Source organism: Procambarus clarkii, chromosome 18 (genome assembly GCF_040958095.1).
Source record: "Procambarus clarkii isolate CNS0578487 chromosome 18, FALCON_Pclarkii_2.0, whole genome shotgun sequence".
Classification (NCBI taxonomy): Eukaryota; Metazoa; Arthropoda; class Malacostraca; order Decapoda; family Cambaridae; genus Procambarus; species Procambarus clarkii.
Window position 1 is genome coordinate 12,274,893 of NC_091167.1, and position 116,758 is coordinate 12,391,650.

The 116,758-nt window shown below is 48.9% G+C and overlaps 1 protein-coding gene across 1 annotated transcript; it reads right to left on the bottom strand.

Annotated features, from left to right (window-relative positions):
* Positions 1–23,488: 23,488 nt before the first annotated feature.
* LOC123747518 (proline-rich protein 36-like) lies at positions 23,489–73,878 on the bottom strand. Its single transcript, XM_069326665.1, has 7 exons — positions 73,867–73,878; positions 66,870–70,868; positions 58,781–58,936; positions 44,624–44,889; positions 44,337–44,475; positions 38,798–39,811; positions 23,489–23,626 (listed from the first exon to the last, which is right to left on the bottom strand). Exons 1-6 carry the CDS (start codon positions 73,876–73,878, stop codon positions 38,816–38,818), a joined length of 5,568 nt encoding a protein of 1,855 aa, XP_069182766.1. The 3' UTR covers positions 23,489–23,626; positions 38,798–38,815.
* Positions 73,879–116,758: the final 42,880 nt, after the last annotated feature.

Below are 116,758 nucleotides of genomic sequence, written 5' to 3' on the forward strand. Positions count from 1 at the left end.
GACGTCACCATCACAGCAGTAAAAGCTGCAAACGTCCAAACATCACGGGCGCAAGGATAGACCGCAGGCTGGAAGACTTAAAAACTATGCGGACGACCTGGGAGACCAGAGGCCTGAAACAGGGAACAAGGGGAACCGGATCAGCCCAAAGCGCATCCCCAAACACTGTACGCAGGTAACGGCAAAAAAGCGCAACCAGACAACACAGAAAGCATCCCCGGCCAAACCAATCAAGCATCAATAACCCAAGGACCCCACCGGAAAGCAGCCGTCTCGACTGTCGCCAGAAGGACGGAGAAAGGGTGCAAACGTACAAACCTACCACCAGTACCATGGAGCAGAAACATGAACCGAAGGGGCTACCACAAACTGAGAAGATAAGAAGACACCCTGATCAAGGACTAGTTCAGCGCAGGCGACGCATGAGTAGGCTGAAGGTGAAACAAAACACAAGAAAGCGTACAAAACGGGGCAGATGTGACGTCCACCCCGAACGCAAGCCGGAGTGGCTCCGCCAGCGCCGCACAAAACGAGGCGACAGTAAGACACATCAAATAACTGTAGTCCTGAAAACCCAAGAAAGGACAAGACAACCCGATGCGAAAGAGAAGACGACCTACGAAGAGCAAGAAAAAGATGCACAGAAACACCAGGAACATCATACTGTCACCGAGACAAAACTCGCAGGTGGGACACCATCAACAAAGCCACCTGATCACCACAGAGATTGTGATACCAGCGTCAAAATACCAGACACGAAGAGCCGAGGAGAAGGCCGAACCAGTCACGTACAGGACCGGTCTGACCTGCCGAAAGAGGCGGAACTGCGGGAAAACGCCCCGGGTTCAGACACCTATCAAGCAGCGTCTGAAAATAAAGCTGGGCTGGCCACCAAGGGACCATGAGGACTACTCTCTTGGGAATGGGCTCCAACCGAGCCAGAACCCGAAGCAACAGCTGGACCGGGTGAAGAGGAACAGGTACCCCCACCTCAACCAGTCCTGCCGAAAGGCATCCACTGTGAATGCCTCGCAGGCGGGTAAGGGCGCCACATAGAATGGGCGACGCCTAGACCACGCCGACTCGAAGACGTCCATGGCCAGGAGTCCATACGTCTGGCACAGCCAACGAAACGAGTCGGCGACGACTGGCCAATCCGCGAACAGAGGAATGAACTCAGACAGGCTGTCCGCCAGGATGAAGGACACACCTCAGACATGAACCTCACAGTTAGCCAAACCCCGAGAATCCAGCAAACGAGCCACTCGAAGGGACCAACCCCAAAGGTCAAACACCTAAGAGAAACCCTGTGGTTCCGGCAAAGAACCGCCAGAGAACAGTCCGAATGGAGCTGAATGGTATAGCACCGAGTGACCCGAATCCTCCGAAACGCAAACCAGACAGCCACGAACTCCCAAACCGTGCTGTGAGCCTGACGGATGGACAGACCCCACCATCCCTGGCCGACCTGGTGAGCACTGGTCACAAAGCCCCAGCTGAGATATGACCCGTCCTTAACACATCGAGCGAAGGCTCGGGGAGGTGCCAAGGCACAGAACCCCAAAAACCCCAAAGAGGAAGCTGGTGACGCAGCACCAACACAAGATCCCCAGAGGAACTGAACCCAACATTGCAAGAGGTGGAATTGGAGTCTCGGAAGGAACCAAACAGACTCCAAAGCCAAACTCGACCCTGTGGGCAGACCAGCATGTCGAAGTTCAGACTCCCACACAACTGCTCGAGAAACCGCTGAGCAACCAGGGACCCCCTCATGAACAGCGAAGGCGGGATCACAGCCGCAGAAACACTTCTGGAGGGAAAGACAAGGAATGGCCCAATAGCCCTAAACAAGGCCCAGGTCCGAACCCGGGACAGAAACAGATGGAACAGCCTCCAGATCACCAGGAAACCAAACCCGGCGATCTGGAAAAAACCACACCCCTGGCGAGCAGACAAGAGGACCGACCGGGAGCCCACACCAGCCAATCGTCGAGGTAGGCCAGACACCGAATCCCAAGCAGACTCAGACAGGGCACTAAGATCCAGTAAAGATGCAAAATACACCAAGTGCCAATTACAAACTAGGGAAGGCAACAAAAGCAGCAAGCCTGAAGCCCCACCACCAACTGTGCCAGTCCCAGAAAACTGGAAAGGAACGTGCCAAGAATTGATCTGGAGGTCTAGGTCCACCATCCAGGCACCCGGCCCCAACAGAAGCTGGACCGGAGACAACAGTCCTCCGATGAGGGCATAGAATCCAGGGCGCAGACTGAAGTCCACAAGAACCACAGATTCACCAGGCCCGTGTCTGTATAGAGCAGACGGGAACCCCAGAAGGATAAGGGCGGATCGACCACGTCCAACGCACCCACTAAGATAACATGATGAAGCGCAGGGGAAGAAACCCACCCAGCCAGCCCTGAACCCCCCCCCCAAAGGGGAAGAAGCCGTCCGCCGCCGCCACCACCAGAGGCCGGAAAGACAACCAAAAGCGCCCACTAACTGTGGGACCATGCGAGAGCCAACAGAGCAAGCTGCTTCCCCAGCTCCCCGTCAACAGCGAAGGGAATAGAGTCCCTTCCCGAAGAAAAAGTATATATACACATGTATACATATATATTATGTACATACACATATATACATACAAATACACATACACATATACATACACACACACAGTGTACACATGCACATGTGTACACATACACGTGAAAAGAAAATCACAAGCCGCCGACCAGTGAGCAGAGAGCACCACACCGGCCAGGCAAAGAAGGCACAAAACTGCATCAAAAGGCCCACCTCGACAACAAAACCCAAAGTCCCAGCACAACCGCAACATGTGCCAAGATCCAAAAAGATCAGTCTGCAAGACAGGAAGACCCCGGAACCCCAGAAGGCAGAACCGGGTCACATACGAGGAAACAAAGCCCCCTGAACCCACAAAGGGGGACCCAAGAGGAAGAAACCTCCAGAACGAAACCAAAGAACCCAAAGGAACCCAGAATTAAACCAGGGGGAGCCCAAACCACCACATTTACTGGCAGAGATACACCACAGAAAGGCAAAGCACAGCCCTCAGACAGAACCCCCCAGGGAAATGGTCAAAACAGACCGAAAACCGAGGGACAAGGTGTGGGAGCAAGCATAACAGACAGGGACACTGAGCCTAAACCCTAGGGCCCAGACCCAAAACAGACATAACGGAAACCCTGGTGTAAAATCAACACTCAAACATTCCCAGAGGAACAGAAGACTGGCAGAAAACACCAGAAAAGCAAAGAAACGACAACAGGAGAACAAAACCCCTGAAAAAGGTGAAAAAAAACTCACCCAAGACGCTCGCTCGCACACCCAGGCACATGTAAACAAGCCGCAACGCCGCCCTGGTGGCCACGTCAGGAAACCGGCAGAAGAATATGGCCACCAGAACAGAGGGCTGTGATCGATGCAAAACACACGAAAAACGCCAGCAAAAGTGGGAAGCAAGCAGACTGGATGGGCGAAAAACTCTGCCCAGAAGCAGAAAACCCAGGCAGGGGCAAACAGCCCCAGAACTGCTAGCAGGCATCCCCCACAGCCCCGGGAACCCACAACAGAGGCCCCGGGGCAGAGCCGTCCTCCAAGTCCTCCGCCCTTAAAGAAAAGGAAGAGTCCATGGGACAGGCAGCAAGAAAGGGCCGCTGGTAAGACCTAGAAGCCTTGGCAGGAGGAACAGGCTCGAAAACCTGCGTCCCCAACCCGAACGGGGCAGCCCCCGAAACCGCCCGAGTCTCAGCCCCAACTAAATCCCGCCCCGACCCCGAAACCCGCAGACAGTCCGGAGCCGGGAACAGGGAGGGAAAGGGGCAAACAGCACCTAACCAAAACGGGGCGGCCTCGGGGCATCCGGGTGGGAACCAACCTAGCGTGTTGCAGCAACCTAACCTAGCTTGCAACACGGATGCCGCCTGTACTCTGAACAGTAATAACATCAGGAGAGTACTGGAGAACAAGCAGAGAATATCTCTCGCAAGACTACGGGTCAAGGTGTCAGTGACCCAACAGGCAACATGACGGAGGTAAAAGTGGCGACTGTCACCCGGAGACAAGGACACAGCAACCAACGATCCCGTATAAGACGGGTTGGAACCCAGAAGACACAATCAATGGTCCACCGAGCCTTGACAGAGGTTTCCAGGGCCCGCAGGGGTAACAACTACGGGAAGCCCGGGCAAGGTGTTGCTAACCGGTTAAAAACCCAAAAATAACAAGGGGGTAGAGGACAACACTGAAAACCCCTGCGACGTGTACAATCACGGGGCCTAGCAGAGGGCCACCAAACACTACCAGTAGAACTATAGCCACACTAGGCAGACCCCCACCAGGCAAATGAAAATAAAAACATAAGAAAAAACCCGCAAAAGCACACTGTCTCCAGAGGCAACAGGAACCGGTCACCGCTTAGGTGGCAGGTCGCACAACACCTTGACGCCCTAACCAGCACAATACCAGTCCCTACCCAGGGCCAAACAAGGGCCCCAAGCCCCAGCTGGTCCCAAGGGCGAGGCAAATGCCGAGCAGTAAGAACCTCTATGGGAATGGTTCCCGAACATCCCAGGGAAGATAACCCTGTCACGCAGGGGCAGTACTCACAGGGCGCTTAGGGAAGGAAGCTCCTAAGCGCATGCAGCCCTGATACTGATGAGGAACACCTGGCCACCGCACAACACAACACACAGCAGTGAACGCCACACAAGGTAAATACCGTCTAGGAAACTGAGGCCAGAGAAGCGTCTATCCCGGTTGACATTAGCTTACGAACTGATGCTAGGCAGCCGGTGCAGTGAGGTCCGGGGCCCCCCTCCCCCTCCTGGGGGTGATGAGGGATGATCGCGGATGATCGGCGCGGCAGTAACGTGTGATGTTTGCTTGTTTCCTTGGGATTGTAGGGAGTTTCTACCTCTCTGTTCGTTTTTTTGTTTTAGTTTTTTACCATGTGGGGTTTGTTTTGTTATGCCTACCTTTCTGGGTGCCTAACCCCGGTCGATGGCAGATAAGGAAAACCCCCAACCATAAGGGGGTTTTCCAGGGCCATTGCTCCCTGAAACCTCTCTGAAGGGGCCAGGTTCTGGCGCTGGTCCCTGGTAGGTCTGAACTCCTTAGCTAATGTCCCGGTCTAATATAATGTACAGTAGCCCGATAAGCCCCAGGGAGCCGTAGGGGCTCCCCACAGAAAAATGTCTTCAAATTTAATATTTTAAATTAATATTATTGGAGGCTACACCAAGGGAACTCTTCCAGTCACTTACAGCTAAGTGGCAGTTGGTCTCTGTTTTACTGAATGCTCCATTCAAGTGTGTGTGTTTATTCCGTCCTTGCATGTCTCTCAAGCTACACTGAACCAAAGCGCAGACTATCCTATAGTATATCATTGGGCATTGGCTAATTCATTGAGGTGTAGTTTCTTACCTCATAATATATCCAATATATTTGTTAGGATGGGAAGCAGTTCTTCACGAGCCATATAAGCCTTAGCATCTTGCTGTAAAGTTATTCAAACTGTTTAAAAAATACAAAATACAACACATATATAAAAGACATTAAGTACTGTAGTTTCAATAAAGATTTTTTTATTTTCTTTCTAGTGATAGACTGCTACCCAGAACAAAATGTTTTGTCACATTGCAAATTGTTGCAGAAATGCATTTGATATAAGAAATAAAACATTTCTGGTTGGTGCCTCTTGTAAGTACCTGATGCTATAATCACTGATAGTGTACCATCTACTGGATCACATCACCTGCAGAGTTCTATCTGGCCTACCTGGGACCAAGAGCAAGAACCTACACCCTCCTCCCCTCACTCACAGAGGAACAGGGAGCAGTGGCATTTATCTATTCACTCATACTAGCACTGGCAAATGCACCCCAGAAAGTCAGCAAGACAAAAACAAACCACAGCTAGCTAAAGAACATACTGTAGTCTCGTACACTACCAGAAGAACTCCCTAACAATGTAAACAATTGAAAAGTTTCAAGACAAGTGCCAGCTCATTTGTTCCACCTCCGCACTCGACTGGTCGGAGGGAGGTGGTAGTGTGCGCGGTCAACCAGCGATATATAGAGCCCTCAGCTCTATGTTGATGTGTGTAATGTATCGGGCCACTTCTCACTGCTTGGGCTCCAGTATCCTGCTTCAGCAAAATGGTGGTCTTTTGCCATTCAGTGTAGCATGTGCCTGGACTTTAGAATGCTGGGAGCTGCATGTGCACATGATTATCTTCACTGTTCCTAGTGCTGCCCTTGTGCACTTGTGCCCTGGGTTCTCTTCCCAGGGGTGTTTGTGCATCACTTCCTTGCTTGTGGTAGTTCTTGCCCAGGGCAAGTTAGCACTTAGATTTCCTGTCTTTACTCGAGTAGGGCACGGTGTTCGCTGGCTTGTGGTGCATTAGATATTCACATGATACATATTAGCGCACCGAGGTTGGCATTATCCAGCCTACTATGCCATTTCTATCCTTGGTTCTAGTTTACTTTTGCATTGTGAAACACCAACACCTTTCTAAAAGTGATGGTTCTGTTGGTATAGATTCAGCAGCGAATTTTTTTTATGACCCGCGTAGCATCCCAGTGCCTGCGTGTCCCTCTTGGTCAATTGCTTCAAGCCCTGATAATCCCTTGTTTGGTGTTCCTTATGGATATTCTCCCCAAACTTACTCTCACTTCATGTGAGTTTGAAGGCTGTATGTTCCGTGTCATGTGGCAACATTCATTCCTCCTGCCTCCGCCATGCTGCTGGTTGGGTTGCTGACACCTTTGACCCCGAGTCTAGTGAGGCTTGTTCTCCTCATGTGACTACTCTTTCAGGCCCTCTTGATGAGATTCAGGTTTTCAGGCAGCAACAACTTTACAAATTTTCTAGGTTTCAGCAGTCTAGGTTGTGTACCCAGTTAGATGCCCCAGAGCTAACCCAAAACTACCCTGGTTGGTATTTAGAGACCTGGAATTGGAGGCGTTGGTCATCTCGACTTTGGTTCTGTCCACTCCTCCTCTTCCTTCCTCAGTGTGCATGGTTCACCCTTCTTCTGATCCACCACCCCCACCCCCCACCCCTTGCTTCCAATCCTACATCTGAGGGTTTCAGGTTCAGGGCAGGATTTAGTTTGGGTTGTGGCTTGGTCTGCTCTGGAAGTTGCCTATTCAAATGCAGGTGTGGAGGCAGTTGAGTTGGCTAGTCTTGCCGAGGCTACTGGGCCTATTCAGCCAGCACCTTATTTCTTTGGGGCCTATTTCTTGGATTCCACTTATCTGTCCTGAGTGGTAGGCTAGGATGCTGACTCTGCCCTGGGGCCCTCCTCTGTGGCTTTAGGGTGTGGGATGAGTGAGTTTCACCCTTGATTTCCCTTTGAGGCCCTTGGTGTCCTCTGAGGTACCTGCTTGATAAGAGTTCTGAGAGTTCTTCTACTTCTCAAGCTCGGCCCAAGGCCAGGGTTGACCAGGTGGGGCTCCATTTGCAGAGGGTGGGGTTTTTGTTTTCCCTCCCACCCTGAATTAAGATGATTTGGATGCCACTCCACCTAGGGTTCAGTTCAGTGTGCCTTTGGCTCCATCAGGATCGTCTTTCTGGAGGTTTCTGTTCTGTTGAATCCCTCCCACAGTGACTCTGGAGGTATTATTTATGTACCTCCTGGGGGACCTGGTGTATGCCTCTCAGACTGACCCTGCCTTTTATGAGTTTGGACCACTTCCCAATATTGGATGCATTATGAGGTGTCAAGAGTCCTGGCTGGCGGACAATCGCTTGAGGTCTGGCGCAGCTTCTCTCGTACCTGACCGCTTCATTGGCATGAGGTGTTGTCTGTGTTTCAGGTGTTTTTGTGGGGTGCTTCCTTTGTACTCCTCAATAAATTGGACATTCCTCCTTTTCCTTGGGATGGGGGTGTCATGCAGCTACAAGCTCAAGTTCCTTTGTTGTCGGCAGGGAACAGGGAAAATAAACAAAACAACAATGAACCTTTTCAAAGTTACCTTTGACAATTTGCCTGAATTATTTTTAAAGAACATTCAATGATTGTCATGCACAATTCTTACCTGTCGACCTAGAGGAGTGCTTGGTAGTGAACTTGTGAGCGCATGGACCACTTTAACAAGGCAGCAGAAACGACCATGCCACGAGTCCAGTTCGTTCATCAGCGTGCGCACTGTAGCCTAGAGACAATAATTTTGATCAGAACTAATACTTATAAAGGAAAAAACAAAACTGCAGCATTTTTAAATATTAAATATATTTTATTAATGTTTGCACTGGGAGACTTAACAGACTTAATAAAGTTAATGTGTGGGAGAGAGAAGGAAATTGCCAGTAAAAAATATGTGAATGGTGACATGATGGAAATGGTTAAGCAGTTTAATTACCTGGGATGGGTTACAGTTTCTATTCATCATTAACTGAGGATCACTTAGCCAATCGACTTGAGAATGGTCCAGGACGGACCGAAACGTCGACGTCCCTTCACTTTCTAGTGTGTGGTTTGGTCAACATATTTCAGCCACGTTATTGTGACTCCTAGTCTGCATATAGTCTATTAATTCTTTTTTTGCACACTGAAAAGTATAAATGTTCATCATACCTTGGATGTTTTTTTCATCAAGGAGAAGAGCTGTTTGTTCCTTTGGAAGACGGCTTTCAACGTAGGATCTGAACGACGGTAATTTATGGATGACGTCTAACTGAGCTGGTGGCATGGCCTTTATACGTGAAGCTCTTTCAGAGGCAAGACAGCATAAGAAGGCCGATGAGTTACCAAGGAAATGTTGAATCATACATAGCTGAAATAACATAAGATATATACTGTACCGAATATTTATGAACTTAATTAAACACAGAGTCGGCACTGCATTGCTTTTCAACTATAATAATATAGTTATCTAAAACATTTACAGTACTTATAGAAATTGACCACATCTTGTAACAAGAGATCAGACAATGCTCACACACATGGAAATCACCTGGTTGGCACAGGTGCACTCCCAGCTCCAGCATGGAACTCACACCTTGGCAAGTATAAACAGAAACTTGAACAAGGCGAGAGGTTTGCAACTACATTAGTACCAGAATTAAAGAGGCTTCAGCTATGAGGACAGATTGAGAGAACTGAGCCTCGCAACCTTAGAGGGAAGAAGAAACAGGGAACATGCTAACATACAAGATCTTGAGTGGAATAATAAAACAAGCGTTGAGTGTAATGAAATGCCAATTTCTTGGTGGGCCCAGAACTCTTTGAATATACAGAATATCTCTCTTAAACTGCAGATGGTTTTAACCTCCACAACCTTCTAACTTTACTTATTCCAACCGTCTACCACTCTGTTTGCAAAAGTGAATTTTCTAATATTTTTTTGCAGCTTTGTTTAGTTAGATCAACTCTATGACCTTTTGTTCTTCAAGTTCCAGGTATCAAGAAACCTTCTTTATCAATTTTGTCAATTCTATTACTATTTTGTATGCAGTGATCATATCGCCTCTTTTTCTTCTATCAACAAGCTTAGTCATATTTAATGCCTCTAACCTCTCCACGTAGGTCTTGCATTTCAGTTCTGGAAGCCATTTAGTTGCATGCCTTTACACCTTTTCCTGTTTATTGATAAGCTTCTTTAGATATGGGCACCCTTCCCAGCTTTGATCTCACAAAGGTCACAAACAGTTTCTTTAGAACTGTATTTCATCATCCAATTACAAAATTGGAAATTAACAAATTCCCTGGGTTCCATTGCCCCTCCAAAAGGAGGGGCAATGGAACCCAGAGGTTCAGACGGGACAAGTCCAGAATGAACTTCAGGTCCGCGCAGTCCCGTTTCGGGACCGGAAACAGATGGGAAACCCATCTGAGGGACGTCGTCGTTTCGACCACACCAAGCGAACCCACTCCATGACGACTCGACAGAGCGTAGGGAAAGAGGCCTGCCCTGCCAGCCCTGAACCTCCTGAAAGAGGTGGAGCCACCCAACGCCACCGGAGGCCATGCGAAACGACCTGAAATGCCCACGAACAGTGCTAGCCTCCCCCCTCAGTCAATGGGGTGAACCGCGAAAGGGCCGGTGCCCCTTACGAGACCCAGAACATCGCACAGAGCGAACACCGCACCGACCAGACGAAAGCGGGTCCAAAGGAGGGGCCGAACCCGAACTTGACACCAGTGGCCTAACACGGCGAGAGGAACCCTGAGCCCTGGCATGACCCTTCCGGGAAGGCCCACTATGGGATCCCCGGAGAACCAACAAGTCTGACATAGGACAGCAAGAAGCCTAAGCAGCCTGAATATACTACGCAACAGCCAAAGCCTCAAACAGGAGAGGACTAAATGGACAAGACATCCAAAGAGCCAAGGCCCATGCAGATTCCACAAAGGAGGCAAACACCGCCTGCCGACACGCGAGCCGGGAAGCATAAAACAGCGCAACCGCATCCCGCAATATCGGCGAGAAAAGCTTCAACAAGGCGGCCGACGAGCGGGCCACGGAGGCCTAGGCGCCAGAACCAGTTACAGCCCCAAGCGCTCCCACATCCTCCGAGAGCCAGTCCGAAGACAGCTCGAGGATGGAAAAGAAACGTAAGGTTGAAGCCAACAGGCCCTGGGCGCGCAAGTCCTCAGCCACCTCAGCCACCAGGGCCGCCGAAAGGGAGGGAATTGGCACATGGAGCTGAACGACACCAACATCCCGGGGAAGGGCAGGAGCAAACAAGCACTCAATGAGGTGCTCAAGGTCGCCCCCACCAGACAAGGCCGGCGCAGCCGACGAAGCCGGAAAGAAGGGGGCCCACTGGTCAGACCCGGAGGCTTTGGCTGGGGGAGGAGACTCGAATGCCTCCGTCGCCACACCAGAAGGGGCATCCCCCAAGGCTGCCCGAGTCTCAAAACCAACTAGCCCCTGCCCCGACCCCGAAACCCTCAAATGTTTCGGGGCCGGAAGCAGGGGAGGGGGGGACCAGAACGAACAACAGAAGGGTAAGGATGAGGAGGTGCGGACTGAACCAGGGTCGAAGAGACCTCTCCCCTAAGTCCGGGTCCCGATAAGCAAAACGGGGCAGCTGCGGGGCATCTGGGTGAGCAACCGAAACCTAGCATGCAACGCTTGCGCTGCCTGTACCCGAAGATGATCATCCAAAGATTGGGTAAATTAAGTCACCAGCAAAACGCACAGGACTCTGGGTTGAAAGTCTCACCGACACAACAGACTGCACGACGGAGGCAAAAAACAGTGAGGGTCACCCTGAGACAAGGGGACGAGCAACCCTCAAACTCGCATGAAGCTAGGGGGGACTCCGGGGTCACATCCATCACACCCACACGACCCCTAGGGGATTCCCAGGATCCTGAGCGTTTACTTGAAGAGGACTCATGCTCAGGTAAGCCCAGGCAGGGTACGGCTAACCGGCGCCCAAAACTACCAAACAACTGCCTACAGCTGAACCCCAGGGACGTGTACACTCACAGCGACCTAGCAGGGGGCACCACCGAGCATCTGGATGAGGCCAAACACCAGTGGTAAGTAGGGCAGAACCCACTACCCAGGCAAAAATAAAAATAAAAACAAAACCCCGCAAGAGGACAACGTACCCCAACAGAGCCGGCCGCTGTGATTGGTGACAACAAGCTGCACAGCACCCTGCGCCCCACCAGTGCAAAACTGCCTCTTACCCTAAGGTAAACTAGGGGAGACAAAACACCCAAGCACCCAAAGGGCGGCCAAAAAACCGAGCATTGAAACAGCCCAGCAGAGGCAGGACCCAAGGAACTTGTAGAAGGTAACCCCAAGCACCAAGGGTAGTACTTACAGGGCACCTAGGAAAGTAACCCTAGGCGCATGCAGCCCGAGTACTGAAGAGGAACTCCTGGCTCTCGCAACCCTGGAGAACAGACGCCACACACAAAGCACAGCTCTGTAAAAGTCTTGAGCCAGAGTACACAACCGCTGCCTAAAACATCAGCCTCGAGAATTGGTGTGTGCAACGCCGGCGTGGGGGATCTGGGGCTCCCCCTTCCCCCTCCTGTGGAGGTGGGAGCTGCGCAGACGACGGTGCGGCGACGGGTGACGTCATACTAGTTTGCTCATTTTTGTTTGAGGAGTTCTATCCACTCATTCGGCTTTTGGTTGCAATTTTCACCAGAATCAAGGTTTGTTTTGGAACGCTTACCTTTCTGGGTGCCTAACCCGGTCGACGGCAGACATAGAATGCTTTCAACCACACGGGGGGTTTCTATAAGCCATTGCTCCCCTTGCCTCTCTGAGGGGGCCAGGTTCTGGCTCGTGGTCTCCGGTAGGTCCAAAGAACTCCATACACATGACTGATGCCAAAGTCTGACATTAGCATATCAGCCTAGTAAGCTCCGGGGAGCCGTAAGGGGTCCCCCCAGAAAAAACAGTTGAAACAATTTGCAAAATGTATAAATGCCATAAAGGTTCATTCAGTGTTTGTAGGGTAGGCTGCTCCATTATTGAGACATAAATGAAAAATACAAAACAAATAGAACACATTTGAAATAAAGAAAGATTGTCATAATGGAGCAGTGTACCCAACAAACACTGAACAAACCTTTATGGCATTTGTTCATTTTGCAATTTGTTGTAACTTTTTTTTTTTTTTTAAGAAACATGGAGCAGCCTACCTGCCGAACACCGAATGAACCTTTTGCTATAAGACAAATGAAAAAACAACAACATTGAATGCAATGAAACACCATTTTCTGGGGGAGCCCCTACGGCTTCCCGTAGGGGCTCAATAAAACTAACTACCAGGCTGATATGCTAATGTCAGACTTTGGCATCAGTCATGTGTATGGAGTTCTCGGGCCTACCGGGGACCACGAGCCAGAACCTGGCCCCCCTCAGAGAGGCAAGGGGAGCAATGGCTTATAGAAGCCCCCGTGTGGTTGGAAGCATTCTATGTCTGCCATCGACCGGATCAGGCACCCAGAAAGGTAAGCGCCCCAAAACAAACCCCTATTCTGGTTAAAATTGCTTCCAAAAGCCGAACTAGTGGATAGACCTTCCCAACAGAAAACGAGCAAACTAGTGTGACGTCACACGTCAGAAGGCTCCCCCTTCCCCCTCCTTCCCTGGGAGGGGGAAGGGGGAGCCCCAGACCCTCCACGCCGGCTACCCACACCTCAGTTCTTGAGGCTGATGCTATAGGTGAAGGTCGTGTGCTCTGGCTCCAGTGTCGCTACAGCACTGTGCTTCGTGTGTGGTGTTTGTTTTCTGTGGGTCCGAGAGCCAGGAGTTATCTTCAGTACTCGGACTGAATGCGCCTAGGGATGCCTTCCCTAGGTGCCCTGTAAGTAATGCCCTTGGGGCTTGGGGCCACCTTCCACAGGCTCCTCGGGACCTGCCTTTGATGGTCCGTTCTACCGTTCGGTTTTTCGGCCGCCTGTTGGCCTGCCTGCCCACACACCCACCCAACTGCCTACCCACTCATCTGCCAACTACCAAGCCCATCTGCCTGCCATCAACTCATCCAGTCTGCCTGGCCACCCACCCACCTGAACCTGCCCACCTACCTGCGTGCCTGCCCACCTACCAGTCAGGCAGCTAACCATCCATCCAGCCCCAAACACTAATTATAATGTGTGGAAATTCAAATTATGTTGGTTGTGGTATAAACACTTTTGGAAACGTTCACTTTTAGACTTTCCCGGTGAAATGTCCTTTGATCCGTATGACAGGCCCACCCGGACCCCCCATTTGTCCTTTCCATATAGTCTAGACTAGAGAGCTAATTCAGTATTCCTTGAAATGTAATCACATTAAAGTCTACATGCGTCTTTCTTCTGACAGACCTTTAAGGTTAATTAGCATAAATGCAAATTAAGTACACAATTGATTGGCTGTGTGCAGGGCTTCACACTCCCTGAGCTAGACATCAACTATAAAAATGCACATATCTTTGCTTTGCTTCAGTTATATTTATGCCAAAGTGTAGCTAACATTTTTGTCTTTATGATGAAATAGAAAACTGTCATACGGTAACAAATACTGTAATAAACTTCTTTTATTACAATATCTAGATAAAATTAACATTGATCTTCAAAAGGTCGCAGTTCCCATCGATTAGGAGAGTGTCGGCCAAAAAACCATCTTTAAAATATGAATATTTCCTCTCAAATAAGATCAACTCTCAGATGGATTCGCAAAAATTATTTTTTGGGGGGAGCCCCGTCGGCTCCCCGGAGCTATCCCAGGCTGATATGCTAATGTTAGACTTTGGCATCAGTCATGTGCATGGAGTTCTTAGGCCTACTGGGGATCACGGGCAGAACCTGGCCCCCTCAGAGAGGCAAGGGGAGCAATGACCTATAGAAACCCCTGTGTGGTTGGAAGCATTCTATGTCTGCCATTGACCGGATCAGGCACCCAGAAAGGTAAGCACCCTAAAACAAACCCCTATTCTGGTGAAAATTGCTATCACAAGCCTAAGAAGTGGCTAGAATTCCCCTAAAACAAACAAACAAATGATCATGACGTCACACATCGCAGCGCCACTGTCTGCGCAGCTTCCCCCTCCCCGGGAGGGGGAAGGGGCAGCCCCAGACCTAAAGCGTCGGCTATCCACCCTCAGTTCTGAGGCTGGATGTCAAAAAATGCGAAAAACTTCCGACCGGAGGGAGGGATGCCGGGGAGCCTCTGGGTCTCACCCAGAAAATGGCGTTGCATTACATTCAACGCTGGTTTTCCGGAGGGAGCCCCTTCAGCCCCCTGGAGCTAACTACCCACAGAGAAAAGAAGAGGGACGTACCCGGGAGGCGGTCGCCGCACACTCCCCAACTCGAAGTCGAGACAACTGACTGCAACCGCTAACCCAAGACGACACAGGCCCGAATGGGCACGGGAACGACCATAAGATATCGAGCAGCCAGGCCCCTGTACGCCCGCCAAAAGCCCCGTGCCCGAATGTCAGCCAGGACATGCCGCCAAGACGGCAGCAAGAGCAGCGAATCCACGAACGTCATGGGCACGGGGATAGAATGCTGGCTGGCTAGCACAGCAGTCTTATCTCAAGTTCTTTCCCAAGAGGCAGACAAGAGGAGCTCCAGCATATTTCAACAATCCTAAGGATTGTAGTACAGGATGATGATAGTGAGTGGTGTCCCAGAGAACATAAGGGTATAGTGCTTTTGAAAAATAGGTGAGAAAACAGAAATGTGCCAAGGGAAGTGAAAAATTGGATGAGAAAAAGTTGCCCTAGTGTTTCCAGTGCATAGAAGAACATTCAAGATGGCCGCTAGCAACAGGAAATACAAAACAGATCTTGGTTTTGCTGGATTCAATGAAGAAAGCATTGATATAACCAGCCTATAAAACAAGTTGGTAAAATTAGATCCTATAGTGATCTCTCATGTAGAAATAATTAGTAAATTGAAAGAAAGTAATGACCATTTAAATAGCAAAGTTGTATGTCTTGAGGGTTTAGTGAAAGACTTGTGCAAGGATAAGAATCAATTGGAAATAAATTGCAAAGCCATGGAAGAAGAAAATAAACTCTTAAAAATAGCTATGGAAGAAGTTAAAGTAAATTTAAACATAAATGATTACAATAGGTTAGATAAGGATATTCAACAGGAGAAACAGCTTTTGTCAGCACAGATGGAGGAAGTTACGCAGGGAATAGAACAGTGCAAGAAAGATATGCAACTCACCTATGCACAAGTGGCCAAGGAGAAGGAAAAAATTGAAGAAGCAGTAAAGGAAGTCAAACGCTGCAGCAACCAAGATAAAACAAACATTAGACTGGAAGTGAGAAAAGAATTGGCATCTAACCCGAAGTTGGCGCAAAACACAGTTGATCGGAGTAAGTCCCTGATCATTTTTGGCTGCAAAGAAAAGGAGATAACATCTAGGTCAGAAAGAGCTGTAGAAGAAGCAAAAGTTGTAGATAAAATTGTTGGCCTCGTGGAAGTTCTTACAACCATAGAGAATGTGTGCGACTACAGGAGAATAGGCAGATATGTAAAAGGGAAAGATCGACCTTTGAGGATCACCCTAAATGGTGCCAAACAGATGGAAGAAGTACTAAGGAATACTAGAAAATTACAAAGTGATGAGGATGGGAAAGTGTGGTCGTTAAGACGAGATCTTTCAAAAGAACATAGGGACTGCCACTCCGCACCGGAAAAAGCCTCCAGAAGGTCTGTGAAACATTACAGGCAACAACAAAAATCACAAAAAAAGGAAACCTCGAAACTGCCAAACCACTCCCCAAACAATTCAATATTGTCAAAATATTTGAAACTATTGTAATTTGAATCTATCACTATCAATAACCCCTCCCCCAGGTGCCCTGGAGCCCCAGTATTCCCTCCATAAACCCTTCCATGTCAACTGTCGCCGACTAAGTGTTATACACACCAGGTGTAGTGTTTCTGGGTCTTCATCAGAAGTGACAGGTCCCTGTGCTTCTAACTCCCGGCCATCCTTGAACTTCCTCCTGCGAGGACCATTTGTTTCTCTATTGTTTGAATTTTTGTATTTGTTTCACGACATTTTTTAACCGGCCTGTTGTGTGGACTTTGTTCATTTTGTGCTTTGGGCTGCATGGGACTCAGGGTCTACTTTCCTAAGTAATTACCCAAGTGTAGTTACAGGATGAGTGCTATGCTCGTGGTGTCCCGTCTTCCCAGCACTCTTTCTCATTAAATGCTTTGAAACTACTGACATTTTTGGCCTCCACCCCCACTTCTTTCTTAGCTTGTTCCAACCGTCACCCACTAAGTGTTCGTTATCATTGCCCCTCCACTGACAGAATTACTTTCCTGGAGTGTTGGAGATACCCCTAAGTAGGGGGCTCCTAGGGTAGGGGCCTGACAGCTGAGTGGACAGCGCTCGGGATTTGTAGTTCTGAGGTTCCGGATTCGATCCCCGGTGGAGGCTGAAACAAATGGGCAGAGTTTTTTTCATCCTGATGCACCTGTTCACCTAGCAGTAAATAGGTACCTGGGAGTTAGACAGCTGCTACGGGCTGCTTCCTGGGGGTATGTAACAAAAAGAAGGCCTGGTCGAGGACCGGGCTGCAGGGATGCTAAGCCCAGAAATCATCAAGGTTACCTCAAGATAGCCCTTTAGAGGCCAAGCCACCAAGGTAGAGGTCTTACCTCGGGTAGTTCAAAAGTATTTAACTCCTCTGTTTAGATCTAAGGTTGGGACATTTATTTTGGGGTTCACACACTTGTTGATACGGCATGTCACAGCCACTCTGCCAGCCTAGTTTTTGTCGCTGCATTCTGACTGTTCTCCCGGTGAGCATCCTCAGTGTCTGCGTGTCCTGTTTGGCTTATTGCTTTCAGACCCCTAGTAATTTCCCTGCGAGTTTTGGCCGTGCTTCCTCATTATGGATCTGCCCATCAAGACCACTCTCACTACTTGTGAGTTTGAGGTGTGTTCAGTGGCTTTGCTACATTGCAATGATCATTCTTTCTGCCTCCACTATGCTGACTGTTGGGTCGGTGACATCTACGATCCCAAGTTCTGTGGTGTTTGTGCCCCCAAAGAGTCTCTATTTTATCTTCTGAAGTAGAGGCTTATCAGGTGGCTACACCATTTTGTGGGATAGGTTTCCCCATGTTCAGCATTCATGGTTTTATGCTTGATGGGATGCCCTGGAGTTGGCTAGTACAGTACTGTTTAGGAACCTGTAATTGGAGATGTTGGTGACTTCCACCTTGGTTCTGTCCACACTTCCTCTTCCTTCCTGTGGGAGTGGTTTGTCATACTTCTGTTCTTCTTCCTCCCCCCCCACCTCCATCCCTCCCCAATTACCACTCTCAATCATCTGAGGGTTTTGGATTTGGGGCAGTGTTTAGCTCGGGGTGTAGCACGGCCTTTTCTGGGGGTGGTCCCTTCCTTTTCCAGAGCAGAGGCAGATAAGCAGCCTCGTCCCTTCAGGAATTCAGTTTTCCCAACCACTTCCCTACTCTGTTCTTGCTCCTTGGGAGGATACATATCTATCTCAAGCACTAGGCAAAGACTACTGTTCTGCCCCAGGGCCTTCATGGAAACTACCTAGGATTTGGGAGAGAGGGGGGGGGGTAGCTCAATAAAATTCCTTGAGTTCCTTTCGACCTTACTCTTCAACTTTGGTGACTGAGGGACTTTTTTCATATCCCTCTTCTATGTATAAGTTTAACTCCTCGGCAACCTCTGAGGTTACCGAGGAGGTTACCTCTGTAGTGGTAATCGACACTAACAATTCTGAGCTAGTTTAGAATGTTTTGATCATGGTTTTGAATTGTTCAGAGTTGTTTCTCTCCTTTGAATTTTCTGTTTGTGAACCTTGCAGTTATCCATAATGCTTTACTGACTTTCTGGATGCTTTCCCAGTGGGGTGACAAAATGTCACTTGCTCCTTGCCCCTCTTTGAGGGGGCCAGGTTCTGGCTCTGGTCCTCAGTAGGCCAAACACAACTCCCGCAACTGATGGGACCAAGTAGGATAGGTACATTTTCAGTAAGATAGCTTCAGGGAGCCACCAGGGCTCTACCAGACAAAGGCATTTCATTATATTAAACCTTATTTTTTTTGGTGGTCTGTTACATGGTTCTATGGTAATCCCTGATCCCCCAGGCTCCCCTCTGAGTGGGCCAGATTCTTGTGTGATCCCAAGCATTGGTTGCTTTCAAATTGTTAGCAGGAAACTACTAAGAAATATAGAAATATAGAATACTATAAAGTACTTACTTTAAGACCTTTAATGAAATTTTTAACAGAGAGGTCATTGTAGAGGAAAATATCAAGGAGTAGTTTAAAAGGTCTTCCTCCAACATGGAATGGCACTTTTTCTGACATCAAAACCTGAAAGAAATAGTATCGAAATTTTCAGTTAAATTTCAATTTAATCAAATAATTAGGCATGCAATATGAAGCACCTCAAATAAGCTTTCAAATTATCTACATCTTGAGGGATCAATGTTTATTTTCTGCGAGAAGCCCTGTCGACTCCCTGAAGCCATCACACACTGATCAGTGCCATACTACTTAGTGCCATCACTTGCAGAACTCTATTTGCCTATGGGGGACCATAAGAATGATGGGCAGCCATATGTGAGCCATCCACAACTGGTGGTACTAAGTAGTATGGTACTGAACAGTGTACGATAGCTTCAGGGAGCATCCGGCACTCACTCAGATACTGGCATTTCCTTACATTCAATGCTAGGTTGTTTTGGAGGGGAGGGGGAGGATACACAATGATTCATATTTAAAGTAGTGACAGCATGCATAAACAAATGGGGTAATCATTCCATATTTGGAAGACAAATTTAGTGTTGAACATGATGAAATGCCTCTTTCTAGTGGACATCCTGATGGCTTCCTGGAGCTAGTTCCCTGGAGAATGCTAAACATATTGTAATGTTTGTTTATGTGTACATATTTGATTGATTAGACACAAAGAGTTTAGTGTTTGATATAGTCTTGGTTACAGCCATCAGTTTGTTGGCTGTGTAGTGAAGTGTTGTAGTAGTTGAGACACAGTCTGGAGCAGGGCAGAGAGCTGAGTGAGGCCGGGGGTGGAGGGTTGGGATGCGGGATGTGTGTGTAGAGAACGGCGCTCTGAATGCGAGCGGAGGCAAAGAGCTCGGGTGCGGGCCGAGAGTGTGGTAGTTCGATGTGGCCAGAGTCTGGCTGTCTGCTCTGTATCGAGGCTGAAGTGTTTTGTGAGGGGTAGGAACTGGACACGTCGAGTGTTACATTGTTGTTGGTGAATGTTGAAGGTGTGTGGTATCTCTCACATCTTAGAGTTAAGACTGACTGACTGATGTGCTCTCGAAGCTTATATCACAAGCCTCCACTTTACCTGACCATCATCTAGCAGGTTGGGAACTGTAATTAGTGGACCTAGAATCAGTGTAGGACTTCTAGGAATGTGATAACTTAAGAGATATGTTTCATATAATTACAGACCCATATCTGCACATAAGTTAATGAGAATATGGAAAAGTATATTACTTACATAATATACTTGCTACAATATAATGTGTAGGATTGAGAGGAACACTCTTGAAGTATGAAAATAAAAATGTGTTAAGAACTTTACATAAGGTTGCAGGTCTTCAAACCAGAACCAGATTAGTGTCCAATTAGGGGCAACAACTAGGGGGGGAAAGCCGAAGGGGCGACAACTTGGGGGGGAAAAGCTGAAGGGGCTTTCCCCAGAAAACCAGCGTTGAATGTAATGAAACGCTAGTTACTGGGGTGAGACTTGGAGGCTCCCCAGAGCTAACCGGGCTGATATGAATGTACTAGACCCTGGTATCAATCAATGAGCATGGAGTTTTAGGCCTACTGGGGACCACGAGCCAGAATCTCGGCCCCCCCTCAGAGAAGCACAAGGAGGTATGGTCTATAGAAACCCCCCATGTGGTTGGAAGCATTCTATGTCTGCCATCGACCGGGTCAGGCACCCAGGAAGGTAAGCACCACAAAACAAACTCCCTAGTCTGGTTAAAATATTGATACTGAAAGCTGAACTAGTGGACAGAACTCCCCAAATGAAAACGAGCAAACGAGCATGATGTCACCACGTCACAGACCCCCACACTGGCTATCCACCCTGCAGTTCTGAGGCTGGATGTCAAAAACCGCAAATAAAACACCACCGGAGGGAGGGAGGGATGCTGGGGAGCCTCCCAGTCTCACCCAGAAACCGGCGTTTCATTACATTCAACGTTGATTTTCTGGGGAAAGCCCCTTCGGCTCCCCAGAGCTACTTACCCAAAGACAAAACAAGAGGGATTTACCCGAGAGGTGGTCGATCTTTGCTCCTCAACGCAAAGTCGAGACAACTGGCTGCAACCGCTGACCCAAAGCGACACAAACCCGACTTGACCCAGGAACATTGGCAAGGTAGCAAGCGGACGCTAAGAATCTCGCTAAGAGAAGCCCAAGCAGGGTACTGCTAACTGGTACCCAAAGTTACCAATCAAACTGCTAAAGCTGAACCCCAGGGACGTGTACACTCACAGGGGCCTAGTGGAGGACCACCAAGATATAAATAGGTGTTACCAAAACAAAGAACAGCCCCCCCCCCCCACCAGGCAGGAAAACAAAAACAAAAGGCAAACCCCACACAAGGACAACGTGCCTAGGCAGAACAGAGTTGGCTGCTATGAGAGGTGAAAACTAGTTGCACAGCACCCTGTGCCCCAACCAGTGACAAAACTACCCCCCTACCCAGAGGCAAACAGTGATGCATGAAACACCCCAGCTGACTCCAAGAGCAGACAATTACCGAGCAGTAAAAGACCTCAGCGTAGGCAGCCCCTAAGCAACTTGTGGAAGATAGCCCCAAGCCACAAGGACAGTACTTACAGGGTAACTAGGGAAGGTAACCCTAAGCGCATGCAGCCCGAGTACTGATGAAAATTACTGCTGGCTCGCACACCGCCACAAGACAGTACCACACCACAAGGCACAGCACTGAATTGAGTTTGAAGCCAGAGTCGCACAACTGCCGGGTCTCACATGGGGTGTGGATAGCCAGCGCCGGGGTCTGGGGCTCCCCTTCCCCCTTCCCAGAGAGAGGGGGGGGGGAGCTGCACAGACGGCGATGCGGTGACAGTTGTGATGTAATGCTCGTTTGCTCTTTTTCGTTTGGGGAGTTCTGTCCAACAGTTCGGCTTTCTGTAGCAATTTGTTAACTATGGCAGATATGGAATGCTTCCAACCACACAGGAGTTTCCACAAGCCATTGCTCCTCATGCCTCTCTGAGGGGGCCAGGTTCTGGCTCATGGTCCCCAGTAGGCCTAAGAACTCGATTCGCTTGACTGATGCCAGGGTCATCTTGAGGTTATCTTGAGATGATTTCGGGGCTTTAGTGTCCCCGTGGCCCGGTCCTCGACCAGGCCTCCACCCCCAGGAAGCAGCCCGTGACAGCTGGCTAACACTCAGGTACCTATTTTACTGCTAGGCAACAGGGGCATAGGGCGAAAGAAACTCTGCCCATTGTTTCTCGCCGGCGCCTGGGATCGAACCCAGGACCACAGGATCACAAGTCCAGTGTGCTGTCCGCTCGGCCGACCGGCTCCAGTCTAATACATCCATATTAGTCCAGATAGCTCCAGGAGCCAAAGGCCCCCCCCCCCCTCAGAAAATGGAACCAACACAGGCACAGACCCCCTGCATAACATAGTTCAATGAATAACCAACATTTATCTGGAAAAAACACCAGGACCTGAAGCGAGGTGATTCCTCCCTTAACTACACTGTAACTACACTGATTCAGAAGTATGCCATCAGATTACTCCCAAAACTGAGAGGTATGAGTTAGGAGGAAAAGCTACGCAAACTAAACCTCATGTTCCTGAACGACAAAAGAGCTAGGGGGAGATATGATCACAACCTACAAAATTTTCAAAAGAATTGACAGGGTGGGTGGGTGGACAAAAACAAATTATTTAGTATGAGTGGAACATGAACAAGGGGACACAGGTGGAAACCGAGTTCCCAAATGAGCCACAGAGACATTAGAAAAAAAAATTTCAGTGTCAGGGTAGCTAACAGATGGAATGCATTAGGCAGTGATGTGGTGGAGGCAGACTCCATACACAGTTGAAAGGCGGAACCAAAGAAATGAAGCTCAACCCCCCACAAGCACAACTAGATGAGTACTTGAGTAAGTAGACACATAAAACATCTAAAGTATGGGTAGTCTGTGCATGGACATGCTTTCAAGAGAAGGGTGGACACTTAATTTGGAATTAACGTCCAGAATCAATCAGAATCAAAACTTTCTAAATACGCCCTAGAAATTGAAGTGAAGATTCTGCTTCACCAGCACCAATGTTGGTCGTGTTGGCAAATGGTAGTGGTGGAGGGAGGCAATTAAGTGTTTCCATTTGGTGATTTGCTTCTTGCCACACATTACACTGAGAAAACTAGTGTTCTTGCACTTCTCTTCCTTATTAGCAGAATGGTTCACCTCAGCGAAGAGTGAGTGACCCCCTTGGAGGGAACCAGATGGGCTAGAAAAGGCCCTGTCCCCAGTGAACAACAAGTCATTATAGGAACCTATCATACCAGACTGTACACAGTGTATCAGTATTAGGCTCAGAAGAGCAACTGAGGGAGCCACTCCAGAAATATTTTTATTTTGCACTGTTTCACCTTTATTTAACCACAGTGTAAACTCTCTTGCTTGGGGGGAGCCTGACGGCTGAGTGGACAGCGCTCAGGATTCATAGTCCTAAGGTTCCAGGATTGATCCCCCGGTGGAGGCAGAAACAAATGGGCTGATTCACCCTGATGCATCTGTTCACCTAGCAGTAAACAGGTACCTAGGAGTAAGATAGCTGGTACTGGCTGCTACTTGGGGGATGTGTAACCAAAAGGAGGCCTGGTCGAGGAAAAGGCCGCGGGGACGCTAAGCCCCGAAATCATCTCGAGATAACCTCATATCCAGCATACCAGAACAGTGTAATAATTTTTGTTACAAACCAACCTTTTCAATGACATAATTAAGATAATGAGTGGAGGGTTGAGCTTGAAAAGTTTCCATAGCAACACAAGCAGAGGCATCTTGTGATAAACTGCGATGAACAGCAGCAGGAGTTGTTGACACACCGAACACAAACACAATGGGTAAACTACACCGATGTCCACTGAAACACACAGAAAATGGGTAATATTAATTATTAATAACCTTTAAAACATTCAGAAATACAGAGGACCACTTGGTTTGCAAACTTAAGTTATCCGAAAGTTCCAGTTTCATGATCGGGGTTGGGGTTTCACGCTGCCCGAACTAAGTTCGGGAATTGAGGAAGCAGTCCACCAGGCCTCACACCTGCCCGGGGTGGTGGGTTAGTGGGCGGAAGATAGCCTAGTTTGCCCACTGTACATGTCAGGGGCCACCACTCTAGTAGGTGGGTAGGTGGGCTTGGGTGGGCTTGGGTGGGCTTGAGCGGGTAGACGGGCTTGGGTGGGTTCTGGTGGGTAGGCGGCCTTTTTAGGTGGGCCTGGGTGGGTTCGGGTAGGTAGGCGGGCTTGGGTGGGTTTGGGCAGGTAGGCAAGCTTGGGTGTGCTCGGGCAGGCGGGCAGACAGGTGGACTGTCACAGACTGGCTGTGATCATGCCACATCCTCTCAGCTTCCCCCATCTCCGCTACATCCTACACCCCTCCCCCATCCTCACACCGGACCATCCCAGAAATATCCCCCACCCCTCCAGGCGCATGAAGATGGGTAATAACACGGTTCAAATTCTCGGCTACCTTCCTACCAGATGGTGGCCTTGGAGACAGACTGCCCTGACTGACTGACTGCTCTGATTGACTGACTGACTGATTGCACAGACTTACTTTTATACAAGAATGTACACTGGGATTGTGAGAGTACATAATGTTGGTGCTCTGTAAACATCAGACTCATGTTGTTTACAAACTGTAACTGGTTGCTACCACAACTGTGTTTGCCTAACAGCCTTGGACCAGTTATGACTTATGACTGTGAATGCCTGACTGATGAGCAACATAACCCCCACGACAAATATAAGTAAACGAGCAACATAACACCATGAGAGACATAATGAGTTTCATCAATGAGACCATCAACATAAAATAACTAGAGACATAATGATACGTGCAACACAACATGAGAAACGAAACGAAAAATGTAATGAGACGAGCAACATTACCATATGTTGAAAAACAACATAAGACGAGCATAATGAAACGAAAAACATAAGATAATGTAAATGACTTTGACTTGTGACTGAAAGACCAGTACAATTTGTATATGAAGTTTTTTAAAACAAGATCAAAGAGAATGAAACAAATGTCAATTAAAGAATCTTTTGCAAAGATTTCCAAGAAAACTGGCATTGCCTCACCGGCACCTGACTCATCACATGTTGACCCAAATGCATCAACATCTGAGGTTACTTTATCACTATTATTCTCCACTTCAGTCAACCCAACACCATCAACATCCACCACCACCTCTTCCATGTAAATAATTACGCTTCATCATCATTGATCATCAACATAACAAGTAGATCACAACTTCTTTTATTGGTGAGTACAAACAAAATATTGTCCCGTCTATGCTATGAACCTGTCAATTTTTTCCTCCTGATTTGTTCCCTACATTTCTCACTTATTTTTGTTCTTATATTTCTCGTTTACGAACTTACATGGTAACCGACGGGTCTCGTCCCCAAGTGATTTACAAAGCAAGTGGTCCTCTGTAGATGCCATTATGAAAATATCTTATTTTAACCCTTAACCTCTTAGACCGCACATATTTCAGCAAATATAGGGGGCATAATAGCGAAAAATATTCAAATTATGTAAAAATAACTTACAAATTTTTAACAAATCTCCAACTTATTGGCTTCAGTGTCGTGAAACTTTCATCAAAATATTTTCAGAAATTGATTTTAGACAAATTTTTGAAAAATAAGAAAGTTTTATTGATAAGGAGAAGAGCTGCTAATAGCTGGAACTGAAGGATTATGCAGTAATAAAGAGATGCAAGCACCTGTCCGACGCTCAATGAAGAACAACAGTAGTAAGAAGTGTCCACAAAGTGGGTATGCAGCTGGTGCCTTTATAGCTTTGCTGAGTAAAACATAATAACACAGATAATAATGAATAACTAAGTTAATATGCTCTATTTTGTTATATATCATATAAACACATTGGCCAATGTTAATATATGTTACGTTCATCAATGTCCCAAAAATATTTTTTTAGGGGAATTATTTTTTTAAGATTTTTAGTTGTTTTTTTCTCCTATATTTATTATGTGATATTGTTGTAACCTTTACATCCTGAAGAATGCTTATGACTTCATAACTATGTGAAGATACAATGAAATTGATCAACAAATAAATCAGTCACAACTTACAAAACTTGAGACTTTTAATTTTTTGGCTGATTTTTTCTCTAATTTCAAACTCTATTTTCTTTGTCTCTTTAGGTTTAGGTTGTTTTGATGATTAGGGACCAGATTAGGATTCTTTCACTTATATAAAGTATATCCTAAATATATCCCCTAACTCATTATAATTATTATAATTATCCCTATATATTGTGTTTTTGGGGGTTATTTTTTCTTGACTTCATTTCAACACATAATGACCTACAACTTTCACACATTCCAGTATGAAAGCCAAACAATGTTTATTAAAACATACAATTAAATTAACGAATTAAAACTACCTTTATTCATTGTTGATAACTTCAACTTCAATTATCTCTGAAACTAGAGTTTCAGCTTTGAGTGGCTTCTAAAATTCCAGTTATTAACTGATTCTCACTATTTTAACACTGTGTGCTCAACTGTCTGTTCTACAATCCCATCAGAATGGATTTTTCAAAAATTTTATACATTTGGAGTTATAATTTTTTTCTGTGGGGAGCCCCTACGGCTCCCCGGAGCTTACTAGGCTGATATGCTAATGTCAGACTTTGGCATCAGTCATGTGTATGGAGTTCTTATGGGCCTACCGGGGACCACGAGCCAGAACCTGGCCCCCTCTAGAGAGGCAAGGGGAGCAATGGCCTATAGAAACCCCCCATGTAATTGGAAGCATTCTATGTCTGCCATCGACCGGGTTAGGCACCCAGAAAGGTAGGCGTCCCAAAACAAACCCCTATTCTGGTGAAAATTGCAACCAAAAGCCGAACGAGCGGATAGAACTCCCCAAACAAAAACAAGCAAAGTAGTATGACGTCATTCGTCGTCGCGTCACTGTCTGCGCAGCCCCCCCCCCCCTCCCTGGGAGGGAGAATGGGGAGCCTCAGACCTACCGCGCCGGCAATCCACACCTCAGTTCTTGAGGCTGAAGCTATCGGCTCGGTTGTGTGCTCTGGCTCCGGTGTTTATGCGGCGCTGTACCTTGTGTGTGGCTGCTGTTCTCCAGGGGTGCGAGAGCCAGGAGTTATTCCTCAGTACTCGGGCTGCATGCGCCTAGGGTTCCCTTCCCTAGGTGCCTTGTAAGTACTGCCCTTGGAGCTTGGGGTTACCCTCCACAAATTCCTCGGGGTCTGCCTCTGTGTGTCTGTTTTACTGCTCAGTTTCTCGGCCGCTCTTTAGGTACTTAGGAGTTTTGTCTCCCCTAGTTTACCTTAGGGTAAGAGGCAGTTTTCACACTGGTAGGGGCGCAGGGTGCTGTGCAGCTAGTTGTTACCTATCACAGCAGCCGGCTCTGTTCCTTGGGGTACGTTGTCCTCTTGCGGAGTTTTGTTATTCTTTTTGTTTTTGCCTCGGTGGGGGGTTCTGCCCTAATTACCACTGGTGTTTGGCCTCACCCTGATACTTGGTGGTGCCCCCTGCTTGGTCCCCGTGATTGTACACGTCCATGGGGTTCAGCTTTAGACAGTTTGTTTGGTAGTTTTGGGCGCCGGTTAACAATACCCTGCCTGGGTTTACCTGAGCGCAAGTCCTCTTCAAGTAAACGCTCAGGACCCTGGGAATCCCCTAGGGGACGCATGGGTCTGATGAATATGGCCCCGGGGTCTTCCCCCCCTCGCTTCGTGCGAGTTTGAGGGTTGTTCGGTCCCCTTGTCTCAGGGCGAACCTCACTGTTTTTGCCTCCGTCATGCAGCCTGTTGGGTCGGTGACACTTTCGACCCTGAGTCCTGTAATTACCCAAGTGTAATTACCTAAGTGTAGTTACAGGATGAGAGCTACGCTCGTGGTGTCCCGTCTTCCCAGCACTCTTTGTCATATAACGCTTTGAAACTACTGACGGTCTTGGCCTCCACCACTTTCTCACTTAACTTGTTCCAACCATCTACCACTCTATTTGCGAAGGTGAATTTTCTTATATTTCTTTGGCATCTGTGTTTAGCTAGTTTAAATCTATGACCTCTTGTTCTTGAAGTGCCAGGTCTCAGGAAATCTTCACTGTCGATTTTATCAATTCCTGTTACTATTTTGTATGTAGTGATCATATCACCTGTTTTTCCTCTGTCTTCTAGTTTTGGCATGTTTAATGCTTCTAACCTCTCCTCGTAGCTCTTACCCTTCAGTTCTGGGAGCCACTTAGTAGCATGTCTTTGCACCTTTTCCAGTTTGTTGATGTGCTTCTTAAGATATGGGCACCACACAACAGCTGCATATTCTAGCTTTGGCCTAACAAAAGTCATGAACAATTTCTTTAGTATATCACCATCCATGTATTTAAATGCAATTCTGAAGTTAGAAAGCATAGCATAGGCTCCTTGCACAATATTCTTTATGTGGTCCTCAAGTGATAGTTTTCTATCTAGAACCACCCCTAGATCTCTTTCTTTATCAGAATTCTTTAAAGATTTCTCACATAATATATAGGTTGTGTGGGGTCTATGTTCTCCTATTCCACATTCCATAACATGACATTTATTAACATTAAATTCCATTTGCCAAGTGCTGCTCTATCTACTTATTTTGTCCAGGTCTTCTTGAAGGGCATGACAATCATCTAAATTTCTTATCCTTCCTATTATCTTAGCATCATCAGCAAACATGTTCATATAATTCTGTATACCAACTGGTAGATCATTTATGTAGACAATAAACATCACTGGTGCAAGAACTGAAACCTGTGGTACTCCACTTGTGATATTTCTCCAGTCCGATACATTGCCTCTGATTACTGCCCTCATTTTTCTATCAGTCAGAAAATTTTTCATCCATGATAGAAGCTTACCTGTCACCCCTCCAATATTTTCCAGTTTCCAGAACAACCTCTTATGTGGAACTCTGTCGAAAGCCTTTTTTAGGTCCAGATAGATGCAGTCAACCCAACCATCTCTTTCCTGTAATATCTCTGTGGCTCGATCATAGAAACTGAGTAAATTCGATACACAGAATCTTACAGATCGAAAACCATACTGTCTGTCTGATATTATATCATTTCTCTCTAGGTGTTCTACCCATTTAGTTTTGATTAGTTTTTCCAATACTTTCACTATTACACTTGTCAATGATACAGGTCTATAATTGAGGGGGTCTTCCCTGCTGCCACTTTTGTAGATTGGAACTATGTTAGCCTGTTTCCACACGTCTGCTACGATTCCTGTACACAGAGATGCCTGAAAGATCAGGTGAAGTGGAATGCTGAGCTCAGATGCACATTCTCTCAGAACCCATGGTGAAACGCCATCTGGGCCAGCTGCTTTGTTCTTACCGAGCTCCTTGAGCATTTTTTCCACTTCGTCTCTAGTCACCTCTGTGCTCTATGTTGTTCTCTGGAATTCTTATTGTATCTGGTTCCCTAAAGATTTCATTTTGTACAAACACACTTTGGAACTTTTCGTTTAGTGTTTCACACATTTCCTTTTCATCTTCCGTGAATATGTTTCCCATTTTCAACCTCTGAATATTATCCTTTACCTGCAATTTGTTGTTTATGAATTTATAGAATAGACCTGGTTCTGTTTTACATTTGTCTGCAATCCCTTTTTCAAAATTTCTTTCAAAAGTACAAAAAGTACACAAAATTTCTGTGAGTACTGTTGTTTGCTGGTGACTCAATTTACCCAGTTTATGGATGATGATCTTCGGGGTACAGGCTGCACAGGCGTTGCATTCTAGGTTTCGGTTGTTGCAACTCGCTAGGTTAGTTGTTCACCAGGATGCCCCGCGGCTGCCCCGTTTTGCTTATAGGGACCCGGACTTGGGGGTGGGGGTCGCTTCAACCCTGGTTCAGTCCGCACCTCCTGTTGTGCGTTCTAGTCGCCCTCCCCTGCTTCCAGCCCCGAAACGTCTGAGGGTTTCAGAGTCGGGGCAGGGGTTAGTTGGTCTTGAGACTCGGGCAGCCTCGGGGGATGCCCCTTCCAGTGTGGCGACGGAGGCATTCGAGTCTCCTCCCCCGGCCGAAGCCTCTGGGTCTGACCAGTGGGCCTCATTCTATCCGGCTTCTACGGCTGTGCCGGCCTTGTCTAGTGGGGTTGGTGCTTGGGGGGAGGACTCGGCCCCGGGTCCTGTTGGAGAGGACCCTGGGGCTGGGGAGGGGCTGACTTGGCGGCCTTGGGCCCCGCTGGACCTCGCCTGGGTTTTTGTACCCTCTGAGCGGGGCTTACTGTTGCAAGGAGTGGGGTTTTCTTTCCTCCCCCCCCCCTCTGCATACGAGTTGGATTTGGTGTCTGCCCCTCCCCTGGTTCGGTTCCGTGTTCCCCCAGGGGCTTCGGATCCGTCTTTCTGGAGGTTTTCGGCTTATCGCATCCAACCTGCTGCTGTGCGGGCGGCTCTTGCGGCAAACCTCTTGCGTAACCCGGAATATGCCTTGGCAATGGATCCCTCGACTTTCAGGTTTGGGACTTCATTCCCTTTCTGGCTCCGTTACGAGGTTCCGGAGTCGTCCTGGCTGGCGGACTGTCCTGTCTTTGCCTCAGAGGATTGGCACTCCTTCTGCCGTTCCCGCACACTTGAGTGGCGGGAGGCTTCGATGGTGCTTCAGGTTTTTCTGGGGGGCGACCTTGAGCACCTCAATGAGTACTTGTTTGCTCCTGCCCTTCCCCGGGATGTTGGTGTCGTTCAGCTTCATGTACAGGTTCCCCTCCTTTCGGCAGCGCAGGTGGTGGAGGACTTTGCGCTCTCGGGGCCTTTTAGTTGTGGCCTTGTGCTTTTTTTCCTTTCTGGAGCTGTCTTCTGACTGGCTCACGGAGGATTTGGGGGCGCTTGGGGCTGTTCTGGGGCTTGGCGCCATGGCCTCGGCAGCTCACTCGTCGGCTGCCATGCTGAAGCTTTTCGTGCCGATCTTTCGGGATGTGGTGGCTCTGTTTTATGCCTCCCGGCTCGCGTGTCGGCAGGCGGCACTTGCCTCCTCTGTGGAATCTGCTTGGGCCTTGGCTCTTAGGCATTCGTCCCATTTTTGCCCCCTCTTGTTTGAGACTTCAGCCGTTGCGTAGTTTATTAAGGCTGCTTCAACTTCTTGCCGTCTGATGTCGAACTTGCTGGTTCTCCGGGGTCCCGTGGTGGGCCTTCCCAGAAGGGTCATGCCAAGGCTCGGGGTTGCTCTTGTCGTGGTAGGCCACTGGTGTCAGGTTCGGGTTCGGCACCTCCTTTGGACCTGCTGTCGTCTGGTTGGCTTGGTGTTCGCTCTGTGCGAGGTTCTGGGTCTCGTAAGGGGCGCCAGCCCTTTCGCGGTTCACCCCATTGACGGGGCGATGGGGGGGAGGCTTGCGCTGTTCGCTCACACCTGGTCCCACGATTTGTTGGCGTTACGGGTCGTTTCACACTGCCTCCGGTGGCATTGGGTGGCCCCTCCCCCTGCGGGGTGTTTGGGGCTGGCAGGGCAGGCTTCTTCTCCTGCGCTTTGTCAGGTCATCTTGGAGTGGGTTCGCTTGGGCATGGTCGAAACGACGACATCCCTCAGATGGGTTTCCCGTCTGTTTCCAGTCCCGTAATGGGACTGCGCGGACCTGTGGTTCATTCTGGACTTGTCCCGTCTGAACCCCTGGGTTCATTGCTCCTCCTTTCGGATGACCACTCTGTCCCAGGTTCGACTCCTGTTGGAGCCAGGTGCTTGGATGGTGTCCCTGGACCTCCAGGATGCTTATTGGCACGTCCCGATTTATCCGGGGTTCAGGGAGTGGCTTGGTTTTGTTGTGGGGGCTTCGTGCTTACCACTTTCGTTGTCTTCTGTTCGGCTTGAACCTGGCACCTCGCATTTTCACACGCCTCACACGGGTCGTGGTGACCCGTCTGCGTCTGTTAGGTGTTCGGGTGTTGCCCTATGTTATGATCTCAGCCTGCAGGAGAAACGAGTCTCACCCTTGAGAGTTATTCAGCAAGCCTGACCTAACCAGAAGGTCTAGGATATATAGAGGCGATAACACAGATGCAAAATAGCTGGTTGGATATGATGAACAATTTAAGATTATGGGCAGTGAAGAAGAAAACAGATAAATGACTGGCTAGGAGATGTGGACATTTTGCTGGAGGCGTGAGTATCGCTTCTGGAGGGCTTTGACCTCACTTGAGGCCAGACATCGCAGGGGGAAAGCCGCGCTCCGTTTGAGCTCCCGTCAGAAAGGAATCCCTAGTGATATATCTCCAAGAGAAGAGAAGTGTGTAGACGTGCCAGCTGTAGAATCGAGCTGGGAACGTTGTGGTCTCAAGTCCTGGTCGACGAGGAGAGTATTAAGCCGCCCAGAGACATTTTCGTGGGCTGTGGAATCGCCCTGACCAGGCTTCGTCAGAGGGAGGAGCGCCCTCGACCAGATAATCTGTGGTAAGCACGATATACGCCAGTTCATAGTGATTGCTTGTAGTTGGTCGTGTGCCCAGCGACAGTAGCAATGTTTATTTATAAGTTAGACATGTTTTAATAAGGCAGAAGGCCTGAAATAAGAGAGTGAAGAGGGAGGAACACGGAGCGACATCCGTCTCCTCTGAGCGCTGGCAGGCAACTGAGGGAGCCCGGCTCCTGACGGCGGAGGACACTCCCTTAGTGAGGAGGCCCACCGGGCAAGGTGGAGCATGGAACCGCCCAACAGGGGAGTCCACTCTTACAGTACGTAGAGGACAGATAGAGGTTTAAGGCAAACATATTGTGTGATTATTTTTGTTTATGTGTTAAAGGGGAAACATTTTTATTGGAGTGTCGATGGGTTGCAGGTTTGTCTTTGGGGAAGAAGTTGCTGAGAACTTCGAAGCCAGCACAGATGAAGTAGTTGATGAGACTCCAAGGTAGTGGAGGCGAGGACCTCGAGCTGTGAGGAGAAGCAGTGAAGAGGAGTGTCACGTGCTTCTGTAGAGGTGGTGAAGCACCATAGTTGCTCGAGGAAACTTCATGGTGTAGCAGCCAAGAGAGCTGTGGAGGACCCTAGCAGAAGGGTGAAGCACCGCAGTTGCTCAAGGAAACTGCATGATAGCAGCCTGGAGGAGCTGCAGAGGATCCTGGTAGTGAAGCCCGGAAGAACCTAAAGATATCAGGGTAGTGAACTTCCAGAGGTGGAAGGGAAGTTCTGGTGGATTACTTGTAGGGAGTTGATAGTGTTTGGTTGTCATTAGTGTGCAAGACGCAGTGAGAGGTGAGTGATTGTTTGCATTCTTATGTCAAGGAGTGTTTTATACTGAAGTTTAGAGTTACAGTCGTAGGCTGGATTACCTACAGATGTATGTGTTCTAGGACTGATAGAGTGATCGATTGATCATTGTTGTGTATCAAGGAACATTTATACTGATATATGTTATTGCATTCACATGCTGATTTTCCTTGTACACGTTTATAGATACATATATATTTCTCTTGTTGATAGTGCAACAGTGTATGTAGACTTGATCTACTTGAGGAGGTTGATAGTATCAGGTGGTGAACCAGGAGATAGGATACCACTTGATAAGCTAATGATAGAGTTCTGATGGTGTTGGAGTGCAACCTGATTGTAATAGTATAGAGTATAGGATTCATTGTTATTATATGTGTGTATGTATTGTGTATGTGCCTTGTCCGGTAAATGTATTCCAATTTGCTGGTGTTTGCCCTTGTCCTAGTGAGGCTTCCCATGATATAGTACAGAAGAAGAGAGAGAGAGAGAGAGAGAGAGAGAAAGAACCAAGTACCACTGCTGTGGACAGGGTAGAAGGTAATACTAATAAGTCAAAAGGTGATTGAGGAGATCATATCACCTAAGGAGAGAGTGGGGAGTCACAGCGGCTCGAGTGGGTGTGTGCACATGACAACGAGGCTAAGTGTTGGAGCCACATCCCCTAAACGTGTGACGTTGAGCCCCTCTCCAAGAGCCAGAAGCGCCTAGTGTGATCTCTTAGTGAGGTATAAGCACTCTACCGAGTTGTGGGTTGGGTTGTCTGTAGAGAAGGATCAACGACGACAACGACACCAACAAACACTATAATACCTACCTGGTTTGGGCTCCCAGCCAATCCGCTTGTCTGCTAGTCAGGGATCTGGTTCTTTCTCAGCTCGCCGGGTTCGGGTTCTTGGTGAACTGGAGGAAGTCCCATCTGGTTCCCTCCCAGGTTCGGACCTGGCTGGGCCTTGTGTGGGACTCTTGGACCGCTTCCTTGTCTCTTCCTCCGGAGTCTCTTCTGCAGCTGTGGTCCCGCTTGTGCCTGTTTCTGGGGGGGCTCGAGGGTCTGTGCGGGAGCCTGAACTTCACGATGCTGGTCTACCCACTGGGTCAGGTTTGGCTTCGTCGGCTGTTCTGGTTCCTTCAGGGACGTCCCTTCCGCCTCTCTCGCGATCGCTGGGTTCGGACCCTGGGGGCTTTGCGTCGGTTGCTGCGTCACCGGCTTCCTCTTCGGGTTTTTCGGGGTTCAGTGCCATGGCGCCTACCCGAGCCCTCGCTCTATGTGTTCACGGACACATCGTCTCTCGGCTGGGGCTTTGTGACCAGTGCTCACTGTGCCGGCCAGGGTCGGTGGGGTCCGTTCTTCCATCGGGCCCACAGCACTGTGCAGGAGTTCGCGGCGGTGTGGTTTGCTCTTTGGAGGATTCGAGTTGCCCGAGGGTCGGCGATCCAGCTCCATTTGGACTGCTTCCCGGTGGTTCATTGTCTGAACCGGGGGGGGGGGGGGGTTTCGATGTGGTACTTGGCTCTTTGGAGGTGGTCGCTTCGGGTGACTCGTCTGCTGAGTTCTCGGGGTTTGGCTCTCCTGGCAATTCACTTGCGGGATGTGTCCAACGTCTTGGCCGACGGCCTGTCTCGTTTCGTTCCCCTCTCCACGGAATGGATGGTCGATGCCGACTCTTTCCGTTGGCTTTGCCAGACGTTCGGCCGCCCCGAGGTGGACCTCTTCGCGTCGGCGTGGTCGCGGTGCCTTCCCCTGTATGTGGCGCCCTTTCCCGACTTCGAGGCCGTCGGGGTCGACGCCTTTCAGCAGGACTGGTCGAGGTGGGGGTTCCTGTACCTCTTTCTCCCGGTTCAGCTGTTGCTCCAGGTCCTGACTCTCAGAGACTTACAAGGGGAGAGTTGTCCTCTTGGCCCCTTGGTGGCCGGCCCAGCCGTGGTTTCAGGCGCTGCTTGCTCGGTGTCCAGATCCGGAGGTTTTTCTGCGGCTCCGCCTCTTCCAACAGATTGGCCCGATACTTCATGTGGCTGGTTCGATCTTCTCCTCGAGTCTTCACTTATGGTATTTTTTACTCAAGTTTATCATCATCTCTATGGTGATCAGGTGGCTTCCTTATTAGTGTCCCACCTGCGGGCTTTGTCTCGGCGGCAGTATGAAGTTACCTGGCGGTCCTTCCGGTTCTTCTTACGTCTTCGATGTTGTACTTCCCTTTCTGTTAGGTGGTGTTGTCCTTTCTCTCTTGGTTGTTCCAGGACCGTCTTTTTATGCATAACGCTGTCGCCACATATCGGGCGCCGCTGGCGGAGCCGCTTCAGCTTGCTTTCGGTATTGATGTCACATCTGCGCCATTTCGCAAGCTGTCTCGGGCGTTGATTCACCTCTGGCCTGCTCATGCGCCGCCTGAGCCGTCCTGGTCTTTGGACAGGATGCTCTCTTTTCTTTCTTCTTCTCGTTTTGTTGTGGCCCCCTCAGTTCCGGATTGTTTTTCGAAGGCTCTTTTCCTATTGGCATTGGCCTCTGGGGGTTGGGTGGGTGAGCTTCATGCTCTCCTCCGGCACAGAGGTTTCTGCTCCTTCGGTCGGGGTGATCGTTTTGTAAGTCTGCAGCCTTCTCCTTCTTTTCTGGTGAAGAATGAGACTGCTGCGTTCAGGAGGGGCCCTTGGGTTGTGGATGCTTGGTTGGTACGGCCGCAGGTGCATCATGTTCTGTGTCCGGTTGCGGCTCTCCACCGTTATTTGCGCGCCACAGCTTCTGTGTCCGTGGATGCGCTTTGGGTTGATCCAGTTTCCCTTCTTCCCTGTTCGAGGGTGCGGGTCTCCCAGGTCGTCTGCAGGGTTATTAAGGCTAGCCAGTCTGCGGTCTATCCCTGTGCCCATGATGTCCGCAAGTTCGCGGCTCTTGCCACCGCCTTTGGCAATATGTCCTGGGCTGACATTTGGGCACAGGGATTTTGGCGGTCGAACAGGGTCCTGGCTGCTCGTTACCTTGTAAACGTTCCTGGGCCTGGTCGGGCCTGTGTCGCTTTGGGTCGGCGGATGCAGCCAGTTGTCTCGACTTCGGGTTGAGGAGTGAGCAGCAACCGCCTCCCGGGTAAGTCCCTATTCTTTCCTCTGTGGGTAGTTAGCTCTGGGGAGCCGTAGGGACTCCCCCCAGAAAACCAGCGTTGAATGTAATGAAACGGCATTTTCTGGCCGAGTCCCAGAGGCTCCCCGGCATCCCTCCCTCCCTCCGGTCGGCGGTTTCTCGCTTGTTTTTGACATCCAGCCTCAGACCTGGGATGTGGATCGCCGGCGCGGTAGGTCTGGGGCTCCCCCTTCCCCCTCTCGGGGAGGGGGGCTGCGCAGACAGCTACGCGATGACGAATGACGTCGTACTAGTTTGCTCGTTTTTGTTTGGGGAGTTCTATCCACACATTCGGCTTTTGGTTGCAATTTTCACCAGAATAGGAGTTTGTTTTGGGACACCTACCTTTCTGGGTGCCTAACCCGGTCGATGGCAGACATAGAATGCTTCCAATTACACGGGGGGTTTCTATAGGCCATTGCTCCCATTGTCTCTCTAGAGGGGGCCAGGTTCTGGCTCGTGGTCCTCGGTAGGCCCATAAGAACTCCATACACATGACTTATGCCAAAGTCTGACATTAGCAAATCAGCCTAATAAGCTTCGGGGAGCCTCCGGGACTCGGCCAGAAAATGACGTTTCATTACATTCAACGCTGGTTTTTTGGTCAAAATGTGCCGCATATTTCAAATGCCCTATTGACGATTTTTTTTACAGTAAACTACTGTATACTGAAAAACTATATACTAATTTGATGAAAATGAAGATCATATGCTATTTTGAGATAATAATAACATTAAATGAACAATTGGTGATAGTTCATATTTTTTATTCTGAATTGAAAATCTGAAGTTTCCAATATTCAATTTTAAAATTAATTTTGATTCTCTTGTTTTTCAAGTTATGCTGTGATCATTTAGACAAAGTTGGAACATTTGCCTATTTGATTATGCAAAAAAAATTGGAAAGTGTTTGTGCAAGTTTTAAAAACTTATGTTAAATTATTTTTTGTCAAATCATATATGTATGTATTGCGCGGTCTAAGGGTTAAGGTAATACGCTCATCACATGAAAATTGTCTACAGAACTGATGTTATCATCATGATAATTTGCATTTTGTGTCTGTTTGAATACTGATGTTGCCATTAAGCTTCAATAGCTTAATGGCACCTCCAAACAGTCATCACCCAATAATAACTGGATACATAAGAATACCATTTATAGATCTGCTAACTAATGAGAAAAGTAGCTGTTACCCGACTGCCACCTGCTGGCAGTAAAGTCACCACTACTAGGTTTGAGAGCCAGTGCGTCTTCACATAAATCTCGAGACACCGAAGAATGCTTTGGAAATCCGAGACCAACAGGGTGGGAATGGAAGTAATCAAGGAGCCACTCAGAATGGAAAATTTCCCTCCTGATAATGACAAAATTCTTGCTCAAGATAATCAGAGAACTGCTGCAGGACATAGCACTCATTAGAAAAGCCAAAGTAAAGTATTACCCATGGGTAAAGTCAAGAAACACACACAAGGGAAAATGTTAAATTCAAATAGGCACCAAGGGTACACCCGACAACCAGGCACCCATCCCCCAGAGGTCCAGACTAGAAACCTGAAAAAACAGGAAACACACCTGAGTAGCCTAGAAAGACCTCCGGGAGGACTCAACTGGAGTACCCAGCTAGGGAATCAAGGTAAAAACATCTGGAGGAATCCCCAACAGGAGGCCAGAAATGCATCATGAAGAGGAACTGGGAACCTCACATGGACATCCGGGGTATCTAACTGTGGAAAACATAATACTCACTCCAGAACCTAGAACACACCCTCAAGACACTGCAATAAAATACCCAACCAGGATCAAGACCGGCCCCCACCCCCACTATCAAAATAGAGGAAGGTCTGGGGTTGTGGCACAGACCTGAAGCACTAAATAGGTTGATATCAGAAGAGGAAACACTGTTCTATAAAATAACAGCAGAATGGGCACTATACATACAATACCATGGACATCTTGACTACAAAATTGCAGTGTTTGGTGCGCACTAAAATTCCTGATACTCTGGTACAGTTTTCCCGACACTAGGGCACGGTTTTTTCCCAGCCCTCGGGTGCTGTTTCCTCTGACACCTGGGTGCGGGTTTTCCCGACACTCGGGTGTGGTTTCCCCAACACTCGGGTGCAGTTTCCCCAACACTCGGGTGTGGTTTCCCCCCCGACACTCGGGTGCAGTTTCCCCCCGGCACTCGGGTGCGGTGTCCCCTGACATCCGAAAAAATGTGAAACTTGACTGAAAACCCAGTCCGTGCCTTGCCAACTGCAAAAGGGACAACAGTTAGAAAGTGAGTGAGATGACTTACATCAGGGCAGCCAAAGGTGATTATGGTGGTGGGGCCTCATGGTGCTCAGGGTATGGTGCCAGGCTGACCAACTGGTAACCAGCAAGAACACCAATAATCCTAAGTTAAAGTTCCCAAGGGCCTCAAGTTTTTTATGAAGTGACCTCTGTCAGTCATTCTGGACTGGAATGAGTATTATCCCATAACTCCCTACAAGCTATAATAACCTTGATGAGACCATTTATAAACTTTCCTGTGGCATCAGTGTCAATATCTTATCCTGCCTGACTGTAGCAGACTCCTGTTAAAGGACACAGGACCTTACTTTAGGGAGGGTTACAAATCTGGAAGCTCAGGAAAGGTCTCTCATGCAGTCAATACTTACTGGCATACAGTATACATACCTACAGATAAGGATGAGGTCATCTATTTGCAGGAAGAATATTTGCAGGAAAACTTTCCACATCCTCTAAAATAACTACAAGAGGTGGACGAAGGCCTCTCTTTGGCGGAGACGGTTCATTGCTTAATTTCATCTTCTTTGCAGGAGATTTCTTAGGTTTAGACGGAGATTCCATAGTTCTGCAAGTAGATTCCATAATTTTGCATGGAACTGCCACGGTCTTGCGAGGCGATGCGATAGTCTTGTTTGGGGATACCAATATCTTGCGTGGCGATGCCATAGCCTTGTGTGGCGATGCCATAGTCTTGCGTGGCAATGCCATAGACTTGCGTGGGGATGCTACAGTCTTGCGTGGCGATGCCATAGTCTTGCGTGGGGATGCTACAGTCTTGCGTGGCGATGCCATAGTCTTGCGTGGCGATGCCATAGTCTTGCGTGGCGATGCCATAGACTTGCGTGGGGATGCTACAGTCTTGCGTGGGGATGCCATAGCCTTGTGTGGCGATGCCATAGTCTTGCGTGGCGATGCCATAGACTTGCGTGGCGATGCCATAGTCTTGCGTGGCGATGCCATAGACTTGCGTGGCGATGCCATAGACTTGCGTGGCGATGCCATAGTCTTGCGTGGCGATGCCATAGACTTGCGTGGCGATGCCATAGTCTTGCGTGGCGATGCCATAGTCTTGCGTGGCGATGCCATAGACTTGCGTGGGGATGCCATAGCCTTGCGTGGCGATGCCATAGTCTTGCGTGGCGATGCCATAGACTTGCGTGGCGATGCCATAGACTTGTGTGGCGATGCCATAGACTTGCGTGGGGATGCCATAGACTTGCGTGGGGATGCCATAGCCTTGTGTGGCGATGCCATAGACTTGCGTGGCGATGCCATAGACTTGCGTGGGGATTCCATAGCTTTGCATGACGTTACATCCTTGCAAGTATATCCTGCTACTTTTTGTGGGGATCCTCTTAACTTAGAAGGAAGATCATCTTGCACTGCTGTACTTGTAAGCTCCTGGAAATTGTTGTAAAGTAAGAAGCTATTAAATAAGTGTCCTAATTTTTAAGTGTACCGAAATGCATATTAATCTAATTGCTCTTCAAATACTATGGTTCTATTGTTAAACAGTGGCATCACTTTTATCTAAAATGCTTGGGACCAACAGCCCTCTTCTGCGGCAACCCGTTCTCGCAAATTTAATAAGTCAATATTGACTTATTAAATATGTGCATAGGTGACATACTTAACATAATAGATACCCTTAAAAAGATTCATAGAAAACACCGACCTTACCTAACCTTGTTAGTATCTTAACACTTTCGCGCTTTAGATTAGAGATAACTCGTCGCCGTTTTCTCTTACGATTCCGCATAAGAGCCGAGTTTTCTCGTCCATCGAAAAAATATTTCTATAAATTCCATTTTTTAACCGAAATGGATGGGGATACTTTTGTTTTGTAGGGAATTTATTTGCGAATGTTTTGGTACCAGAATGAATATTATATCACATAAACTTCTATGAGAAAAAAAAAATACACAAAGTATGTTTGGGGGTGTGGCGAGCGTGTGGCGAGCGTGTGGCAGTGGGTTCCCTTTAGCCGTTGATATATCCAACACGTGGGAAATATTTGTATGTGTTATGTATATGTCTGTATAGGGAATTTTACTGCGATCACTGTCATACAAATTATAAAATGTTTCAACAAGTATAAACATGACAAACATCAAACGAACGAAAACAATGCGTTCGTTTCTGCCGCGAACGCATACTGAGCGACGTGGTTCTATATTTGGCGCTTCTCTTACACATGCTTTGTACAAATGTTATACAGTTCATCTTATAGAAAATTTTATTGCGAACACATTGGTATAAAAAAGAAATACGTACATAGAAAAGTAGGGTCAGGAAACGTATAAATTTTCCAAGCATGATTTCCCCCGTGTTTTCGCCAGTGCGCTCGCGGCTAACTACTCTCCACTTCACACACTCTTGCGAGTGGGCAATTACCTATATTAAACATTCATATGCATATGTCCGTGTAGAGAATGTTATTGCGATTCCAATGATACCAAAATCAGCGATGTAGGACAACTGTAGGCTTCGCAACCATTAAGAGAGTGGAAACATTTTGTTGCTGTTTGGCGCTCTCGGCGAGTGATCTGCATAGTTTTTTATTTGGTGTTGATACTCCTTATGCTTGGGCGGCATTTTATAGGTATGCTCTTATAGACAATTTCATTGCGAACACAGTGATACCAAATTTAAATACGTGCACCTTCAATTATTGTCAGGACAGTCAAAAGAGTGTACACTTTTCGGTCTTACCGCATAGGCGCGCGAAGTGCCGAAAGCATCTGGGGTATTGTTTTTTTTTGAGCGCCGAGAGCGCGAAAGTGTTAAGATAAGCATCTTATTGCTTCGTAATTACAATTATTACCTAACCTATAATAGGTATAGGTTATGTTTAGTATTATGTTTAGTATATCACCTATGCACGTAGTTAATAAGTCAATATTGACTTTACGAATTTGCGAGAACGGGTTGTCTGCGGATATTTCTGTGGTTCTTGGAACACAACCCCTCCCCCCACCCCTTGTATGACTGGAAGATTATATTGGTGGAAAGAATGCACTCCAATAAACACAGTACAGTAAATCAAATAAATAAAAGTAAAATAAAATATATGTAGACTACAACTAATATAATAAAAAAGAAGTCTGACTGTTTTACATAGACCTACATGACAATAATTATTGGCTTCTGAAAAAACAATATCGAAGCAACAGACAAGTTCAATAAACATAAGCAAATTTGGGAGCAGAAGATGTAATAGACAAAAGAGTGTAAGGTTAGTCACTATCCATTTGACTCGACACAAAGCTATATTTCTGGCCCCTAATATCAACAATAAATAAAAAGGGGCTGGGAGAGGGGATTGGGGGTAACAGAAGACTAGCTGTCTGATACTTTCTTAAAAAGAAAATAAAGCAAACTGACTATTACGAGCTATCCCTGCTTCCACAGATGCTTTCCCCAGTGAATTCTGAACCTCTTCCTCATCTTTTCCATGATGTGTTCTCAAAACTGAATCCATAATTTTGGGAAATGTCAAAGTCTGATGATCTAACACATCTCAATTACACACTATCCACTCTGCTGCAAGTTCACTATGAACAACCTTACCCATTCCATCTGTGTAACAGTTTTCAACCTAAAATATTGCTTTATTTTTCTCTTATACATTTTACAATATCAATCACCACTCAGCTGACTTGATGGTGATCATTTAAGTGTACTTAAACACTTTAGCATTTTGATGACCAAAACACAGCGTTGAAAGTAATGAAGTCTCAATCCCGCAAGCTGAAGCGGCTCTGCCACCAGTGCACGATACGAGGCGAGAATATTCAACGTAAGATGCCAATCAAGAAAAAACAAGAAAGGAAAACAGAACAACTGAAACAAACATTGAAGAGGAACGACAAAGGGAGAGGAAATGGAGAAAAGAACACAAGGAGACTTCATACTGTCGCCAAGAGGAAGACCGAAGGTGGGCACCAACAAACCAGCCACCTGATCACCACTATCCACCACACCATGTTGGATAACAAGAACTTTTCACACTAGAGATGCTATACTGATGATGATACTTTTCAAAATGCTTGTGCTCTCTAGAGTGGAGTACTGCTGCACAGTATATAGAGTGGAGTACTATTTCTCCAGCCCCTTTCAAAGCTGGAGAAATTGCTGACCTGGAGAGCGTGCAGAGATCCTTTACTGCTAGAATCCACTCAGTAAAACATCTAAACTATTGGGACCGACTAAAGAGCCTAAATCTGTACTCCCTTGAGCGCAGGCGGGAGAGATACATAATAATTTACACGTGGAAAATATTAGAGGGGCTGGTCCCAAACCTGCACACAGAAATAACATCACATGAGACCAGAAGACGTGGCTGGATGTGCAGGATATCCCCGTTGAAAAAAAGAGGTGCAACAGGTACTCTGAGAGAGAACTCTATCAACATCAGAGGCCCGAGACTGTTAAACACACTTCCGCTACACATAAGGGGCATAACTGGCAAACCCCTCACAGTGTTCAAGAGAGAACTGGATAAGCACCTCCAAAAGATACCTGATCAACCAGGCTGTGACTCATACATCAGGCTGCGATCAGCCGCGTCCAACAGCCTGGTTGATCAGTCCAGCAACCAGGAGGCCTGGTCGACGACCAGGCCGCGGGGACGCTAAGCCCCAGAAGCACCTCAAAGTAAGGTAACCATAAAAATGGCGATAAACATGTATCACACACTCCAAACATGAAGACTGGAGAAGGCAGAATCAACAAGGTACTCCACAGGAGCCCTCTAAAAAAGGCAGAGCCTCAGGTAAACAGCCGGGTTTGGACACCGAACAAGCAGTGCCTGAAAACAAGGCTGAGCTGGTCACCAAGAAGCCAGAAATCCATTCCCCTGTTGGATTCCAATTTTGCCAGGACTCGGAGCAAGAGCTGGACCGGGAGAAAGAAGTATAGAAAGCCCCACCTTAACCAATCGCGCACCACACCGTGCCACCGCGTGGTGGCATGGTGACCGCACCTCAGTTTACCAGTGCCTCCCGCCTAGTGACAATTGCGCCTGAATTATTCAAAAAGAATTTCAAAGCTTTTCGGATTTTGGGGTATTTAAACATAAAAGTTATTATTATATATCTTGCCATGGGTCCCAAGAAAGCCTGTGGTAAGGTTCAAGCCAAGAAAACACATGTGCGAATGACCATAGAGGAAAAACAAGAGAGACCATTCGTAAACCCTTAAATGGTACATGGGTTGTTGAACTAGCTAGGAAGTACAATAAATCTATGTCAACGATATGCACTGTAATTGCTAAGAAAAAGGACATTATGAATGCTAAAGTGGCAAAAGGCATATCAACAATCATGAAACAAAGAGCACAAACACTTGAGAATGTTGAAAAGTTATTAATTCACCCAGAGCAAGCTGTAGTAGGCCGTTGTGTTAACCTTTTTAATGACAATGTGATGTCTCACTTCAGACAAGTGTTACAAAGTAGGGAAAAACAAGTGTCACTAGACAGGTTTTTAGTGAGAAAAACAAGCAGTGAGCCACAAGCAGGTCCTAGTGGTATGCAGAAAAAACGTGCCAGAGAGTGTTCCCCAGAGAAGTCATCACTGCTTGATGTTATAATGGAAGGGTAGAAGGGTACCCAGTGGCCCCTCCTCAGGCTCCCCCCCAACCCTGGGAACCAACCATAATACCCATGGGGCGGAGCCCGATAGGTTCGGGCTCTGGGTTCCTGGTAGGCCAACAGAACTCCTAAGACTGAAGTAACTGTGTAGGGGACGTTCACTATCTCAGTGACTATAGCATTAGAGAGCCACAAAGGCACTCTCAAAGAAATAATATACATTTTATTCTAAAAAAAACTACGAAGATGCCCAATACAGTATATACGAATATTGGGAATTGTACAAAAAGAAAATTACCTTAACAAGATGAGTAGTAATAACTATTATCTTACCTGATACCATGAAGTTAATACAGCCATATTAACCTGAGTCCTCTTAATGGATGGTACTTTCATCATTTCATCTTCAAAATCAAGATCTACCAAGTCATTCTGACCCATCAGCTGTGTGATCATCTTATGAATGGCACCTCTGTAATAGCCAAAACATGTCTTCACTTTCCCCGAGTTAAATAAATTAAGCTTAAGCGATAGCGATTTATAACAACTCATAACTTAATTACTCTTTTAGTGTCTCACAAACTGAAAGACCTACACGAACAGAAATGAACCATCCTCACCTAAGAGTGGTGCATTCTCTACTTCGAAGCTGTGCAATGTGTGGTGTAACCCCTTCAACCAGAAGGCCAACTAAACTGCTAAACACTGCATCGTGGTCTGGCATGTTTACACCCGTTACTAAGCATGCTGTAGGTATATCTCTCTGGCCTTCCACTGATTTACCACCTCTAGTCGAAGCATTAATGGTGCAACTCTCCTCGCCAGAATTTCTAACAAATTTCACCAAGTCTTCAAATACTTTGGCATGAATACTGCTTTGTAAATCCTGAAATTAGTGGTAAAAGATTCATTATGTTATTAAATCAATGAAAAAGCAAAAAAAAGAGAAAACTGTTTAAATATACCCTGATGACAGTTATTTGTGTAGCTGCAGGGAATATAAAAGGAATAAAACCCGTGTTGAATGTAATGAAACACCATTTTCTGGGTGAGCCCCAGAGGCTCCCTGGAGCTAATCGGGCTAATGTATGTTATATTAGATCGGGACATTAGCTAAGGAGTTCAGACCTACCAGGGACCAGCGCCAGAACCTGGCCCCTTCAGAGAGGTTTCAGGGAACAATGGCCCTGGAAAACCCCTTTGTGGTTGGGGTTTTCCTTAACTGCCATCGACCGGGGTTAGGCACCCAGAAAGGTAGACATAACAAAACAAACCCCACATGGTAAAAAACTAAAACAAAAAACCGAACAGAGAGGTAGAAACTCCCTACAATCCCAAGGAAACAAGCAAACATCACACTTTACTGCCGCGCCGATCGTCCGCACAACCCTCTCCGTCCCCAGAGGGGGAGGGTGGAGCCCCGGACCTCACCGCGCCATTGCCTAGCATCAGTTCGGAAGCTAAGCTTCAACCAACTCGAAAAAAATGCCAACCAGTGGGAGGGAGGGTTGCCAGGAAACCTCCGGGGCTCACCCAGAAAATGGCGTTTCATTACATTCAACGCTGGTTTTCTGTGGGGAGCCCCTACGGCTCCCTGGAGCTTCATACCCAAAGAGAAGGAAAAGAAAGGGCTGACCCAGGAGGCGGCCGCCACAAACTCCGCAACGCGAAGCCGAGACAACAGGCTGCAACCTGCAACCCAAGGCAACAAGAACACACAGGAGTAGACACGCGCATACAGAACGAGCGGCCAAGAACCTGTGTGACCCTCAAATCCTTGCGCCCGAAATGAGCCCTAGACGTCACCAACAATGCAGTGAAAGCTGCAAACGTCCGAACAGCACGGGTGCAAGGCTAGACCGCAGGCTGGAAGACTTAAAAACTCTGCGGACGACATGGAAGACCCGAGCTATGAAACAGGGAACGAGGGGAACTGGATCAACCCAAAGCGCATCCCCAGACACGGTACGCAGGTAACGGCAAAAAAGCGCAACCGGACAACACAGGAGGCACCCCCGGCCGAACCAATCAAGCATCAATAACCCAAGGACCCCTCTGGAAAGCAACCGTCTCGACCGTCGCCAGAAGGACAGAGAAAGGCTGCAAACGTACAAACCTACCACCAGTACCAAAGAGCAGAAACCTGAACCGAAGGGGCTACCACAAATTGAGGAGAAGATAAGAGCCTGATCAAGGTCCCTGATCAAGGACCAGGACAGCTCAGGCGACACATGAGCAGGCCGGAGGTGAAACAAAACACGAGAAAGCGTACAGAACGGGGCAGATGTGACATCCACCCCGAACGCAAGCCGGAGTGGCTCCGCCAGCGCCGCACAAAACGAGGCGACAATAAAAAACATCAAATAACTGAAGTCCTGAAAACTCAAGAAAGGACAAGACAACCCGATGCGAAAGAGAAGACAACCTACGAAGAGCAAGAAAAAGGTGCATAGAAACACCAGGAATATCATACTGTCGCCGAGACGAAGCTCGCAGGAGGGACACCATCAACAAAGCCACCTGATCACCACAGAGATGTTGATACCCGTGTCAAAATACCAGACGCGAAGAGCCGAGGAGAAGGCCGAACTAGTCACGTACAGAACCGGTCTGACCTGCTGAAAGAGGCGGAGCCGTGGGAAAACGCCCCGGGTTCAGACACCTATCAAGCAGCGTCTGAAAATAAAGCTGGCCCGGCCACCAAGGGACCATGAGGACTACTCTCTTGGAAATGGGCTCCAACCGAGCCAGAACCCGAAGCAACAGCTGGACCGGGAGCAGAGGAACAGGTACCCCCACCTCGACCAGTCCTGCCGAAAGCAAACACCGTAAACGCCTCGCAGGTGGGTAAGGACGCAACATAGAATGGGCGACGCCTAGACGACGCCGACTCGAAGACGTCCATGGCCAGGAGTCCATACGTCCAGCAGAGCCAACGAAACGAGTCGGCGACGACTGGCCAATCTGCGAACAGAGGAATGAACCAAGACAGGCTGTCCGCCAGGACGTAGGACACACCCCGGACATGAACCTCACGGTTAGCCAAACCCCGAGAATACAGCAAACGAGCCACTCCAAGGGACCAACCCCAAAGGTCAAACACCTAAGAGAAACCCTGTGGTTCCGGCAAAGAACCGTCAGAGAACAGTCTGAATGGAGCTGAATGGTAGAGGACCGAGTGACCCGAACCCTCCGAAGCGCAAACCAGACAGCCACGAACTCCCAAAGCTCAAACCAGACAGCCACAAACTCCCGAAACGTGCTGTGAGCCCGACGGAGAGACAGACCCCACCATCCCCGGCCGACCTGGTGAGCACTGGTCACAAAGCCCCAGCCGAGAGATGACCCGTCCGTAAACACATCGAGCGAAGGCTCGGAAAGGTGCCAAGGCACGGAACCCCGAAAACCCCAAAGAGGAAGCTGGTGACGCAGCACCACCTGGTTGATACCTGGTTGATGGGGTTCTGGGAGTTCTTCTACTCCCCAGGCCCGGCCCGAGGCCAGGCTCGACTTGTGAGAGTTTGGTCCACCAGGCTGTTGCTTGGAGCGGCCCGCAGGGCCACGTACCCACCACAGCCCGGCTGATCCGGAACTTCACTTAGAAAACCGTCCAGTTTTCTCTTGAAGATGTCCAACACAAGATCCCGGAGGAACGAACCCAACGATTGCAAGAGAGGCGGAAGGGAAGTCTCCGAAGGAACCAAACAGACGCCGAAACAAAACCGACCCTGCGGGCAGACCAGCACGTCGAAGTTCAGACTCCCGCACAACTGCTCGAGCAACTGCCGAGCAACCCAGGACCCCCTCATGAACAGCCGAAGGCGGGACCACAGCCGCAGCAACGCTTCTGTTGGGAGAGACAAAAAAGTGGTCAAAGAATCCGAAACAAGACCCAGCCAGGTCCAAACCCGGGACGGAAACAGATGGAACGACCTGCAGATCAAAAGGAATCCGAACTTGGCAATCTGGAAAGAACCACACCTTTGGCGAGCAGACAAGCGGACTGACTGGGAGCCCACACCAGCCAGTCGTCGAGGTAGGCCAGAAACCGAATCCCGAGCAGAAGCAGACAGGTCACCAAGATCTGGTAAAGATGTGTAAATACACTAAGTGCCAATTACAAACTAGGGAAGGCAACAAAAGCGGCAAACCTGAAGCCCCACCATCAACTGTGCCAGTCCCGGAACCCTGGAGAGGAATGTGCCAAGAAGTGACCCGGAGGTCCAGGGGCACAATCCAGGCACCCGGCCCCCAATAGAAGCCGGACCGGAAACAACAGTTTTCCGAAGAGGGCAAAAGAATCCAGGGTGCAGGCTGCATAAGTCCAGAAGAACCGCAAGGCCCGTGTCTGCACTAGAACAGGCGGGAACCTCGCACGGATGGGGCGGAACGACCATGTCCAAACGCACCCACACCAAGATGACATGACGAAGCGCAGGGGAACAAGCCCACACTGCCAGCCCCGAACCCCCCAAAGGGGGAGAAGCCGTCCGATGCCACCAGAGGCTGGAGGAGAACCACAAGCGAGAGCTAACAAAGCAAGCTGCACCCCCAGCGCCCCATCAACAGCAAAGTGAATGGAACCCCTTCCAAAAGAAAATGTATATATATAAATACACACATACATACATGTACATTATATATATATATATATATATATATATATATATATATATATATATATATATATATATATATATATATATATATATATATATATATATATATATATACACACACACACATATACATAAATACCTACACACACAAAATGTATAAAAACATATATACATATATGTAAATAAAATTTAAAATAAATTAAAGAAAAGAAAAAGACAAGCCGCCGACTGGTGGGCAGAGAGCACCACACTGGCCAGTTGAAGAAGGCCCCAAGAAGCCCACCTCGACAACAAAAACCCAAAGCCCCGGAACAACCACAACACGTGCCAAGACCCAAAAAGGTCAGCCTGCAAGCCAGGAAGACCTCGGAACCCCAGAAGGCAGAACCTGGTCACAAACAAGGTAACAAAGCCCCCTGAACCCACAAAGGGTCCCCAAGAGGAAGATACCTCCAGAACGAAACCAAAGAACCCAAGGGAACCTGGAATCGAACCCGGGGGAGCCCAAACTATCACATTTGCCAGCGGAATTGCACCACTGAGGGGCAAAGCACAGCACCCAGGGAAACTGCCAAAACAGACCGAAAACCGAGGGACAAGGTGTGGGAACAAGGGTAAACAGACAGGGATACTGAGCCCAAACCCTAGGGCCCAAACCCAGAACAGACAGAAAATGGAAAAACTGGTGTAAAAACCAACACCCAACTGTTCCCAGAGGAAAAGAAGACGGGCAGAACACCCCAGAAAAACAAAGAAATGGCAACATGAGGATAAAATCCCTAACAGGAGGTGAAAACTTAACCAAAACGCCAGCTCGCACACCCAGGCAACTGTAAACAAACGGCAGCGCCGCCCGTGGCCAAGCGGAGAGTTATTCACAGAAAAGAAAATGGCCACCAAAACAAAGGAGCTGTGACTGACGCAACAGACCCAAAAACACGCCAGCAAATGTGGGAAGGAAGCAGACCAGATGGACAAAAAACCCCGCCCAGACGCAGAAAACCCAGGCCGCTAAAACTGCAAGCGGACATCCCCCACAGCCCCAGGAACCCACAACAGAGGCCCCGGGGCAGAGCCGTCCTCCACACCCCTCTGCCCTTAAAGAAAAGGAAAAGTCCACGGGAAATGCAGCAAAGATGGGCCGCTGGTAAGACCCAAAAGCCTTGGCAGGAGGAACAGGCTTGAAAACCTCCGTCCCCAACCCGAACAGGGCAGCCCCAGAAGCCGCCCAAGTCTCGGAACCAACAAAACCCCGCCCCGACCCCGAAACCCGCAGATGGTCAGGAGCCGGGAACAGGGAGGGAAAGGGGCAAACAGCACCTAAACAAAACGGGGAGGCCCCAGGGCATCTGAGTGGAAAACCAACCTAGCGCATTGCAGCAACCTAAACCGAGCGTGCAACGCGGATGCCGCCTGTACTTTGAACAGTAATGACATCAGGAGAGTACTGGAGAACAAGCAGAGAACACAACTGGCAAGACTCCGGGTCAAGGTGTCAGTGACGAAACAGGCAGCACGAAGGTAAAAGTGGCGACCATCACCCTGAGACAAGGGCACAGCAACCAACGAACCCGCACAAGACGGGATGGAACCCGGAAGACACATCCAATGGTCCACGGAGCCCCAACAGGGTTTTCCAGGGCACGTAGGCTGACTGCTACGGGAAGCCCGGGTAAGGTGTTGCTAACCAGTTAAACACCCAAGCTAACAAGAGGGGATGTAACACTGAAAACCCCTGTGACGTGTACAATCACAGGGGCCTAGCAGAGGGCCGCCAAACACTACCAGTGGAACTATAGCCACACTAGGCAGACCCCCACCAGGCATATTAAAAGAAAAACATAAGAAAAACCCCACAAAAGTACACCATTCCCAAAGGCAACAGGAACTAGTCGCCGTGTAGGTGGTAGGCCGTGCAACACCCTGATGCCCTAACCAGCACAATACCAGTCCCTACCCAAGGCCAAACAAGGGCCCCAAGCTCCAGCTGGCCCCAAGGGTGAGGCAAATGCCGAGCAGCAAGAACATCTACAGGAATGGTTCCCGAATGCCCCAGGTAAGATAACCCTGTCACACAGAGGCAGTACTCACAGTGCGCTTAGGGAAGAAAGCCCCTAAGCGTATGCAGCCCTGGTACTGATGAGGAACACCTGGCCACCGCACAATACAGAAAACACAGCAGTGAACGCCACGAAAGCAAACACCGCCTAGGAAACTGAGGCCAGAGAAGGATCTGTCCCAGTTGACATTAGCATACGAACTGGTGCTAGGTAGCCGGCGCGGTGAGGTCCGGAAACCCCCCTCCCCCTCTCGGGGCGGGGAGGGGTGCACAGACAAGCAGCGCAGCAGTAAAGTGTGATGTTTGGTTGTTTGCTTGTTTCCTTGGGATTGTAGGGAGTTTCTACCTCTCTGTCCAGTTTTCTGTTTTAGTTTCTTACCATGTGGGGTTTGTTTTGTTATGCCTACCTTTCTGGGTGCCTAACCCCGGTCGATGGCAGATAAGGAGAACCCCCAACCACAAGGGGGTTTTCCAGGGCCATTGCTCCCTGAAACCTCTCTGAAGGGACCAGGTTCTGGTGCTGGTCCCTGGTAGGTCTGAACTCCATAGCCAATGTTCCTGTCTAATATAACATACATTAGTCCGATAAGCTCCAGGGAGCTATAGGGGCTCCCCGCAGAAAAGGAACCAGTACCCTGTACTGTATTTGGAAGTGGTGAATGTTATAAAGAAAGTTTGATTTGATAGGCATCTAAGAGATAAAGTTGATCACTAATACTCTCACTTTAGCAATACCAATGCACATATTCAAAAATAAAATTGCCATGAGGACAGAATAAAGTAGAATGAAGTTAGGATTATAAGAGCAAGCCTTAGTCTTAGTAAATAACTGGGCCATGGAATAAGTATGTCATTCAGTGAATCAAGAATTGGAATTGATGATGAACGAAATGCAGGGCAGAGCTCAAGATGTATGCGTAAGAAATTAAAAACTGAAAGGGTCAAGTAGTCTAATTGTACAGTATTTGTTGTGTGTGATGAAAGATGTGAAAATTAATTTTGAGGTAGGTATAGTAAATGTGTTTGATACAAATACCAAGAATTTATAGAATAATTGTGAAAGGAAATGTGAAAAGCAGGAATGAGCTATAAGACTAATGTGTGACTTTGCTTAAACGAATCAAGGTCAACTGAGTACCTTGATGAACTAATGAACAAACTGTGGGTGAACCAGAATATGGTGTACTGAATGCGCATCTTCATATTTTATATTTCCACTCTATAAAACATCTAAATTATTGGGACCAATAACAATTTTTAAATCTGTATTCTCTAGAGCACAGGGGAGAGAGATACATACAATAATTTACAACCATAAAATATTATAGGGACTGGTTCCAAATCTGCACATGGAAATACAGTGGTACCTCGAATAACGAATTTAATCCGTTCTGTGTTCGTCATGTGAAACGGACGCCATACAAAATAAATGTCCCCATGTAACCACTGAGATGCACTGTGTTTATTGTGAAATTCCCCCAGTGTGCATGACATCAAGTGTTCCCAAAAAATCATTTTTCTTTGTAAAATGATAAATTACCTTCTCTGAACATGTCTATGTAAAAATAATTACCAAATTCCACTTACTTTGGCTGTGAGGACGTGGACAAGGTGTGCTGTGACGTTATCAGGGGCTGGTCGCCCGTGTGTGAAGCTCCCAGACACGGTCGCGCAGGCCATTCAAGCACCACGTGTTGCCACAAATATATTTTCAAATATTCTTTCTATGTATTTCCAATACAGTTTTATTTGTTTCTTTTATCGTATATGATGCATATTTGTGACCTTTACAATATGTATACAGTAGAATGTTCATAATGTTCCATGGAACTGTGATACATGTGTCAGTAATGTGTCCACAATAAATGTTTGCCACAATATTACGTGGTAAAAATTCACTAAAATTACAATATGTACAATTTCCATACTATTTACACAGTAACACACTGTATTACACACTCAGTACTTTGGAGGTGCGTAATAGTCAACGAAGTAGTCCATGGTACACAGCGCGACTTTGCTCTCGTTGCACCAGCTACAGATAGATTTTCGCTTCCTGTTTCATCGTTCTGTGTGCTTGCAAATAACACACTCGCGTGCACCCTTGGCTTTAGTACTTGTAGGTGGTATGTAGCCAAGCTTGTAAAGTATAAGGTAGTATTGAAACGATTGTAGGAAAAGCTCAAATTGTAAGGTAGTCTTGAAAAGATTGCTTTATAAGGTCCCACACAGGAAGAGATTCAGCTTGCCTCAAAGAGTGTACGTCAGTCAGGAAGAGATTCAGGTATTCTTGAAAATATCTATGGAAAACACCACCATGGAAGCCGCTAACACTGTTTATCTATACTACTTGTATCAGATGCATCATCACTGAACGCAGAAAATGATTCATCTATGTATCATCTATATACATTAGAGATGGCAAGGGTGGGGCTCAGAGCTACAACTGGATACGCTTGCTGTATCATCCTCATGGGTGCTGTACTGTATCACTTGCATCTGACCATTGTGTTAAGTCCTTATTGCGCATAGCTTCACCAATATTATGACCCTTATGTTCTTCAAACAATAGAGTCTGAATTTTACTGAGTGCAATCTTTCAACATCGTGTGGGACAGGTGTTTGGGAGCCAGAGGCGCGTGTGCCACAAATGGTTGCTCACGCAGTACTAACCCAGCCAGCAGCCCTAGTCTTTCATATTCGTTATAGCAAAAGGTTCGTTCAGTGTTTGTTGGGTAGGCTGCTCCATTATGACAATCTTTCTTTGTTTCAAATGTGTTCCATTTGTTTTGTATTTGTCACTTACGTCTCAATAATGGAGCAGCCTACCCGACAAAAACTGAATGAATCTTTATGGCATTTGTAAATTTTTCAAATTGTTTCAACAGTTCTTTTATTTTTCTTTATTTTTGTTATTTAAGAAACATGGAGCAGCCTACCTGTAGACCACCGAACGAACCTTTTTGACATTTGTTCTTGTTTTCAAAATTCTTCATTTTTTTTTTATTATTTACAATTTTTTATGCAAGAAACATGGAGAAGCCTACCTGCTGACCACCAAACGAACCTTTTGCTATAAGGCAAATGAAAAATAAATATTGAACACATTTGAAAAGAGGAAAATGTCATAATAGTTTGTTCAGTGTATGTAAGGTAGGCTGCTCCATTATTGAGACGTAAATGACAAATACAAAACAAATGGAACACATTTGAAACAAAGAAAGATTGTTATAATGGAGCAGCCTACCTGCCAAACACCGAACGAACCTTTTTGACATTTGTTGTATATCAGAAATTTCATTTCTTTTTTCCTACAAAAACATCAATACTTTGCAACATCTCAGCAGTCACCCCTTTATATCCCAGCATCATTAGCATCTTTAAACAAGAACAACATAATTTATGTGCATCGTCGGAGGCGTCTAAGAATGTGCAAGAAGCAGCGCGACCCCACCATGTGGTGTTGACGTTACTCAAACGAGCGTTCCCCATGCAGAACGATTTGACGCCGTTCGGGCCGTTCGTTACCCAAAATGTTCGCCTTTTGGGGCAATCGTTATGCGAGGTACCACTGTAATATCACAACGTTATTTCCAGCAGTAGAAATGGCAGGATGTGCAAAATAGCCCTATTGAAAAGCAGAGGTGCAATAGGTATGCTGAGAGAGAACTGTATCAACATCATACCTGGAAAGAGTTGCAAGAGTTCTTCTACTTCCCAAATATGCCCAGGGCCAGGCTCAGATTGAGATAACTTGGTCACACAGGCTGTTGCTTGGAGTGGCCTGCAGGCCCACAGCCACTACAACCCAGTTGGTTCGGCACTTCTTGCAGGAACTTATCTAAATGCTTCTTGAAGACATCCACCTTTGTTCTGGCAATATTTCTAATGCTTGCTGGCAGGGTATTGAACAGCTGTGGACCTCTGATGTTCAGACAGTGCTTTCTGATTGTGCCTATGGCACCTCTACTCTTCACTGGTTCTATTATTCTGCATTCCCTTCTGTATCTTTTGCTCCAGTATGTTGTTATTCTACTGTGCAAATTTGGGACCTGGCCATTCCAATATAAAAGGTCCAAGACTTCCCGACAATCCCCCGCTACATATAAAGGGCATAACTGGCTGGCATCTCACAGTGTTCGAGAGAGAGAGAGAGAGAGAACTCGATAAACACCTCCAAAAGATACCTGATCACCCAGGCTGTGATTATTCATACATCTTGGTGCACACTGTGCCCAACAGCCTGGATTTTAATCCCCTTGAACAGGTTGGCATTTTAATCCCCTTGAACGTGCCTGTGCATGGGTCACTGAGGTAACGAAAAATACACGGGCCAAAAGCCGGCATGGGAAAAAAAGTTCGTAAAACACAGGGGCCAGAAGCCGGCATGGGAAAAAAAGTTTGTAAAACCCAGGGGCCAGAAGCCGGCATAGGGAAAAAAAGTTCGTAAAACCCAGGGGCCAGAAGCCGGCATTTTAATCCCCTTGAACGTGCCTGTGCATGGGTCACTGGGGTAACGAAAAATACACAGGCCAGAAGCCGGCATGGGAAAAAATGAAAATTGCCGGCTTCTGGCCCGGTTTATACTACTACCAACCAAGAGGCCTGGTAAGAGACCAGGCTGTAGGGACATTGCTCCTTGGAATCACCACAAGGTAACCACAGGGATAGGTAGGTAAGGTATTACTATTCTTCTGCATTTAGTAGTACAGTACTGTACAGTACTGTAAATACTATTACAAAATGTTTAACTTTTTAAATGTATAGCATTTCTTATACATCGAATCCAGATGACCAGAGGTTTCTCCAGATACAAGTATACAGGCAGAGAGTTTAAATCAAATCCGGATAACTTTCTACCTACTACTTGTTTATATCCGAACTGAAATCCAGACAACCGGAGATTTTTCCGGATACGAAGCTGGGCATCGGGCCGTACCGTATGAATCCCGTATGGCTGTGGCTCGAGGCACGTGATATTGGTAGTGTTGGGGTGGGTGGCTTCAGGGAAAGGGGTATCAAGAGAGAGAGAGAGAGGGGAGAGTTGGCAGGGACTGCCTGGGAAATATGGGGCATGTGGAGGGGCATGTGGAGGGGCCTATAATCTGTATTGTATACTACAACCATTCAACCAGTGAGGCCTCACAAGCAAGCCATGGACCTTCAACCAGTGAGGCCTCACAAGCAAGCCATGGACCTTCAACCAGTGAGGCCTCACAAGCAAGCCAAGGACCTTCAACCAGTGAGGCCTCACAAGCAAGCCAAGGACCTTCAACCAGTGAGGCCTCACAAGCAAGCCATGGACCTTCAACCAGTGAGGCCTCACAAGCAAGCCATGGACCTTCAACCAGTGAGGCCTCACAAGCCATGGACCTTCAACCAGTGAGGCCTCACAAGCAAGCCATGGACCTTCAACCAGTGAGGCCTCATAAGCCATGGACCTTCAACCAGTGAGGCCTCACAAGCAAGCCATGGACCTTCAACCAGTGAGGCCTCACAAGCAAGCCATGGACCTTCAACCAGTGAGGCCTCACAAGCAAGCCAAGGACCTTCAACCAGTGAGGCCTCACAAGCAAGCCATGGACCTTCAACCAGTGAGGCCTCACAAGCAAGCCATGGACCTTCAACCAGTGAGGCCTCACAAGCAAGCCAAGGACCTTCAACCAGTGAGGCCTCACAAGCAAGCCATGGACCTTCAACCAGTGAGGCCTCACAAGCAAGCCATGGACCTTCAACCAGTGAGGCCTCACAAGCAAGCCAAGGACCTTCAACCAGCGAGGCCTCACAAGCAAGCCAAGGACCTTCAACCAGTGAGGCCTCACAAGCAAGCCATGGACCTTCAACCAGTGAGGCCTCACAAGCAAGCCATGGACCTTCAACCAGTGAGGCCTCACAAGCAAGCCAAGGACCTTCAACCAGTGAGGCCTCACAAGCAAGCCAAGGACCTTCAACCAGTGAGGCCTCACAAGCAAGCCAAGGACCTTCAACCAGTGAGGCCTCACAAGTAAGCCCAAGAATTCTTATCTTCAAGATGTGTAGCATCAATCAAGAAGAACTACAACAAGGTAAGCTGAAGTTTCTGTTTGAAATTAATTGCAGTACTGCACTTGAGTATTTCATAATTATAGTCTGTGTGTGGCAATTCAAATTATGTTTTTGTGGAACAATTTTTTTTAATATGTTCACTTTTGAACTTCTCCGGTAAAAAGTCAGCTAATCCAGGTGTCAGGCTTAACCCGGATGGGGGTCCTTCCCATATAGTCCGGATAATCGAGCTCATACAGTACTTGCAGCATCCAACTCCAAAGAATAATGGTCTAAAGAGAACTCCTCTCCAGATTCAGACAATGAACCACTGGGAAACAGTCTGAACTGAGCCAGAACACAGAACCTGGAGGAATATGAATCTTCCTCAGGACACAACACATGTCCACAAACTCCCACAATGTTCTGTGCGGTCGACGAAAAGGTGGTGACCAATGACCCTGACGCTCACCAGCCTGGTAAGCACAGTCACCCAGGGCTGCTCCAACACAAGCAGGCAGTGGTCAGGAGCCGAAGCAAAGCTGCCAGAGAAAGGGAAAGTGACGAGGACCAAGAATCCAACACAAGGCCCAACTAACTCAAAACCTGGGACAGAACCAACTGGAACTTCCAAAAGTTCACCAGGAACTCAAATCTGGCAAACCAGGAAAGAACTAGATCCCTGGCTAGCAGACATGCAGACTGACTGGGGGGTCCCACCCTAGCCAGTCATCAAGGTAAGCCAGAACATGAACGTCCAACAAAGACAAGTCACCATAACCAGAGCCAACCTGATAAAACCCTAAGGAGCCAAATTCAAGCTGAAAGGAAGAGCTCGAGAGCGGTAAGTCTGATGTCCCACTATTGAACCTAACCAATACCCGAACCTGGGGTGAATAGGGACATGCCAGTACACATCCCGGGGGTCTAGAAATATAATTCAGGAGCCTGCATCTAAGGCGAGGCAAGACGAACCTGGGCCAAAGTGGTCATCTGGAACGAGGAGAGGGGGATGAAGAAGTTCAAGCTTGAGAGATTAAGGATGAACCAAAGCTCTGCCAAGACCCATTTTAGAACCAGGAAGAGACAAGACACCCACTGCCGAGATGTGATCGTTTCGACCACAACGGAAGCAACCCACTCTGAAATGACCCAACACAGGCAAAGGGAAGAGACCTTTGCCTGCCTAGCTCCAAGAATATGGAAGGGACCGACTAACTCCACCGCAGGCCACACAAGATGACCCAAAAAGCGCACAAACCCTGGGACCAGTTGACAAATAGGGCAAGCCATCCCTCCACTGCCCTACCAAAGGGGTAAAATGGCTGGCACAAACCACAAGCAGCAGCAGCCCTCCTGCTTCCTGGTGGGCAGTAGTAACCTAGTGACAGTGATCGTGCATCCCTTGCTCTGTGCCTCTCTAATGGGGAAGGAAGGGTCAGGTTTTGGCCCCTCAGTCCCTGGTAGGCTCCCTCATGACTTGCAAGAGCTGATGTGATGATGTCATTTAATAGTAAGGAGTTATCTCCATGCAGCTAGTAACAGGAAGCCTCTGTTCGACCCTCCAGAAAATGGACAATTCATCTGAACAGGTACAGAGAAAAATGACAAAGTTAATCCCAAGAATTATAAACCTCCCATATGAAGAGGGATTTAAAAAGTTTAATCTACATTCTCAAAAAAGGTGAATGGATGACATGATTGAAGTACTATACAGATGAACAAAAAGGTATAATAGAGTAGGTAATAATAAGGTGTTAAATATATCACCACAGAATAACCATAATATCACCATAAGCAATGGATACAAGTTGGATCCATTTAGATGCAAGAGAGACCTGTGAAAATAATGGTTTGGTAACAGTGTTGTTGACTTATGTAGCACATGATTGGGTAGCATAATATATGAGGGATTGCTGGATTGCTTCAGAAGAAGGCGAGACATGTATATATGAGTTTGGTTGGAGATGAAATAGGAAAGAATGACCCACTGGGTCATTGAGGCCCATTGGTCCTCACATGGGCTAATGGGCCTTCTGCAGTTTCCTTAATTTTTATATTTTTTGTATACTTACGTTGAGAATATTGGTGACCATTTGCCAGCACTTTACATAATTCTTGTAATTAACTTCTTTAATGTCCTCATCTTCCACTTCACTCCAGTAGTCCAGTGATGAGATACCGCACACTTTTCTCTTATTGCCTTTACTTCTCTTAAAGGAAAACACACCCTGCAAAGAACAAAAATCTAACACTATACCAAATGCCAAGCCAAACTTACTCAACCTAGAAATCACATATGATAATCTTCACTGAGTCAAATTGTATAAACATGAATATCATTAAAATATACTCCTACTATATTTTCTAGGGGAGCCCCTTGGTGGCTCCCTGAAGCTATATCTCACTGACATTGCTCCATTCCAATGGGTCACATCAGTCACAGTTGTGTTTGTTCTACCAGGAACCAGAGTCAGAACCTGGCACCCTCACAGAGGTGCTGGGAGTGAATGCCAATCTGCCACCAATTAAGTATCAAACAAAACATCGAAACTGCCAGACAACTCTGCAAACAATTCTAATGAAACAATTGGCTCACTCATACCAGGCTGAAACCCTATACAGTTTGTACTAATAGCCATGACCAGGCAGCCATAGCCAGCCTTACTGACTCAGTTCTGTTGCTCATGTGGAGGTGTCAACTGCCTGTAGTACTATGGGTCTGTCAGTTGCAGTGAGCCTTACTGCTTTTAGTCGAGTGCCGGCCATCATCTTGGACTTCATCCAGTGGGACTATTTGCTTGTGTTTAGTTCTATTATTTTGGTATTTGCTTTATGAGCATTACACACAGAAATCACAATAGCTTGATGCATCAAATGAACAAATCCACAAGGGCCGTGACGAGGCGTTTGAACCTACGTCCTCTCGGATGTAGGTTCAAACCCTCGTCACGGCCCTTGTGGATTTGTTCATTTATGTGCATGTTTTGTATCCAGTTTTGCTGTGTTGGATTGGCTTCTCTTCAATTCAAGCTGCAAGCATTCAGGGACCTCTTCCCTAGGTGTTTGACACCACGAGCGTAGCTCTCATCCTGTAACTACACTTAGATAATTATAGTTCTTCTTGAGAGGTTATCTTGAGATGATTTCGTTTTTTTTTTTAGTGTCCCGCGGCCCGGTCCTCGACCAGGCCTCCACCCCCAGAAAGCAGCCCGTGACAGCTGACTAACACCCAGGTACCTATTTACTGCTAGGTAACAGGGGCATTCAGGGTGAAAGAAACTTTGCCCATTTGTTTCTGCCTCGTGCGGGAATCGAACCCGCGCCACAGAATCACGAGTCCTGCGCGCTATCCACCAGGCTACGAGGCCAGTGAATACTTTACTGAATTAATTCCATCTTTAGCTAACTAACAAACTCACCCTTAACATTGATAAAACCTATATTTGTTTGGTAATAAAGCCACTGATCAAATTAACATAAGAATTAACAATACCAAAATTAGTAACAAAGTACTGTAAATGGTAACTTCCTTGGAGTTCTCATTGATAACAAGCTGAATTTCCAGGGACACATTCAAAATATAACTACAAAAATTATAAAACATTTGGCATTCTTTCTAAAATAAGATACTATATACTTCACCCTGTTCTGTAAATCTTTTATTACTCTCATCTATCCTTACCTCACATAGTATCTGTGCCTGGGGTTCTACTACCCAAAATCATCTACCACCTCTAATTACTCAACCCAAATCAGCTATTAGAACAATAACAAACCCTGTTCCCAAGCAGCACTTAGCCCCCTTACTTAATATCTACCATATTCAAAGATTTAAGTCACTGCACATCCTCTTAAGTGTTCTCTACATACATGTATATATATATAAAACTGAACTGCAATGCTAATCCTGACCTTAAACGCTTCCTGGAGCGTTGTAAGAGAACCCATGGGCACCACACTAGAAACAAATATCCATTTGAGATTCCAAGAGTGTGACTTAACCAAACTAGAAATGCTTTACAAATCAAGGGTCCCAGAATGTGGAATGACCTTCCCAATCACATCAAAGACTGTCCCTCTCTCAACCAGTTTAAGAGAGAAACTAAGTACCAGTACTACCTAATAAACTCCATGTAGCCAACCTTACCTCCTAAACATCAATCTATGTTTTGTCATTATCAAACATTAATGATTAATGACTAGCTTGTATAACTGCTGATATCTGCTATGTAAAACCTTAAGAAAATTGTAGTCATTCTGTATATTTAGTTAAAATTACTATCTGCTGTTCTGTTGCAATTTCTGCTGTTTCACTCATCATGTAATTACAGTATTATAATTCTTTTTATTTATTTTCTCTGCTTCAGTTTAACATTTGCTTTTGATCTCAATTAGTTTTAAGTCTTAGTTTTTAAGTTGATTTTCTTCACATCATGCCTGAAATGCTGTGCATATTAGTGGCTTTATGCATTGTGAGAGAATGGATTTTGCCAGCTGTCTTAATATGTGCAAAGTGAGTGCACGGTAACAGTTGAATTCTCAAGTGCACAGTGTGTGTGCACAAGGTCAAGTTTTGTTAATGCAAGACTTAAGTATACTTTGTTGGGTATCTATGGAGAGCTCAGCTCATCAGGAGGCCAAGGTAGTGCAAGGGGCCATTGTGTGTCTAATTGTTTGTTATTTACAGCGAGAAGTATACATTTATTTATTTATTTATATATATACAAGATACATTGGGTTTATGAGAGTACATAGCATTGATTTTTTTATATTCTTGTAAAACCACTAACACACACAACATTTCGGGCAGATCCTTCATCTAACCGTTAAATTTAAGTGCGTAATTTCTAGCAGTTTAGTTAGTTCATTGCTTATGCACCCCCCATATCCATCTTGTGGGCGGTAGTGGAAAGGGTTACAGAGGCACATAATGGGCTCAGCGACTGAACCCCATAATTCATTTAGCTAAGCAAGTTACAATCTTGATGAGCTAGTTACAAAATTCAATACACATTGTCACATCAATAGGTTCGAGATCGACCACAAGAATTTCTAGCAAAATTGAAAAATGTTAACAGGCACATTGTAAGAAAATTTGAAAAGTTTAGTAGGTACATTATAGTAAAATTTGTGGATTATCAACAGGTACAATATGAGGATTATTTATAGGTACTGTATATAGTAGTAAAATATGCATTCAATATAACATCCATGATATAAGATGAGAGCAGTGATTACAATGGTGAGGTTGTATGGCTTAGGCACATATGGTGGGGAAGTGGGTAGCACAAGAGTTTAGCGAATTTTAAGAGTTTAAAGCACTTGGGAGGAAACTATAAGGATAAAATTAGGTATTTTTTGGTTTTAGTTTTGAATAAAGCATAGGTTGGACAGCTTTTCAATTCATTAGGAGTAAGTTCCATAGACTAGGTACCTTTATTTGCATAGTGTGTTTACACAGATTTAGTTTGACTCTGGGAATATCAAAGATATATTTATTTCTGGTGTGGTGATCATGGGTTCTATTACACCTATCAAGGAAAAGTTTCAGATCAAGATTAGCATTTAGGAACAAGGTTTTGTACATGTAAATGGCACAAGAGAATGTATGGAGTGAGTTTATGTTTAGCATGTTTAGGGATTTAAACAGAGGGGCTGTGTGTTGTCTGAAAGCAAAGTTTGTTATAGTTCTGATAGCAGATTTTTGCTGGATGATGATGGGCTTGAGGTGGTTTGCAGTGATTGAGTTCCACGCACAGATACCATAAGTAAGATAGGGATAGATTAGTGTGTAGTATAATGAAAAGAGAGCTTGGAACATAATATCTGATTTTAAATAGTATACCAACCATTTTTTAGACTTTCTTGGTTATGTGTTTTATGTGGGTGCTGAAGTTGTCTCTTGTGTATGTATAAGCCAAGGAACTTTCCATCATTAGTATTGCTGATGTTAACGTTGTCTATCCGAAGCTGAATTACATTTGTTGATTTACTTCCAAATAAAATGTAGTAGGTCTTTTCTATGTTTAGTGTGCAATTGTTGGTTGACATCCATGAGTGGACTTTTTTTAATTTGTTATTTACAAGATTATTTACTGTGTGTGGGTTGGGGTCTAAGTAGATGAAGGTAGTATCGTCAGCAAATAATATAGGTGTAAGAATGTTAAGAGACATTAGGCAGATCAATGATGTATATAAGAAATAGGAGAGGTCCTAGGATGCTACCCTGTGGCACCCCTACAGTTAATGGTAGAGTGGGGGAGGTTATATCATTGATGGCTGCATATTGATGTCTGTCACTAAGATAGGATCGAATATAGTTCAGGGAAAGACCTCGGATTCCATAATTGTGAAGTTCAAGTAAGAGATAGTTATGGTTAACAGTATCAAAGGCCATGACTCTGGTCAATGAGGAGTCCAATTGGGAAATCATTTTTGTCAATGACTGTGTAGATTATATCAAGTAGACTAATAATTGCATAGTTGGTACTCTTTTTGTGAGCAGAAGCCAAACTAACAGAGGGCTTAGTATGTTGAATTTTATGAGGTAGGATTAGAGCTGTTTGTAAATAATTTTTTCAAATATTTTTGATAATACTGTATGGGTAGATTTGATAATGGTCTGTAATTGTTTGTCTGCCGGACTGCCTCCTCTATGAACTGGCATTACTCTTGCTTTTTTTTAGGGATATCAGGAAGGTATTTTTTTAAGGATATCAGGGAAGGGAAGGAGTTTTATCTGGTTATGTGATATCAACTTGTTGACTCCAGGGAGCCAGTGTCAAGAAATGGAGTGAGGAGGAACATTCTCAAGCTTGCTGTCAGAAAGGTAGAGGGAAGTCAACCATCAAGAAAAACACTAGGCCTCGGCCATAATGTAGTTGTGACGTTACAGCCTCTCTCCACTTGGAGGGAACAGTCCTGATTGGTTTAGACCTCAGTGCCTAATGCCTCATTGGTCAATTTCATATAATGGCACAGAAGGTAAGGAGAGCATTATAGTGCCAAGCAGGCCCTGGACTCGGCATTCTGTCGACATCTTTCGTTACACACAGATGTGAGGATCTATGCTACTGGCCAGTAGCCTAGATTCCCACCTTATGACATTATTACATTATCTCGTCACCTGCCTAATTTCACTTAGTGCAATTCGCTGCAGAATCCGGTTAAGTTACTTGAGAAAAGAGAGAGATTGTGTCACCACGTGATCACAGCAAGAAGCAGCGAGACTTGCCAGTGTTATATCAGTGATCATCGTGAACATCTTCATATTAAAATTAATGAGACCGGGTTATCAGTGAAGTACTGTACATTGATTCCCCACTGCTACCATTAATTTTTCGGAGAGAGATAAGGGAGCCGGTCGGCCGAGCGGACAGCACGCTGGACTGTGATCCTGTGGTCCCGGGTTCGATCCCGGGCGCCGGCGAGAAACAATGGGCAGAGTTTCTTTCACCCTATGCCCCTGTTACCTAGCAGTAAAATAGGTACCTGGGTGTTAGTCAGCTGTCACGGGCTGCTTCCTGGGGGTGGAGGCCTGGTCGAGGACCGGGCCGCGGGGACACTAAAAAGCCCCGAAATCATCTCAAGATAACCACAAGATAACTTTATTTTCAGAGCGATTTGTGGCCTTTTTCTCACCAAGCCATGCCACCCTACCACATGAGCCCACCCTGTGTGTGTGAGCTAACCCTACCACCCTGTGTGTAGCTGCCGCCACCGCTACCCCAGCTTGCTCGTCGCGCCACGTTCGGCCACGGAACACCTGTTGATCCAGTTGTACCTGCCACCCTGTGTCGACTGTGTTACTCGCATGTCATCACGTGCAGTAATTGCTGGAGTATTATATCTGAGCATCTACAGTCCAACATTGTGTGTATGCAAGGTGTGAGTGACAGGCTGGCCCTAAAGTGAGCACAAACATTTTTCTTGTTCCTAAAGTGTTTTCTCTTGTGTTGGTCTTGGATCAGCCATCCGAGCCGCATTGTTATCACCCGATACAGGTGAGAGGTAGATTGGTCGAAGAAGCAACGGGACAAATGTCAGTACAGCAGTCTGCGTGATACTGTATCCGTTCACTGTCATTGGTGTAAGTGTTATACACACTCCACACAGTTAATATATCTTATATTTTTGTGCATTTGAGTTGTACGGTGTTGGTATTGATATTATATTATTACAGTATATCATTATTTCATTATTGAGTATTTCAGTATCTGTGTGATACAGTGCATTTTATATTCTTTCCAGATACCAGTGGATGAATAAGTCACTGAGTGTTGTGTGTAGTTAACACCTGTGAATTATTTTTGCAGTTATTGATTATTGTGTTGTGTGTACATTATAGTGTTGTACTGTACTGGTGTGTTACCGTCAAGTGTTGTACGTGATTATTTATTATTGCAGTCCAGGTGACAAATATTAACATAATTAATAAATTGATTTGTTGCAGTCCAAGTGACAAGTGTTAACATAAATTACATTATTATTATTAGTAATGGTAATGTCTTCTCAGATATAATAACATAGGATACAAACCCACACTTGTTTATGTGTGAAATTTATGCAAGGAATTTACACCAAGTCTTTCGCAGTCTGAGTGTGTGGTTAGGTCTTGTCAAGGTCTGAGTGTGTAGTTAGGTCTTGTCAAGGTCTGAGTGTGTAGTTAGGTCTTGTCAAGGTCTGAGTGTGTGGTTAGGTCTTGTCAAGGTCTGAGTGTGTGGTTAGGTCTTGTCAAGGTCTGAGTGTGTGGTTAGGACAAGACTTGCTCCTAAACGTCTAATGTGGCTCCTATCCTGGACCCAGTCCTCTTATCCTTCTTGATGGTCAAGAAGGATAAGAGGGCTGGACCTTCTTGACCATCAAGAAGGATAAGAGGACTGGACCTTCTTGACCATCAAGAAGGATAAGAGGACTGGACCTTCTTGACCGTCAAGAAGGATAAGAGGACTGGACCTTCTTGACCATCGAGAAGGATAAGAGGACTGGACCTTCTTGACCATCAAGAAGGATAAGAGGACTGGGCCTTCTTGACCATCAAGAAGGATAAGAGGACTGGACCTTCTTGACCATCAAGAAGGATAAGAGGACTGGACCTTCTTGAACATCAAGAAGGATAAGAGGACTGGGCCCAGGATAGGAGCCACATTAGACGTTGAGGAGCAAGTCTTGTCCTAACCACACACTCAGACCTTGACAAGACCTAACCACACACTCAGACCTTGACAAGACCTAACCACACACTCAGACCTTGACAAGACCTAACTACACACTCAGACCTTGACAAGACCTAACCACACACTCAGACCTTGACAAGACCTAACTACACACTCAGACCTTGACAAGACCTAACCACACACTCAGACCTTGACAAGACCTAACCACACACTCAGACCTTGACAAGACCTAACCACACACTCAGACCTTGACAAGACCTAACTACACACTCAGACCTTGACAAGACCTAACCACACACTCAGACCTTGACAAGACCTAACCACACACTCAGACCTTGACAAGACCTAACCTACACACTCAGACCTTGACAAGACCTAACCACACACTCAGACCTTGACAAGACCTAACCACACACTCAGACCTTGACAAGACCTAACCACACACTCAGACCTTGACAAGACCTAACCACACACTCAGACCTTGACAAGACCTAACCACACACTCAGACCTTGACAAGACCTAACCTACACACTCAGACCTTGACAAGACCTAACTACACACTCAGACCTTGACAAGACCTAACCACACACTCAGACCTTGACAAGACCTAACCTACACACTCAGACCTTGACAAGACCTAACCACACACTCAGACCTTGACAAGACCTAACCACACACTCAGACCTTGACAAGACCTAACCACACACTCAGACCTTGACAAGACCTAACCACACACTCAGACCTTGACAAGACCTAACCACACACTCAGACTGCGAAAGACTTGGTGTAAATTCCTTACATAAATTTCACACATAAACAAGTATGGGTTTGTATCCTATGTTACTATATCTGAGAGAAGACATTACCATTACTACTAATAATAATACTTCACCTGTACTGGCCACAACAACACTTCATTTGTCAGCGAACTAATTCAATATTTCTGTTATACAAGTATATTAGAAATACGAAGCTGGTTTATACCTTAGACACAGAAACTGTTGCCATCGCTGAGGAGGCTGGAGAACACCGAGGGCGGGAAGCTGGAGAACACCGAGGGTGGGAGGCTGGAGAACACCGAGGGCGGGAGATACAGGAGGGCGGGAGGCTGGAGAACACCGAGGCGGGAGATACAGGAGGGCGGGAGGCTGGAGAACACCAATGCGGGAGGCTGGAGAACACCGAGGGCGGGAAGCTGGAGAACACCGAGGGCGGGAAGCTGGAGAACACCGAGGGCGGGAGGCTGGAGAACACCGAGGGCGGGAGGCTGGAGAACACCGAGGGCGGGAGATACAGGAGGGCGGGAGGCTGGAGAACACCGAGGGCGGGAGATACAGGAGGGCGGGAGGCTGGAGAACACTGAGGCGGGAGATACAGGAGGGCGGGAGGCTGGAGAACACCGAGGGCGGGAAGCTGGAGAACACCGAGGGCGGGAAGCTGGAGAACACCGAGGGCGGGAAGCTGGAGAACACCGAGGGCGGGAGGCTGGAGAACACCGAGGGCGGGAGGCTGGAGAACACCGAGGGCGGGAGATACAGGAGGGCGGGAGGCTGGAGAACACCGAGGCGGGAGATACAGGAGGGCGGGAGGCTGGAGAACACCGAGGGCGGGAAGCTGGAGAACACCGAGGGCGGGAGGCTGGAGAACACCGAGGGCGGGAAGCTGGAGAACACCGAGGGCGGGAGATACAGGAGGGCGGGAGGCTGGAGAACACCGAGGGCGGGAGGCTGGAGAACACCGAGGGCGGGAGGCTGGAGAACACCGAGGGCGGGAGGCTGGAGAACACCGAGGGCGGGAGGCTGGAGAACACCGAGGGCGGGAAGCTGGAGAACACCGAGGGCGGGAGATACAGGAGGGCGGGAGGCTGGAGAACACCAAGGGCGGGAGATACAGGAGGGCGGGAGGCTGGAGAACACCGAGGGCGGGAAGCTGGAGAACACCGAGGGCGGGAGATACAGGAGGGCGGGAGGCTGGAGAACACCGAGGGCGGGAGGCTGGAGAACACCGAGGGCGGGAAGCTGGAGAACACCGAGGGCGGGAGATACAGGAGGGCGGGAGGCTGGAGAACACCGAGGGCGGGAGGCTGGAGAACACCGAGGGCGGGAGGCTGGAGAACACCGAGGGCGGGAGATACAGGAGGGCGGGAGGCTGGAGAACACCGAGGGCAGGAGATACAGGAGGGCAGGAGGCTGGAGAACACCGAGGGCGGGAGATACAGGAGGGCGGGAGGCTGGAGAACACCGAGGGCGGGAGACACAGGAGGGCGGGAGGCTGGAGAACACCGAGGCGGGAGACACAGGAGGGCGGAAGGCTGGAGAACACCGAGGTTGGAGATACAGGAGGGCGGGAGGCTGGAGAACACCGAGGTGGGAGATACAGGAGGGCGGGAGGCTGGAGAACACCGAGGTGGGAGATACAGGAGGGCGGGAGGCTGGAGAACACCGAGGTGGGAGATACAGGAGGGCGGGAGGCTGGAGAACACCGAGGGCGGGAGGCTGGAGAACACCGAGGGCGGGAGGCTGGAGAACACCGAGGGCGGGAGGCTGGAGAACACCGAGGGCGGGAGGCTGGAGAACACCGAGGGCGGGAGGCTGGAGAACACCGAGGGCGGGAGATACAGGAGGGCGGGAGGCTGGAGAACACCGAGGGCGGGAGATACAGGAGGGCGGGAGGCTGGAGAACACTGAGGCGGGAGATACAGGAGGGCGGGAGGCTGGAGAACACCGAGGGTGGGAGATACAGGAGGGAGGGAGGCTGGAGAACACCGAGGACGGGAGATACAGGAGGGCAGGAGAACACCGAGGGCGGGAGATACAGGAGGGCGGGAGGCTGGAGAACACCGAGGTGGGAGATACAGGAGGGCGGGAGGCTGGAGAACACCGAGGGCGGGAGATACAGGAGGCTGGAGAACACCGAGGCGGGAGATACAGGAGGGCGGGAGGCTGGAGAACACCGAGGCGGGAGATACAGGAGGGCGGGAGGCTGGAGAACACCGAGGTGGGAGATACAGGAGGGCAGGAGGCTGGAGAACACCGAGGTGGGAGATACAGGAGGGCGGGAGGCTGGAGAACACCGAGGTGGGAGATACAGGAGGGCGGGAGGCTGGAGAACACCGAGGTGGGAGATACAGGAGGGCGGGAGGCTGGAGAACACCGAGGTGGGAGATACAGGAGGGCGGGAGGCTGGAGAACACCGAGGTGGGAGATACAGGAGGGCGGGAGGCTGGAGAACACCGAGGTGGGAGGCTGGAGAACACCGAGGGCGGGAGGCTGGAGAACACCGAGGCGGGAGATACAGGAGGGCGGGAGGCTGGAGAACACCGAGGCGGGAGTTACAGGAGGGCGGGAGGCTGGAGAACACCGAGGTGGGAGATACAGGAGGGCAGGAGGCTGGAGAACACCGAGGTGGGAGATACAGGAGGGCGGGAGGCTGGAGAACACCGAGGTGGGAGATACAGGAGGGCAGGAGGCTGGAGAACACCGAGGTGGGAGATACAGGAGGACGGGAGGCTGGAGAACACCGAGGCGGGAGATACAGGAGGGCGGGAGGCTGGAGAACACCGAGGTGGGAGATACAGGAGGGCGGGAGGCTGGAGAACACCGAGGCGGGAGATACAGGAGGGCGGGAGGCTGGAGAACACCGAGGTGGGAGATACAGGAGGGCGGGAGGCTGGAGAACACCGAGGTGGGAGATACAGGAGGGCGGGAGGCTGGAGAACACCGAGGCGGGAGATACAGGAGGGCGGGAGGCTGGAGCAACACTGAGGGCTGGAGGCTGGAGAACACCGAGGGCGGGAGGCTGGAGAACACCGAGGGCGGGAGATACAGGAGGGCGGGAGGCTGGAGAACACCGAGGCGGGAGATACAGGAGGGCGGGAGGCTGGAGAACACCGAGGTGGGAGATACAGGAGGGCGGGAGGCTGGAGAACACCGAGGCGGGAGATACAGGAGGGCGGGAGGCTGGAGAACACCGAGGCGGGAGATACAGGAGGGCGGGAGGCTGGAGAACACCGAGGCGGGAGATACAGGAGGGCGGGAGGCTGGAGAACACCGAGGTGGGAGATACAGGAGGGCGGGAGGCTGGAGAACACCGAGGCGGGAGATACAGGAGGGCGGGAGGCTGGAGCAACACTGAGGGCGGGAGGCTGGAGCAACACTGAGGGCGGGAGGCTGGAGCAACACCGAGGGCGGGAGGCCGGAGCAACACTGAGGGCGGGAGGCTGGAGCAACACTGAGGACGGGAGGCTGGAGCAACACTGAGGGCGGGAGGCTGGAGCAACACCGAGGGCGGGAGGCCGGAGCAACACTGAGGGCGGGAGGCTGGAGCAACACTGAGGACGGGAGGCTGGAGCAACACCGAGGGCGGGAGGCTGGAGCAACACTGAGGGCGGGAGGCTGGAGCAACACTGAGGACGGGAGGCTGGAGCAACACTGAGGGCGGGAGGCTGGAGCAACACTGAGGACGGGAGGCTGGAGCAACACTGAGGGCGGGAGGCTGGAGCAACACTGAGGGCGGGAGGCTGGAGCAACACTGAGGGCGGGAGGCTGGAGCAACACTGAGGGCGGGAGGCTGGAGCAACACTGAGGGCGGGAGGCTGGAGCAACACTGAGGGCGGGAGGCTGGAGCAACACTGAGGGCGGGAGGCTGGAGCAACACTGAGGACGGGAGGCTGGAGCAACACTGAGGGCGGGAGGCTGGAGCAACACTGAGGGCGGGAGGCTGGAGCAACACTGAGGGCGGGAGGCTGGAGCAACACTGAGGACGGGAGGCTGCAGCAACACTGAGGGCGGGAGGCTGGAGCAACACTGAGGGCGGGAGGCTGGAGCAACACTGAGGACGGGAGGCTGGAGCAACACTGAGGGCGGGAGGCTGGAGCAACACTGAGGGCGGGAGGCTGGAGCAACACTGAGGGCGGGAGGCTGGAGCAACACTGAGGGCGGGAGTAAACACAACACAATTCGCCCAGCGGCTACTTAACCTTACCTAGTTCAACCCAGCCTGACCCACACCAACTTAACCAAACCCAACTGAGCCAAATTACATCCTAACCTAAGCTAATTCAGCCTAGCATAACAATATTATATATATATATATATATATATATATATATATATATATATATATATATATATATATATATATATATATATATATATATATATATATATACACACACACACACTATACGGTTTTAACAAGCAGAACACGAGCTCAGTCGAATCGTCTCGTGTCCGAACCGACCATACCCCACCCCGGGACCACACATAAATAAATATAAATAAATAAATAATTAAATAAATGTTTATTTAGGTAAGGTACATACATAAAGAGATATTACAAAGTTTGTTGGATGTATCCAAGTCGTCGACTGCAGTTTCGGATAACAACTTCGTTCACTGAGAACGTTATACATTCATACCCTTTCATTCGTACATGTGCTGGTACATGGTGTCCGCTCGTCCGGCCGGTTGGGGGCCGACCCAACAATGTGTGTACAATGTGTGGATTATATGAACTCAGGGACCGCAGAAGACCTATTGGCCCATATGAGGCAGCTCCTATTTATAGCCACGCAAACTCATTCATATACTGTATATGAATGAGTTGGGTGAATATAAATACATTCTAAAGGGACACATTCTAAATATATCAAAATAAGCGAACAAGCCTGAATGGTCCCCAGGACAATATGCAACTGTATCAAAAAAAGTTTCAAAAACTGTTGGCATTCTTTCTAAGATCAGATATTATGTACCCCGCCCTGCCCTGGTGACTCTCTATTACTCCCTTATCTATCCATATCTCAACTATGGTATTTGTGCTTGGGGCTCTACTACCCAAAATCATTTACGTCCTCTAATTACTCAACACAAAGCTGCTATTAGGACAATATCCAACTCTGGCCCCAGACATCACTCGGTACCCCTACTCAAATCTCTGAATATGTTAGACATTAAGTCACTGCACATTCTCTCATGTGTATTATACATAATAAAATAAATAAATATATAAATATAACATATATAAAACGCTAAACTGTAATGCCAATCCTGACCTCAAAAGCTTCATTGAAGGTTGTAACAGAACCCATGAGCACCACACCAGAAATAAATACAGTTTTGATATTCCTAGAGTACGACTTAATCAAACCAGAAATGCTCTACAAATCAAGGGACCCAGAATGTGGAATGACCTTCCCAACCATGTTAAAGACTGTACCTCTCTCAACCAGTTTAAGATAAAAACTAAACACTACCTAATAAATTCCCTGTAACCTACCTTACCCCTCTGTTGCCAACCCATGTATGTTTTTCTTAAAACAACGCTGTTTGTCTGTAATTGTCTGTAATAATTTGTAATTGTATTTGTACTGCTTTTTCAGCCATGTTCCCCCCTCTTTTGTCTCTATTTTTATTTGTTCTCAACACATTTTATTCTTTATACCCATTAGTATTAAGCTTTAGTCATTAATGTTTTTCCTGCCCGAATCGCTTTGCGTAATAATGACTTTAGGCATTGTATGTACTAGCTCTATCTATTAATCCAACAAACTTTGTAAAATCTCTTGTATGTCAGTCAGTCCCCCCCTTGGTGTGGGACGCAGTCAGTCCCCCCCCCTGGTGTGGGACGCAGTCCCTCCCCCTTGGTGTGGGACGCAGTCCCTCCCCCTTGGAGTGGGACGCAGTCCCTCCCCCTTGGAGTGGGACGCAGTCCCTTCCCCTTGGAGTGGGACGCAGTCAGTCCCCCCGTCACTGGTGTGGGACGCAGTCAGTCCCCCCCCCTGGTGTGGGACGCAGTCAGTCCCCCCCTCCCCCTGGCGTGGGACGCAGTCAGTCCCCCCCTCCCCCTGGCGTGGGACGCAGTCAGTCCCCCCCCCCTCCCCCTGGCGTGGGACGCAGTCAGTCCCCCCCCCCTCCCCCTGGCGTGGGACGCAGTCAGTCCCCCCCCTCCCCCTGGCGTGGGACGAGGTCAGTCCCCCCCTCCCCCTGGCGTGGGACGCAGTCAGTCCCCCCCTCCCCCTGGCGTGGGACGCAGTCAGTCCCCCCCTCCCCCTGGCGTGGGACGCAGTCAGTCCCCCCCTCCCCCTGGCGTGGGACGCACTCAGTCCCCCCCTCCCCCTGGCGTGGGACGCAGTCAGTCCCCCCTCCCCCTGGCATGGGACGCAGTCAGTCCCCCCCCTCCCCCTGGCGTGGGACGCAGTCAGTCCCCCCCTCCCCCTGGCGTGGGACGCAGTCAGTCCCCCCCTCCCCCTGGCGTGGGACGCAGTCAGTCCCCCCCTCCCCCTGGCGTGGGACGCAGTCAGTCTTTGGTAATACATTGGTCAGTATTTGGTAATACATAAAATTGTATGTTTGTTTACAAATATAAAAGATAAATTGAAAGTTAAAGATGCTAATTAATGTAGCTTGACTAAATATAATGTAAGTAGGATATAATTTGGTGCTCTGTAAGCGCGACTCACTGTAAGATAAGCGAGGACTAGAATCGAGTTTTACCTCTTGTCCTCCTCTCCCTTCACCCGTCTAGTTATGGACTCACAGAACAGAGAAGTAATGGACCGTGGCGGCAAGAGGTAGGCGGACGACTGCCAGACCATCAATAGTCCCGGAAAAAGACCAAAATACACCAATGATAATATTGGATATGAAGTCAGCCCAGATGGACAGGTCCTAACACTGTTCCTACTTCACCCTCCCGTATGCACCGAGCCCCCATCCCTGAAGGGATTGAAGAAAATTGCTCTGAAGGGCCACAATTACCTCAAGGCTCTGGTAAACTATGAGTTTTGTACCATGTTAGTAGACACCGGCTCTACACTCAATATGATCCAAGACCGAGATGCAAGAAAACTGGGTTTAGATTAGAAGGTAACCGCCAGCGTTAATCGTAAAATCGGCTTTTATAGCGGATACAAAAACCTCACTACAAGGAGGGCGGAAAATGTTGAAATATACCTAGAAAACTGCATAGACTTGGTTACCAAAGTCGACATAATGCCGCCACACATGGATAATTATTTCGGCCTTCACCGAGTTCCAGAGCTTTTCTTTAGTTTTCCTCTCATGGTCGAGTATCATGTTATATAGCAGTTTCAACGGGATAATTCTTATCTCTATTTCAAGAACCAACGTAGTGAAGATAATGGGGTGTGTAATTCCAGATCGTACCTTAGGATACCGTTGCCAGATTCATCACAACCCGACCAATGCACAGAAGAAATACTTGTTGATACGGGGGCGGTAGAGACGAGGGTCTCAAGGTTATATTTGAAAAGAATAGGACTCGACAAATGTCCTCCCACAAAGCTTAGGATACACATGGGGGGTGACGTGTATGTAGATGATGAGTTAAGTGTCCTTCCAAACCCGGAAGACACACATCCCTTCTTCATAGGCAAGGATTTATTGGTGAAGTATAAGTGTGTACTCGACGCCTCTTCATCCTATTTGTTTTTTAACGTGAAGAATAAAACTTACAGGACCCAGCTATGCTGATGAGTCATAAATCGTGACATTATGATGTATAAATGCCTATCTTATGTAAATTATGACCTCCAGATGCCTAACTGGACTTTAATAAAGTGGTGTTTATTTTTGTTTCATTATTTCATGGCTGCCCCTGTACTTACCTGTGTAAAAAATAAAAGTGTGTGTGTGTGTTCGTCTTTACGTCTACGACACTGCCAACAACCGACTGCTGTAACCACGACTTTAAATAAATATGAACTCCCACTAAACACTGCGTATCTAATCAACCAAACAACGTAACATAATCATACATTACAAACCTTTGAGTTCAGGTCCTGAGCCCATTGACTGTACAATTTGTAAATAATCGGTTTTTTAAAGTGTTTTGCAAAAACCAACCCGTAATCGACTCAAGTCCATTACATCCAGCGGTCGACCCCACAGACGCATTCATAAATTTTAACATGATGTTCATTCAAAACCTGAACGTTCTCAAATATAAATTAATATTCTGCGGTTGGAAGAAAACGCTCACAGAGTGGGGGACTTATTTGATTTTATAATAGTAATAATAATTAATTATTTAATAAATACAAATAATTAATTAATAATAATAGTCATAATTAATGATTAAATAATTGATAATCCTTAAATGAAGAAGCATAATAGCTCATTATAACGAATAAATAGATAATTAAAGTGGAATTAATTATAGTGACTAATAAGGATTAGTGAATAAATAACCGCTGCATTATGTAGGAATGCGGAGGAATTTCTGATGGAGGAGAAGACAGTTGCACAGCGCGATCCGCAGCGCAGCGCGCGGAGCGCCGCGGGGGGCCTATATATAGCAGAGAGGAGGGGTCATGCGTTTTACGGGCTATTCATGCCCGTGCCACCTTTTGGGTGGCTTAATCTTCATCAATCGGTCATGCGTTCTTTCTTGTTCCAGCCTCGCTCCGCTTCACAAGTCTTAGAAAAAATTTTCACACCCTCCTCCCCTTCCAATGTTCAGCGGCAATATAACCCTACGCACAGTACTATGTCTTTGTCCTTTATTGTTGGTCAACAGGGGGGTGCAGCGCCGGCCCCTAAGTATTACGCTGTCCGCAGCTACTTACTCTCACTTGTAAGAGTATTGTTAAATTTGTCCTATAGGTGTATTCTACAGCTACTAGTAATTTACCATTTCACATTATGTCTGGGATTTGCCACATTATTTATGTCATGTGTTAGGCCACTATATGCTACTCTTTAAGCCCCGATTCTCTTAAAAAATTATGTTAAACGTTTGCCTTACTTGTACCAATAGTTAATAAGGATTCCGCGTTCTTCAGACCATGTTCTATTTAGTTACCGGATATAAGCATATATATTAATGTTATTAAGTCATTGTAGCCAAGTTATACATGTATTTATGCTGTTGTAAAATTATACAAGTTACCTGTTCATTAACATGGTCTGAAAAAATTTAATTATTTTGTTACTACTAAAAAATTAAATAAATAGGTCCCAATGCTGCCGGTGTCTTATTCCTCCGTTATCAGAAACCATAAATTATTATACAGAAATAAAATTAAGGGATAGCCGTTATAATGATAATGTATTAAATCAAATACAGTGAAGAGACATCTCTAATTGAAAGTTGCATGATTGAATTTACGGTAATTCCAATTCTTGGTATTCTTGGCTTATCACTTTGGGGGTTCCGTCGGAGCACCCACAAGGTAACACAAATTCGTTGCAAGATGGAACAAGTGTCCCCAGCAAACTGCTTTAGCGTCTTCCCTTGGAAAGTAAAACCGGGTAAGCAGGGTTTCCCGGGAGGAGGGTGGGCGTTTTGTAGTGTATCTGGCGAGGAGGAGGCGAGCAAGAGGTCGCCGATCTCAGTGATGGGCTGTTCGGTGATGATGTCACTCACTCTGTGAATGAATATTGTCCTAACTCCCTGGAACTGGTGGGGAGGCAAGAGTGTTAAGCCCTTTTCCTCGAGTGCAGTGGTCGTTGTCGTGGTGCAATCCGCTCTCACACAAGACAGCACATATATGACTAAATGCTTAAAGTCAATATGTTGAATGTGAATTTAGCAGTCTCCGTGGTGTAGTGGTAAGACACTCGCCTGGCGTTCCGCGAGCGCTATGTCATGGGTTCGTATCCTGGCCGGGGAGGATTTACTGGGCGCAATTCCTTAACTGTAGCCTCTGTTTAACGCAACAGTAAAATGTGTACTTGGATGAAAAAACGATTCTTCGCGGCAGGGGATCGTATTCCAGGGACCATAGGATTAAGGACTTGCCCGAAACGCTACGCGTACTAGTGGCTGTACAAGAATGTAACAACTCTTGTATATATCTCAAAAAAAAAAAAAAAAAAAAAAAAAAAAAAAAAAAAAAAAAAAAAAAAGAATTAGTACATATGTGGTATATTCCAAGTTACATTTTCTCCAAGGCCCAAACTCTTCCTCACGTACCAATTTACGTCTCACAGTACCCGTCCATCGCCGTGGACAGCAGAATAGTCGTGATTGGTTCAATTATAATGAAAATTGTAGTTTCAGGTCCCATATGGGTTGTGAAATTTACCTGCTATTGTCCATGCTCTTAGAATATTACAGATCAGCTACATCCTATTGAAGGCTCGTAGTTTTGTTTTAAGAAATATTAGTTGTTCTTAGTAAATTATAATAAGCACTATAAATTATTACATAGAATAATAGTGCTTCACCAATCAACTTCATATACACTAGTTAGTGCTTTAAAATACTTTAAAGAATGTATTGTCAGAACGTTAATAGAAAACGATGTTACGTTGGAATGTCTATGGGGTAAACTACTGCAAACAGGATGGTATAGTGTCTACTACCTACTGCAGGATAAGTATAAGGTCTACTACCGCCTGTTAGGTGGGTAAGGGGTCCATAACACTTGCAGGATGGGTCTGGGCCCAATACCTACCCGTAGGATAGGTATGGGGTCCACTACCACACACATGATGTGTATTGTGTCCACTATACCGCCCACAGGATGGGTATGGGGTCGACAATCACCCACTGGATGAAAATTGTATCTACTACCGCCCACAGGATGGGTATGGCCTCCATTGCCGCCCACAGCATGAGTATAGGGTCCAGTTCCGTCCACGGAATGGGTATATGGTTAACTACCGCCGACAGGATGGGTATATGGTTAACTACCGCCGACAGGATGGGTATATCGTCTACTACCGCCGACAGGATGGGTATATCGTCTACTACCGCCGACAGGATGGGTACATCGTCTACTACCGCCGACAGGATGGGTATATCGTCTACTACCGCCGACAGGATGGGTATATCGTCTACTACCGCCGACAGGATGGGTATATCGTCTACTACCGCCGACAGGATGGGTATATCATCTACTACCGCCGACAGGATGGGTATATCGTCTACTACCGCCGACAGGATGGGTATATCGTCTACTACCGCCGACAGGATGGGTATATCATCTACTACCGCCGACAGGATGGGTATATCGTCTACTACCGCCGACAGGATGGGTATATCGTCTACTACCGCCGACAGGATGGGTATATCGTCTACTACCGCCGACAGGATGGGTATATCGTCTACTACCGCCGACAGGATGGGTATATCGTCTACTACCGCCGACAGGATGGGTATATCGTCTACTACCGCCGACAGGATTGGTATATCGTCTACTACCGCCGACAGGATGGGTATATCGTCTACTACCGCCGACAGGATGGGTATATCGTCTACTACCGCCGACAGGATTGGTATATCGTCTACTACCGCCGACAGGATGGGTATATCGTCTACTACCGCCGACAGGATTGGTATATCGTCTACTACCGCCGACAGGATGGGTATATCGTCTACTACCGCCGACAGGATGGGTATATCGTCTACTACCGCCGACAGGATGGGTATATCGTCTACTACCGCCGACAGGATGGGTATATCGTCTACTACCGCCGACAGGATGGGTATATCGTCTACTACCGCCGACAGGATGGGTATATCGTCTACTACCGCCGACAGGATGGGTACATCGTCTACTACCGCCGACAGGATGGGTATATCGTCTACTACCGCCGACAGGATGGGTATATCGTCTACTACCGCCGACAGGATGGGTATATCGTCTACTACCGCCGACAGGATGGGTATATCGTCTACTACCGCCGACAGGATTGGTATGGGGTTAACTTTTTTTGAGATATATACAAGAGTTGTTACATTCTTGTACAGCCACTAGTAGGCGTAGCGTTTCGGGCAAGTCCCTGGAATACGACCCCCACGAAGAATCGTTGTTACAACCAAGTACACATTTTCCTGTTGAGTTAAACAGAGGCTACAGTTAAGGGTTTGCGCCCAGTAAATCCTCCCCGGCCAGGATACGAAACCATGACAAAGCGCTCGCGGAACGGCAGACGAGTGTCTTACCACTACACCACGGAGATTGTAAATTGTACCTACTGTAAATACAGATACAAATACAAATATTTAGTCAGGTAAAGTACATACATGCAAGATATGATACAAAAGTTGATGGATTTATAAATAGAGCTAGTACATACAATACCTAAAGCCACTATTACGCAAAGCGTTTTTGTAGGATGGATGTAGGGTACACTACCACCTGTTAGGTGGGTAAGGGGTCCATACCACTTGTAGGATTGGTCTGGGCCCAATAACTACCCATAGGATAGATATTGCGTCCACTACCGCCTGCAGGATGAGTATGGGGGCCCACTACCGCCTACAAGATGGGTATGGGGTCCACTAGCATCCACAAGATGGGTATGGGGTCCACTACTACACACAGGAAGGGTATCCGGTCCAATACCACCCACAGGATGGGTATGGGGTCCACTATACTACCACCTACAAGATGGGTATGGGGTCCACTACCACCCAAAAGATGGGTATGGGGTCCACTACCACCCACAGGATCGGTATAGGGTCCTCTACCACCCACAGGATGGGTATGGGGTCCACTACCACCCACAGGATCGGTATAGGGTCCTCTACCACCCACAGGATGGGTATGGGGTTCACTACCACTACCACCCACAGGATGAGTACAGGGTCCACTGCCACCAACAAGATGGGTATAGGGTCCACTAGCACCCACAAGATGGGTGTAGGGTCCACTACCGCCCACAGGATGGGTATGGGGTCCACTACTGCCCACAAGATGGGAATGAGGGTCCACTACCACCCACAAGATGGGTATGGGGTCCACTACCTTCCACAAGATGGGTATGGGGTCCACTGCCTCCCACAAGATGGGTATGGGGTCCACTGCCACCCACAAGATGGGTATGGGGTCCACTGCCACCCACAAGATGGGTATGGGGTCCACTGCCACCCACAAGATGGGTATGGGGTCCACTACCACCCACAAGATGGGTATGGGGTCCACTACCACCCACAAGATGGGTATGGGGTCCACTACCACCCACAAGATGGGTATGGGGTCCACTACCACCCACAAGATGGGTATGGGGTCCACTACCACCCACAAGATGGGTATGGGGTCCACTACCACCCACAAGATGGGTAACACAGTTATCAATGTTGAAACAAATAGACAAATTTTAAGTTTCAAGTTTATACATATTGTGAAATTGAGAGTCAGTGTAGTAGCATAAATTGGTAAATCATAAATATTGTAAGTTAAGAATCTGATGCGCGTGCGTGCATGCGTGCGTGTGTGATACCCTTGGTAAGGGAGAGTGGCAGGTAACCTTTGTGACGATAATCTCTTTCAAGAGAGATTGAGCCTGCTCTTCCCTACATATTTACGTCGTTCAAGTACAAGATACTATATTGAAGATACGTCCACCAGTATCGCCAAACGTTTTGCCCAGGAAGCAAATCGTACCATGCACACCCCGACACACCGGCTACAGCCCGCCGTAACCAGCAAACTGCTCATTCTCCGCCTGCCTGTTGCTGATTGGCTGGTGTCTCGCCGCACCTGCACTCACGCCACCACCAAGAGTCGACGTCTGGGCCAGCAGCACGCCGTACTCCTCAGAATATCTCTGTGCTCCTTGGAGTTGACATCTCTCGCTAGTAGACTAAGCCTTGGCTGTCGTGTACTAAGGGAGGTGGCAGCTTGAAGCCAGTATTCCCAGCACCTCACTTATTTGATTTATTTTAACTTGCATTCTTGTCTTAAGAGTAACTTTTCATTGCCAGTAATTATTCATGTTGTTTTGTTTGTTGACCTGTTTTGAATTTTATGAGTGTCTTTATTCATGTCTTGTTTTCTAGAGTAATTAAAATTTCATTGTTTATATACTTTGTGTGTCTTCCCATTACCTTACCACAGACGAAAGGACAAACTTCTTTTTTTTTTTATGTGACGAGGCCCTGCCCCCAGCTTTTGAAACAGCCGAACACCAACGCTTTACCGTCACATTACACCTTAGACGTTCTGCAGTCAAGGTGGGGGGTGGAAGGGTCAAACCCACCCTCCAACATCTGGGCATAGTACCAGCAGCCTCCACAACACTCCATCAGCCTCCAGCTGATGCTTGTAGATGCTTCATCTAACCTCACTTATGTCACACATTAACCTACAGTTTCTGTGATATTTAAACTCCTCATCACAGTGGCGTCTCACCAATATAAATTGTATTAGATTTTGTCCCAAAATTGTTATATGCTGACTGGAAGTATATGTATGTATGTATGCATGGATGTATGTAGGCATGCATGTATGTATGCATGCATACGCATACATACATACATGTATGCAACACAATACATCAGACAATGGAGAGGTGTGGCGAGTGTTCGGGAGTACTGGGAAAACGTAATGTAGGCGTAACGTGCTGCATCTGTAACATAAGATTTCACCTGGGCTGTACAGAAGTATCTCCAGGATGCACAAAAAGGTAAGGAATTTACTGGGTTTGCAAAGATGACATTAATGTTAGAGAACATAACTAAACTGATGAAGAACATTCCCGAGTCACAGAGATTATCATTCACAGACAAGCTACCAGTGATATATGCGGACTGGGAAAAGACAACATTGGATAACGACCAAAACACAGGAACAGATAGTTTAGAGAACCGCAGCAGTAGTGTGGAGGAAGAGGGCATTGTGGTACAAAATAACAGCAATATTATAGAGCCAGATAATATAAACGATGAGAGCAACAGTGAGACAGAGTGCATAGATGATGGAATTGGGACGAAAAACGGAGATGGCTCCAATAAAGAGGTAGACAAGACAGACACAGGTATAAATACCTTGAAAAACGCAAAACCTGAACATATTTGCAAATTCTACGCTAAAGGAATATGCAAATATGGAAAATTAGGAGCAAAAGGCCATTTTCTGCATCCTCGAAAATGCAGGAACATGTTGGCGAGGGGTACATGCCGTTTTGGAACAGGGTGTAGATACTTCCACCCTAAATTATGTCAATTTTCAATTGGGGACAAAAAATGCTACAATCTTCAGTGTCCGGAATTCCATGTGAGAGGTACACAGCGTTATAGATGGGAAGATCAATATGACACTACTGGAAATTTTTTAGAGGAAGGCAGAAACAGAGTAGTAAATATAAGAGAGAGGAACAGTCAGATGGAACCACTACAGGATTACAGAGGGGAAGGGAGATACCCACAAGACTGGAATTCAAATTATCAACAAGCACACAGGTACTACACCAGACAACACCCGTCCTACTACCAAAACTGGACGAATCACTTCCAAAACGTCACACCCTGGACGCAAACACAGTGGCCTCCTTACCAGAGCCTCAGATATTAACACCAAGTAAGGCTTCCAGCACTTCCACTAACACGATAACATCATTTATATTTGCCAACATCCAGTTAGTTAGTTAGTTTAGTTCATTTATTATGCTCCCCATACCCATCTTGTGGGCGGTAGTGGAAAGGGTTACAGAGGCACATAATTGGCTCAGGGACTGAACCCCACAATTCATTTAGCTAAGCAAGTTACAATCTTGATGAGCTAGTTACAAAATTCAATATAAGTCGTCACATCAACATCTAGGGTATAAAAACACGCAAATCCAACAAAGTTCACTTTATTGATGGTCTCCTTCATGAGGCAAATGCAGTGTTTGCAGCCCTAACAGAAACCCACACAAAGGACTACCATGATGGTGAAATATGGCAACCCGTTCTTGCAAATTTAATAAGTCAATATTGACTTATTAGTTGCGTGCATAGGTGACATACTAAACATAATAGTTTCCCTTGAAAAGCTTCATAGAAAACACCGACCTTACCTAACCTACTTAGTATGTTAAAATAAGCATCTTATAGCTTCGTAATTACAATTGTTACTTAACCTATTATAGGTATAGGTTAGGTAATAATTGTAATTACGAAGCAATAAGATGCTTATTTTAACATACTAAGTAGGTTAGGTAAGGTCGGTGTTTTCTATGAAGCTTTTCAAGGGAAAATATTATGTTAAGTATGTCACCTATGCACATATTTAATAAGTCAATATTGACTTATTACATTTGCGAGAACGGGTTGAATATGGATCTCAGAATACAATCTTTTCAGATGTGATAGGAAACACCGGCTTCAGGGTGGGGTCAGCCTCTACATCAAAGACACACTCATCTGTACTGAACTGCTAAACATCTCAAATGATATGGTGGAAGTACTGATAATCAAAATAGAGATTCTAAATGTAGTTATTGTCCTTGTATATAAGTCACCGGAGGGAAACCCTCAGCAGTTTAAAGACCAACTAATGAAAATAGAGCACTGCTTGGAAAACCTCACAAATCCAGCTCTGAACATCATCCTGCTTGGGGACTTCAACCTACGGCACCTGAAATGGAAGCACCTGGCTAATACAGTAATATCAGAAAGAATACCAGGAAGTAGCCTAAATGAACAGGCACATGCAAATGACCTGCTACGGATGTGCGACAGGTTTGCCTTAAACCAGCAAATAGTAGAACCAAGTAGGAAGGAGAACACGCTGGACCTCATTTTCACTAATAATGATGAATTGATCAGGAACATAATGATTACAAATACCTGTTACTCAGATCACAACTTAATTGAAGTTATGACAACCATGGGGACTAGACCTTCAAAACCAGTCCAGATTCCCGGTGGAGGAGATTTCAGCAAATTCAACTTCAATAATAAACAGATAAACTGGGAGCAAATAAACCAGGACTTCACAGAAATAAACTGGGAAGAACAGCTAGAAAATGCAAACCTGAACCAGTGCCTGGAAAAAATAAGCTCAGTAGCACTAGAAATATGTTCAAACCGCATACCTCTAAGAAAAAAGAGGAAGAGATGCAGATTGGAACGGGAACGTCGTTCCCTATATAGGCGAAGAAAACGAATCGCGGAACAACTTGAGAGTCGCACCCTATCTCAAGAACGGCGAAGAAGGTTAGGTAGAGAAATAGAAACAATTGAACGCAAGCTACAAGAATCATACAAAACCCAGGAGAGGCAAAGAGAGCAAAAGGCCATCAGTGAAATAGAGAGAAATCCGAAATATTTTTTCTCCTATGCAAAATCGAGATCAAAAACCACATTTAGTATCGGGCCCCTGCAAAAGGGAGATGGAACTTTCACCGATGACAACAAAGAAATGAGCGAGCTACTGAGGAAGCAGTATGACTCTGTTTTCAGTGAGCCATTAAACGCACTAAAGACTGATAACCCAAATGATTTTTTCATGGATATGATACCAACATCAAATCATATCAGACGTCACCCTATCCCCACTGGATTTTGAAGAAGCCATAAACAGTATGCCTATGCACTCTGCACCAGGCCCGGATTCTTGGAACTCCATATTCATCAAGAACTGTAAAAAACCACTATCGCAGGCCCTCCACATTCTGTGCAGACAAAGCCTAGATACTGGCGTCATTCCTGATATACTAAAAACAGCAGAGATAGCACCACTTCATAAAGGAGGAAATAAGACAGAGGCAAAAAATTACAGACCGATAGCACTAGCATCGTACATTATAAAAAATTTTGAGAGAGTGCTAAGAAGTAAGATCACAAAATACATGGAATCACAGCATCTCCATAACCCCGGACAACACGGTTTCAGAACAGGGCGCTCTTGCCTGTCGCAGTTGCTGGACCACTATGATATGGCATTAGATGCTATGGAAAACAAACAAAACGCTGATGTAATTTACACAGATTTCGCAAAAGCTTTTGATAAATATGACCATGGCGTTATTGCACATAAAATGCGTTCAAAAGGAATTACCGGAAAAATAGGCAGATGGATCTAAAGTAAGTAAGTAATTATCAAAAGAAGGCACCAAACCGGGAAGGCTATGTAGCACCATCAAATGCGCAAAATAATCAGAGGGCGCTAAATATCACCAAGGATGCCAATACGAGAACAAAAACGCATAAGGCGAACGATATCAAAAGTATCTGAGTCACCAAGAATTCTATTGAGGGACAGGTGACCGCGAGGGGCGGTTGGAAAGAGAGAGACACGTTCGTCCTGGAAGTCAGGACATTCAAGACGGACATGCACGACCGTAAGAGGGACAATGCAACTAGGACAATAAGGAGCAGGGCGGCGCTCCATCAAGTGACCATGGGTTAAGCGAGTATGGCCAATACGCAACCTCGCCAGAGCTGTTTCCCACCTCCGGTTACGGTGGAAGGAGGACGGCCACGAGGAAACACAACATTTAAGAGTACGTAGCTTGTTACCAGTAACAGACAACCAAGAAGCCTGCCAACGGGTAAGGACTGAGGAATGGATAACCGGGTAAAAAAGTCGGAATACGGAACGCCTTTACGAGAGATGGGACAAGAGCGGACAGCTTCCTTGGCGGCAGCGTCCGTACGCTCATTTAAAGACACACCAATATGGCTGGGAACCCAACAAAACTCAACCGATTTAAATTTACTGTGAACAAGAAACAGCCAATGCTGGATCTCGACAACTACTGGATGAACCGGATTAAAGGACCCGAGAGCCATGAGGGCACGACGAGAGTCAACAACAGCTACAAAGGAGGACTGACAACGAGAAAGCAGGAGACGAAGAGCATAGAGAATAGCATAAAGTTTCGCTCTAAAGATGCTAGTCTCCAGAGGTAAGCGACACATATAAGTGCGATCAGGAAAAACAACAGAGTAGCCAACACCGTCCGCTGACTTAGACCCATCGGTGAAGACAGAAACGGAGCGGGAGTGAGAAGAAAAGTGCTCAAGGAAAAGGCGTTTTAGAACCGTAGGAGGGGTAAAAGCTTTAGTGATACGGGTCAAGGAAGTACAAAACCGCGGAAGAGGGACTCTCCACGGGGGCAAAGAAGGAACAACACGAGGAGAAACATTAGAAATACAAACGGAAAGAGAATCCTGGAGGCGAGATAACCGGACAGAAAGAGGGAGCTGGTGAAGAGGAACAGGAACCGCAGGAGGGGTAAAAGTTAAAGCACGACAGAGGCGAGAGGAAGGATGTTGTAAGGACCGCGCAAGATAGCGAAGACAGTAGCGATCACGGCGGTCCTGGAGAGACAGGAAGCCAGTGTCAACATACAAGCTAAGGACGGGAGTCGAACGAAAGGCACCAGAACTGAGGCACAACCCAGTATGGTGCAAAGCATCAAGACGGCGAAGAGTAGAAGGAGAAGCAGACGAGTAAGCAGGGCAACCATAATTGAGCTTAGACAGGACAAGAGAGGAATGTAAAGCAAGGAGAGTGCGCCTATCTGCTCCCCAAGAAGTATGGGACAAGACCCGAAGGAGGGTAAGGGCCTTATAGCACTCAACACGGAGGTAAGAGATATGGGGAGACCAAGACAAACGAGTGTCAAGGAATAACCAAAAAAACTTCGCGGAATCTTTGTATTCAAGGGGATGACCATAAAGTGACAAAGAGGGACGAAGAACAACCCGTTTCCGCGTAAAAGTCATGGCACAAGTCTTAGAAGTAGAGAACTTGAAGCCATGATCGGTGGCCCAAGACGACACGGCATCAATTGCAAGTTGATTGCAAGTTGAAGCCGGCGCTGAAGGAGAGGCGAATCATCACCCTGACAGCAAAGGGTAAGATCATCGACATAGAGAGCGGAGAAGACACCAGAAGGAAGAGAAGAAAGAAGACCATTGAGGGCAACCAGAAAAAGAGTAGTGCTCAGAAGACTACCCTGGGGCACACCTTCGTATTGCTGAAAAGAGGCAGAGAGCGCGGTACCAAGGCGCACCCGAAAGGAACGACGGGAGAGGAAGCTGCGGAGAAAGAGAGGGAGATGACCACGAAGGCCAAAAGAATGAAGTTGAGATAGAATATGATATCTCCAAGTGGTGTCGTAAGCCTTTTCCAGGTCAAAAAGGACGGCAACAACGGAGGTCTTCGCAGCAAAAGCAGTACGAATATAGACCTCCAAGTTCACCAGGACATCTGTCGTGCTGCAGCACTTGCGGAAACCAAATTGAGAAGGGGAGAGGAGGTGATGGTGTTCCAGGAACCACATCAGACGAACGTTAACCATACGTTCAAAGAGTTTGCAGACACAATTTGTGAGAGCAATAGGGCGAAAGTCCTTAGGGGAAGTACCCAGAGACCCCGGTTTGCGAACAGGGAGGACAACGGCATCGAGCCAGTCCTCAGGGACTGACGACGACTCCCAGATCCGATTATACAGACTCAGTAAATACTGAGACGTGCACGGAGGGAGATGGCGAAGCATCTCATAATGAATACCATCGGAGCCCGCCGCCGTAGAACCGCAGAGGGCCAGGGCAGAACGAAGTTCAGAGAGAGAGAAGGGATCATTATAGGGAAGTTGAAGACGAGTGCAGAAATCTAAAGGACGAGACTCAAGGACAGGTTTACGAAGAAGAAAAGATTGGGGAAGATGAAGACCAGGGCTAACAGAAGAAAAGTGGGAACCCAGTACGGAAGCGACCTGCAACGGGTCCGCCACAAGAGTATCATGGAGGTGAAGGACCGGTGAAACATCGGGAACGAATTTACCCGCTATCTTGCGGATACGCTTCCAGATCTGGGCCAGAGGAGTTTCGGACGTAATTGTTGAGACATAAGATGCCCAACATTCACGTTTAGCCGTACGGATGGCCCTACGGGCCACCTCACTCGCTTTCCGAAAGAAAAGAAAAGAATCGGTCGTCTGCCTACGGCGGTGCCTCTTCCAGGCTGCACGCTTACAGCGGACAGCCCGAGCACAGTCCGCATTCCACCAGGGAACGCTCTTCCGTGGACCCCGAGAGGAAGAGCGAGGGATAGAGCGGAGGGCAGCGTTGAAGACAGTGTCATGAAAAAGGAGGAGAGCGCGAGAGAGAGGCAGAAGGGAGAGGTCAGAGAGAGTAGCACTGAGGGTAAATAGGGTCCAGTCCACCTTAGCAAACTGCCACCTAGGGAAAGAGAGGGAAGAGCGAAACGAGAAAAAGGAAACAAGGATAGGGAAATGATCACTGCCATGGAGGTCATCAAGAACCTGCCACGTGAAATCTCAGTAAAGAGAAGAAGAGCAGAGAGAAATATCAAGACAGGAAAGGGTGCGAGTCCGAGAGTCCAAATGAGTGGGCTCACCAGAATTTAGAAGAGACAGGGAAGAAGAGAGGAGAAACGGCTCAAGAAGGTGACCCCGGGTATTCGTCAGAACATCACCCCAAAGAGAATGACGACAATTGAAGTCACCCAGCAGGAGCACAGGCTCCAGCAAGGAGTCCAAGAGGTGTTTCAAATCGGGAAGAGAAAGCGGGACACTCGGGGGGGGGAGATAAATGGAACAAACTGTGTACCATTTCCCCACAAAGATACGAGCAGCAGAACAATGGAGAGGCAAAGGAAAAAGTAAAGGAACAAAGGGAACATCAGCGCGAATCAAGAGAGCAGAAGAATTAGAAGCCCCAGCAACGGCTGGGGGGGGGGGAGAAAGGAATAGCCACGAAAACGACCAGGACGAGCACCAAGCATCGGCTCCTGGAGACAGACACAAAGGGGCGAAAACCGCGAAATCAGAAGTTGGAGTTCGAGGAAATTGGCGTAATAACCTCGAACGTTCCACTGAAGAAGAGACATCGACAAGAAGAGAAAGGACAAAAACAGAGAACAAGGAAGAAACAAAGGCGAAAGAGCAACAGAGCACGTTAAAGAATATCAGGGTCGGGATCAGGGTCAGCAAAGTCAGGGTTAGGGGGCATGGGTAAACTGAGCAAAGACGGAGGGAAGGATGCGGGAGAACAGATCAGAGGTGGGCGGGCGGGGTCCGGAGGAGGAGACAACGGAGAGGAGCAGTCAAGGACAGCAGCAGGAAGAGGGGGAGTAGAAAGAGGGGAGCGCACCTCAGCAAGGGCAGCAACCGAAAGGGAAGCGGGGGCCAAAGGAACCTCCATAGCTGGAACAGGGGGCGCAATCACTAAAATGGGAGGGGAAGGAGCAACAGAGCCAGAAGTAAGGGCTGAGGAAAAAAGCGAAGCCTTCTTACCCGCCGGAGAGGAGGAAGGAGAGGAGCCAGGCTTACACTTCTGACTTAAAGAGACCGATGTCCCAGCAACTACGTACCGGGCAATGGATTCCAGTGTCTCAACAGGAGAAGCTGAACGAGAGCACACACGACGGCCGTTAGGAGAGCGATGGACATCCACCTGCACCGACAGGCGGCGGGGAGAGCCGATAGATGGAGGAGAAGGATGGGAAGGAGGATCGGAGGGAGACGAGGAAGAAGACACTGGAGACATGACAGACCGGGTAGAAAGAAGGGGAACCCCAGACAGAGGACCAGCAGGGGGACCCTTCAGGACAGAACTCAAAGGAACAGAGGAGGGGGCAGTGGGCGCATCAGGGTCCAAGGCCCGGAAACGGTTGAGAGTCTGAGGAAGGTGGGAAGGATGGGGAGAAGAAGAGCGCAACACACGAGCATAAGAGACGTTAGCATAAGGCGGGAGCCGGCGAACCTGGCGCCTCACCTCGGGAAAAGATAAACGCTCCTGGTGCTTCAAGTTGAGGACGGCTCCCTCAAGCTTGTAATGGATACAGGCATGGGAGAAGGTAGGATGGGCCTCACCGCAGTTGAGGCAGCGAGCTTGGGGAGAAGTGTACTCCGACTTAGAGTGACCTTCACCCCCACACAAAGGGCAGAGAGAGACAGTCCCAGAGCAGCAGAGGGCACCATGCCAAAACCTCCAGCACTTGTTACAAAGTCGAGGAGAAGGAATATACTCCTGGACAGAGCACCTGGCACCAGCAAGAATGACAGAGGATGGAAGGGTCCTACCATCAAAGGTGACCTTCACAACTCGAAGGGGTTGACGGCGACGACCACGAGGGGGACGAGTAAACGAGTCTATCTGGAGGACAGAATGGCGTTGGGCATCAAGGATATGTCGAATATCGTCGTGGCAGTCTCGCAGATTTCGAACACCCGTCGCAACATGGGGCGGGAGGAGAATAGTGCCAACACTGGCGTTCAACTGAACGTTCTTTGAGACCCAAACAGGGATCTCGCCAAGGCAGGATAAGGCAGCCAAGCGGGAAGCTGCAACCTGAGGAGGAGCAGCAACGACACGTGTACCGAGACGAGTGGGGTGGAAAGTAACAGACGCATCCACGGAATCAACGAGATGCCGATGGAGGGAGAAATCGTCAGGCGGCGCAAAATCAAGAGGGAGGAGATCAAAGTATTTGGCCCACGAAGCAGGACCCAATGAGGCCTGATACGCATCAGTACAGGAAGGAAACGAGCGAGTGCGGCCATGGCGCAGATGGCGTTGAGAATCCCCAGAGAGAGGGGTCAAAAGGCGCAGTAGTCACAACGAGAGACTTAGCCGCACCAGGGGACGAAGCGGTCACCACTGGGGGCGTGAGGCTCGACCCAACAACAGAGGAGGGAGGGGAGCTGGGGGAAGAATCCAGGATGGTCAAAGGAGGAGCAAGGTTGGGGCCCACTGCAGCGGGGGCTACAGAGCCCAGTCTTCCAATACAGGCCGACTCGGGGGCTTGGTCGCCCACCCCACGAGCCTGAGAGGGTACAACAGAAACATTCAACGACATATAGACGTAGAAAAAGAAATTCATCAACGAATGTGCCCCCATACCCACCATGGAGCCACAATTAGAGGCAGGACACCCAACAGGAAGCCATTTCCAACCATGCCGGGGCCCCCTAGGGGTGCGTCGTGAGTATACGCCCCACAAACGCCACCTTAAGAACCGTCAGTCCGTTGAGATCAGGTTCAGTAACGAAAGGGGGATTAACAATAAAAGGTTCCCCTCGCTCGAGACGTCGGGTACTACAGTTCTAAGGGTGCAAGAGTATGCCTCCTCAAGCACCCGGGCGTCAAAATAGAAGAAGTCCAAAGGAATAACCAAAACAAGCAAAAGGTCGACAGGAAAAGACAAGCAGATAGGAGAAGAGGGGGGGAGAAAAACGAAACAAAAGGAAAAGGAAAAGCGATCCGGCACAATTAGAGAAGACAGCAGCCGGAGTGCAAGGCCACCAAAGGACAGAGGACTGTCCCACGGAGCATCACACTCCAGCAGCTGTCCAGTAAGCCCCCCTCACGACGCCAACGGGCCGGATGGGGAGGGGGGGGGTTAGATTTAGGAAATACTTGGGTAAATACTTTTTCGGTAACAGGGTTGTTGATTTGTGTTATCAATTACCTCGTAACGTGGTGGAGGTGGGGTCCCTCGATTGTTTCAAACGTGGGTTGGACATGTATATGAGTGGGATTGGGTGGTTATAAATAGGAGCTGCCTCAAATGGGCCAATAGGCCCTCTGCAGTTACCTTTGTTCTTATTTTCACATGTTCTTATAGTATAGATAAATTTCTAGATCTTCAGACTAATTCAGGAGCAAGAGTAATTGGCATGGAACGCAGTCAGTCCCCCCCCCCCCCACTGGTGTGGGACGCAGTCAGTTCCCCCCCCCCCTGGTGTGGGACGCAGTCAGCACCCCCCTGGTGTGGGACGCAGTAAGCCCCCCCTCCCTTGGTGTGGGACGCACTAAGCCCCCCCCCCTTGGTGTGGGACGCAGTCAGTCCCCCCCCTTGGTGTGGGACGCAGTCAGTTCCCCCCCCCCTTGGTGTGGGACGCAGTCAGTCGCCCCCCCTTGGTGTGGGACGCAGACAGTCCCCCCCCCTGGTGTGGGACGCAGTCAGTCCCCCCCCCCTGGTGTGGGACGCAGTCCCTCCCCCTTGGTGTGGGACGCAGTCCCTCCCCCTTGGTATGGGACGCAGTCAGTCCCTCCCCCACTGGTGTGGGACGCAGTCAGTCCCCCCCCTGGTGTGGGACGCAGTCAGTCCCCCCCCCTTGGTGTGGGACGCAGTCAGTCCCCCCCCCTGGTGTGGGACGCAGTCAGTCCCCCCCCCTTGGTGTGGGACGCAGTCAGCCCCCCCCCTTGGTGTGGGACGCAGTCAGTCCCCCCCCTCTTGGTGTGGGACGCAGTCAGTCCCCCCCCTCTTGGTGTGGGACGCAGTCATTCCCCGCCTTGGTGTGGGACGCAGTCAGTCCCCCCCCCTTTGTGTGGGACGCAGTCAGTCCCCCCCCCTTTGTGTGGAACCCAGTCAGTCCCCCCCCCTTTGTGTGGAACCCAGTCAGTCCCCCCCTTTGTGTGGAACCCAGTCAGTCCCCCCCCTGGCGTGAGACGCAGTCAGTCCCCCCCCCCTGGCGTGAGACGCAGTCAGTCCCCCCCCTGGCTACGGACGCAGTCAGTCCCCCATCCCCCTGGTGTGGGACGCAGTCAGTCAGTCCCCTGGTGTGGGACGCAGTCAGTCCCCCCCCCTTGTGTGGGACGCAGTCAGTCCCCCCCCTGGTGTGGGACGCAGTCACTCCCCCCCACTGGTGTGGGACGCAGTCAGTCCCCCCCCCACTGGTGTGGGACGCAGTCAGTCCCCCCCCCACTGGTGTGGGACGCAGTCAGTCCCCCCCCCACTGGTGTGGGACGCAGTCAGTCCCCCCCCCACTGGTGTGGGACGCAGTCAGTCCCCCCCCCACTGGTGTGGGACGCAGTCAGTCCCCCTGGTGTGGGACGCAGTCAGTCCCCCTGGCGTGGGACGCAGTCAGTCCCCCTGGCGTGGGACGCAGTCAGTCCCCCTGGCGTGGGACGCAGTCAGTCCCCCTGGCGTGGGACGCAGTCAGTCCCCCTGGCGTGGGACGCAGTCAGTCCCCCTGGCGTGGGACGCAGTCAGTCCCCCTGGCGTGGGACGCAGTCAGTCCCCCTGGCGTGGGACGCAGTCAGTCCCCCTGGCGTGGGACGCAGTCAGTCCCCCTGGCGTGGGACGCAGTCAGTCCCCCTGGCGTGGGACGCAGTCAGTCCCCCTGGCGTGGGACGCAGTCAGTCCCCCTGGCGTGGGACGCAGTCAGTCCCCCTGGCGTGGGACGCAGTCAGTCCCCCTGGCGTGGGACGCAGTCAGTCCCCCTGGCGTGGGACGCAGTCAGTCCCCCTGGCGTGGGACGCAGTCAGTCCCCCTGGCGTGGGACGCAGTCAGTCCCCCTGGCGTGGGACGCAGTCAGTCCCCCTGGCGTGGGACGCAGTCAGTCCCCCTGGCGTGGGACGCAGTCAGTCCCCCTGGCGTGGGACGCAGTCAGTCCCCCTGGCGTGGGACGCAGTCAGTCCCCCTGGCGTGGGACGCAGTCAGTCCCCCTGGCGTGGGACGCAGTCAGTCCCCCTGGCGTGGGACGCAGTCAGTCCCCCTGGCGTGGGACGCAGTCAGTCCCCCTGGCGTGGGACGCAGTCAGTCCCCCTGGCGTGGGACGCAGTCAGTCCCCCTGGCGTGGGACGCAGTCAGTCCCCCTGGCGTGGGACGCAGTCAGTCCCCCTGGCGTGGGACGCAGTCAGTCCCCCTGGCGTGGGACGCAGTCAGTCCCCCTGGCGTGGGACGCAGTCAGTCCCCCTGGCGTGGGACGCAGTCAGTCCCCCTGGCGTGGGACGCAGTCAGTCCCCCTGGCGTGGGACGCAGTCAGTCCCCCTGGCGTGGGACGCAGTCAGTCCCCCTGGCGTGGGACGCAGTCAGTCCCCCTGGCGTGGGACGCAGTCAGTCCCCCTGGCGTGGGACGCAGTCAGTCCCCCTGGCGTGGGACGCAGTCAGTCCCCCTGGCGTGGGACGCAGTCAGTCCCCCTGGCGTGGGACGCAGTCAGTCCCCCTGGCGTGGGACGCAGTCAGTCCCCCTGGCGTGGGACGCAGTCAGTCCCCCTGGCGTGGGACGCAGTCAGTCCCCCTGGCGTGGGACGCAGTCAGTCCCCCTGGCGTGGGACGCAGTCAGTCCCCCTGGCGTGGGACGCAGTCAGTCCCCCTGGCGTGGGACGCAGTCAGTCCCCCTGGCGTGGGACGCAGTCAGTCCCCCTGGCGTGGGACGCAGTCAGTCCCCCTGGCGTGGGACGCAGTCAGTCCCCCTGGCGTGGGACGCAGTCAGTCCCCCTGGCGTGGGACGCAGTCAGTCCCCCTGGCGTGGGACGCAGTCAGTCCCCCTGGCGTGGGACGCAGTCAGTCCCCCTGGCGTGGGACGCAGTCAGTCCCCCTGGCGTGGGACGCAGTCAGTCCCCCTGGCGTGGGACGCAGTCAGTCCCCCTGGCGTGGGACGCAGTCAGTCCCCCTGGCGTGGGACGCAGTCAGTCCCCCTGGCGTGGGACGCAGTCAGTCCCCCTGGCGTGGGACGCAGTCAGTCCCCCTGGCGTGGGACGCAGTCAGTCCCCCTGGCGTGGGACGCAGTCAGTCCCCCTGGCGTGGGACGCAGTCAGTCCCCCTGGCGTGGGACGCAGTCAGTCCCCCTGGCGTGGGACGCAGTCAGTCCCCCTGGCGTGGGACGCAGTCAGTCCCCCTGGCGTGGGACGCAGTCAGTCCCCCTGGCGTGGGACGCAGTCAGTCCCCCTGGCGTGGGACGCAGTCAGTCCCCCTGGCGTGGGACGCAGTCAGTCCCCCTGGCGTGGGACGCAGTCAGTCCCCCTGGCGTGGGACGCAGTCAGTCCCCCTGGCGTGGGACGCAGTCAGTCCCCCTGGCGTGGGACGCAGTCAGTCCCCCTGGCGTGGGACGCAGTCAGTCCCCCTGGCGTGGGACGCAGTCAGTCCCCCTGGCGTGGGACGCAGTCAGTCCCCCTGGCGTGGGACGCAGTCAGTCCCCCTGGCGTGGGACGCAGTCAGTCCCCCTGGCGTGGGACGCAGTCAGTCCCCCTGGCGTGGGACGCAGTCAGTCCCCCTGGCGTGGGACGCAGTCAGTCCCCCTGGCGTGGGACGCAGTCAGTCCCCCTGGCGTGGGACGCAGTCAGTCCCCCTGGCGTGGGACGCAGTCAGTCCCCCTGGCGTGGGACGCAGTCAGTCCCCCTGGCGTGGGACGCAGTCAGTCCCCCTGGCGTGCGACGCAGTCAGTCCCCCTGGCGTGCGACGCAGTCAGTCCCCCTGGCGTGCGACGCAGTCAGTCCCCCTGGCGTGCGACGCAGTCAGTCCCCCTGGCGTGCGACGCAGTCAGTCCCCCTGGCGTGCGACGCAGTCAGTCCCCCTGGCGTGCGACGCAGTCAGTCCCCCTGGCGTGCGACGCAGTCAGTCCCCCTGGCGTGCGACGCAGTCAGTCCCCCTGGCGTGCGACGCAGTCAGTCCCCCTGGCGTGGGACGCAGTCAGTCCCCCTGGCGTGGGACGCAGTCAGTCCCCCTGGCGTGGGACGCAGTCAGTCCCCCTGGCGTGGGACGCAGTCAGTCCCCCTGGCGTGGGACGCAGTCAGTCCCCCTGGCGTGGGACGCAGTCAGTCCCCCTGGCGTGGGACGCAGTCAGTCCCCCTGGCGTGGGACGCAGTCAGTCCCCCTGGCGTGGGACGCAGTCAGTCCCCCTGGCGTGGGACGCAGTCAGTCCCCCTGGCGTGGGACGCAGTCAGTCCCCCTGGCGTGGGACGCAGTCAGTCCCCCTGGCGTGGGACGCAGTCAGTCCCCCTGGCGTGGGACGCAGTCAGTCCCCCTGGCGTGGGACGCAGTCAGTCCCCCTGGCGTGGGACGCAGTCAGTCCCCCTGGCGTGGGACGCAGTCAGTCCCCCTGGCGTGGGACGCAGTCAGTCCCCCTGGCGTGGGACGCAGTCAGTCCCCCCTCCCCCTGGCGTGGGACGCAGTCAGTCCCCCCTCCCCCTGGCGTGGGACGCAGTCAGTCCCCCCTCCCCCTGGTGTGGGACGCAGTCAGTCCCCCCTCCCCCTGGTGTGGGACGCAGTCAGACCCCCCTCCCCCTGGCGTGGGACGCAGTCAGTCCCCCCCCTCCCCCTGGCGTGGGACACAGTCAGTCCCCCTGGCGTGGGACGCAGTCAGTCCCCCCCCCTCCCCCTGGCGTGGGACGCAGTCAGTCCCCCCTCCCCCTGGCGTGGGACGCAGTCAGTCCCCCTGGCGTGGGACGCAGTCAGTCCCCCTGGCGTGGGACGCAGTCAGTCCCCCCTCCCCCTGGCGTGGGACACAGTCAGTCCCCCCTCCCCCTGGCGTGGGACGCAGTTAGTCCCCCCCTCCCCCTGGCGTGGGACGCAGTCAGTCCCCCCTCCCCCTGGCATGGGACGCAGTCAGTCCCCCCCTCCCCCTGGCGTGGGACGCAGTCAGTCCCCCCTCCCCCTAACGTGGGACGCATTCAGTCCCCCCCTCCCTCTGGCGTGGGACGCAGTCAGTCCCCCTGGCGTGGGACGCAGTCAGTCCCCCTGGCGTGGGACGCAGTCAGTCCCCCTGGCGTGGGACGCAGTCAGTCCCCCTGGCGTGGGACGCAGTCAGTCCCCCTGGCGTGGGACGCAGTCAGTCCCCCTGGCGTGGGACGCAGTCAGTCCCCCTGGCGTGGGACGCAGTCAGTCCCCCTGGCGTGGGACGCAGTCAGTCCCCCTGGCGTGGGACGCAGTCAGTCCCCCTGGCGTGGGACGCAGTCAGTCCCCCTGGCGTGGGACGCAGTCAGTCCCCCTGGCGTGGGACGCAGTCAGTCCCCCTGGCGTGGGACGCAGTCAGTCCCCCTGGCGTGGGACGCAGTCAGTCCCCCTGGCGTGGGACGCAGTCAGTCCCCCTGGCGTGGGACGCAGTCAGTCCCCCTGGCGTGGGACGCAGTCAGTCCCCCTGGCGTGGGACGCAGTCAGTCCCCCTGGCGTGGGACGCAGTCAGTCCCCCCCTCCCCCTGGCGTGGGACACAGTCAGTCCCCCCCCTCCCCCTGGCGTGGGACGCAGTCAGTCCCCCCCTCCCCCTGGCGTGGGACGCAGTCAGTCTTTGGTAATACATTGGTCAGTATTTGGTAATACATAAAATTGTATGTTTGTTTACAAATATAAAAGATAAATTGAAAGTTAAAGATGCTAATGTAGCTTGACTAAATATAATGTAAGTAGGATATAATTTGGTGCTCTGTAAGCGCGACTCACTGTAAGATAAGCGAGGACTAGAATAGTGCTTTAGCTCCTGTCCTCCTGCTCCTCCTCCTCCTCTCCCTTCACCCGTCTAGTTATGGACACGCAGAACAAAGTGGAAGGGCCTGGCTGCAAGAGGAAGGCGGACGACTGCCAGACCATCAATAGTCCCGGAAAAAGACCAAAATACACCGATGAAAATACTGGATATGAAGTCAGCCCAGATGGACAGGTCCTAACACTGTTCCTACTTCACCCTCCCGTATGCACCGAGCCCCCATCCCTGAAGGGATTGAAGAATATTGCCCTGAAGGGCCACAATTACCTCAAGGCTCTGGTAAACTATAAGTTTTGTACCATGTTTGTGGACACCGGCGCTTCAGGCAATATGATCAAAGACAAAGATGCAAGAATACTGGGATTGGATAAGAAGGTTTCGACCAGCCAATATAGTAAAGTCGCCTTCTTTGACAAAGACAGAAACGTCAGCATAAGGATTGTTGAAAATGTTAAAATCCTCCTAGAACACCGCATAGAGCTGGTAACCAAAGTAGACATTTTCCCGACAGAAATTGATAATTTATTCGGCTTAAACAAATATCCAATGATTTTCTTCAGTTTCCCACTAATGGTCGAGTACCATGTAATACAGCAGTTTAAACGGGATAATTCTTATATATATTTCAAGAACCTTCCAAGGTCTCTGAATAATAAGTTTAGGTTTCATAAATGTTGCATTAGGATCAAGATGCCGCCATCATCACAACCTGACCGCTGCACAAACAAAATAGTCATTGATTCGGGAGCTGACAAGACGTTCGTCTCAAGGTTATACCTAAAGAGACTCGGTCTAGAGAAACGTCCTCCACAAACACTCCGGATACACATGGGGGGTGACGTGTATCTGCAGGATGAGTTAAGCGTCCATCCAAACCCGGATGAGATATATCCCTTCACCATAGGCACGGACGTATTTGAGAAGTATGAATGTATACTCGACGCCTCCGCCTTCCAATTGTTCTTTAACGTTAACAATAATACTTATATGTCCCTGTTAACCTGATGACCTAATTGGACTTCAATAAAGTAGTGTTTCATTGTTTTGTATAAAAAAAATAAAAAAATGTGTGAGTGTGTGTGTAGACTCGCCTAGTTGTGCTTCGCGAGGGTTGAGCTCTGGCTCTTTGGTCCCGTCAATCAACTAGTGTACAGATTCCTGAGCCTATTGGGCTCTATCATATCTACATTTGAAACTGTGTATGGAGTCAGCCTCCACCACATCACTGCCTAATGCATTCCATCTGTTAACTACTCTAGCTGCCACTGAAAAAGTTCTTTCTAACGTCCCTGTGGCTCATTTGAATACTCAGTTTCCACCTGTCTCCCCTTGTTCGTGTTCCACCCGTGTTAAATAAATATCTTTTATCTACCATGTCAATTCCTGTGAGAATTTTGTAGGAAATGATCATGTCTCTCCTTACTCATCAGTCTTCCAGTGTCGTGAGGTGCAGGTAACGCAGCCTTTCCTCGTAACTCATGCCTCTTAGTTCTGGGACTGGCGTAGTGGCATACCTCTGAACATTTTCCAGCTTCGTCTAGTAGCAGTGAAAATGGTGGTATGTTACTATGGGTGATAGTGAGGATGTTGGTAGTAGTGAAGATGGTGGTATGTTAATATGGGTGATAGTGAGGATGTTGGTAGTAGTGAAGATGGTGGGATGTTACTATGGGTGATAGTGAGGATGTTGGTAGTTGTGAAGATGGTGGTATGTTAATATGGGTGATAGTGAGGATGTTGGTACTAGTGAAGATGGTGGGATGTTAATATGGGTGATAGTGAGGATATTGGTAGTTGTGAAGATGGTGGGATGTTAATATGGGTGATAGTGAGGATGTTGGTAGTAGTGAAGATGGTGGTATGTTAATATGGGTGATAGTGAGGATTGTGGGAGTTGTGAAGATGGTGGTAAGTTAATATGGGTGATAGTGAGGATGTTGGTAGTTGTGAAGATGGTGGGATGTTAATATGGGTGATAGTGAGGATTGTGGTAGTTGTGAAGATGGTGGTATGTTAATATGGGTGATAGTGAGGATGGTGGCAGTTGTGGAGATGGTGGTATGTTAATATGGGTGATAGTGAGGATGCTGGTAGTTGTGAAGATGGTGGTATGTTAATATGGGTGATAGTGAGGATGGTGGTAGTTGTGAAGATGGTGGGGTGTTAATATGGGTGATAGTGAGGATTGTGGTAGTTGTGAAGATGGTGGTATGTTAATATGGGTGATAGTGAGGATGGTGGTAGTTGTGAAGATGTTGAGATGTTAATATGGGTGATAGTGAGGATGTTGGTGATAGTGAGGATGTTGGTAGTTGTGAAGATGGTGGTATGTTAATATGGGTGATAGTGAGGATGTTGGTAGTTGTGAAGATGGTGGTATGTTAATATGGGTGATAGTGAGGATGTTGGTAGTTGTGAAGATGGTGGTATGTTAATATGGGTGATAGTGAGGATGTTGGTAGTTGTGAAGATGGTGGTATGTTAATATGGGTGATAGTGAGGATGTTGGTAGTTGTGAAGATGGTGGGATGTTAATCTGGGTGATAGTGAGGATGGTGGTAGTTGTGAAGATGGTGGTATGTTAATATGGGTGATAGTGAGGATGGTGGTAGTTGTGAAGATGGTGGGATGTTAATCTGGGTGATAGTGAGGATGGTGGTAGTTGTGAAGATGGTGTGGTGTTAATATGGGTGATACTGAGGATGTTGGTAGTTGTGTAGATGGTGGGATGTTAATATGGGTGATAGTGAGGATGTTGGTAGTAGTGAAGATGGTGGTATGTTAATATGGGTGATAGTGAGGATGTTGGTAGTTGTGAGGATGTTGGGGTGTTAATATGGGTGATAGTGAGGATGTTGGTAGTTGTGAAGATGGTGGTATGTTAATATGGGTGATATTGAGGATGCTGGTAGTTGTGAAGATGGTGGGATATTAATATGGGTGATAGTGAGGATGGTGGTAGTTGTGAAGATGGTGATATGTTAATATGGGTGATAGTGAGGATGCTGGTAGTTGTGAAGATGGTGGGATGTTAATATGGGTGATAGTAAGGATGCTGGTAGTTGTGAAGATGGTGGGGTGTTAATATGGGTGATAGTGAGGATGGTGGTAGTTGTGAAGATGGTGGGGTGTTAATATGGGTGATAGTGAGGATGCTGGTAGTTGTGTAGATGGTGGGATGTTAATATGGGTGATAGTGAGGATAATGGTAGTTGTGGAGATGGTACCGGGTTGATACCAGGTTGATGGGGTTTTGGGAGTTCTTCTACTCCCCAAACCCGGCCCGGGGCCAGGCTCGACTTGTGAGAGTTTGGTCCAATAGGCTGTTGCTTGGAGCGGCCCGCAGGCCCACATACCCACCGCAGCCTGGTTGGTCTGGCACTCCTTGGAGGAAATGGCCATTGCTTTGCGCAGGAAAGCGGTGTTTCTGATGGGGGGAAAAAGAGAGACAATTGCACAGCGCAATCTGCAGGCGCAGTACGGTCAGTACTGGGTGGCATATAAATAGCTTTGGAAAAGGGGTCCTGCCCTCACTCTTGTTCCCGCCACAGACCGCTTCACACGAAACGTACCATCTCGCTCCGCACCGCCTTGAGGTTACCTTGAGGTTACCTCCCAGACTGATCCGCCAGGGGCGCCCTGCCCTACTCAATTTTCTTTAAGGTACAGTGCTGTTTCCATTACAAATTTAGTCAGGACTGTCCCCAGTGTCCGGCGTGTGCCTAGCGCCATCTCCTCGCGGTCCGTGCATCCCGCCCTAGCTAGTTCCCTAGGGTCCTCAGCCCCGTCACACCTGTCTTGGGGTCTGCCGGCGCGCCCTTCAGGTCCGTGCCCGGTGGGGCCCCTCTCTGAGAGGCCCAGCGTCGCCTGGTGGCGTGCCACGTGGCCAGGTTTTGGAGTCCTCTGTCCCTATGGCCGGCCTTAAGGCCCTGAGTTCCCGCTGCGCCCTCAGTGCGGGGGCCACCCCCTGCTGCCGCAATGCCCCTTGGCAGGTGTGTGTCTCGCGCTGTGCCCCTAACAGACCGTGCCCCGGTTTTGCTTGCTCCCAGGCATGCCCTAGGGGCACCCGTTTGCCCGCGCCCTAGTGGGCGGGCAGGCGGGCTCACGCATCGTGCACAGGTGCTGGACCGTTTGGCGGCGCCGTGGCCATGCCCAATAGTTGCATGCCTGTAGGCGTGCCCTAGGGGCCTCGGACTGTGAGGTGGCCTGGCGTCCCCTTGTGGCGACGCCATGTGGTCAGTTTGCATGCATGCGAGAACAAGAGTAAGTAAGTAATTATCAAAAGAAGGCACCAAACCGGGAAGGCTATGTAGCACCATCAAATGCGCAAAATAATCAGAGGGCGCTAAATATCACCAAGGATGCCAATACGAGAACAAAAACGCATAAGGCGAACGATATCAAAAGTATCCGAGTCACCAAGAATTCTATTGAGGGACAGGTGACCGCGACGGGCAGTCGGAAAGCAAGACACACGCTCGTCCTGGAAGTCAGGACATTCAAGAAGGACATGCACAACCGTAAGAGGGACAATGCAACTAGGACAATAATTAACAGGGCGACGCTCCATCAAGTGACCATGGGTTTAGCGAGTATGGCCAATACGCAACCTCGCCAGAGCTGTTTCCCACCGCCAGTTACGGTGGAAGGAGGACGGCCACGAGGAAACACAACATTTAAGAGTACGTAATGGGGCCTCGTAGCCTGGTGGATAGCGCGCAGGACTCGTAATTCTGTGGCGCGGGTTCGATTCCCGCACGAGGCAGAAACAAATGGGCAAAGTTTCTTTCACCCTGAATGCCCCTGTTACCTAGCAGTAAATAGGTACCTGGGTGTTAGCCAGCTGTCACGGGCTGCTTCCTGGGGGTGGAGGCCTGGTCGAGGACCGGGCCGCGGGGACACTAAAAAGCCCCGAAATCATCTCAAGATAACCTCAAGACGTAGCTTGTTACCAGTAACAGACAACCAAGAAGCCTGCCAACGGGTAAGGACTGAGGAATGGATAACCGGGTAAAAGTCGGAATACGGAATGCCTTTACGAGAGATGGGACAGCTTCCTTGGCGGCAGCATCCGCACGCTCATTTAAAGACACACGGCAGTGAGGAGAGAGGCAGAAGTAAGTAAGTAATTATCAAAAGAAGGCACCAAACCGGGAAGGCTATGTAGCACCATCAAATACGCAAAATAATCAGAGGGCGCTAAATATCACCAAGGATGCCAATACGAGAACAAAAACGCATAAGGCGAACGATATCAAAAGTATCCGAGTCACCAAGAATTCTATCGAGGGACAGGTGACCGCGAGGGGCGGTCGGAAAGCAAAACATACGCTCGTCCTGGAAGTCAGGACATTCAAGAAGGACATGCACGACCGTAAGAGGGACAATGCAACTAGGACAATAAGGAGCAGGGCGGCGCTCCATCAAGTGACCATGGGTTAAGCGAGTATGGCCAATACGCAACCTCGCCAGAGCTGTTTCCCACCGCCGGTTACGGTGGAAGGAGGACTGCCACGAGGAAACACAACATTTAAGAGTACGTAGCTTGTTACCAGTAACAGACAACCAAGAAGCCTGCCAACGGGTAAGGACTGAGGAATGGATAACCGGGTAAAAGTCGGAATACGGAATGCCCTTACGAGAGATGGGACAAGAGCGGACAGCTTCCTTGGCGGCAGCATCCGCACGCTCATTTAAAGACACACCAATATGGCTGGGAACCCAACAAAACTCAACCGACTTAAATTTACTATGAACGAGAAACAGCCAATGCTGGATCTCGACAACCACTGGATGAACTGGATTAAAGGACCCGAGAGCCATGAGGGCACTACGAGAGTCAACAACAACTACAAAGGAAGACTGACAACGAGAAAGTAGGAGACGAAGAGCATAGAGAATAGCATAAAGTTCCGCTGTAAAGATGCTAGTCTCCGGAGGCAAGCGACACATATAAGTGCGATCAGGAAAAACAACAGAGTAGCCAACACCGTCCGCTGACTTAGACCCATCGGTGAAGACAGAAACGGAGCGGGAGTGAGAAGAAAAGTGCTCGAGGAAAAGGCGTTTTAGAACCGTAGGAGGGGTAAAAGCTTTAGTGACACGGGTCAAGGAAGTACAAAACCGCGGAAGAGGGACCCTCCACGGGGGCAAAGAAGGAACAACACGAGGAGAAACATCAGAAATACGAACGGAAAGAGAATCCTGCAGGCGAGATAACCGGACAGAAAGAGGGAGGTGGTGAAGAGGAACAGGAACCGCAGGAGGGGTAAAAGTTAAAGCACGACAGAGGCGAGAGGAAGGATGTTGCAAGGACCGCGCAAGATAGCGAAGACAGTAGCGATCACGGCGGTCCTGGAGAGACAGGAAGCCAGTGTCAACATACAAGCTAAGGACGGGAGTCGAACGAAAGGCACCAGAACTGAGGCGCAACCCAGTATGGTGCAAAGCATCAAGACGGCGAAGAGTAGAAGGAGAAGCAGACGAGTAAGCAGGGCAACCATAATCGAGCTTAGACAGGACGAGAGAAGAATGTAAAGCAAGGAGAGTGCGCCTATCTGCCCCCCAAGAAGTATGGGACAAGACCCGAAGGAGGGTAAGGGCCTTAGAGCACTCAACACGGAGGTAAGAGATATGGGGAGACCAAGACAAACGAGTGTCAAGGAATAACCCCAAAAGCTTCGCGGAATCTTTGTATTCAAGGGGATGACCATAAAGTGACAAAGAGGGACGAAGAACAACCCGTTTCCGCGTAAATGTCATGGCACAAGTCTTAGAAGTAGAGAACTTGAAGCCATGATCAGTGGCCCAAGACGACACGGCATCAATTGCAAGTTGAAGCCGGCGTTGAAGGAGAGGCGAATCATCACCCTGACAACAAAGGGTAAGATCATCGACATAGAGAGCGGAGAAGACACCAGAAGGAAGAGAGGAAAGAAGACCATTGAGGGCAACCAGAAAAAGAGTAGTTCTCAGAACACTACCCTGGGGCACACCTTCGTATTGCTGAAAAGAGGGAGAGAGAGAGCGGTACCAAGGCGCACCCGAAAGGAACGACGAGAGAGGAAGCTGCGGAGAAAGAGAGGGAGATGACCACGAAGGCCAAAAGAATGAAGTTGAGATAGGATATGATAACGCCAAGTGGTGTCGTAAGCCTTTTCCAGGTCAAAAAGGATGGCAACAACGGAGGTCTTCGCAGCAAAAACAGTACGAATATAGACCTCCAAGTTCACCAGGACATCTGTCGTGCTGCGGCACTTGTGGAAACCAAATTGAGAAGGGTAGAGGAGGTGATGGTGTTCCAGGAACAACATCAGACGAACGTTAACCATACGTTCAAAGAGTTTGCAGACACAACTTGTGAGAGCAATAGGGCGAAAGTCCTTAGGGAAAGTACTCAGAGACCCCGGTTTGCGAACAGGGAGGACAACGGCATCGAGCCAGTCCTCAGGGACTGACGACGACTCCCAGATCCGATTATACAGACTCAGTAAATACTGAGACGTGCTCGGAGGGAGATGGCGAAGCATCTCATAATGAATACCATCGGAGCCCGCCGCCGTAGAACCGCAGAGGGCCAGGGCAGAACGAAGTTCAGAGAGAGAGAAGGGATCATTATAGGGAAGCTGAAGATGAGTGCAGAAATCTAAAGGACGAGACTCAAGGACAGGTTTACGAAGAAGGAAAGATTGGGGAAGATGAAGACCAGAGCTAACAGAAGAAAAGTGGGAACCCAGTTCGGAAGCGACCTGCAACGGGTCCGCGACACGAGTATCATGGAGGTGAAGGACCGGTGAAACATCGGGAACGAACTTACCCGCTATCTTGCGGATACGCTTCCAGATCTGGGCCAGAGGGGTTTCGGACGTAATTGTTGAGACATAAGATGCCCAACATACACGTTTAGCCGTACGGATGGCCCTACGGGCCACCGCACTCGCTTTCCGAAAGAAAAGAAAAGAATCGGTCGTCTGACTACGGCGGTGCCTCTTCCAGGCTGCACGCTTACAGCGGACAGCCCGAGCACAGTCCGCATTCCACCAGGGAACGCACTTCCGCGGACCCCGAGAGGAAGAGCGAGGAATAGAGCGGAGGGCAGCGTTGAAGACAGTGTCATGAAAAAGGAGGAGAGCGCGAGAGAGAGGCAGAAGGGAGAGGTCAGAGAGAGTAGCACTGAGGGTAAATAGGGTCCAGTCTGCCTTAGCAAACTGCCACCTAGGGAAAGAGAGGGAAGGGCGAAAAAAGAAAAAGGAAACAAGGATGGGGAAATGATCACTTCCATGGAGGTCATCAAGAACCTGCCACGTGAAATCTAAGTAAAGAGAAGAAGAGCAGAAAGAAAGATCAAGACAAGAAAGGGTGCGAGTCCGAGAGTCCAAATGAGTGGGCTCACCAGAATTCAGAAGAGACAGGGAAGAAGAGAGGAGAAACGGCTCAAGAAGGCGACCCCGGGTATTCGTCAGAACGTCACCCCAAAGAGAATGACAACAATTGAAGTCACCTAGCAGGAGCACAGGCTCCGGCAAGGAGTCTAGGAGGTGTTTCAAATCAGGAAGAGAAAGCGGGACACTCGGGGGAGATAAATGGAACAAACTGTGTACCATTTCCCCACAAAGATACGAGCAGCAGAACAATGGAGAGGCGAAGGAAAAAGTAAAGGAACAAAGGGAACATCAGCACGAATCAGGAGAGCAGAAGAATTAGAAGCCCCAGCAACGGCTGGGGGGGGGGAAGAGAAAGGATTAGCCACGAAAACGACCAGGACGAGCACCAAGCATCGGCTCCTCGAGACAGACACAACAGGGCGAAAACCGCGAAATCAGAAGTTGGAGTTCGAGGAAATTGGCGTAATAACCTCGAACGTTCCATTGAAGAATGGACAACGACGAAAAGAGAAAAGACAAAAACAGAGAACAAGGAAGAAACAAAGGCGAAAGAGCAACAGAGCACATTAAAGAATATCAGGGTCGGGATCAGGGTCAGCAAAGTCAGGGTCAGGGGGCATGGGTAAACTGAGCAAAGACGGAGGGAAGGAAACAGGAGAACAGATCAGAGGTGGGCGGGCGGGGTCCGGAGGAGGAGGAGGAGGAGGAGGAGGAGGAGGAGGAGGAAGAGGAGACAACGGAGAGGAGCAGTCAAGGACAGCAGCAGGAAGAGGGGGAGTAGAAAGAGGGGAGCGCACCTCAGCAAGAGCAGCAACTGAAAGGAAAGCAGGGACCAAAGAAACCTCCATAGCAGGAACAGGGGGCGCAATCACTGAAATGGGAGGGGAAGGAGCAACAGAGCCAGAAGTAGGGGCCAAGGAAGAAAGCGAAGCCTTCTTACCTGCCGGGGAGGAGGAAGGAGAGGAGCCAGGCTTACGCTTCTGACGTAAAGAGACCGGTGTCCCAGCAACTACGTACCGTGCAACGGATTCCAGCGTCTCAACAGGAGAAGCTGAACGAGAGCACACACGACAGCCGTTAGCAGAGCGATGGACATCCGCCTGCACCGACAGGCGGTGGGGAGAGCCAATAGATGGAGGAAGAGAATGGGAAGGAGGATCGGAGGGAGACGAGGAAGAAGACACAAGAGACACGACAGACCGGGTAGAAAGAAGGGGAACCCCTGACAGAGGACCAGGAGGGGGACCCTTTGGGACAGAACTCAAAGGAACAGAGGAGGGGGCAGTGGGCGTATCAGGGTCCAAGGCCCGGAAACGGTTGTGAGTCTGAGGAGGGAGGGAAGGACGAGGAGAGGAAGAGCGCAACACGCGAGCATAAGAGACGTTAGCATAAGGCGGGAGCCGGCGAACCTGGCGCCTCGCCTCATGAAAAGATAAACACTCCCGGTGCTTCAAGTTGAGGACGGCCGCCGCAAGCTTGTAATGGATACAGGCATGGGAGAAGGTAGGATGGGCCTCACCGCAGTTGAGGCAGCGAGCTTGGGGAGAAGTGCACTCCGACTTAAGAGTGACCTTCACCCCCACACAAAGGACAAAGAGAGACGGTCCCAGAGCAGCAGAGGGCACCATGCCCAAACCTCCAGCACTTGTTACACAGCCGAGGAGAAGGAATATACTCCTGGACAGAGCACCTAGCACCAGCAAGAATGACAGAGGATGGAAGGGTCCTACCATCAAAGGTGATCTTTACAACACGAAGGGGTTGACGGCGACGACCACGAGGGGGATGAGTAAACGAGTCAACCTGGAGGACAGAATGGCCTTGGGCATCAAGGATATGCCGAATATCATCGTGGCAATCCTGCAGATTCCGAACACCGGTTGCAACATGGGGCAGGAGGAGAATAGTGCCAACATTGGCATTCATCTGAACATTCTTAGAGACCCGAACAGGGATCTCGCCAAGGCAAGACAAGGCTGCCAAGCGGGAAGCTGCATCCTGAGAAGGAGCAGCAACGACACGTGTACCGAGACAAGTGGGGTTGAATGTAACAGACGCATCCACGGAATCAACAAGATGCCGATGGAGGGAGAAATCGTCAGGAGGCGCAGAATCAAGAGGGAGGAGATCAAAGTATTTGGCCCATGAAGCGGGACCAAACAAGGCCTGATACACGGCAGTACGGGAAGGAATTGAGCGAGTGCGGCTGGAGCGCGAACGGCGTTGAGAACCCCCAGAGAGAGAGGGGTTAAAAGGCGCAGTAGTCACAACGAGAGACTTAGCCGCACCAGGGGACGAAGTGGTCACCACTGGGGGCTGGAGGCTCGACCCAACCACAGAGGAGGGAGGGGAGCTGGGGGAAGAAGTCAGGACGGTCAAAGGAGGAGCAAGGTCGGGGCCCAACGCAGCAGGAGCTACAGAGCCCGGTCTTCCAATACAGGCCGACTAGGGGGCTTGGTCGCCCACCCCACGAGCCTGAGAGGGTACAACGGAAACATTTATCGACATAGAGACGAAGAGAAAAATTCATCCACGAATGTGCCCCCATACCCACCATGGAGCCACAAATAGAGGCAGGACACCCAACAGGAAGCTATCGCCGATCATGCCGGGGCCCCCTAGGGGTGCGTCGTGAGTATACGCCCCACAAACGCCACCTTAAGAAACGTCAGTCCGTCGAGATCGGGTTCAGCGACGAAAGGGGGATTGACAATAAAAGGTTCCCCTCGCTCGAGATGTCGGGTACAACAGTTCTACGGGTGCAAGAGTATGCCGCCTCAAGCACCCGGGCGTCAAAATAGAAGAAGTCCAAAGAAAGATCCAAAACAAGCAAAAGGTCAGCAGGAAACGACAAGGAAAAGGTGCTCAGCACAATTGGAGAGGACGGCAGCAGGAGAACAAGGCTAGAAAAGGACAGAGGACTGCCCAAGGAGCATCACACTCCGGCAGCCGCCCACTAAGCCCCCCTCACGGCATCAACGAGCTGAGAGGCGAGGAGGGGATAAAAAGTAAGTAATTATCAAAAGAAGGCACTAAACCGGGAAGGCTATGTAGCACCATCAAATGTACGGAATAATCAGAGGGCACTAAATATCACCAAGGATGCCAATACGAGAACAGAAACGCATAAGGCGAAAGATATCAAAAGTATCCGAGTCACCAACAATTCTATCAAGGGATAAGGGACCGCGAGGGACGGTCGGAAAACAAGACACGCTCCTCCTGGAAGTCAGGACATTCAACAAGGGTATGCACAACCGTAAGAGGGACAATGCAATTTGGACAACAAGGAGCAGGGCGTCACTCCATTAAGTGACCGTGAGTTAAGCATGTATGGCCAATACGCAACCTCACCAGAGCCATTTCCCATCGCCGGTTGCGGTGGTAGGACGGTCATGAGGATACACTAATCTTAAGAGTACACAATTTGTTACCAGTAACAGAAGACCAACAATCCTGCCAACGGGTAAGGATGGAGAAATGAATAACTGGGTAAAAATCTGAATAAGGAATACCTTTACGAGAGATGGGACAAGAGCGGACAGCTTCCCTAGCGGCAGCATCCGTACGCTCATTTAAAAGTGACACCAATATGGCTAGGTGCCAAAACTCAACCGACTTAAATTTACTGGAAAAAACAGCCAATGCTGAATCTCTACAACCACTGGATGGACTCTATTAAAGGACCCAAGAGCCATGAGGGCACTACGAGAGTCAACGACAACTACAAAGGAAGATTAACAACGAGAAAGCAGGAGACGAAGAGCAGAGAGAATAGCATAAAGTTCCGCTATGAAGATGCCAGTCTCCAGAGGAAGGCGGCACATGTAAGTGCTGTCAGAAAAATTAACCGAGTAGCCTACACTGTCCGCAAACTTAGACCCATCGGTGAAGATGAAAATGTTGTGGAAGTGCGCATGGAAAAGGCGTTTCAGAACCGTAGGAGGGGTAAAAGCTTTAGTGATGCAGGTTTACGGGCTCACCATAGCCCGTGTGTGAGTGTCTCTCAAGATTCTCCCACAGCTGACTTGAATGGCTCATTGCAGTGCACAGTGCACTGATCTTCGTGCACAAGCCTATCTCTCTTAACCCTAGATAGTGACCTGACATGTTGGGTATCTCCAGAATGCCCACTTAACCAGGAACACTTTTATAATACGGAGGCTGCCGTATGTCCAGGCAGGAAGTAGATACAGGGAGTTAAGCATACTTGCCACCAAAGGGTCAGCGAGTACATTGGCCGGTGGAAGCGTGGGACAGAGGGGAGACGCTAGCAGCGTCTCCCCTCTGACGTTGACGTCTGGGGTCAACCGACGCGATGGACAATAACAGCCATGACGTGGTCGTGACGTGTTCATGACGTCACTCCTGCTACTGCTCATCGAACGAGCTAATATGATTGGTTCCCGCCCATTTGCTGCAATGCTATTGGTCAAATTGTAATCCCCTTGTGTGTGCCCCACAAGATGCCCTGAGCTTCAGGCAAAACCATTCTTGTGAGGGATCTCTTGCAAAGAGGACGTGTAGCTGTTCTGTCTATCGGCCAATAGACTGAACAACCGTTCATTCCTCACCGTCAAGTTAACTCTGCGTCTAAAAAATATACCCACACTCGCCCAGAATCACGTGTGAACATATTGTTCAGAAGCCTAAAGTGACAATCTCCAGAGCGAAACAGACTGATATCAGGTAACCCCTGGTGACAAAGATCGTTGTGAGTAACTTAGAGTGAACTAAGGCAGTGCCGCCACCTAAGTAACCTGTGTGTGACTTTACCACAAGTGTACCTGCATGGTACCACAGCCGCCACTCGTCCCGAGCGTGTACCTCGGTACCTCGAAGCGCCCGCCGCCGCCCTCACTACTACATGACGTCAACACCTTATTCGCCGTCAGTGCCAGTGTGTGTGCATGTGTGTCTGTTAAGCACACAGCATGCCCTACTGTAAGTACCCTCCGTGTCTACGAGCAAAACCAGCTGTCAGGCCACCTACGAGTGCTTGTATAAATGTGCCTGAGTGAGTGAGTGAGTAAGCAAGGAAAGGTACCCTATCTGTAAGTACAAGATCTTGTCATTGTTTTATTGTGTCTGTGTTGATCTGAGGTATCAACCACAGTTCTCACCTACTCATACCTGTCACAGGTCATAAGTGAATCGACGGTGTATGCATGTTTATCTGTGTGGTATCACGGCATTTCACTCGTCTGTTGAATGTGAGCTTCACATACACCACACATTTAGTTATTGTGTGACATTATTATTGTGCATGTTATTGCCTGTCCCATTGACAGTGTATTTGTGTTTATTACATATCATTACCAAGTATCCGGTTGGAACTCTTGTGATCCCTTTGCATACCGGCAGTTAGGTTGCCATGTTAATGATTGGCTGTCAACTGTGTTAAGTTAGGTGGTTCTCCACGAGTGGATACGAGTCCATTAGCCAGACGTCAAGAGTCTTGCTAATACAATCATAGCCTTTCTGATGCCAATCTAAAGTAAATCAAGCACCCTGTGTATTAGTGGTTAAGTTGGTAAATAAACTACTGTTAAGCTTTATGCGGTGTTTCCGTTGAACCACTTCTGAATACTGCCAACATTACTCAAGCCTTCAGCTCTAAGTGTCTTCAACACCGAGTTGCCTATAAGTCACTAAACTATAAATGTGAGGAGGACCCTAGGAGTCCCTTAAAGTGTTTAAATCATTGAGGAGATTCCAACGATCAACGTGGAGCAGGACCAGGTGAGACTAGTCTGAGAAGAGACCCTCAAGGACTAACTCGACCTTGCTCCCAGGCCCTGTACGGTTGCTCTCATTTTCTATTCTGCTAATTCCGATAGCTTTGTGAAGCGTCTGCCACATGTACATTGGCGACGTACGCATTGCAGTCGTGAAAGCTAAAAAGAAAACCCCCACATCTGGCGCCCAACGTGGAGCTTAGTTGGAACCTATGAGCTAGATTGTACAGTAAAATTTCGCACTTAAATTTTCCCTGAAAATTCAAAAGTGACGAGCAGTATTCAGAGGATGTTTAACACCCTGTTAGGTACACACACCACCAGTATGTCTGAGTGTGTAGAGTACAAACAGCGCTACCTGCATCTTCACCAGGCCTTGACCGCTCGTAGACCTGACGACTACGACACTCTTACTGAGCTAGAGTGTAAGGAACGAGTGGAACAGCACATGAGGGCCGTGGAAGAGGTGATGCTACAAGCACACATGCATGGTAGTACTGAGGTACTGTGCACGAGTGTCATGCACGCTACCTCAGTTTTGGACGTAATGGTGGAAACAAGACTTCCAACACTCATGCTTAGCCATACGGATGGTCCTACGGGCCACCGCACTCGCTTTCCGAAACACACAAAAAGAATTGGTCATCTGCCGGTGCCGGTCTCTCTTTCCGGCTGCACGCTAACAGCAGACAGCCCGAGCACAGTCTACATTCCACCAGGGAACGCACTTCTGCTTGCCCCGAGAGGTAGAGTGAGGAATAGAGTGGAGGGCAGCGTCAAAGACGGTGTCATGAAAATGAAGGAGGGCACGATGGAGAGGCAGAACGGAGAGAGTAGCTCGGAGGGTAAAGAGGTTCCAGTCTCCCTTGGCAAACTGCCACCTAGGGAAGGAGAGGGGAGGGTGAAAAGAGAAAAAGGTAACAAGGATGGGGAAATGGTCACTGCCATGGAGGTCATCAAGAACCCGTCATGAGAAATCCAAGTTAAGAGACGACGAGCAAAGAGAAAGATCAAAACAGGAAAGGGTGCGAGTTCGAGAGTCCAAATGAGTGGGGTCACCAGAATTCAGAAGAAACAGGAAAGAGGAGAGGATGAAAGGTTCAAAAAGGGTGTTTGTTAGAACATCACCCATAGAGGGTATGTCGATAATTAAAATCACCCAGCAGGAGCAAAGGTTCCGGCAAGTAGTCCAGTAGGTGTTTAAGATCAGGAAGAGAAAGTGGGACATGTGGGGGGAGATAAATGGAACCACAGCAAGGGCAGCGGGAGCCAAAGAAATTTCCATAGCAGGAACAGGTGGCTCGACCACCAAAACGGGAGGGGATGGAGTGAGTCGGAGGTGAGGGGGGGGGGAGATGAGCCAGGCTTTTGCTTCCGACTCAAAGAGAGGTGTTCCAGCAACAACGTACTGGGCAACAGACTAGAGCTTCTCCACACAGACAGAGACAGACACACAGAGACAGAGACAGACAGACACACAGAGAGAGAGACAGACACAGAGAGAGATAGAGAGGGGGGGGTTAAAAAGTGCAGTATTTACGTTTGCAATGAGACTGAGCTGGGCCAGGGAACGAAGTGGTCACCGCTGGGGGCTTAGGGCTCAACCCAACCACAGAGGAGGGAGGGGAGCCAAGGGAAGTAGTCAGGAGGGTCAGGAGGAGGAGTTAGGTCTGGGGCGCAATGTAGCAGGGACTATAGAGCCCAGTCTTCCAACGCAGTCCGACTCGGGGGGCCTGGTCGCCCACCCCACAAGCCCAAGTAGTCATAAGAGGAACAGGAGTCATCGGCATGAAAACAAGAGGGAAGCTGAACACATTTCCGAATGTGCCCCCACACCCACCACGGAGCCACAATTAGAGGACAGGACACTCAACAAGAGACATGTTGCCGTCTTGCCGGGGCCCCCTAGGGGTGCGTCGTGAGTATACTCTCCACAAACACCACCTTAACCCTTAAACTGCGCATGGCGTATATATACGCCATGAGTAACATGTCCCACCGTGCGCATGGCGTATATATACGCCAAAGCGTGCCAGGCACGATTCAAACGTCCCGCGGTGTAAAGGGGTCACCCATACCGTAGCCAGGGGCGATTGTAAACAGACGCCATTTTGAAAAAAAATCCAGAGCAGGCCTGCTTTGTTTCACAGGCCTTAGTTAGTGGCCAGACACCATGGCGAGCGCATCACGACCCAGCGTGCGACCTCGCCCAGCGCTCCGCGCCGCGCAGTCCTTGACCGAAGACGAAATTGCAGATGAATTGTTCAAGGACGTTGATGAGTCTGATATTGACGACTCGGATATAGATGAAGATTATACCCAGCCAGAAGAAATCGAAACAACGGATAGTGAGGGGGAACATGTGGGTGCCACGAGGGTGAGGATGCCTCTCGAGGCTGCCACTCAACACCACTCAACACCGCCCCGCGCCCAAGCACATCGTTCATCTATACCACTGCACGTTTATGATACAATTGACGAGTCTGAAACAAGTGAATCTTTCTCAGGCTTTAGTGATGAAGAGTTGGAGAATAGTGTTACCCCCAGTGCCAGTACAAGTTTCGCCGCCTCAGCTGCCCGCCCAGCCAAGCGCCGCCGCATGGGACAATATGGCGACAATGAGGAACAAATTCCCTCATGTTCCACATCTTTTTCCTCATCTACCGTTCCTGCCCCTACTGCTACAAGGCGTGCTTCAGCTCCTGGTCCCCGGATTCCTCGCCGTGGTGCAGCTAATGGCTCTCGGAAGGCAGCAGGTTTGTGTGTGTGGAGTGATGGGGAAGATTTTGTCCCACAAATTCCCGACTTTGATAACAGAGATGTGGGAATTACTGATCTTTTCCCTGATACTGGTGACGAAATGTGTGAAATGGACTTCTTTACTGCGTATTTCGATGAGCCGCTAATGAAACACATTGTTCACGAAACGAACAGACTTGCGGATGATCTCATCGAAGGTGAGGAAGTTTCAGAATTTTCGCGACTACAGCGTTGGAAAGAGACAACTGTTGATGAGATGTATGTGTTTTTTGCAATTTGCATGTTGATGAAACATTGTGTGAAACACGTAATTTCAGATTATTAGAGCAAAGACAACTCTGTTCCAACACCATTGTTCGGGAAATATATGTCCCGAGACAGATTTCTGTTGATCCTACGGTGCATTCATTTTGCAAATAATGCTGACGAGACACAGGATGATAGGCTTTGGAGAGCGAGGCACGTGCTAAATGACCTGATTGGAAAGTTCCGAGATTACTACGTACCAGCTCAGAAGCTGGTTATTGATGAATCCCTGGTGCTTTTCAAAGGACGTGCTGCCTTCAAGCAGTACAGTGGTACCTCGGAATGCGATTGTCCCTGTATGCGAGGTTTTCGGAAGGCGAGGTGTATTTACTCCAAAAATTTGTCTCGGAAGGCGATGGTTACTTCGGGAGGCGAGTTTGGACGCGAGTTTGTTGATACTCGTACAGCCGACCTAGCGCGTGGTGGTTCGGCGATCGTCGCCCCTCCGCCCCTCAGTTTATTATTGTCTCGCGCTCAGTGACTACCCCCACATCAATTCTTCTCGCGGATTTTCAGTGTTTTGTTGGATTTTTGGTGATTTGTCTATACAATTTGTTATTATATATGTCACCATGGGTCCCAAGAAAGCCAGTGGTAAGGATAAAGGCCAGAAAGCTCATGTGAGGATGACAATAGAGGAGAAACAAGAGATCATTCGGAAGCATGAGAACGGTACACGTGTTGTTGAACTTTGTAAGCAGTACAACAAAGCCACATCAACAATATGCACTATACTTAAGAAGAAAAATAAGATTATGGGTGCTAAAGTGGCAAAAGGAGTAAGAACATTAACGGCACAAAGACAACAAATACTTGAAGAAGTGGAAAAGTTGTTATTAATTTCGATACACGACAAGGAGTTGAGGGGTGATAGTGTTTCGGAGGCCATTATTTGTGAGAAAGCCAGGGTGTTGCACGAAGACTTTCTAAAGAATACCCCTGCAACGAGTGATGCAGATAAGAAAGAGTTTAAGGCAAGCAGGGGCTGGTTTGAAAAATTTAGAAAGAGAAGTGGTATCCATAGTGTTACAAGGCATGGGGGTTATGTGATGTGATTATGGAAGGGGACTCCCCTTCCAAACAGTAACTCCTCTCCTCCTCCCCCCTCCTCACCATCTTCCATACGCCTACAGCACTCGACAGCAAGGTAAGTAATAACTGGAACACAGTTTTGTAGGTTTATTTAGATGAATTAGGTAAATTAGGTATAAAAATTTAGTTTGATGTGGGGTTTTTGGGGTAGTCAGGAACGGATTAATTCATTTCCCTTTATTTCTTATGGGGAAATTAACTTCGGAAGGCGAGGCGTCTCCAGGAACGGATTAAACTCTTATTCTGAGGTATGCCTGTATATTCCCTCAAAACGTCACCGATTTGGACTGAAATTCTTTGTGCTCTGTGACTGTGAATCAGGAATGGTGTTACACATGATACTTTATTCAGCCACAAATATAGATATTCCTGCTAATGACGAACATGGCTTCACAGGTAGTGTGGTGAAGTCACTGCTTGCACCATATCTGAACAAGGGCCACATATTGTACACATAACTATTATACCAGTCCCTTGCTAACGAAATTCTTGCTGGATAATAAGACTGGAGTGTGTGGAACAGTAAAGCCAAAACGAAAGGAAATGCCTGTGTTTGATACTGCTATGCAAGTAGGTGACTGCGAGGTAAGGAAAAGTGGTGCAATGCTTTCAGTGCGGTGGAAAGACAGACGTGAAGTGAACATGTTGACCACCATTCACCCTGGTACAATGGTAGACAGTGGCAAGGTGAACAGAACAACAAAGCAAATAATATACAAGCCAGATTGTGTGATGGACTACAACATCAACATGCGTTTAGTTGATAAATGTGACATGATGGTGGGTGCTGTAGAGTGTGTACGTAAAACAGTGAAGTGGACAAAGAAAATGATTTTTCACCTTATTGATGTAACAATGCTGAACAGTTACAATATGTTTCTTGTGAAGACGGGTAGAAAACCATATTTCCGTTCGTTCAGTTTCCAAGTTGTGAAACAGTTGCTAGGTAAATTTGGCAAGGACACACCTGGTATACAAAGACCCATTCGAGACCCAATACTGAACCATGCTCCTGCACCCAGGCTCGCTTACAGGGAGGCCTTTCTGATACATCAAATCAAGAAATTACCACCAACTGGAGCTCGTGCAGCAGGCCAGCGTCGGTGTGTTGTGTGTTCCAGTACCAAATTGAGGCCACAGAAATGCAAATTGGTGTTGACATAGTGCGAAGCGTGTGCCGTCCCTCTGTGCCATATCGACTGTTTCGCACAGTATCACAGTCTCCTGGAGTACTAAATGTGTAATTCTTTGGTAAATAAATGTACATATCAAGTTTATTTTTGTGTTTATATTGAAAAAACCCAAATACATTGAATATTTTCTGTAAATTATACCATTTTGGTGGGCATACTTGTGACACTAATATGTGAGCGCCTAGTGAGTTTATACCAGTTTTATTATAATACAACGTCTAGTGGTAATAACTGGAACAATACTAGCGAAAAAAATTGGAGTAAAATGACCCAAGAATACTGTAAATAATTCCGCGAAAATAAATTCGCGGCAACTCGGGCCGCGCGAGCGGCCGTGAGTGACAGCTGGCTGACGCAGCACCCTTGAGCGCTCACAATCTGTGACGTCATCGGCCAACTTCTCGGCTCAATTGTGTCATTGGTATGTATAATAGAATTTTTTTATTATTTTTCCCGTGCTCAGGAGACTCAAATTAACATGTTTAGAAGACGAAAAAAAATTTTTGAATTTTTTTTTTTCTTGCGCACAGGGGTGT

What these genes read in the sequence shown, in the direction of transcription:
- LOC123747518 (XM_069326665.1), bottom strand. An exon ending in AGAGAATGCACCACTCTTAG is followed by an intron (nt 44,476 to 44,623) that starts GTGAGGATGGTT and finishes TGGCTATTACAG; the next exon opens with AGGTGCCATTCATAAGATGA. An exon ending in TATTAACTTCATGGTATCAG is followed by an intron (nt 39,812 to 44,336) that starts GTAAGATAATAG and finishes AACAATTTCCAG; the next exon opens with GAGCTTACAAGTACAGCAGT.